At 41.4% G+C, this 144179-nt stretch overlaps 1 protein-coding gene and 3 long non-coding RNA genes across 5 annotated transcripts; 2 read left to right on the plus strand and 2 right to left on the minus strand.

The window, feature by feature from the left end:
* Window positions 1-3111: 3111 nt before the first annotated feature.
* On the plus strand, window positions 3112-4582 carry LOC127636553 (uncharacterized). Its single transcript, XR_007969620.1, has 2 exons — window positions 3112-3146; window positions 3991-4582. It is a non-coding gene; the product is annotated as an uncharacterized LOC127636553 (long non-coding RNA).
* Window positions 4583-27706: 23124 nt separating this feature from the next.
* st8sia4 (ST8 alpha-N-acetyl-neuraminide alpha-2,8-sialyltransferase 4) lies at window positions 27707-117552 on the plus strand. Of its 2 annotated transcripts, none has more exons than XM_052117147.1 (5): window positions 27707-27993; window positions 80637-80765; window positions 106849-107106; window positions 112662-112955; window positions 115172-117552. In XM_052117147.1, exons 2-5 carry the CDS (start codon window positions 80665-80667, stop codon window positions 115449-115451), a joined length of 933 nt encoding a protein of 310 aa, XP_051973107.1. In that variant the 5' UTR covers window positions 27707-27993; window positions 80637-80664; the 3' UTR covers window positions 115452-117552. The 2 variants fall into 2 exon arrangements, with proteins under 2 accessions (XP_051973107.1, XP_051973106.1); XM_052117146.1 differs by lacking the exon at window positions 27707-27993 and adding an exon at window positions 49659-49909.
* Window positions 117553-119639: 2087 nt separating this feature from the next.
* LOC127636552 (uncharacterized) lies at window positions 119640-120472 on the minus strand. The gene is made up of 3 exons (XR_007969619.1): window positions 120374-120472; window positions 120068-120168; window positions 119640-119722 (listed from the first exon to the last, which is right to left on the minus strand). It is a non-coding gene; the product is annotated as an uncharacterized LOC127636552 (long non-coding RNA).
* A 476-nt stretch (window positions 120473-120948) lies between these two features.
* LOC127636551 (uncharacterized) lies at window positions 120949-121939 on the minus strand. Its single transcript, XR_007969618.1, has 4 exons — window positions 121875-121939; window positions 121619-121659; window positions 121376-121408; window positions 120949-121101 (listed from the first exon to the last, which is right to left on the minus strand). It is a non-coding gene; the product is annotated as an uncharacterized LOC127636551 (long non-coding RNA).
* Between the last annotated feature and the right edge of the window lie 22240 nt (window positions 121940-144179).

The following is a 144179-nucleotide window of genomic DNA, read 5'->3' on the forward strand; positions in this document are numbered from 1 at the left end:
TGCTGATGCTCTTTCAAGGCTCCCCGGATCTGTGAGTGAGGGAAATTACCACCACCCTCCCAGTTGCCTCCAGTCTAAGGTGCAAGCTACAGTAGTTCGAGTAGTGAGGGAGGCTGATGATATACAAGAGAGTGAAGATGATTTGGTTAAGGCGCAGCAAGAGGACCCAAATATTCAGCTGCTTATTCAGTTAAAAAAGGGTTAGGGGATGATCGTAGGGAGGCTGAGCTAAACCCGGCCCTTGTGAGTTATTTGCCAGTGTGGGACCAATTGCAGATTAAAAATCAGCGGTTGGTGAGGATACCTTCAGCAAATTCGGATGCGGCTTCTGCAGTACAGGTGGTTTTACCTAGAAGTCTGGTTCCAGGGGTGTTGTCCATGTTGCACAATACATCAACTGGGGGCATTTAGGGATTCAGAAGTTACAAGCTAAGGTGAAGGACCGTTTTTATTGGCCTGGGTGGTTCGGGATGTAAAAAAATGGTGTAGGGAGTGTCATGATTACGCATCCCGAAAGGCTCATGGAAAGGCCCCTTGTGCTCCTCTTCAGATGTCTGTTGTATCCCGCCCATATGAACGTGTGGCTGTAGATATATTGGGCCCACTACCAGAGACTCTAACAAAAAATAAGTACATTCTAATTATTGGTGACTATTTTTCCAAATGGACTGAAGCATTCCCCTTCCTAATCAGGAAGCTCAGTCCATTGCTAGAGTGTTGGTAGAGGAGTGGGTGTGCCGGTATGGAGTACCCCGCAGTTTGCATTCAGATCAAGGAAGAAACTTTGAGTCTAATCTGTTTAAGGAGCTGTGTAGATTGCTGCAAATAAACAAGTCTCGGACTTCTCCGTATCGTCCTCAGTCCGACGGACTAATAGAACGGTTTAATCGCACTTTATTATCAATGCTTTCATTGTTTGTGGATGAAAACCAGATGAATTGGGATAGATTGTTACCGTATGTGATGATGGCCTATCGTAGTAGTGTGCAGGCAAGCACCGGGTTTACACCGTATAAGGTGTTATTTGGGCAGGAGATGGTCCTTCCAGTGGATATTATGTTGGGAGTAGATCATATGCAGAAATTTCAGTCTGTAAATGAATATGTGACTGGAATAGCAGAAAGTTTATCTACCGTAGTAGAAGCAGTGAAAAGGCATCAGAGTCAAGCTTCTCAGCGACAGAAGACATATGCTGACTTTCGAGCAAATTTCCACTACTACGTTATTGGCGAATTAGTTTGGATTCAAAACAAAGCTCAGTAAGCGGGGGTGTGCCCCAAGTTGCAGAGACGATTTAAGGGGCCATTTAAAATTTTAGAAAGGGTGTCGGATGTGCTGTATAGAGTGCAGCTATTAGAGGGGGTTCGGAGAGTGTTGTGCATTTTAATCGAATGAAGCCTTATGTTGCTTGTTCTGTTTCAGAGTCTATGGGGCAGGATAGCCAAAGGACCCCTTTGGACCGGACTGTTGAACGGCACCTGGAGTCCCAAAGCCGTGTAGAGGGACATGAGTTCGGTATGGGGGTGCCATCAACCTGCGGTTCCAGAGGTTCCAGAGGTTGTCCAGACAAGGGAGAGGGCTGCTGCAGTTAGCAGCGAAAGCAATCCACTATCAAAGTCTGCTGTGGAAGGTGGTCCTTCCGGTGGAAATTCACACATTGTTCCTGTGGACGGCGGTCTGGGTGAGAGGCAGCAGGGGAGTGGGGACCAGAGGGCCGGAAGTGGGAGGCTCCCGTCCAGAGCCGTGTCCACAAAGGATGCAGCCAGCTCGTTCTCGGAGACCACCAGCCTGGGCCAAGGATTATAATTTGATGTGACTCGAGGACGAGTCCCGCTTACCCGAGGGGAGGGGATAGTGTGATGAATGGTGGGGATTTATATTGTGTGTGACTTTGGTCCCACCGATCTGAACGTTTTGCAGTACGTTTTCTTTGCATGGATTGGAGGTAGAGATAATTGAGCTCACCTGGAGTAGATGATAAAAAGAGAGGGAGATGTGAGTGGCGGGGGTGCTCGGGGAAAAACAGGGAAGCTTCTGGTTGCTCGAGACCGTTAGGGTTTGTCCGGCAACGAAGATAGCTAGATAGAGTATATCTGTGTAGTAAGTAATAGTGGGACGGGGTGGGTAGCAGCGCTGGCCACATGTTCCCGGAGTTATTTCAAGACCTGTGTTTTCATAAGAGACCGCAGTCAGCCCTTGTGATTCCCAACCAGAAGTTGTATAACGAGGACTTATTAATGCCAGCGGCGCTCATTGTGATCAGCTGTGACTGCGGGACGGGAATAACGAGAATAAGAGCGCGTGCTTTCTCTGTGGACAACTTGGCACGGCTGATTCCTTTCCCGAGAACCCTGGCAGGGTCTTGCTTCCTGAAAACGGGGAAGTGTTTTATAGTTTACTTATTTCATGTATTTTTGTGTATGTGTATGTTGTTGTTGTAAGTTTTAGAGGTTGTATGAACATTGTCTTGGAGTGCAGCTGGACTGGGGCTAATGTTTTCCATAAATTGATTGCTGTGTAATCACGATTTCTATTGTGCTGTGCGGGGCTGGGGAAATGTATCAGAGTGCAGTGTAGTGACGTGGAGGTTCATTTGTGTGTATCACCGGTGGCCCTAGAGGAGCGTATCAAGTAAATGTTTGGGTGGACCTCGTTTTAATGGTTATTTATATCCTGGTAATATTTTGTTATATGAACTTAAATAAAGTGATATTTCTCCCTAATGGTTGGTGTGTGATGTACCCTCTGTCCTCCATAAACAGTTAAACCTCTATTAAAAAAATAAGTAAGGTTTACTACAATATGTTAAACAAAGAGTGTAAACTGTAAACTGTGTTCAACATTTTATTTCAATATCTCAAAGACACAGAGTTAATGGACAGGATTTAAGTTGTACATGTAGTTTGTTGGTTTCTTTATATATATATATATATATATATATATATATATATATATATATATATATATATATATATATATATATATATATATATGTGTGTGTGTATGTGTGCAGTTTTCCCTCTACGTCAATCCTCCACACTCCATAGGTGGCGGAACAGGCACCAAAAACGTATATGCAAATATGCAAAAACCACCATAAACGTCAAAGAAGAAGAAGCGCTGGAGAGAGAAACATGATGGACAAGGTGAAACTTAGGTAAAGTTGGTTTTATATTCGCATATTCGCACATTCGCGGACTTCCGCGTTCAATAACTCGTGAACTAAAGGTTGTTGCTACACACAACACCTATCACATATAACTACAGATAAAACACCAGAAGCTACAACATAAATTTCCTCAAAACGATCTTTCCTTCGCACTGGACAAAATACATTGATCTCTATGCGCAGGCTGCTAAGAAGGGACCATCTGCAAAGTGCAAACCCGAAGGAAAGCTCGTTTTGAGGAGATTAAAATATTAAAACAATGTTATTTGTGTAGTAACAATATTCAGCTCATGAGATATTGAACGCGGAACTCCGCAAATATGCGAAGCGAATATAAAAAGCAACTTGCAGACTTGATCATGTAGGACCTTCAGGACCACATAGCCTACGTGGACAGAACCATGAACATAGTCAAGTTTAAAAAAAAACCCAACCAGGGTAAAAATAGTTTCAGGTTTGATATTTGCTGCGTATTCACCTAGACTGCTTTAGTGTACTTTTGTGTAGGCTATTGTACATACAGTACGCAAAAATGTTTTATGTAAAAGTTACAGTAATTCACCAAAGGGATTTTTTCATGTTCCAAAGGTTGTATAGTATGTTCCTACTGACCACACTGACTTACTACAGGTGGAATTTTGACAATAACTCCCTTAGCCTACTGTACATACTGCAGGGTTGGGGTCAGAATCCCTGTCTCTTCAATTTAATTATATATATATCCTTTTTATATATATCCTTTTGAATGATTACTTTATTCTTATTAAAAATTCAACAATCAAGTATGTATCCTAATCATTTCTGTATTCATTTTCTTTTAGGTGCATTCCAGTGTGTGCCCTTGTGTTGTGTTCACATGCAAGGGGCCTTTTGATGATAATTGTCTTGGGATTCAGAGAGCGGCGAGAGAGACTCTGTACTCATGTATTGCATATATATTATATATATATTGTAAGTAAATCAAAACCAAATAATTTACAAGCTTTTAACTTCATGAGGTGCAATGGCAAGGTATCTAACACCGGAGACGTCCTTGGTGAATCTGCCTCTGGCTGGACATTTCTTTACAGTCCTTTTTAAAGTCCATCAACTTTTTGACATGTTCAGAAATCCCTCCTGGAAACTCCCTCTGCATACATTCAGTCTTTTACAGCCAAATGGTCAAACACAAAATCTTGAACTGTCATTATTTCTGGAAGACCCCTTAGGACTTTTGCATATAAAACTCTTTGTCTCTTTGTCCTCTTTTTCTGGACCTTTCCATCATCGCTGTATCTTCTGTATCTCGTCTGCAACACATAGACGGTAATGATGGCATTTTTCTCCTTTCTTTTGCAAAGCTCTTTCTAATACATTTTCAACTCCTCTCTACTCTGCCACCATCATCTGCTTAATAAATGCTTACAACATTCAGTGTGGTATGTTTTTCTTTATAAACCATTTTCATAATAAGAATATTTATAAAACAAGTTACAGTATTTTCCTTAATAAACTATTTTCTCAATATATGGTTACAATGATTATTAATACAAGTGTTTTACAGTAAACACATTCTTAATAAATTGTTTAACAACTACTTATGGTACCTTTCATTATAAAACCACTTTTTATTTGTTACAATTGTGGTTTACTATGACCCAGAAATACTTCATATACCAGAAGCCATGATTAGAATAGAATAATTGCATATTTCACAACAATATCCACATATCTGCATCTATATATCTGTCTTAGTTGACTTGTATAAGTTTGAGGGTCAATTTATACATAATTTCACCTTATTTTCCTTAAGTGAACATCTCATGTGTATTTCTTTAGGGAGTGGAGTAAAGGGGCATATTATCGTTCCTGCTTTCCTGGAGTGAAATGTTTTATCAGCCTGTTAAGGTGGACTGCTCTTCTGATAATTAGCTCAGGCCTTCTTCAGCCTCGAAGAGAACTGTTGTTTGTCAGTGTTCTGTGTGTGTGTGCGTTTGATATTCTTTGCAGGTTCTGAACTTTGTGATATAGCCTAAAACATTCTCGGACCCTGGAAGAAGGTCACCACGGACTTAAATCTCGGAAATGGATCGACAAATATTCTGATTAATGGCGATATACCCACTTATCTATCAAAAATGTATTATTGTTTAGATTTTATGTTGTCTTAGCCAATCAGAAGTAAACGATTATGTATGTAATGCATGTCCTTGTAAAAGGTATACTTGTGTGAGATTTGTTTGTAAGGTAGAGTTGGCTTGCGACCTCCTCGTGACTTTGACACTGGCTTTACCAATTTAACTGCAAACTATTCTTCAGTAAAATTGTACTTATTTGATTGAATTTCACGACTCCTGGTCTTCTTTCATCATATTATTATCTGGTCCTGGGTCTTACAACTGTACCCCCCCAAACAGTACAATTTTCAAATAATTTTTTCATGTTCCAATGGCTGTAGTGCTTTCCTAGTGATCAGACTGACTTACTACAGGTGTAATTTTGACAATAACTCCCTTACTGTAAGTACAATAAACTAATAAGTTCAAGAAAACATTACTGTAATTCCCCTAAAGTATTTTTTCATGTTCCAATGGCTGTAGTGCTTTCCTACTGATCAGACTGACTTACTACAGGTGAAATTTTCACAATAACTCCCTTATTGTACAATTATCACATATATTTATGTAATAAACATTATTACATGTGTTTATTACATATGTTTATGTAATAAACTGTAATTCCCCTATAGTGTTTTTTTATATTTATATTCAAATGGTTGTAGTGCTTTCCTAGTGACCAGACTGACTTACTACAGGTGAAATTTTCACAATAACTCCCTTACTGTACGTACAATAAATTAATAAGTTCAAGAAAACATTACTGTAATTCCCCTATAGTGTTTTTTTATATTTATATTCCAATGGTTGTAGTGCTTTCCTAGTGATCAGACTGACTTACTACATGTTGAATACTGCCAATACCTACCTTACTGTAAGTATACTACAATCATATTATTCTGAAGAAATTATTCTAATTTCACCTTTTTTCATGTTCCAGAGGTTATAGCATGTTCCTAGTGATCACTCTACTCAATTAACTTTGATCAATGTATTAGGTAAAAGTATGTATTACAAATGCTGTTCCTTGTACAACACATTTCTTTCACTGATTAAAGAAATTCAGATACTTTAGATGAATCATATTTTCAACGTTATAAATAAGCAACACCCTTATTGTAATGATTCAATTTAAGTTTTTATTATGAAGTCCTGAAGAAGTGGATTCTGGAATACAGGATAATGTATGAAATTCAGAACCATGGACAGCGCCGTTTCCAGCGTGCGAAAAACATGTGTTGTGCCAAATTTCAACCCCCGCCAAATTATTACCCTCTATTGGTACGTTTAGGATTAGTTATGGGGAGTGGTTAGGGTTAGGATTAGGCAATCAGGTACTGACTTCAACGAGGGGGGGTAATAATTTGGCAAGGGGTCGAAATTCGGCACAACACCGGAAAGGACACGCGCACACACTCATCTTATGTTCAAAATGCATTTCTATAATCACAATTCTGTCACTGCAAAGATTGAAAATAATAAAAAAAAACATCTTACCTTAAGTTAGAATAGAGTATTATGCCTTGGCTTGACTTCGATGTGAACCCAAAGTGTGTGAGTGATACACTCTGGTTTAGCTATGGCTTGCTTGCTAGACATTTTTAGTATGACTTCTCAGTTTCTTCTGTTTGGCGCACATGGTTAATTGGCATACGTGCACAGGACTGGTTGGCTCCGCTTGACCAAAAATAGAACATTTGTGAAAAAATGTTTTGAATTCTGAATACTGGACATGGTGAGCTTAAAAACAATTTAGTGACAATAACATTTTATTTAGAAATATTTATATTTTGCTTTTGATGCTTTCAGAGGGTCTCATCCAGCTAACACAAATACGTGACTGTTACATAACTGCAACATTTATAATAATATGGGAGGACATTAAGTGGTCTAATTTAAGTTGTCCTCATTGGCCCAAAACTATTTTAGGGACTTTTTCAACGACATATGAACGATACAGACTCAAAAATTTGTGCATTTACTATAGAACAAAGCACAAACAGCAAAAACAGTATGCAAACAGGTTATACATTTAAATGAACAAGGTTTTTCCCAAAAGCACAAAGAACAGTTCAGTGTTTTCCAATTTAACATTTAAATACACAAAGCAATTAGCACTGAAAGATAGAATCTATAAGCAGACAGTTTTGTTTAAAAATCGCTCATATATTTTTCTAAACATTGTCACAAAGTTATGTTGTGGCAAGTGCATTATTTAACTTTAAAAAAAATTTATAACTTCATGACATGTATCACTATAATCTAGAAAACCTTAGTTTGAAATCATTACTTTTTACATTTAATAATACATATTATTTTGTTTTTCTTCTTCTGAAGTCGTGATTACGATAATTTGTTTTTTAAACTAGGAAACTAGGCCTATTTATGATTATTGCTGAAGGCAGCATTAAACCCCCAAAATGTCAGGTGGTGGTGCAACTGTCTGAACAAATGAACAGACTAAGAAAACAATTTAACATGGTGTCTTAATAATTAAAAATGTAAAACAGTGCCATCATGTTAGGTTTGAAGCCTTTCATGTTATTGTTTTTTTTTTTTTTAAATATCAGTAGTTTTAAAGCTATTGAGGTAATTGAGAAACTTTTGTCCAGCAATTTGTATATTCTCAAATATTATTATGAATTTACAAGGTAATAACAGTAAACATGATAATGAATCATCCAGAGGAGCCTAACTGATCTCTTTGGCAGAGTGAAAAAGTTTGTAGAGCTCTCTCAAATACTGATAAAAAATGCTAATTTCAAGTATGGGTAGGTTGGTGGTACACTTTCCATGTCAGGTGGTACAACATTATATTTTTGTTGTACCACCTGACATAAAAACTGAAATTAGTTTAAACACTTTAAAATATAATTTAACATCTGAAAATTTTTCAAACGTGAGGCTGGATCCGAACTGGAGCTGCTGTAATCTCTAGTCAAATATGCTGAGCATCCTGAGATACAAACAACGAGACAACAGGAGAAAGATTAGCATTGCTGCTGGTCATATTATTTCAGGCAAAAGATGGTCATTTGCACTTTTTACTATTTCATCACATAGTACAAAATTATGATATGTGTTAATTGAATGCTTAGCTAAAGAGATGTGTCTTTAATCTAGATTTAAATTAGGATAGTGTTTCTGGGCCCCCAAACATTATCAGGGAGGTTATTCTAGAGTTATTCCCTTACATTCTATAGGAAATCATCTGATTTTAATGAGAAAACATGGCCCAACGAGTCGTCATTTTAATTTAGTGCATTTTTATGTCTATGCACAAAAAAGGGGCTGACATTTAAGTGTTTTTAAGGTTAGCACTGTTATGGGGTTAACAGCTGTCAGATCCAGGACCAGATATGATGAAAGAAGACCAGGAGTCGTGAAATTCAATGAAATAAGTAAAATTTTACTGAAGAACATTTTGCAGTTAAATTGGTAGAGCCAGCGTCAAAGTCACGAGGAGGTCGCAAGCCAACTCTACCTTACAAACAAATCTCAAACAAGTATACCTTTTACAAGGACATGCATTACATCTTTGCTACTTCTGATTGGCTAAGACAACATAAAATCTAAACAATTATACATTTATACTTTATTCTTTAGAGACATACACATGAAAGAAGTAAGATTTTGTGAACTAGATCATGTAAATCACATAGAGGTTGACCCCTGTAACCTTTACTTGGTCAAGAAAAATCAGACACCATAATGCACTTAAAAATATAATGGTAGAAATGATGACAACAAAATATGATTAAAACAATATATGAATCACTCTTTGAATATAGTAATGATTATATTGTTGAATATAGTAATGATTATATAACTTGATTCACACTTGTTATAGGAATAATGTAAAAACTCAAAACGATATATAGATATAGTGAAGAGACAAGGGATTCTGACCCCAACCCTTCAGCACAAAATATAATTAATAATATGAAACTAAGATTAACTCTGTAAACTACATGCATGCATGAACTAAATAATTTTGATCACACATAGTATTTACATTACAACAGTACATCATCAGACATGCTAATTTACATGGATTCAAAACACACCATAATTTTTCAGACAACAAAGCAAAAGCATTTTTTTTTGTGAGACATCTCTTACATTTAAGCAAGCTAACATAAACCCGTCTTCTTAACTCTTACAACAGTTATCTCGTACCACAGATAACATCTGCTCTTATCCTTCTAATCATTACCTTGTCACCCTAGGTAATTAAGTTTAAATGTCATCTTCACTGCCACTTTGACTGGAATCATATGTGACACATACATGCAAATCATGATGACGCGTTTGGTGTTGAAACATAGATGACACAGCATTTCTAATCAATTTCATTACACATGGCCACAAACACAAGATCAACAAGAACGAGCAAACTATACAAATTACCATCATCATCGCATTTGTCACATTACTAAAAATACCTTTAAACCATCCCCATCCAAAAGAGAATGAATTAGTTTCCCGATCTGTCAGAGTCTTTGACATGAAGGTCAAATTATGTATCCCTTCTTCAATGACATGGCCTTTTGCATCATTATCTGGAATGTATGTGCAGCACGTTTCTCCCTCTATCACACAAACTCCACCTTGTGATGCCGTAAGTTGGTCTAAAACTAAACGATTCTGCAGAACCGTGAGTCTTAGTCCTCTCAGCTCCTCCTTGATGCCTTCCATCATAATATTTGTCGTGTCAATGAAAGAAATCAGTTCATACCTGGTTACCTGTACCTCTTCCATTACTGATGCAACACCTATTCCAGGCACAAAAAAGCCAGCAATTTCTCAGCTATGTTCCAGATGTGATGATTTCTTGGCACTGGGCTGTCTTGCACAATGTTAAGCAGTCCCCTTTTCTTTCGTTTCATAACTTCATGTGGTTGGTGCTGTATGACCATTGCTCCTCCGTGCAGTTGAACTAGAGCACATGTTCCTGTCCAGTTTATAGGCAGAGACACATAGATTGTATACCCACACTGCCAATATACATTTTCTAGTACTCCTGTGCCCGCTTCATCTGGTACATGCACAGTTGCACAAGCAGCCTTACATGCATCACGTATGGCTGTGTGTGATGTCAAGTATTTGAAAGCCATTATAGCTTGTGTCGAACTCCCAGCGGCAAAATTAGGTTCAAATAAGCATCTATAACAACGTCGTTGTGTGATAGGATTAGTGTCGTTCTCTTTGTAGATTACGTTGCATTTACTCTTTGGTGTTTCCCCTAAAGCATAAGTTCCTGAAACTCTGCTGTAACATGTGAGATTAGTTGGTATGTTCCGAACAGTTGCTGCCTTGCCAAACACTCTTTTTGTCACCTTCATTGTTGTCCATTCCTTGTTGTTTAAATAGAGCATAGTTTTGTCGTTATATAAAGTTGCTGACACAGCCACTGTAGCCATGAAGGTTGATGTGTTGTGATCTTGGTGCGGCCACAAGTCCGCTCCAGCGGTACTGTGCGCGAACTGTGTGCACACGTAGCAGTTCGGAAACCCACTTTTCTTTGCTGTATGGTTGGTTAGTCTCCACCACAGGTTCGTAGCATATGGATGAGGAGGGCTGGGATGGTCCATCCAGGATTCAGATAAGCTTGCTAAAAAATCTTCTGCTGTTTCTCGTACTCGTCTCGGTCGCAAAGTATGGTTAACTGAAGCAGTACCATTCATCATCATCCTCACAGGCTCAGGATCAATGCCTTTTTTTGGAGTGAGCAGTAAAACAATCAATAATGACAGAACAACCAGTACGCAAGTCGTAGCTTTCAGATCGCAGTGTCCAAGAAGTGTCATTGGATGCCATGGTCGTCGGTGTTGGTCCATATTGCTCCCAGTGGCCTTAATTGATCTGGGTCGTTCAAGTCCAGCCCGTGTCACTGCGTGTTCAGCTCACAATACACTGGCTGTGTGTGCCTGTCTTTCCCAGAAATAACGACTTTCATTACCCCCAAAGAAAGTATGAATAACAATGGAAAGTTACCACAGGCCTCGATGAGAACTTTGTTTTATCTTATCACAAGTGGCGATACGGTAAAAATGTTGTCCATCCCCAAACTTTCCCATAAGAATGTTTGTAATCATCTGCTGGTCAGATGAAGTCAGAAACAATGACTCTGTGAGACAGAGCGAAGGACAGATGTTTAGTGAGACAGTATTGATATATAGGGATGTGGACGGCATAGTCAGACTTTGACACTATCTCTCACACTGTAGAATGGGGAGGCCTAAAAAAGGCACAAAACCTGTAAAATCAGATCTATGGTCACAGGCTGGAGGGATTGATTTTATGATAAAGACGCTGCAGAAAGCTGATATTTTGAATAGAAACACAGAATATTCCTCACAGATATGGTCCCAACTTGCCATAGATTTACTTAATGAAGACACACAGAAAAATCGCCATTGGTTATGGGTCGTCTGGAATCATAACCGCAGAGGCCTGAGAGAAGAAGTACATCTGGCTGCAGAAAATCATACCAATGGGACTGAAGAAATCCAACCTGCAGATCAAGGTAAAATAATTAAATCACAATACTAAAATAAATAAGAAGCTTTTAAAGTGTGCTTATTTATTTAAAAAATGTATATTATTTGTTTAAGATAACAAAAGTATTACAAGTTTTTATTCGCTTTGGTACTATTTTCACAAGATGTACATTTTCCAAACTCTTAGTGCTAATATCACAACAGATCATCGAAAGTGCATTTTTAAAATCAATTTCATCATGTTTTCAATTGTGTTAGCACAATTCACAAAATCACAAAGTATCCTTTTCACAACACAAAATAAGTGTTTCATCTACATTATTGTTTCATTCACAGTAACTGCCTTTCATATAGCTCTTACTATCAAACTTTTGATTTGCATCTCTTTTTGTTCAGTTTAATACATTTGTCTATTATTTAATCCAACTGATCTTAATGGTTAATCAATTAATCATTTGGTAAACCTATAGATTTTCATTTCAGCAATATACAGTATATGGATTTTGAGAACTACAGAAATAAAATGTGTGTTTGTATGAACATTTACGTAAATTACGTGTAACCACACATGAGGAATACTCGTTATTGCTAATTGATTTCACATAGTGGTAACCACAATTGGCCACTATATACATAAAAGTGGGGGTGTAAACACTGGCATTTTCTTTCAACATGGAGCAGGATAGACAGCAAGGAATAGGAAGAGCTCGTGGACAAGGGATCCGTTAGAGAGGTCAGAGAGGTGGGCATGGGGCCCGTCAAAGGGTTGGTCATCAGAGAGAGGGAGGCAGAACTGTTGTGTCTAATGAAGTCCGGGCCATCATCGTTGATCATGTGGTGAACCGAGGCCTTACTTTGGCAGAGGCTGCCAGATTAGTTGATCCAAATCTAAAAAGATCAACTGTCAATTCTATCATCCGAACTTTTCACCAAGAAAACCGGTAAGTGTGGAGGATGTATACTATATTACATTTACAGTAAATTGTAATGCATGTAAATTAATCAGACATGTTACAGTATTGGTACAGTATGATTTATTGACAGTATACTCTTTTATGCTTAGAATTGACAGAAAACCCCATAGTGGTGGCCGTGTGCTGACCGACCAGCAAGAGAGGGCAGTGGTGGAAATGGTGAGGGCCAGAAATGATATACGGCTGTCAGAAATAAAGCAGGCAATTGAGGAAAACAATGACACCTTTGCCAATGTGGCATCCATCAGCCTACCAACAGTAGGCCGCTTTTAAAGAGGCACCAGGTATCAATGAAACAAAGTTACCTGGTGCCTTTGGAGAGAAACAATGACCGGGTGAAACAACTAAGGGCTGAGTATGTTAAGGTACAGCACTATACAATGTATTACTGTTACTATTTGATGCATCACTTACATCATATGTATATTGGAACAACACTGTAAAAAGAACTAACCAAAATCTATTTTTTAGAGGGTTATGGTGCTTGACGCTGATGTGAACCATCACAAGTAAATTTTTGTTGATGAAGCGGGCTTTAACCTGGCCAAAACTCGTCGTGGACGGAACATCAGTGGCCAACGGGCCACTGTCCAAGTGCCTAGACAACGTGGAGGAAACATCTCCATGTGCGCAGCTATCTCTGAAGATGGTGTCGTAGGACCTAGGCCATTACTTGGTTCCTATAATGCTGCACATCTTATTGAGTTTCTCAATGAAATTGAGCCGGCCTGTCAAGGTGAAGGGGTCACCTATGTAATTGTCTGGGACAATGTGAGGTTCCACCACGCAGAGGTAGTTCAAGCATGGTTTCAGGTCCATCCCCGATTCATGACCCTCTACCTGCCTCCATACTCTCCTTTCCTCAACCCTTTTTTCAGCATGGAGGTGGAAGGTCTATGATCGCCAACCCCTTGAGCGTGCCACCCTCCTTCAGGCCATGGATGATGCATGTGATGACATCAGTGTAGACCAATGTCAAGCATGGATTCGTCACACCAAAAGGTTTTTCCCAAGGTGCATGAACAATGATAACATTCATTGTGATGTGGACGAGAATCTATGGCCAAATGCTCAAGACAGGCTTGATCCAAATTAATGTAATGTGTGCATTAAATGTTATGTTTTGTTCTCATTTAGTTACATTTTATTATAGAAAGTATACCTATGTTACAATTATATCTGAAAAATAAAAACTACAGTAATTGGCCCAAATGATTGTAGAGGATGTCTTCATTGATCCTTCACTTGATTACACATATGATGGATATTTTGGAAATTATAGATTATGTAAATGTTGGGTAATGTAAGTGTATTGCCTAATGTGAAAACTGTGTAATCTGTCTTTTATAGTACTGTAGCATATTAATTTCAGCACTTCTAAGGCCGATTTGAAACATGTATCTTGCCTTCTTTGCTTTTGGATGAACTGATTGTTAAAAGTACTAAGTTGAAAGAAGATCATGCTGTTGTGTTTCTGTGATTAAACCAAATGTTCTCATTACATATTACAATAATCTTGCTTTTGAAACAATGATTATGTAGACTGAAAAATGTATAACTGTAATGAAAGCATGGGATCATGTTTTCAAAGAATGACTAGCTGTGTTACAAGTGTGATCAGTTTGGATTTTTGTACTAAGAGTTTTGAAAATGTACACCTTGTGAAAATAGTACCAAAGCGAACAAAAAACTGTAATTAAATATAGAATTACTTATTTTAATATAGGGATATTTTCTGTTTAATTTTTGTGTTACTTTAAATAAAAGTGTGGTTATTTTATATTATTGCTTTTAATTTAAAAGTATAATAATAATAATACAATTCAAAAAAATAATTGAAAATAAGTAATTAATAACTATATATATATTTGTTTTTTTGGTTGTTTGTTTTTTAAGGCCCAACATTTTTATTTCGGTGCATATTCATTCCTAATATTTTCTTTATTCATAATAATTTATAAATTTTTTTATAATCCATTTATAAATGAAATGATTGGTAAAATTTGCACATAACAAAACATTTACTGTATTGGAAAAATTTATTAATTGATTCAAGTGATCTACCACAGATACAGAAGTGGCAGATGTGGAAACCCAGTTTGACACAGAGATTTTGAAAAGAGAGACAGACTTCGACTCACAACCTATTTACCAAGAGCCAGATACTGACTCGGAGGGTCTAGAGAGTACACCTGAGCCCACAAAGGTACAGGAAGGAGAGCCTGGAGTAAATGTTCAGAGACAATGTCCAGAGGTACCAAAACAATTTGTTATCTCTATGAAAAGTAAAATGTGGAATGGGATCAAGCCACCGAATATGGTCCTCAAAATTAAGACCACCTTGGACAGACGATGTGTATGACAGCTTTAAAGAACAAAATCCATGTTGTACTCTCTCATTTAAATATCAACATGTCAAGACTCCCTGGAGCAGAAAAAAAACCTTCCATATTTACATATAAAGGCAGTGTGCACATTTTCAACTTGCCCAGCCAAATACACTTTCACAATGCAAAATAATCCTGCTGCACTGGGAAAATGTGATGTGAAAATGTTAGTCCAACAAACTGGAGATATACACCACAAACTTTCAGAGAAAAAGGCTAGGCCAGCAACCAAACTAAAAAGAGGGAAAATAGCAAAGGCCCTAACGCATGGACCCAGTCAGTATTTTTACAGCGCACTACAATCAACACCAAACGAGCAGCTCCTGGCTGGGAACATGACGGAATCTCTCAATAAAAAAGTGTTGAAAGTTATAGGCTCAGAAATGAGGAAAAAGGAGTCCATTCACTCCAATGTCATGATGGAAATATACTTAATGCAGACATTGTTCAAGGAATGTGACACAAAATACTTCAAGGTACCAGGCTACGTACAGCTTTTCAGTATGAATCTGTTCATTGTTCATTCAGTACACCGAGCTTGGCATCAGCATTCTTGTGCATCATTTGCGAAGTAAGTCTCCCGTGTCCCTCTATCTTGATGCCACTGGAGGAGTTGTGTCAAAAATACCGGAACAGCCGAAGCTTGTTCTGTACTATGCACTCGTTCTTCCAGGGAACGCTAGAGATGCTCCACCTCTTCCCATCTGTGACATGCTCTCCAACAATCACTCAATACCACCAATCACATTTTGGCTCATGCAATTTACATTGCATTTGTCACAATACACACAAATAAATGTTCACCAGGTCGAGACTGATTACAGCTGGGCTTTAATACAAAGTGTAATGCTTGCTTTCAACAAAGAGCACATCTGCTCTTACCTCGACAGAGCATACAAGTTCTGCATTGGGAAAACATCATGGGATGAAATGAAGTCATATACTGTCTTGCACCTTTGCTCTGCACACATTTTGAAAGCTGTCAGACAGGCAATCTCTAGGCAAACAGATGACAAAGGACTGAGAGACTTTGCCACCTATGCTTTCCCAAGACTCCAAAATGCCAACAACATGACTGAATCAAGAATTGTGTTCCGTGCATTTCGTGGCCTGCTCACAACCCCACAAAAGACAAACCTTGTCAAAGAAAGTCTGTGTGTTTTGGAGAGTGTCATTTCAAGATCCAAAGAGGATACACCGGAAGAAACTTCCCAATCTGAAGACTGGGAAATGTGTGAAAGTGAAGAGAGAAGACATGCAATGACCATCATTGGCAGATCACCATTCACTGCTTTCTTCCAGCAGATCATGAAAGAGGTGAAGGAAGAAGAGGAAGGTGATGAGACATGTTTGGCCAAAGAGGACAACCCATACTTTTGTCCGGGCATCCTCACTGTCCTCTTTGATACCTACCTTGCCATTTTTCCTCTTTGGAGTGGCTTGCTGTTGGGAGACCTGACTACCAGTAGGTATGAATCTTGTGAACAGGATTTGGTGACAACATTGACACTACCAAAAACAAGAGATACCAATTGTCACATAGAAAGGTGGTTTGGAATTGTCAAACATTCCATAATGCATAAACAACAAAATGTCAAACCAGGAATCTTCATAAGAAAAATGCATCAGTCTCTGCAAACAAGATATACAGAGCACATCATTCTACATAACCTTCCTCAAAATCTGTTGCTCCAGCCTGAGCCACCTCTGAACCTTGATCAGTGTAAAGAAACTTGGATGAAGAAGAAGAAAGAACGTTTCCCAAACACCAAATCCAAATTCTTTTCTGTTCCTCAGAGAATGCCTGTTCCACAAAAAAAGAAAAGAAGGATCCACAAAGATAAGTCAAAAAGTCACAAAGAGTCAAGTCCTGAGCCAATCCAGCTTTATGCAGAGGCACTCCCTGTAGAGGAAGAGGTAATTAAGTTAGTACAAGAAATGAAACTATTTATTGCATATATTCAGCTAACTTATTATTGACTATATGAAGTGTGTAACATTCACAGATTGACATGTTATGGACAAAACCGCACAATGAACTGGTTGTAGCCATTGTGAAGTCTGAAGATCAGAATCTGGAGTTCCTGTTACATCACAAGGAGTTCCTAACACTGAAGCCGCATGACTGGTTATTTGGAGAGGTACACATATCATAACAAAAATATCTAGTAAATACAAAATTTTACTATATATACATTTATAAACTATAAAAAATGTTGTACCTAAGAAAAAGTAAATGCCAGATACTACATGTTTTTTCTCAATGTACGTACTAATTGAAATAAATTGAATAATTGCAATGATTTATCTTTTTTTTCCCCAGACGATCGAGTGCTATTTAAGAGCTGTACTTAATGCAAAGGGTGCAAATATCTACCAGTTAAGCCATTACACCACAAGTGTCATTTTAAATGGCACAGAAGACCAGGTCATACGACAAGGTTTGAAAAAAGTGAGTGCAACTACTTATGATTCTGCATTTTTATATGTACATGTATTTTACAGTACACAAATACGTTTATTTACATTTCTGATATATAGGTCAACTTTGAGCAATATGATGGGGTCATCTCTGTTGTAAATATCAGACACATGCACTGGAGGTTTGTGGTAAGTAAAAATATATTATAAGTAAAAAATACAATTATTGTGTTGTATGACTATTACAGATAAACATTGATACACCCATACATAAATGTTTGACCTTTTCACAGACATTTAATTGAATGACTAATTATTATTCTTTTTTTTATATTTAGTATCTACATGCTACAAATAACACCATTTTCATACTTGACCCTCAACGCGGTAGTGATGAAATGAAACTTGCCACACAAGCATGCAAAAAATTTGTGTATGTTATGTTGTATAAAAAATCTGTAACCTTTTTCGATCTACAACACTAATATTGGAATATTACCATATGGATGTTGCTGAAGACCACCACAACCCCACACACTGTATTTTTCCTACAACAGGGAATATTTCAGGAAGAGAGGAAACCAGCATGGAAGAAAAGACTGGGTGGACACTATGTGGAAGCCTGGGACAATACACCATTCGTTCCAGGAGGATGCTTTCAGCTGTGGTGTCTTTGTGATGCAGGTAAATGGAGGGAAAACTACTTTACATAAACACTGTTCTCACATTTTCCCATATGAGACTAGTAATGTTCTCCGCTCTCCTTCTAGATGGCCAAGCAGGTGGTGGAACACTTTCCAAAAATTCCTGAGAGCATCAACATAATACCCAGCAAAGAGGAGATGTGCCACATCAGGAAAAATGTTGCCAAAACAATTTTGCAGGCATCAGGTATTGGCAAACTATTTAAAAGAACAGTTTATTTCCAAAAATTCCTGAGAGCATCAACATAATACCCAGCAAAGAGGAGATGTGCCACATCAGGAAAAATGTTGCCAAAACAATTTTGCAGGCATCAGGTATTGGCAAACTATTTAAAAGAACAGTTTATTTCCAGAGACAGAGTGATGGAGTATAATTATCTACATTATCATAATTGCAGTGTCGAGAGATGAGTATTGCTCTGTATGTGGACAAAAAGACACTAAGGACCAAACAGAGGAGCTCTGCACCTGGGTATTCTTTATGTCATTATTGCCTATTTGTTGAAAGTGAAAAGAAATTGAAGAGAAAATGAGTTTTCACAAATACATTTCATAATTACAACAGTTTCTGAATAAATCTAACAATGTCCTATTTTTCTTCCAGGTTCAATGTGAATTATGCCAGAGGTGGTTTCATGTCCAGTGCCTCGAAATTAATCTGCCACCAAAAGAGGAACCATGGATTTGTGGTTTGTGTTTGTAAGCTATTCAGTTAGAGGAGCTCATGCTAAAAGTGTGTTTAAATTGTAAAAAATATGTATGTATTTGATGAAGCAGAAAAAATACATACGTATATATACACTCACCTAAAGGATTATTAGGAACACCGTACTAATACTGTGTTTGACCCCCTTTCGCCTTCAGAACTGCCTTAATTCTACGTTTCTTTGATTGAACAAGGTGCTGAAAGCATTCTTTAGAAATGTTGGCCCATATTGATAGGATAGCATCTTGCAGTTGATGGAGATTTGTGGGATGCACATCCAGGGCACGAAGCTCCCGTTCCACCACATCACAAAGATGCTCTATTGGGTTGAGATCTGGTGACTGTGGGGGCCATTTTAGTACAGTGAACTCATTGTCATGTTCAAGAAACCAATTTGAAATGATTCGAGCTTTGTGACATGGTGCATTATCCTGCTGGAAGTAGCCATCAGAGGATGGGTACATGGTGGCCATAAAGGGATGGACATGGTCAGAAACAATGCTCAGGTAGGCCGTGGCATTTAAACGATGCCCAATTGGCACTAAGGGGCCTAAATGCCAAGAAAACATCCCCCACACCATTACACCACCACCACCAGCCTGCACAGTGGTAACAAGGCATGATGGATCCATGTTCTCATTCTGTTTACACCAAATTCTGACTCTACCATCTGAACGTCTCAACAGAAATCGAGACTCATCAGACCAGGCAACATTTTTCCAGTCTTCAACTGTCCAATTTTGGTGAGCTCTTGCAAATTGTAGCCTCTTTTTCCTATTTGTAGTGGAGATGAGTGGTACCCGGTGAGGTCTTCTGCTGTTGTAGCCCATCCGCCTCAAGGTTGTGCGTGTTGTGGCTTCACAAATGCTTTGCTGCATACCTTGGTTGTAACGAGTGGTTATTTCAGGCAAAGTTGCTCTTCTATCAGCTTGAATCAGTCGACCCATTCTACTCTGACCTCTAGCATCAACAAGGCATTTTCGCCCACAGGACTGCCGCATACTGGATGTTTTGCCCTTTTCACACCATTCTTTGTAAACCCTAGAAATGGTTGTGCGTGAAAATCCCAGTAACTGAGCAGATTGTGAAATACTCAGACCGGCCCGTGTGGCACCAACAATCATGCCACGCTCAAAATTGCTTAAATCACCTTTCTTTCCCATTCTGACATTCAGTTTGGAGTTCAGGAGATTGTCTTGACCAGGACCACACCCCTAAATGCATTGAAGCAACTGCCATGTGATTGGTTGATTAGATCATTGCATTAATGAGAAATTGAACAGGTGTTCCTAATAATCCTTTAGGTGAGTGTATTTTCTTGCTTATGTTTTATCAATTTTGCTTATGCTTTATCATTTAATCATTTAATATCATTTAACCAAATCTAATCAATCATATTGTAAGAAACATTAGTATTAGGTTGATGTGTTTCTCATTAGTATCATTTAGATGTGTTTACCATTATTATCATTTGAAATGTATTCTTGCTGCTTTTCTTTTATTAATTTGTATGCCTCAAATGTAGCTGACTGATTTAGAAGTCTGTAAGTGTCCATAGACAGACCACAAATGCTTGAATGTCTCAGAATAAAGTGACAAATGAATGTTCTATTAGCTAAACATCTTGCAGAAGGGACATGTTGTGCAGTTCTGTATTGTGTATTGTATTAATATGAACATAAAATAAACAACTTTCTGACTGACACTTTTAGGGTACCAGACAATGTGTGTATGCCTCACCCCACTTGTCCAGGCAAATTATCTCCGCCCCATAATTCCCTTTATAAAACAGACAATATAATTTTCCTTCAATGACTTAATAACAACAAAATATCTCAACATTGCTGATTCCAGATTCATTTCTGGAAGCCGGGCTAAATTAGCAAGCACTGTTACTGCATTCAGATATCAGATACAGACATTAAAGAATACATGAAAAGAACATTTCAGTACTTACACTGGTAACTTCTATAACAAAGTAAAATCTCACAAGCCTAGAGAAGTCATTCAACTCATGTGATATTTAGAAAGAAAAATATTGATGAACACCTTGATAAGTCACTTATTACATTTACATTGAAGCAGCAGTTTATTCCAAAATCCACACCCTCCACACCCAAAATAAACATCATGTTTGCTGTCATGTTTTCTGAGTACTTGTCAATAATCTGATGGATTCAGTACCACGGACAGTAATATTTCTGCAGGACTGTAAACATTATAGTATATTTGCAATATTCTAGTATGTTTTTATATATAAAAATACTTATATGAGTTTCCAGGCCTTTGTGTGAGCCAGGAGAGAGCATATGAGGTTACTAAAAGTGTTGATACTGCAGAGAACACAAAGAATGGTATATAACCTTGAAAAACAGGTGTATTCTCTTCAAAAACAAAAAGTGTTTCTGTTAATCAATAGTACACTGATGAGAGTCCTTGGTGTGCTGGCATGTATCTTTTCAAAGATACTTTTAATCAGTTATTATATGAATGATGTCTTGTTTTAATAAGCTAAATGTATTATAATTTGGCAACTGGTGTTTTCTTTCAAATAATAATGTGTTTGAACAAACAAGGCTGCCCATTGAGGGAATGTGCTGAAAATGCAGGAAAAAGATAAAAAGTATTTGATGGAGACATGGCTGTTTACACAGATGTTTCTAGGAGTTGATGTACTCTGTCCATGAACTGTAACATGAGGTCAAGTTATGAGAGGCTACCAAAGATGCATGTTTCTTTTTCTTTTTAATAGATAGACGAGGATCTCCCACCAATATTTCATTAACAAAGGACGTAGAACATATTGGTGGGAAAGAGACAAGGCAGTGACCTCATGGGTCAGAGATAGTGGGTAACAAGATAACAAAAAGGTATGTAAACTGAGAACTTAGGATAATGAGTCAGAACGGACAGCTGGCCGGTCTCATGTTTGTTGGTGTTCAATAAAATACAACTTTGGCATCTGGAACTCAAGACTCCGAGAGTTTTCTTACAACTTAGAGAGATTCATTGTGATATTCCATGACAACATCAATCAATGTACATGAATTGTGTTATTGTTAAAGTTTCATGTTAAACACAGATGTCATACAACAGGAAAACATAAAATAGAGTTTAGCCATTTTTTTATTCAACACCTGGAGAACACTGTTACACAGTCTTTATCACAGATAAAAACAGAAAAACAGAGGTGAATAAAACAGCAAGACATGGGCTGTAGTATGTTCTGTAGGGTCCAGACAAGATGATCCAACTTGCTTTGTAGCAGTCGTCTCAATGCTTTTCAAAACCTTTTTAAATAAATCATATGTCATTATTAAAACCACCACACTTACACAGTTCTTTTTCATTTTTTTTCTCAAATAAATAAATAAATAAATATAAACGGTTGTACAATGAAGCAATTAACTATGTTCAGGAGATTAAACATGATTTTCCTTTCTACAGTCTGGATTGTTACCAAATTACAGTTCATGTACAGATTCATTCATTATTATTTCATAAACACCTTTTTCAACACCATCATTATAATGCAGGTTTTGTTGCTAAAGGACATTCTATAGCATCAGAACACATAATGTGAGAGATATTTGCCAGTAGGCTACAGTTGGCTAAAATGTAGTTGTCTGTTTGCACACGATGAAAAACAATATTAACTTTTTAGACGGTCCCTATCTTGGTTACGACACACATTGAATATTCATCTCTAAAGTACATGCTTAAAAATATACTTGCCCATTTTGATCGATTGTAAAAAATGTTGTAGTTCACAACCTTTGTTGTCAATATCATGTAGCTGCTTCGAATCTGAAAAAAAATTGCTTTATTGACTATTTCATTGAAAAAGTTCTTGGGCGGAATGGGCGGGACTGAGTTCATGAGTTGGTTGAGGTCTTTTGCAGACGAATCCCATCAAAAAATGCAAACAATGTGTCCCCACATACATCTACAAAGTTGCGGATGCAATCTTTGTTAAGAACCTTTAACCCTTTCCAGCCGGAGCGTTCAAATTTGGGAACAATTATTCCCATGATCTTCACCGTCCAATCACCAATTTTATTTCTGAAATCTTATCAGATACTCATGACAATATAAACTAAAGGCACGTGTGATTGGTTAAGGGGTTGCTGGGCAAGAATAATAAATGTATCTTCATCACCGTCAGCAAAGCCAAAGCAATGAACGGAACTTGAAAGTGGCCGTATGCACTAAAAACGCTCTGCCAGGATTGACTGTGAGGTGCAAAAGTTTCACCGAACCTCCAGCAGCGAGACAGCAGTCCTTGCGAAGCCGCATTCAGACATTCTGGTTTCTCCGTATCGCCGCAATTACTCAGTCATTTCCTGTAACACTCTTCCTCTTCCAATTATTTCCCAGATATGCCGCTTCATTTCCGTTTTTAAACGAATACGATGGCACTATTAAAGGGATGGAACGATATTAGAGTTATCATTCTTCATTTTATTTTAATGGAACAGGATGGTAATATTTTAGTACCATCACAACATCTTGAGTCAGCATCTTTATTCTGACAAAAACTGGATAAATCATAAAAAGGAAATATAAGTGAGTGGGTATTAGTGTTTCATACTATATATGCAACTATATTATGTGAATGAAAACTCCCCCAACTTTGGCTACCTCTCTGCGTCAGTGTTTAGTTAGAAAATAAGCCAGTAACAAAACAAAAAAAAAAAGGCAGAAGCAAAATCCTTATTTAGTATTATTCCACAAATGACTGGCCAATGCACTAAATAACTAACCCACATTTCTTCTGTGAATAACTTCAGTAAACACACCATAAAAACAACAAGCAGGAGTTTCATAAATGCATGAATGCACTTGAGTAATTGTACTCCTTTACTAAACATATTATTTGGGTGAATTTGGCCTTTACTTAAGTATTATTTAAACTGAATTTGCCTCTTTTTACTCAGTTACCTTTCCAAGGAAAACAAAACAAGACATGTTGTACTTTTTTATTGATATACACTCACCTAAAGGATTATAAGGAACACCATACTAATACTGTTTTTGACCCCCTTGCGCCTTCAGAACTGCCTTAATTCTACGTGGCATTGATTCAACAAGGTGCTGAAAGCATTCTTTAGAAATGTTGGCCCATATTGATAGGATAGCATCTTGCAGTTGATGGAGATTTGTGGGATGCACATCCAGGGCATGAAGCTCCCGTTCCACCACATCCCAAAGATGCTCTATTGGGTTGAGATCTGGTGACTGTGGGGGCCATTTTAGTACAGTGAACTAACTCATTGTCATGTTCAAGAAACCAATTTCAAATTGTAGCATGGCCACATAAGGGGAAGTTATAAATAAGGTTTATGACAAAAAAAAACTAATTATGTTTAGTCATTATTGCCTATTAGTGGTATTGCTTTCCCCTGTATTCTGTTATTGCCTCAGCTGTGGTGTAACCTGAAGAGGGCAGCACTCAGACGTTTTTACACCATATTGTAGAATTAAAACACTTTATACACAAATGTCAAAAAAATTACTTGAATCAATGACCAGTACTAATAAAGCCCCATTCTTACAGATCATTAACTAAAAAAAGTTGGTTTAGGGTTTAGTTACCCTTTAACTCTGTGTTACTCAGCTTTTTTCTAAATTAATCTGAAAGAAATATTGAATGAAACACTATGATGTTTTGGCCAAACCATTTGAATTATTACAGTGGGGGGAATTTTTTTTTTTTAATTATTATTATTTGAAAGAGATTGTGAATAAAACTACTGTATATTGTAATGGCCAAACTAATTAAAAGAAAATAGTTGACATCGTTTCTGCTTCTGGGTTTTTAAAGGGCACCTATTATGGAATTTTGAAAATTACCTTTCATGTAGTGTGTGACATAGATTTAAGTGAACAAAAACATCCTGCAAAGTTTTATATATGAAAGTTCACTGTAAAAAAAAGTTATTGTCTCACAAAAGTAGGAGTCGACTCTGAGTCAATGTAATGAATCGATTTTCCAACGAGTCATTTTCCTTTTCGTTGTGACGTCAAGACGAAAAATTATCAAATTGGCCGCGGCCACTCATTGTGAGCGCAGACACCAGGGAAAACTTGAAAACATCATGTCGACAACAAGCCGCTGTGTTCTGAAGTGCATATCAAAAGCGACCTTTTTTTCACTGCCCAGGGACGAGCATGTGAAGAATCAGTGGCTAGAGTTTATATTTACAACTATACCACACAAGTATATCCCGAACCTTGTGCTGTGTTCGCCACATTCTAATGACAATTGCTTTACGAACATGAATGCTTTCAAGTGTGGATTCGCGAGCCGGTTGATACTGAAGGAAGGTTCAGTACCACGTTTATTTGGATCAGCTTCCTCCTCCGAATCACAACCTGTAAGTATTATTAATAACTGTTGCTTTTATGTGTTTTTTAGCATGCTTAATAAGTATTTGTGTGTGTTGTGTAAGTTACGCTCAGCGCAGCTTCTAGGTCTCCAATGTCAATTTGTTTGAAATATGTGAAATGTTTGTCGATGTTATTGGAGTTGTCATAAAGAATAGAGCAATAACTTGTAGTAATGCAGTGCTTTACCAATATGTTTATGCGTTGGGCTAACGCAAACAATAACTGATTGGGTGTTTACCACCGAAATTTGGGCTATGATCGCTAACATAAATCAACTCAAATTCCTTCTCTGATTTTGATTTTTTTTACTACAAAGCGGTGATGGGCGTTCCGTTTCCGACAATCTCTGCACAGAGTATACCAATCACAACTGACTGGGTCATCTGACCAATCACCGCAGATTAGCGTCACGCAAAGGAGGGGTTTGGAAAAATGAGTCGTTGAACGAATCATTTGGGAGTCGGTGAGCAAATCAAGTAAACATAAATGCATATTATAAGACAACAAAAGTGTTTTTTGTCATTGCATGCATGTAAAACTGTTGTTGGGGACTCCCAAAACAATATTAGGAACATTTTAAATGCCATAATAGGTGCCCTTTAAAATTGCTCATTATTAAAATTGCTTTTATTTTATAAACTTGTTAGTTTTATGAAAACACTAAAAATAATAAACACTGGCTCTCAAATTTAACTTAATGGATATATACAGGGATGACAAAAAACTAAATTAATCAAAAATGTGCTTTATTACTACATTTGTTTACAAGTAACTTTATTCAAGTTAAAAAAATAATAATAAAATCAATAGGATTTCTTTTTTTGGTCACTGGCGGCCACCCCGTTTGGAGGCAGTGCCCCAGCATGGCCCCCCCACTGAAAATGCTCTAGACACGCCCCTGCTCCTCTGTACCTGCACCGCTCAGCACGACCCGTCATCCAGCGCGAAACACACGCAGAGTGAGAACCCGTTATGTAGCGTTGTGAATCAACTAAGTTGCTCCAAAGCTGTGTCTCACACTTCTTTCCTTTTACCTAGAGTTGTTCCGATTCTGAAACCATATCGGTGAGTACTGGAGTCAGTATCCTGAATCACCATGGTACACCTATAATAAGTGTTTATTTTTGGACTATTTTAGTCCAGCGGGTCACCGCCGCTGTGGAGTAGCACAGGACCTGGGTGACTGGTCCATAGTCATAAACGGAGAGAAGTAGCGCCGGTTAAAATGTTCTTCCGCAAGACGCGTGCAGTTCTGTTTATTAACTGCTAGAGCATGAAACAAAAACAGCAGCGCGACAAATAAACTGCGTACCTGTGTAGTGCGTACGTGTGTCTCTGTTGTTAAAGTTTATCGTTCATTTGATACTCATTTTAACAATCGGGAGTCATGTAAACATGACATCACGTGCGTCTTTTCTGGTCAGTCATCATGGAAACATGAAGCCCTGGCGTTTGGACCAGAGTAAAACAAACATATCACTACCACCAGTATGTGTGAAAACACTCACTGTGGCTTTTTAAATGAATTGTTAATCATTCCTAGATTTATATCTGTTATTTTTCAGAGGTGGCTGACTATCAAACTAGACAATAAAATAAATTTTAATGTTTTTCTTTTGCTGTATTTATTCATTCCTCACACACAGATGATTTAACCTGAACCAGGCTTAACTCCTGAACTCCTAGCATTACTCTCTCTCTCTCTCTCTCTCTCTCTCTCTCTCTCTCTCTCTCTCTCTCTGAGCGCATGCGCGTGAGTGACGAGCGAGTGGAAGCGTGGCTGTGAGAGCGTTTGTTAAGCTTATTTGCTTTCAAATAATCTTTAACCTTAAACTTTTTTTGTTTTTTCATAATTATCTTTTCTTTTTTCCCCTTGCTGGACAGTCTTACTAACAGTCAAGAAAGTTTGTTTGGTTTCGCTTGCACGGTTTTCAGACGCCGGTATGGCGTCTGTTCCCGTGCAAGGAACGCCAAATTTGTCACTTCGTAATGGGTGCAAATGTGTACCAGAGCCCGGAGTGACAGTAGAGGAACTGCTTATAGTTATAGGAGAACAGGTCGGATTTGAAAATATAATTTCGGCCTCACGCATGAACAAAGCTGTCGTCGTGTTTTTAAAATCAGACTCCCTGGTACACCAGTTGACTGTGAGCGGAATATGGGTGAAGGAAATGTTTGTTACGGTAACCCGGCTATCTGCTCCAGCAACGAAAATCATCATTTCTAATGTACGCTGTTTATTTCCGATGACACCATCACAAAAGAGCTGCTGAGGTTCGGAAAAATCGCAAGCCCAGTTAGAAAGATCCCTCTGGGATGTAAAAATAGCGCACTCAAACATGTTCTTTCCTTTAGACGTCAAGTCTTTATGTTTCTGACTCAAAGGAGCGAACATTAGAAGTCTCGTTCCGTGTTAATCACGGGGAAAATTCATATATGGTTTACGCCAGCACTGAGAGCTTGAAGTGTTTTGAATGTGGAGACCTGGGCCATAAACGCTTCGTGTGTCCACATAAAGATGACCAGCGTGCGTCCACATCGCATAAGGATGTGACTATTACTGACCAACAAACTAAAGAAAGTGATGAACAGAGACTTGATGGGCAGGATAAAGTGACCACAGAGGAGGGCAAGGTGCAAGAGGTGAGTGAGTTAAATGTAAATACTGATGGTGTGGAGCAAGCTGGATGCAGTTATGTATATGACAAACCTGAGAATGATGCAGACAATGTTGATAAGAATGAGACACAGAGTGGTGTGGATTATGTGTGTGAAGGTAATGATGTGGCACAGGCTGAAGGCTTAAGAGGAAAACATGGATGATGAGACAGATAGTCTATCCCAGTTTACTGATGACGGTTTTAGAGATGATGATCAAGTGTCAGATGGTGCAAAAGGAACTGATAAAGACCTATATACTGTTGATGAAATTAATACTTTTCTTGATAAAACCAAAGGAAAAGCAGGTGTTGAAATAGGTAATTATTTCCCTGACATTGATAAATTAATTTCCTCTGTGGTATGGGCTAGAAAAGTGAGTAGCTATGATGAGCTCTCACAACAAAAACGGTTTCGTCTCAAAAAACACATCACAGTCCTTAGACAAGGCAAAAAGACAGTGAAAGCGAGGGGAAAAACTAAATATTCTTAATGGCTTACAACTTTACTTTTTCTCTCTGTTTTTTAATCCTTTTTCCATTTCTCATGGAGATCTTGCGGGTGGGATCAATTAATATAAATGGAATGAGGGATGGAAGAAAATTTGGTTTATTATCAGAAATTATAAGTTTGAAAGATCTTGGTGTTGTTTTCTTACAAGAAACACATAGCAGTCAAAATAATGAGATTGATTGGGGCTTATGGTGGGAAGGAAAGAGCATTCTTAGTCATGGGACTAATTTAAGTGCGGGAGTAGCTGTACTTTTCTCCTCTGCTCTTAAAACAAAGATTTTATTCAAAAATGAAGTGGTACCTGGGAGATTATTGTCTGTAAGGGCTGAAATTGAAAATTTTAATTTTTTATTTGTGAATATCTATGCCCCTAATTTAGGGGCAGACAGAATACAACTTTTGACCAAACTGGAGCACTTTTTAAAACAGCAGCAGGATGGTGATTTTATTGTATTAGGAGGGATTGGAACTGCACTATTGATTTTACACAAGATAGGAATGGAGAAGAACCTCATGCACAGTCTGCAATTTGCTTAGCTAATATAATTAAAAATCTTAATTTCTCAGATGTGTGGAGAGAGCATAACTCAACAGTTCAGCAGTATACATGGATGAAATTTAACAATGGCAGCATTTCTGGAGCACGTTTAGACAGGTTTTACATATCACATAATTTAAGAAATAAGATTGTCAATACATCTATAACCCCAACAGCAATTTCTGATCATAAACTTATCACTATTGATTGTACTTTGAAAGAAAACATACAAGTTTTTACTGGCATTTTAATGTTAAACTTTTAGAAGACAAACAGTTTTGTGAGAATTTTAAAATTTTTTGGGAAACCTGGAAAAGTGAAAAGTGTTTTTATGAAAATATTATTCAATGGTGGGAAATTGGTAAAGTACATATAAGAAGCTATTGTCAACAATATACATCTCATTCCTCTTTGGTTTTGAAAAAGACTTTGGAGTGTCTGGAAAAAGAGATCACGGACATTGAAATGAACATGAATGATGTTGTTGATGGTAATCTACATGATCTGTGGACTGAAAAAAAGAATCAGCTGAGCTCCTTTTTAAATGAAAAAGTTAAAGGAGCTCTTATAAGAAGTCGTTTTTTAAAAATAAGAGACATGCACGGACCTTCTTCTTATTTCTTTAACTTGGAGCGGAAAGCTGGACAAGAAAAACAGATGCTCATATTAAAAGACAACAATGGACAAAATACTTCAGACCCAGTAAAGATGCGCAAACTTGCGGTGGATTTTTATTCTAGGTTATATGCTGCCGATACCCCAGATGAACTCTGTAGAGAACAACTGTTACAAGATCTTCCTGTGTTAACAGCAGAAGACAAACAATCTTTAGAGACTGAACTCACTTTTGAAGAGGTTACAGCTGCTGTTATGGGACTCTCCTCAGGACGTACACCAGGACTGGATGGATTACCTGGTGAATTTTATAAATCTTTTTGGAATATTATTGGACATGAGTTTTTGAGGTTCTCCAAAAATGTATTAAGGAAGAAATTCTTCCTTTGAGTTGTCAGTGGGCTGTTCTAACGCTACTCCCAAAAAAGGTGACTTAACTCTCTTGAAGAACTGGAGACCTGTAGCAATTTTGGACTTCGATTATAAAATCTTTTCTAAATGTCTGGCCAATAGGGTAAATGGTTTAATACATACAATTATACACACTGATCAGTCATATTGTATAAAAAATAGATCCATAATAGATAATCTACATTTGGTAAGAGACATTTATGATTTTACTTCTTTTAATAATACCAATATAGGTTTTCTGTCATTAGATCAAGAAAAAGCGTTTGACAGAGTTGATCATAATTTTCTTTTTGATACCTTAAAGGCTTTTGGATTTGGGGACAATTTTATTTCAAAAATAAGATTGTTGTACACCGGAGCTACATGCATGATTAAATTAGCTGGTGGCTTAAGTACTCCTGTAAAGGTCAGTAGAGGTATTAGGCAAGGTTGTCCTATTTCAGGACAACTTTACAGCATAGTTATTGAGCCTCTGCTGTGTAGGTTAAGAAGAGAGTTAACAGGTTTACAGATCAATACTTTGGATTTTAAGTGTTTTATCAAGCTCTCGGCATATGCAGACGATGTCACAGTTTTAATTCGAAACCAATGTGATGTTAATTGTTTAGAAAATGCTTTGGAGTGTTATGGGAAAGCGTCTTCAGCCAAAGTCAATTGGCAAAAAAGTGACGCTTTGTGGTGTGGTCAAGTTTTTAATAGTCCGTCACTACCTGGTGGGCTGCAGTGGGGGAGAACAGGTTTTAAATATCTAGGGGTTTTTATAGGGACCGATGATTATAAGAAAAATAATTGGGAGGGTCTAGTGAAAAAAGTGTGTGCTCGGTTGTCTCACTGGAAATGGTTGCTACCCCAGCTGTCCTACAGGGGGAGAATCCTGGTATGTAATAACATGGTTGCATCATCCCTATGGCACAAAATGATGATTCTAGAGCCTCCAGATGACCTAGTAAAGAAAATTCAACAGCACCTGGTGGACTTTTGCTGGTCTTGTCAGCACTGGTTGAAGGCACCAGTGCTCTATCTACCGATACAGGAAGGAGGACAGGGACTAGTCGACATTGGATCCAGAGTCAAAGCTTTCAGACTCCAGGCAGCTCAGAGACTCTTGTATGGGGAAGATGTTAGCTGGGCTGGGATAGCCTGTGCCCTCCTGAAAAGAGCGGGCAACATGGAATTTGACCGGCATTTGTTCCTTATGGATACTACAAAACTAGACCTGTCTGGACTGACATCATTTTATAGATCAATGTTAAAATCATGGACTCTTTTCAGTTTCTCTCGGGAGCAAAATGAAATGAAGGGATTATGGCTGAAAGAGGAACCACTGTTTTTTAATTCTGCACTGGTTTTAGATCTTTTTAATTCAGATTCACTCAGAAAAGCATTGTGGACTGCAAATTTTACCAAAATTGGTCATTTTATTTCTGAAGAAGGATGGATTTCTGCCGACAATTTAGCTTCAAAACTAAACATAAGATCAGTCCGGGTGGTAGAGAGACTGCTGACTCATTTTTACGAGTTTTTACCACCGGAATATAGACTGTCCCTAGAGACATCTTTTAGAGAGGAAGAAACTTCTGTCTTCCCAGATCTAATTTTCTCTCCTGATTGGCAAGAAACAGAGAATGGTCTGCTTTCTTTTAAAACACCCCAGCTGGGATTTTTTAGAAAAGCTGGAAAGAAAGCCATCTATATTCTGTGTGTAAAGGTGTCACATCTTTCTCAGCTTCGGAGTGTGAGAGAATCAAAATGGCAAGAGATCTTTGGACCAAGTGATTCCCCTAAAGGCTGCTGGAGGACCTTGTACAAACCTCCTATTGAGAAAAGAACTGGTGACCTGCAATGGAGGATTGTGCATGGTATAATAGCCACAAACAGACACAGAGCACACTTTGATCCTCAGGTCGGGGAGGGTTGTCCTTTTTGTGGAATACAAGAAACTGTTTTTCACCTTTTTCTTAATTGTGCGAGACTACAACCTTTATTTTATAAAGTAGAAGAGTGGTGCCAAACCCTAGGGAAGTTTTTACACCGGCAAGGTTTATTTATGGACCAAAGTACAGCAGAAGTAAAATGGAGAGTCATGTTTTATTAAATTATTTATTTGGGCAAGCAAAGATGGCTATATGGTTATCCAGAAAAAATAAAATGAATGAAAACGGTTCAACTGATGTAATGTTAATACTAAAGGGATTAATAAAGTCCCGCATTAATATAGAGTTTAGCTACTATAAATTGATAAGCAACTTGCAAATGTTCAAACATAAATGGGGAGTAAACCAGTGTGTATGTGATATTGTCCTTGATGATTGTTTGCAATTTTATATCTGAGAAATACTACTTGTAAAAACTACACTCATATTTATGTGATTATTTTTTAATTTTTTTCATATGTTTTTCTTAATCTTTTTGTAATAAAGAGACCTTAAAAGTCAAGTCTCTCTCTCTCTCTCTCTCTCTCTCTCTCTCTCTCTCTGTGTGTGTGCGTGGGTGTGGCCTGCCAGTGAGCAATGGACATACCACAGTTCTTTAAAAGAAAATAGACAGATTCAGGTGAGAGACTAGGGACAGTCCATAATGACCTCTGTCTTGTTTTTTTTGTTTTTTTTTGTTCTTCTGAAAAGTGTTAAGCTAAAGTAACAGATAATGCAAACCAGCTATCTGTTGTTGTATCAAATTACTTATCTAGGCAATGGTCCCCTGCTTTTATTTTGTTTATTTATTTCAAACCCACAATGGAGAATGCAGCTTCTCTTGTGAAAGGAATTTGTGATTTAAAAAAGTTTCTAAGCCCAATAATAATAATAACAAATATAGCTGCAAGCAGCGATGGCGGGCCCAAGCCGGTGGCACCGCCACCCCCGTGCCTTTAGGGTCGCTGCTGGCACGATACCCCCGTGCCTTTAGGGTCGCTGTGCACGATGGGCAATAACGTAACCTCGCTTTGACCGTCGAGAAGACGTGTGCTGTAGAGCTCGCATCAGCGTGGGCTCTGCAAAAGTGCGCATGGAGGGCACATATCAACCACAAAGTATGCGTGAGCACCCTTCTGATACCTAAAATGAAAAATGAGACACCCTACGGTCTCATGGAGTTAATGGACACACGAAATATGTACACAAGACTGAAAATTCATATGAAGTGTGCCATTTGGGACAGGGCCTATGACCGTGAACCACAATAGTCACATCTATGAGGTAATTCAAATGTAGAATAATTTTTGATGTCATAGGTCAATATCTTTTGCAGCACTTAAACGTGTTAATCCAGAAGGCCAGTATTTATCCGGAGGTCTCTGTACATGTTTATTAATGTAATTATAATTTACGCACTGCTGAAGTTTCATCGAGATCAGTTAATGTATGCAGAAGTTATAACACACTTCCTTGCTTTTATGCTGCCTTTATGTGCTTTTTGGAGCTTCAAAGTTCATTTGCAATGTGTTCCACATTCAAACCAAAATATCTGACATTCTGTTGGTCTGTTTGTTCACTTGAGACATAAGAGGGTGATTTCAAAGCATTTTGAAAGTGACACACTTCCTTCTGCCAGTTGGTGGCGCTATAACTTTGTCTCACAATAGTCACATCAATGTGACACACTGCTGAAGTTTCATCGAGATCAGTTAATGTATGCAGAAGTTATATCACACTTCCTTGCTTTAATGCTACCTTTATGTGCTTTTTGGAGCTTCAAAGTTCATTTGCTATGTGTTCCACATTCAAACCAAAATATCTGACTGTCTGTTGGTCGGAGCTAATGACTGTAAATTAGAAAGTTGTTCGGCTTGACGAGAACAATATACACGCCGAGTTTTGTAACTGTAGATAGAACTAAGTTATAACACACTTCATGTGTCCTTTTTTAGTCATAAATTACTTTCCTCGCAACGGCAAAAACGTTAGAGATATCAAAAATCAGTCGGCAATGTAGCATCCTCAATATCTTGACTTCATGCTGACCGAGTTTGGTGGCGATTGGATTAATTCTCTAGGAGGAATATATATAATTCCAGAGCATGTGTTTCCAAACAACCAATAATAGCCGACTTCCTGTTGGGCTGGCGTAAAACTTAGAGCACGAAAGTTGTTCGGCCCGATGAGATATAGAAGTGTACCGAGTTTCATATTATTACATGCAAGCATGTTGATATATGGACAAGTGTTCAGACCCCGTTCAAGGGGGCGCTGTCGAGCCCCCCTGCCACGCCCGGGTACCACATTCAGCCCGGCCCTGATGGCCGCGGGTTCTGACCTGTGTGCAAAGTTTCAAGAGTTTTTGAGTACGTTAAGGGCCCCAAAAGTCACGGAAACCTTGAAAAACAATATCTTAATGCAAATCTCACCCAACAGAGAAATCCCCTCCCCCTCCCCTCCACTCCCCACACACAGAGAATTGGCAGGGGGCATGTTGTCAGAGAGAGACAGAGAGAGAGAAAAACATAGAATGGGAGCGGTCACTCTGTCAGTCAGAGAGAGAAAAATTTCATGAAATCCACATTCAAACCACAATATCTGACTTTCTGTTGGTCGGAGCTAATGACTGTAAATTAGAAAGTTGTTCGGCTTGACGAGAACAATATACACGCCTAGTTTTGTAACTGTAGATAGAACTAACTAAGTTATAACACACTTTATGTGTCCATTTTTAGTCCTAAATCAATTTCCTCGCCACGGCCAAACCGTTCGAGATATCAAAAATCCATCCGGAATGTAGCATCCTCAATGTCTTGACTTCATGCCGACCGAGTTTGGTGGCGATTGGATTCATTCTCTAGGAGGAATATATATAATTCCAGAGCATGTGTTTCCAAACAACCAATAATAGCCGACTTCCTGTTGGCTGGCGTAAAACTTAGAGCACGAAAGTTGTTCGGCCCGATGAGATCTACAAGTGTACTGAGTTTCATATTATTACATGCAAGCATGTTTGATATATGGACAAGTGTTCGAATCCCATTCCAGGGGGCGCTGTCGAGCCCCCCTGCCACGCCCGGGTACCATCTTCGGACCGGCCCTGATGGCCGCGGGTTCTGACCTGTGTGCAAAGTTCCAAGAGTTTTCGAGCACGTTAAGGGCCCCAAAACCTTGAAAAACTAAAATAAAAGCATTTTCACTCATCAGCAAAATCAGCACCCTCCCCACAGACACAGAGACACGTAGGGTCAGTGAGAGAGGGAGAGAAAATTCTCCAAAACATCCACATTCAAACCAAAATATCTGACTTTCTGTTGGTCTGAGCTAATGACTGTAAATTTGAAAGTTGTCCGGCTCGATGAGAACAATATAATTACTGAGTTTTGTGACTGTGGGTCAAAGTGTAAAGCAACCCCCCCACTTTTGTCAAAAGGTGGCGCTACTGAGCCCCTGCACCACGCCCGTTTCTGAAACTTTGCACATGTCTACTGGCTAATAAATGTGATGTGTCTGTCGAGTTTCATGCAATTTCAAGTATGCTAAGAGTCTCAAAAGCATCAAAAAAGAATATTCAAGTTTGAAGCGTTGCCGCGGCAACAGTATCGAAGATATCAATAATCCTTTCACACGTCTACATCTGCCGTGTGTTTACATTATACACCAAAAGTTTTAAGTAAATCGGGTAAAAATAAGAGGGTGATTTCAAAGCATTTTGAAAGTGACACACTTCATTCTGCCAGTTGGTGGCGCTATAACTTTGACTCACAATACTCACATCCATGCGATCGGCCTCTTACAGTGAACACACTGCTGAAGCTTCATCGAGATCAATTAATGTATGCAGAAGTTATAACACACTTCCTGTTTCTCTTTTCGCGCCATCATTTCGTTTCCTCGCCACGGCCAAACCGTTCGAGATATCAAAAATCCGCTGTCAATTTTTCATCCTCAATGTCTTGACTTCATGCTGACCGAGTTTCGTGGCGATTGGTGGAATTCTCTAGCAGGAGTATTTCACATTCCATTGCATGCGTTTTCCAAAAAACCCTAAAAAGACGATTTCCTGTTGGGCTGAGGTAAAAAGTAAAAGTATGAAGGATATATGAAACGATGAGATCTATATGTGTACCAAGTTTCATATTATTACATGCAAGTGTGTTTGATTTATGGACCAAGTTTTCGGACCCTGTTCCAGGGGGCGCTGTCGAGCCCCCCCTGCCACACCCGGGTACCAGCTTCAGCCCGGCCCTAATGGCCGCGGGTTCTGACCCGTGTGCAAAGTTTCAAGAGTTTTTGAGCACGTTAAGAGCCCCAAAAGTGCCCCAATAGTCGTAAAAAAAATAATAATAAATATAGCTGCGAGCAGCGATGGCGGGCCCAAGCCGGTGGCACCGCCACCCCCGTGCCTTTAGGGTTGCTGTGCACGATGGGCAATAACGTAACCTCGCTTTGACCGTCGAGAAGATGTGTGCTGTAGAGCTCGCATAAGTGTGTGCTCTGCAAAAGTGCGCATCGAGGGCACATATCAACCACAAAGTATGCGTGAGCACCCTTCCGATACCTAAAATGAAAAATGAGACACCCTACGGTCTCATGGAGTTAATGGACACATGGAATAAGTACACAAGACTGAAAATTCATATGAAGTGTGCCATTTAGGACAGGGCCTATGACCGTGAACCACAATAGTCACATCTATGAGATAATTCAAATGTAGAATAATTTTTGATGTCATAGGATGTCATAGGTCAATATCTTTTGCAGCACTTAAATGTGTTAATCCAGAAGGCCAGTATTTATCTGGAGGTCTTTGAACAGGTTTATCAATGTAATTATAATTTACGCTTATGTGTTCCTATGATATGCAATGGAAGTACATTTTTATGTTTAACATGGGTGTATTCACAATACATAGCATACGATATAATATCTTAAGATTATTTATCATTATGTTAAGTACATCACACAAATGTGACTGTATTCACCTGTAATGTCTCCAATAAGTACAGTATATTGGCCTGTATGGCCATGATATATTGCCTTAGCTAGACTTTAGCTAACCTATTACATTAGCTAGTAGCTCATGAGTCATGAATGTTAGCAAGACACAAGTTAACTATATTTGCTTTTGGCTAATTAGCTGTATAGTCGAGGCACTGTACACGCACGGAGGGAGGGAGGGAGGGCGGGCATCGACAAAATCTCATCTACCGACCTGATGTTTTGATTTTTTATTTAATAAATATATTTGTTTGACAGGGAAGCTGTAAGCAAACAGGAATATATATATTAATTTATTTATTAAAAAAATAAACACCCCAGAAAAAAGGGCACTTTCTCTCGAGGAAGAAAAAGGGCAGGTGCTCAAGCCCCTTTGATGTCTATGTGTGCACGTGCCTGAGGGTGAGTAAATGATGAGAGAAATATCTTTTTGGGGTAAACTCATTTTATTTGAAAGACTATCTAGGTACATAATAACACTGCATTGCTGTGACTGTTTATAAATTTCAAAATGTACAAGCTCACACTTTAAATGGTCAGTGCTTTGATTTTTAAATCATTAAAATAGCAACAGATCAGAGAAGAAAAATGGAGATTGAGTGATTATTTTTACATTTTACATGCCATTCAAAAACGTGGCATTTTACAGCGTAAGAGAAATTAAAAAACTTAAAATAATACCATTTGTACTTTCCAATGACTTGGGATGTCTATGTTCAGGGCGAAGGCTAAATTGTTACTGAGGGTTTTATCGCATGTTACGATATTCAAGGCACAGTTCAGCTTAATCTTTTGAGAACTGAGAAGTATCATTATTTTCGTTTTGTGCCGTGCTTGTTGCATCTGTATTCATTGTGAGATGATAAAATACAGACTGCGTGAATGGCTGATTTTGTTCACTTGAATTTTGTGACGTGTTTCAGAAAGATTATCGCGAAGACAGAGACAGCGCAGCCGGTTTATTTTCTTTATTTTACAAAAGCACAAGGTTTTGTTGTTATTTTAAGTGTACACAAATAAAAGTACGACTTTCATAGTTTGTGACGATGTATTAAATCAGTATGGGCACAAATAACGCAGTATTTTGTTTAAGTTGTTTCCGCTGTTTCGAGAGAAAAATATAGCAGGACGTCATCTGGAATAATGCCAGAATTTAATATAATTATACCAGATTTCTTTCTCAACTGTTTGTTCACTTGAGACATAACAGACTCCTCAATATATCATGTATTTTTACACTTTGTTGTATGAAATTGTCCGTTCAGACGCTAAGCAGCAGGCGTTCGAGCGAGCGTTAGACACGACGCGGCTCGATCGCTGTGTCACTCAATCTGCTCGCAAACATGTACTTGAGTTGTTTTCACATTTGTTGAGTTGAATAGTGTAAAATCGCTTGAATGTTCAAACAGGCAAACATTGTATACAACCGACAAACCTTCGTGGAAGATGCGAGCAAAGTTGAAAAGGCAACTTTAAATCGCAACGTCAATTAGCTCTCCTCTCTCGTTCGGCTTAAAGCCAAAATGTTCCCACACCAGAGCTGAAGATTGCGGCTTTGAAATCAATTCCATGTTGGACTCGTTCTTCCTAACTGGCTCGCTGAAGATGTCACGAAACAGAACACTTTAAAATGCAGTTGGTTCACGCCTTCTCTTCACCTGACGGTGTCCGCTCTCTCTCTCTCTCGTGTGTGTGTGTGTGTGTGTGTGTGTGTGTGGACACGCTGCCTGAGCCCCGCCTCCGACACAGAGTGCAGACAAGATGACAGAGGCAGCGCGATCAACTAAAATGTTGGTGACATTCATTTTAATGTAAAAATGAATCTGATTATTATTTTTAATAATAAAACAAATGATCAGTTGCAATATATCGCGGCACCAAAAATGATCGCGCTCATTTCCATATATCGTCGCGATAAGTCGATATATTGACTATCGCGACAGCTCTAGTCAGACAACCCTAAAACAACATCATACTCGGAAGTTTTGATACGTTCAGCATCGATCAGCCCATCCCTACTTTCTTTAGACATATGTTTCATGTGTTGGTTTTAAGAAAGACTCGGAGTACTCATAAAACTCACAGAACGAAATATGCGTCACACTTTACTGCGTTCTCAACAACATGTAAGTCTTCTTCATACGTTAAAACAACGAGAATACAGAAAATAGGCTTAGAACTCCACCTAGTGGTTATATTATAGAATTAAAGGAGAAATTACATGAGACAGCTTTATAACTTAAATGGCTTTAACTGAAATAGACTAAAATTTAATATAACTATTCTGATAAGTGTATATTTCCAACATCATGTTTGTGTTATCCGTTTCTGTAAGTTTTTGTGACGTGTTTCAGAAAGATAATCGCTTAGACAGAGCGATAGTTTATTTTCATCTTAACCGGACATCACAGTTGATCACTGAAATAATTCATAATTCAATATATTGATACCCGATTTCTTTATCAACTGTTTGTTCAATTGAGACATAAGAGGGTGATTTCAAAGCATTTTGAAAGTGACACACTTCCTTCTGCCAGTTGGTGGCGCTATAACTTTGACTCACAATAGTCACATCCATGTGATACACTACTGAAGTTTCATCGAGATCAGTTAATGTATGCAGAAGTTATAACACACTTCCTTGCTATTTGCTTCCTTTATATGCTACCTTTATGGGGTTTTTGGAGCTTCAAAGTTTCCTTTGCAATGTGTTCCACATACAAACAAAAATATCTGACTTTCTGTTGGTCTGAGCTAATGACTGTAAATTAGAAAGTTGTCCGGCTCGATGAGAACAATATAATTCCTGAGTTTTGTGACTCTAGGTCGAAGTATCAAACCAATACCCCACTTTTGTCAACAGGTGGCGCTACTGAGCCCCTGCACCACGCATCAAAAAGAATGTTCAACTTTGAAGCGCTGCCACGACCACAGTATTTAAGATATCAATAATCCTTTCACACGTCTACATCTGTCGTGTGTTTACATTATACACATAAAGTTTTAAGTAAATCGGGTAAAAATAAGAGTGTGATTTCAAAGCATTTTGAAAGTGACACACTTCCTTCTGCCAGTTGGTGGCGCTATAACTTTGACTCACAATAGTCACATCCATGCGATCGGCCTCTTCCAGCGATCACACTGCTGCGGTTTCATCGAGATCAATTAATGTATGCAGAAGTTATAACACATTTCCTGTTTCACTTTTCGCGCCATAATTTTGTTTCCTCGCCACGGCCAAACCGTTCGAGATATCAAAAATCCGCTGTCAATTTTTCATCCTCAATGTCTTGACTTCATGCTGACCGAGTTTCGTGGCGATTGGTGGAATTCTGTAGGAGGAGTATTTCACATTCCATTGCATGTGTTTTCCAAAGAACCCTAAATAGACGATTTCCTGTTGGGCTGAGGTAAAAAGTAAAAGTATGAAGGATATATGAAACGATGAGATCTATATGTGTACCGAGTTTCATATTATTACATGCAAGCGTGTTTGATTTATGGACCAAGTTTTCGGACCCTGTTTCAGGGGGGCGCTGTCGAGCCCCCCTGCCACGCCCGGGTACCAGCTTCAGCCCGGCCCTAATGGCCGCGGGTTCTGACCAGTGTGCAAAGTTTCAAGAGTTTTTGAGCACGTTAAGAGCCCCAAAAGTGCCCCAATAGTCATAAAAAAAAAAAAAATAATAATAATAATAATAATAATAATAATCCTAACGAAAACAATAGGGTCCTACGCACTTTGTGCTTGGGCCCTAAATATAGCTGCAAGCAGCGATGGCGGGCCCAAGCCGGTGGCACCGCCACCCCCGTGCCTTTAGGGTCGCTGTGCACGATGGGCAATAACATAACCTCGCTTTGACTGTCGAGAAGATGTGTGCTGTAGAGCTTGCATCAGTGTGGGCTCTGCAAAAGTGCGCATCGAGGGCACATATCAACCACAAAGTATGCAAGAATATGTAACGAGGCACACGTGCCAGGTCTTGTGTGTCACACTTGTATAAGGTTCAATATAATTCGATATGGGCCAACTGATCAGAAGATAAGGAGCGGCTACTGGAGAGAGGGAAACAACACAGCAGGTAGGTGAAAACCAAGAGCTTTTTTTACTGGTTGGAATCTTGTATTCGTTGAAGAAATTCTTAATTGCAATTTGCCTGGAGCATGTAAATCTCAATACTGTAATTTGACAACATACAATGTATGATAATGCTTACAATCAAATCTCTTTTTGAAATTCCAGGAAGTTGGACTCATCAACTCAAACAAATCAACTCAATTGACAACAGTTGTCATATACTTTGTATGAAAATGAAATAATAAAATGAAACTTGGAAAACTCAGACTCAGTTTGGTTATGACCCAATAACATTTTTAGAAACAATAAACAATGTTCTCAAAACAACATATTGCAACTTAATAACTCAAATCACTTAATAACAAATCAGTCTTTTCAGCCAAATGAATCAAATGTTCAAAATCCACTGAATTGATTCAGTTAGTGTCAGTTCAGAGTCAAATGACTCGGATCAAAAGAGTTTTTGACTCTTTAGAATCGTTCAGTTCAGAATCGATGTCTCTCCGTTCAAAGCTCGAGGAAAAATATGCAAAAACAAAGTCTCGGTCCAATTTGTCCGAAAACGAAAAGGTTTCTCATACCAGTTTCGATGAGTTCAAGATCAAAGTTCAATCAAATGGTCTCCGTGGGTGGCTCGCCTTTTACATACGCTCATATGCGTTGCACGTATCCAGGATGTTGATCACAATTTCTCGGAAGAAACACACATACAACAAAAAAAAAAAAAACAGCCTTGCAAAAACACAAGGCAGAACAATAATTAATCTTCCATTCAAACACTTTCATCAACAAATATCATGTATACACTTCAAACAATGTATTAACTCAATAGCTTGACACTTACACACAACATTGTCACTTTTCATCGACTCGTTTGCATCTTCACATGTGATTAGCTTTAGCCCAACGTGCAAATTAACACTAGCTCACACACTATGCACAAGCGGCCTATATGAACTCTAATGTCACACTACTGATTTGCCACTGCGTCTGCAACAGTTTCTTGTAAAATGTCAAGTCAATAAACAAAAAAACAACTCACCAAGGCAAGAATTTCACATCTTATTTTGCAAGAAGATAATTTGCGGTGCTTTTTGGCGCTCCGTGTATCTACATCGGTTTTTATTCTCGACTTCGGCGTCAGCTCTTCAAAGTTATCACTTTCACTCAAATGTAATCTTTTGACTGCATTCAAGTTTCTTTTCCTCAATATCTACTTTTTAATGAGGAGTATCTGCTTCGTCTGACTCGCTCGCTCTCTCCCAATGTTTTTTTGACAGCAGCAGTGTGGCCCGCGCAGTCTCAGTGCGCTGCTACCATTGGCTCATTGGAATGTCAGTCAATGCAGCACGATCCATAATTGGATGAAACACTTTCTCCTCTAAAGCACTCGTTGTTCTCTCTTATTCGCTTTTTCTTAATTTTCCCATCTTTTTACACATCTCTCAACTCTTCTACTGGTAGCCTGGATCATCTGGGTGACAAATATCTCAGCTCTGTTGGTCCTTTCAATGTAAGTAAATGAGAAGTGGTGAGAAACGGATCAATAATTAAGTCATTTTTTACTATAAATCTCTACTTTCACTTTCACAAGCGCTCTTCTCTCTTAAGAGTTCTGTTTCAGTTGTTTTTTGCTATTTTTTGGGTGATTTACTTAAGCATATCACCCCTCCTGAGCAGGGTGGACAATTTATAGTAAAAAATATAAAAATACTATATATACTACATACAATATATACTATTTATCTTTTTCACACCCACACCTATAATATCCCTTCTGAAAGTATGGATTAAACCACTGGAGTGTTATGGGTTACTGTTATGTTGCATTTATGTGATTTTTGGAGCTTCAAAGTTCCAACAGAGAAATTCCCTCCCCCTCCCCTTCCCACACACACACACACACACACAAAATGGCAGGCCATTCTGTCTGTCAGAGAGAGAGACACAGAGAGAAAAAAAACAGAATGGGAGGGGTCACTCTGTCTGTCAGGAATTCCAAGAAATCCACATTCAAACCACAATATCTGACTTTCTGTTGGTCGGAGCTAATGACTGTAAATTAGAAAGTTGTTCGACTTGACGAGAACAATATACACGCCGAATTTTGTAACTGTAGATAGAACTAACTAAGTTATAACACACTTCATGTGTCCATTTTTAGTCCTAAATCAATTTCCACGCCACGGCCAAACCGTTCGAGATATCAAAAATCCGTCCAGAATGTAGCATCCTCAATGTCTTGACTTCATGCCGACCGAGTTTGGTGGCGATTGGATTCATTCTCTAGGAGGAATATATATAATTCCAGAGCACGTGTTTCCAAACAACCCATAATAGCCGACTTCCTGTTGGGCTGGCGTAAAACTTAGAGCACGAAAGTTGTTCGGCCCGATGAGATCTACAAGTGTACCGAGTTTCATATTATTACATGCAAGCATGTTTGATATACTGGACAAGTGTTCGAATCCCATTCCAGGGGCGCTGTCGAGCCCCCTGCCACGCTCGGGTACCATCTTTGGCCCGGCCCTGATGGCCGCGGGTTCCGACCCGTGTGCAAAGTTTCAAGAGTTTTCGAGCACGTTAAGGGCCCCAAAACCTTGAAAAACAAAAATAAAAGCATTCTCATTCAACAGCCAAATCAGCACCCTCCCCCAGACACAGAGAGACGTAGGGTCAGTGAGAGAGGCAGAGAAAATTCTCCAAAACATCCACATTCAAACCAAAATATCTGACTTTCTGTTGATCTGAGCTAATGACTGTAAATTAGAAAGTTGTCCGGCTCGATGAGAACAATATAATTACTGAGTTTTGTGACTGTGGGTCAAAGTGTAAAGCAACCCCCCACTTTTGTCAAAAGGTGGCGCTACTGAGCCCCTGCACCACGCCCGTTTCTGAAACTTTGCACATGTCTACTGGCTAATAAATGTGATGTGTCTGTCGAGTTTCATGCAATTTCAAGTATGCTAAGAGTCTCAAAAGCATCAAAAAGAATATTCTAGTTTGAAGCGTTGCCGCGGCGACAGTATCGAAGATATCAATAATCCTTTCACATGTCTTCATCTGCCGTGTGTTTACATTATACACCTAAAGTTTTAAGTAAATCGGGTAAAAATAAGAGGGTGATTTCAAAGCATTTTGAAAGTGACACACTTCCTTCTGCCAGTTGGTGGCGCTATAACTTTGACTCACAATACTCACATCCATGCGATCGGCCTCGTACAGCAAACGCACTGCTGAAGTTTCATCGAGATCAATTAATGTATGCAGAAGTTATAACACACTTCCTGTTTCTCTTTTCGTGCCATCATTTCGTTTCCTCGCCATGGCCAAACCGTTCGAGATATCAAAAATCCGCTGACCAATTTTTCATCCTCAATGTCTTGACTTCATGCTGACTGAGTTTCAGTGGCGATTGGTGGAATTCTCTAGGAGGAGTATTTCACATTCCATTGCATGTGTTTTCCAAAGAACCCTAAATAGATGATTTCCAGTTGGCCTGAGGTAAAAAGTAAAAGTATGAAGGATATATGAAATGATGAGATCTATATGTGTACCAAGTTTCATATTATTACATGCAAGCGTGTTTGATTTATGGACCAAGTTTTGGACCCTGTTCCAGGGGCGCTGTCGAGCCCCCTGCCACGCCCGGTACCAGCTTCAGCCCGGCCCTAATGGCCGCGGGTTCTGACCAGTGTGCCAAGTTTCAAGAGTTTTTGAGCACGTTAAGAGCCCCAAAAGTGCCCCAATAGTCGTAAAAAAAAATAATAATAATAATAATAATAAATATAGCTGCAAAGCAGCGTATGGCTGGGCCCTAAGCTGCAAGCGCATGGTGGCAGCCGGCACCGCCACCCGTGCCTTTAGGGTCGCTGTGCACGATGGGCAATAACGTAACCTCGCTTTGACCGTCGAGAAGACGTGTGCTGTAGAGCTCGCATCAGCGTGGGCTCTGCAAAAGTGCGCATGGAGGGCACATATCAACCACAAAGTATGCGTGAGCACCCTTCCGATACCTAAAATGAAAAATGAGACACCCGGTCTCATGGAGTTAATGGACACACGAAATAAGTACACAAGACTGAAAATTCATATGAAGTGTGCCATTTGGGACAGGGCCTATGACCGTGAACCACAATAGTCACATCTATGAGGTAATTCAAATGTAGAATAATTTTTGATGTCATAGGTCAATATCTTTTGCAGCACTTAAACGTGTTAATCCAGAAGGCCAGTATTTATCTGGAGGTCTCTGAACAGGTTTATTAATGTAATTATAATTTACGCAGTGCTGAAGTTTCATCGAGATCAGTTAATGTATGCAGAAGTTATAACACACTTCCTTGCTTTTATGCTGCCTTTATGTGCTTTTTGGAGCTTCAAAGTTCATTTGCAATGTGTTCCACATTCAAACCAAAATATCTGACTTTCTGTTGGTCTGTTTGTTCACTTGAGAAATAAGGTGATTTCAAAGCTTTTTGAAAGTGACACACTTCCTTCTGCCAGTTGGTGGCGCTATAACTTTGACTCACAATAGTCACATCCATGTGACACACTGCTGAAGTTTCATCGAGATCAGTTAATGTATGCCGAAGTTATAACACACTTCCTTGCTTTAATGCTACCTTTATGTGCTTTTTGGAGCTTCAAAGTTCATTTGCTATGTGTTCCACATTCAAACCAAAATATCTGACTGTCTGTTGGTCGGAGCTAATGACTGTAAATTAGAAAGTTGTTCGACTCGACGAGAACAATATGCACGCCGAGTTTTGTAACTGTAGATAGAACTAACTAAGTTATAACACACTTTGTGTCCTTTTTAGTCATAAATTCTTTTCCTCGCCACGGCCAAAACATTCGAGATATCAAACATCCGTCCGCAATGTAGCATCCTCAATGTCTTGACTTCATGCTGACCGAGTTTGGTGGCGATTGGATTAATTCTCTATGAGGAATATATATAAATCCAGAGCATGTGTTTCCAAACAACCCATAATAGCCGACTTCCTGTTGGGCTGGCGTAAAACTTAGAGCACGAAAGTTGTTCGGCCCGATGAGATCTAGAAGTGTACCGAGTTTCATATTATTACATGCAAGCATGTTTGATATATGGACAAGTGTTCGAATCCCATTCCAGGTGTCGCTGTCGAGCCCCCTGCCACACCCGGTACCAGCTTCAGCCCGGCCCTGATGGCCGCGGGTTCTGACCCTTGTGCAAAGTTTCAAGAGTTTTCGAGCACGTTAAGGGCACCAAAAGTCCCAGAAACCTTGAAAAACAATCAAACAATCAAAAAGCAAATCTCACCCAACAGAGAACCCCCTCCCTCCCCCACACACACACACAAAACATTTGGCAGGGCCATTCTGTCTGTCAGAGAGACACAGAGAGAAAAAACACTGAACGGGAGGGGTCACTCAGAGAGAGAAAAATGTAAAGAAATCCACATTCAAACCACAATATCTGACTTTCTGTTGGTCGGAGCTAATGACTGTAAATTAGAAAGTTGTTCGGCTTGATGAGAACAATATACACGCCGAGTTTTGTAACTGTAGATAGAACTAACTAAGTTATAACACACTTCATGTGTCCATTTTAGTCCTAAATCAATTTCCTCGCCACGGCCAAACCGTTCGAGATATCAAAAATCCGTCCGAATGTAGCATCCTTAATGTCTTGATTTCATGCCGACCGAGTTTGGTGGCGATTGGATTCATTCTCTAGGAGGAATATATATAATTCCAGAGCATGTGTTTCCAAACAACCCATAATAGCCGACTTCCTGTTGGGCTGGCATAAAACTTAGAGCACGAAAGTTGTTCGGCCCGATGAGATCTACAAGTGTACCGAGTTTCATATCATTACATGCAAGCATGTTTGATATATGGACAAGTGTTCGAATCCCATTCCAGGGGCGCTGTCGAGCCCCCTGCCACGCTCGGGTACCATCTTCGGTCCGACCCTGATGGCCGCGGGTTCCGACCCGTGTGCAAAGTTTCAAGAGTTTTCGAGCACGTTAAGGGCCCCAAAACCTTGAAAAACAAAAATAAAAGCATTTTCACTCTTCAGCAAAATCAGCACCCTCCCCACAGACACAGAGAGACGTAGGGTCAGTGAGAGAGGGAGAGAAAATTCTCCAAAACATCCACATTCAAACCAAAATAGCTGACTTTCTGTTGGTCTGAGCTAATGACTGTTAATTAGAAAGTTGTCCGGCTCGATGAGAACAATATAATTACTGAGTTTTGTGACTGTGGGTCAAAGTGTAAAGCAACCCCCACTTTTGTCAAAGGTGGCGCTACTGAGCCCCTGCACCACGCCCGTTTCTGAAACTTTGCACATGTCTACTGGCTAATAAATGTGATGTGTCTGTTGAGTTTCATGCAATTTCAAGTATGCTAAGAGTCTCAAAAGCATCAAAAAGAATATTCAAGTTTGAAGCATTGCCGTGGCGACAGTATCGAAGATATCAATAATCCTTTCACATGTCTACATCTACCGTGTGTTTACATTATACACCTAAAGTTTTAAGTAAATCGGGTAAAAATAAGAGTGTGATTTCAAAGCATTTTGAAAGTGACACACTTCATTCTGCCAGTTGGTGGCGCTATAACTTTGACTCACAATATTCACATCCATGCGATCGGCCTCTTACAGCGAACACACTGCTGAAGTTTCATCGAGATCAATTAATGTATGCAGAAGTTATAACACACTTCCTGTTTCTCTTTTCTCGCCATCATTTCGTTTCCTCGCCACGGCCAAACCGTTCGAGATATCAAAAATCCGCTGACCAATTTTTCATCCTCAATGTCTTGACTTCATGCTGACCGAGTTTCAGTGGCGATTGGTGGAATTCTCTTGCAGGAGTATTTCACATTCCATTGCATGCGTTTTCCAAAAACCCTAAATAGAGCGATTTCCTGTTGGGCTGAGGTAAAAAGTAAAAGTATGAAGGATATATGAAACGATGAGATCTATATGTGTACCAAGTTTCATATTATTACATGCAAGCGTGTTTGATTTATGGACCACGTTTTCAGACCATGTTCCAGGGGGCGCTGTCGAGCCCCCCTGCCACACCCGGGTACCAGCTTCATCCCGGCCCTAATGGCCGCGGGTTCTGACCCGTGTGCAAAGTTTCAAGAGTTTTTGAGCACGTTAAGAGCCCCAAAAGTGCCCCAATAGTCGTAAAAAAAATAATAATAATAATAATAATAATAATAATAATTCTAACGAAAACAATAGGGCCTTGCCTTTTCAAGGCTTGGGCCCTAATAATAATCCTAACGAAAACAATAGGGCCTTGCCTTTTCAAGGCTTGGGCCCTAATAATAATCCTAACGAAAACAATAGGGCCTTGCCTTTTCAAGGCTTGGGCCCTAATAATCCTAACGAAAACAATAGGGCCTTGCCTTTTCAAGGCTTGGGCCCTAATAATAATCCTAACGAAAACAATAGGGTCCTACGCACTTTGTGCTTGGGCCCTAATAATAATAATAATAATAATAATCCTAACGAAAACAATAGGGTCCTACGCACTTTGTGCTTGGGCCCTAATAATAATAATAATAATAATAATAATAATCCTAACGAAAACAATAGGGTCCTACGCACTTTGTGCTTGGGCCCTAATAATAATAATAATAATAATAATAATAATAATCCTAACGAAAACAATAGGGTCCTACGCACTTTGTGCTTGGGCCCTAATAATTCTAACGAAAACAAGAGGGCCTTGCCTTTTCAAGGCTTGGGCCCTAATAAAGACATTTAAAATGACACGCCTCTGTGTGCCTTTTGATCATATCCTTAGAATCTGTAAATGGTCTCCATAACATTTTTGTGACATGACAAACTGACCTCAACTCTCCCTACAATATATTTGTGTATGATTGTCAGTGCCAAGGGAAAGAGAGGGAGATGGAGAAGGAGAAAGGGAAAGGGAGAGCATGCAGGAGGAACAAGGTGAGGAAACAACAACAATAAATTGACATATAGTGAATAGTGGCAAGCAAAACAGTACTCATACTCCTATACTAACTTATTGGCATTAAGTAGCCTATATTACATTTACTTTTTGTAACATTATTTTACACCACATTTTTTCATAATAAAGGAGGAGGAAAACAACAGGGAGAGTCGAACGGACGGCTAGATTTTGGCACGGAGTGGTAGTTCCCGTCAGACGGGAAGCGCAAACGTGCTTGACGGCACTATTTTAAACTCCTCCCCCAACTGCAACTAGCAAATCTCGCAGATCGGTAAATAGAGATGCAAACCTAAACTGTTCTCGCTTATCTAGAATCCCTGCTGCAACGCAATTGGCTCTTTTTGGAAATATATTAGCATATTGGGTAAATGATTGGCTTCTGCGCGTGTCACTCACAGTGAGAGGCGTTCAGTTGTGAGAAATAGGCTGTGTCCGAAAACTAGAAAATGCTGCCTTCGAATGTTGCATGCGGTTGTAGGATGGAAATAAGGTTCTTTTCAAACTGTTCTAAGACCAGTTTCATTATGAGTTCTATTTATTCAAAAACTCTTTCGGTTAAGCCATTAACTGATTAGGCAGCAAGTCAGCTGCCTACGTTTTCGGATGCAGCCAGGATGTGCAGCTGCTCTCGCGCTTATGAGATTAATTTGCTTGTGTTATAGAAGAGAACAGGGTGTAATACAGTTTTCATTTAATCTTGTATGATTTTCTTAACATTCATGAGCAAAATGCGGCTGTCACGGAAAGGGTGGATTATATGCACCATAAGCATTCTGCTGATATTCTACAAGACGACAGAAATCGGCAGAAGTGAAGAACCCCAAGAAGCTGGATTGGCAGGGTATGGGGCACTTCTGTTGTTAATGATACAGCTAATAATAGAGTAAATTACCTCTAGATAATAAGCATTAAAGTCTGATTAGATCTATAATCTAAACACTTATTTATGTTTCTTTATTTAGTGCTTTATATTTCAAACATCTGAAGTTTATGTTGGGCTTGGTAGGCTATTGTCCATCCTAAATTGAATTAGGACGAATTAATTAGTTTGAGCTGAATTTGCTATTTCATTCCCACGTCTGCTGATCACACACATAATTTTTTCTTACAATAATCTTGATTTTTTTTTAGCGCAGATAATCTAAACTATTTGCATTTATTTTAGTTTTTTCCGCAAATGCGCTTTCTTAGATTAAGCAGTTATCGTCTTTACTGTCCTGAAAAGATCAAATCCTTCCATCAATAATCGTTCACAAATGTGTTTATTTATAGTCTTGCTTAGGGTTATATTTGTTAGTAACAAAACCCTTTGAGTGTCATAAAGTCGGTGGTTTTGAAGATGATCTGGTCTTTTTATTTCATTTTTTTTGTTGTTGTTGTTGGATGTTTAAGTTTGAAATAGGTAAATTCAGTTTTTTTCACGGAAGTCGTTTTTTTTTTCTTCTTCCAGAATCAAAACGTGGTCAAGTTCATACTTGTTAATATTTTAGGTTTGCTTTAGATTTCAAGCAGAATATGGTTTTCGTTTTTTTTGGAACTGTTCGGTCACAAATACTGAGTTTATTGATTTTGATTTTAATTCAGTGCAAAAAGCACGTTACAAACATATTTCGATAGAGAATCTACTACTATTTATGGTTTGGTTTTGACTTTTTGTGTGTAAGAGAGGGAGTTGTGTGTTTGAGTGGGTAAGCGAGGACAGCAGACAGCTTTTGCTCCGAAGATGTGGTTTCCTTTTTCATGTGCAAACTCATTGTGCATGATTGAAAAACAGAAGCGGAAAAGCCGTATGGTGAATGTCAACTGTGTCAATTCTGCTGATGAGTTTCGATTTGATTTGCAAATGCAAATCTTTGGTCATCCAGAAAAAAAAGTCGTATATTTTTTGGCTTGTAAATCATAAATGCACAAAGCGTGTCCCCTTGTGATATTTATATTTTAAAAAGTTATGGTGGATAAATATATATACATGAATAATTTATATTTATATATATATATATATATATATATATATATATATATAAATATATATAAAATTACGTTGTAACAAGCAGTATTATAAAGACAGGTTTGATTGTGCTCTCAAGAGAAAGGTTTTTATGAAAGTCAATTTGGTGCATGTTGTCACATATTTATCAGACCAAGTTCTTACATGTGATTTGCTATAACCTACATACCTAAATGTATATAACCTACAATTTATAATTATAATTATACTAATTTTTTTACATGACCTTTTTCAATTTTGTTGCTTCATTAATCTTTTTGTGCCTCAATTGTTTTACTGTTAAGATTTTCCAGAAAAAACTATATAGGCTGTTTAATGCAGGCAGAGTTTTAAAGGGAGGTATACACTCACTAAGCAATTTATTAGGAACACTATGGTCCTAATAAAGTGCCTGATGTGGTCTTCTGCTGTTGTAACCCACCCGCCTCAAGGTTCGACGTGTTATGCAATCTGAGATGCTATTCTGCTCACTACAATTGTACAGAGTGGTTATCTGAGTTACCGTTACCTTTCTGTCAGCTTGAACCAGTCTGACCATTCTCTGTTGACCTCTCTCTTCAAGGTGTTTATGTCCACAGAACTGATGCTGAGTGGATGTTTTTTGTTTTTGGCACAAACCAGCCCATCTGGCACCAACAATCATGCCACGTTCTAAATCACTGAGATCACATTTTTCCCCATTCTGATGGTAGATGTGAACATTAACTGAAGCTCCTTACCAGTATCTGCATGATTTTATCATTGTAATGCTGTCACACGATTGGCTGGTTAGATAATCGCATGAATAAGAAAGTGCACATGTCTTCCTAATAAAGTGCTTAGTGATTGTAGGCCTGTAAGCCAAGACGTTATGGTATGTGGCTATACAAGAACTGACTTGAGGAAATATTCACTTTAGTAAAAAGTGTGACAGCTAGCCCTGGTCTCCCCTATACTAGCAAACAAACAATAGACAAGTTTATCCAATCTTAAAGTTAATGCACTTCAACAGAAATGTTAATGTCACATTAAAAAAATGTTGTGTACCATGTCCCCGAGTAATCTGTGCATACAGTTGAGTGCATAAGTTTGCATGCACCATGAAGAATCAGTAAGATGTTTATAATTTTAACAAAAAATAACAGCTAAAAAAAAAATATTGTTTTGTTTAGTACTGCACCGATTAAGCTAATAACAGATATTTACATATGTTCCACAAGACAAAATAACTGAATTTACACAAATGATCCTGTTAAAAAGTTTACATCCCCTTGGTTCTTAATGTGTTGCTTCCTTGATGATTAATAACTGTTTGTGTTTTTTGTGATAGTTGTGCATGAGTCCCTGCTTTGTCCTGAGCAGCTGCCCACTTTTCTTAAGAAAAATCCTCGAGATAATGCACTTTGTAAGGCTTCCCAGCATCATCTGCAAATTTGATTTCTTCCCAACGGTGGCTTTAAGATGCTGAGATCCAGCTTTGATACTTTGGACAATTAAGGACTTGAAGACTTGAACACAGCTATTACAGAAGTTGTAAACACTCATTAATGCTCAAGAAGACAACACAATATTAAGAACCAAAGGGATGTAAACTTTTGAACAGGACGATTTGTGTAAATTCAGTTATTATTTTGTCTTGTGAAACATATGTAAATATCTTATTAGCTTAATCGAGGTAGAACTAAGAATTATCTTTTGTCTCTTATATTTGTATAGATTCTAAAAGGGGCATGCAAACTTGTGCAGTTAACTGTACATCTAAGTCTGAGGAGCACATCAAATGCAGCCATCCATTTACAGGCAGAGAGAATGGTGTGGTGTAGGTGGAACAGGAGCAGGCTTCTGTCCATATGGACATCTCTTGTGTTTTCTATCTCCTCGTGAACTGGGAGCTTACAGCATTCCTGAAATACAACCAATAAAATTCAAATATCAATAACGGTTATTACAAATGAATCATAGGGCTTTAAAACTGATAATATGCTCATTTTGGCCACAGTGGTGAACATTATTTAATCTACAAAATATAAATTTAAACCGTATTTGAGAGTGCAATGACAGTTTTAAAGTCTATTCATCTCTGTGGTGCGTGAATGTCATGAAACGTGTGAGCGGCAGTAAAATGAACAAACACTTTACTAAAGTTAACATTTAGAAAATATGTAAGTGATTATGGTGAAGTTGACCTTTTGAACTGGCTAATTTAAAACTACTAAAAGGGAACTTTAAAAAGTTTCCACAGATTTACCTCAAATTGCCTCATGAAAAACTACCAGTGTAAATATTTACCAACAGAGCTTTGATCTTGTTTTCAAAAACCTTAAAAGACAACAAATTACTCTAGAATAAATTTAAAGTGACATTATTAAGGTTAGATGGGCAAAAAAACTATGTAATACGACAAAAAGGAAAAATTTATTTATCTAGCCTACCTTTTACTCAGTGACCCGGTGTTGTGCCGAAATCAGTGACCTATCGAATCTGTGACTTGAGGCCACTGTTCAGTAAGTTTTTGTGTGAGAACGCGTTCGGTGCTCATGCTCAGTGAGTGTCACAGTGACCACCAAGCTGATTCAGGTAATGTCTAATCTCTTCAGTGTTGTCCTCCTAATAGATTTATTCTTTTGATATATGACAGCGTATAGAGAAACACAGGGTCACCAAATCTGACAGTACATTCAGTAGCGGTAGAGGCCCCAGACGTCGAGAGGGCCCCCACTCCGGTAGGAAAGCTCAGCAAAAACCGCTTGAAGTGACATGTTGTTCTGGGTACACATGCGAACAAGCCGTTGTCAGCGCACTCAGAGTGGTTTACGTTAGAAGCTGCTGGGTTCAGGTCAGTAGGACTTTGGGTTTGTAATTTATGAAAAAAATATATAGGCCTTCAAAACTTCATTTCACTCACACACTCCTACTGCGCGAATGGATGAGTTAGAGGCTGGTCACACCAAATGTGTTATTGTGTGCGTCTGCTTTGTTTTTAATTGTTTCCTCAGTGTGTCATGCAGGACCGGCACATTTTTAGGCACAGTGTCAAGTTAATTAGAACTTCATGTTTCAAAAACGCATGTCGTGCATTTAGACTGTTTTTAGCGCAGGTGTCACAAAGATTTAACGTTCAGGTTGCAAATAGGTGACCGTTACAATGTTTAACATTATTCCACATTGTTCTGCCCTAAGCAATGTTTCAGCGCTTGATAAACAGCAATGTTTTTTTTCCCCTTCTGCTCTAGTGTGCTGAGGGGCCACCTTGCTTTGTCTGATTACTGTTACTGTTATAAATGTTGCCTATGATGCTTCCAAAAAATCCAGCCTTTTGGACACCATGTGAAGAGGTCAAGAGCTCGGCGCACTTTGCTAGTTTTTTTTATTATTTTCATGTTATAATCCGGTGAGGTTCGATACACCCAGTTACATATTTATTATTTGAGGTAAACATGGCAAAGAAGTCAAAATACTCAGACTCTGGAGATATTAAAAGACACTTACGTGCTCAAGATGAAACCTCTGATGGGCTTGCAGACTGGGGACTCTATTTGGATGGCGCGGCCGGGGAAATTCAGTGTCAATTGTCCAACTGTTGGTGATGCTGATGTGGGTTGTTGCTGACTTGGAGGATCTCGCTGTAATACGTTGTTCGATTACGGTGATGGAAAAATTCTCTGAGTTGGTTACAAGAGTGGAAATGTTGAGAAACTGATCGATTATCTGCAGTCATTGGAAAGGGAATTATCCGCTAATCTGCTCGCGACCAAAATAGAAGTGGTAAATATTTTGGAAAAACTGGAAGATTTGGAAAATAGGAGCCAAAGAAACAATGTACGGATTGTTGGAATTCCTGAGCATGAAGAAGGGAGATATGGTGAAATTCCTAGATGAGCTCTTCCCGAATCTGCTCGACATAACAGGCCATAAACTGGAAATTGAGCGAGCTCACAGAGTCCTGGCTCGCAGATCTGCTGAGAGAAACAGGCCCGATCAAATCTGGCCAAATTTTTTAGATCATCCGATAAATATCTCATTGTGCTAGGCAAGGAGCAAAGGAAAGCTTTCATGGAAGAATCACAATATTTTCTTGTTTCCAGACTTAGCAAATTCGACGAGAGAAACGCGATCGATTCAAGGAATGTAAGAAAACCTTATAACTTCTGCACTGATGTTTCCTGGCAAACTGAGAATAGAATGAAGGATGGCTGTATGGCATTTACATGTCCCAATTAAGCACTGACCTTCATAAATACAGTGCATCCAGAAAGTATTTACAGCACTTCACTTTTTCCACATTTTGTTATGTTACAGCCTTATTCCAAAATGGATAAAATTCCTTATTTTCCTCAAAATTCGGATGAGTTAATTAAGACCTTACCTACAGGCAAGGCTCCGGTGCCAGTTGGTTTTGCCGCTGAAATATTTAGATCTTATGCTCCACTTTTGTTAGAAGTTTATATGGAATCATTAAAGAATGAAAAGCTTGCCCCAGCCATGACACAAGCTGGATCTGTCTGATTCTCAAAAAGGACAAAGATCAAATCGAGTGTAAAAGTTACCGTCCAATTTCCCTGATCCAGCTATATGTAAAAATGTTAACTAAAATTTTGGCAAACCAATTAAGTAAAGTTATGACATCTGTTATACATATAGATCAGGTGGGGGTTATTCGTGGCCGTAGCTCTTCTGATAACATTAGGCGTTTCATCAATGTTATGTGGTCAGTAGCAAATGATAAGTCTTCAGTCGCTGCCAACTCACTTGATGCTGAAAAGGTATTTGATATGGTAGAATGGGATTATCTTTTCAAGATTTTGGAAATGTATGTGTTCGGGAGTACATTTATTGGTTGGATTAAGTTAATTTATAGACACCCTGTATCAGCGGTTAAAATAAATTGATTAATTTCAGATTATTTTACTCTGGATAGGGGCACTCGGCAGGGTTGTCATCTTTCCCCATTATTGTTCAGTCTTGCCCTGGAACCATTAGCAGCTGCGATAAGAAAGGAGGATGATTTTCCAGGGGTGGTGGCGGGAGGTGTATAGCTCTCTGGTTTACTTATGGTCGACTCTTTTACTGATGTTCACATATTCCTTTTTTATTTTCACAGTTAAGCAATCTTCAGTCACGTTCAGTAACCATGAATCACCGTGAATAGTTATGAATCATTGTGAATCACTGTAAGAGCTGTATGAAAACAGAAACATACAATAAAGAATGAAATAAAACATACAATGTATACCAATTAATAAACCATTTACATTAAACACAGTTTCACCATTTTATAACTAAGTATTTCTACACATCACCACAAGGCGGCGACAGAGACCTTAACTTGCAACGCGTCAGCACAATGCATGTACAAACTTTTATAATTTACAAAAAGGTCCATCAAAAGATTAAAGTCTCCTCCCAATATTATATCATGTGGGGTGCCAGCAGCTTGCAACATCCCTTCAAGATCTATAAAAAAGCCCTGATCATAAATGTTGGGTGCGTAAATATTAGCCGAAATCAACCTTCGCCCCAGAATTTCATTTAAAACAATAATGTCTCTTCCTAATTTATCTTTAATCTTTTGAGGCATCTGAATCATAAATGTTTATTTATCAATATAATGACCCCCACTTCCTGCGAGGAAAGATGTGTTTCTTGAAGGAACACGATTTCATTTTTCTTATGTTTAAGAAAAGAAATAACCTTCCTTCTTTTTATGGGGTGCCCCAACCATTCACGTTCCATGTTGAGAAAGATAACCCACTAATATTAACATTTGGCATTTTTATATAATAGAAAAATCAAGATTACAAAGACAATATTTCTAAATTAGTGCAACAATTAAATCCCGATATGCCTACGAGAACCCCTGTGACAACTTTGTCATCGAATTGCTTAATTTTACATAAATTACAAATTAAAATACAAAATTACATAACTGAAAATACTTTGTAAAACAGACCCCAGCCAATTGGCAGAATAAACAATGAACATGTAGATTCAATCACAGAACTGCAGCCGATATAAAGCTGTTCAGTTTCCTCGGACAGAGAAACATCTAGGTTACCGATGTAACCTGGGGGCATGGCTTGGGTGTGATAGGCCAATGAAATGGCATCCACCACCCAGTGGGAGAGCCTCTGTTTGGAGAGAGCGTTCCCTTTCCGCTGTCCACCAAAGCAGACAGAGAGCTTCTCAGAATGTCTAAAGCTCTGCGTGCGGTCCAAATAGGTACGCAAAGCACAAAGTGCTTGCAGGTTCACTACCTGATCTTTGAAGGGCGTGGTTGGAACCTTGGGCACGTAGCCCGGCCTCAGTCTTAGGATCACATGTGTGTCTGCCGGACCGAACTCCAGGCAAGTGACAGAGAATGCTTGCAGGTCCCCGACCCTCTTGATGGAGGCGAGCGCGATCAGCAGGGCCGTCTTTAGGGAGAGGGTCCTGAGTCCAACTGATTCTAGCGGCTCGAAGGGGGGTCTCTGTTTCCCCACTGAGAGATCCCAGGAGGGGAACAGGCTTGGCCGGGAGCCTCTTAGGAACCTGATAATCAAGTCTTGCTTACCCAAGGACTTGCCGTCTATTGCGTCGTGGTGAGCTGCGATAGCAGCTACATACACCTTCAAGGTGGACGGGGACAGCCTCCCCTCCAACCTCTCCTGCAGAAATGAGTTCACTGACCAGACTGTGCACCTTTGTGGGTCTTCGGCCCGAGAAGAACACCAATTCGTGAACAAGCACCACTTTAGGGCGTAAAGTTGCCTGTTAGAAGGGGCTCTGGCTTGGTTGATTGTGTCAGCGATGGCAGGTGGTAGATCAGCTAGAACTTCTGCGTCCCATCCAGGGGCCAGACGCAGAGGCTCCAGAGGTCTGGGTGCGGATGCCAGAGCGTGCCCCGTCCCTGAGAAAGAAGGTCTTTCCTCAGGGGAATTTTCCCGGGAGGGGCTGTCGCGAGGAGTACGAGGTCCGAGAACCAAGCTCAGGTGGGCCAATAGGGAGCCACTAGAGTGACTTGTTCCTCGTCCTCCCTGACCTTGCACAGCACCTGGGTGGTTCTGTGAAGAAGGCTCACTGGGTGAAATGCGTACTTGTGTAGCCCCGTGGGCCAGCTGTGTGCCAGTGAATCTGCCCCGAGGGGAGCCTTTAAGCACTTAAGCTTGCTCTGCACACCCGGTGGGGGGCGGGTTAGTGACTGAGGAGGAGGTCCTATGGAGGCGTCCTCTAGACTCGTCAGAACCGGCCAGCTGGGGGACAACAGTCATGGGGCTGGAGGCGAGAGGTCTGCGTCCAATGTGCCGAGACTGTTGAGGTGTGGCGGAGTGAGAACGGCATTTGCGGGCCAGGTGACCCAGAGACAAAGGGAATTGCTCTTTTATTGTGAATGTGGGTACCTCAGCCCGAAGGGGGTGCGGCAAAGTAAGTAAACTTAACTGAAAATTCTCCTCCCGGCCCTCCACCGGGGGACGGTGTGGTCTGCTTACCAGCTCCGGAGTAAACATGTTGGTCCCTGGGTCGTCCGTCTCAGGAACGCTTGGGAGCCTTCCGGATCCTCGAAGGGGTTTGTGAGACGGTGGGTGTGCACCTCCTGCGGGGTGCTTGACACTGGGGATGAGAGCTGGGCCTGGGTTGAGGTGGAGCTGTGTTCTTAGTCACTGCAGGGGGATGCCCTCGGCGGTTAGACGGGGAGTGGGGAGCTGGCTTCTCCAGTGCGGAGGTGTGGCGGGGCATGATGTGATATGGCCTCCGTCTGGTTTTTCACCGATGAGAACTGCTGGGTGAAGTGTCGTCGAAAAGGCTGAACTGGGAGACAGGTTCCTGTTCCACAAGCGTGGCCATCGCCTGCCCGTGTGACCGCGCTGTGACCTTCGTGGCCCTGAGGGCGAGGTTTGTCATTGAGCGCATTTCCTGCAGCACGTCGGGATCAGGACTACCCAAGTGCAGATCTTTAAGAGCCAGGTGGCGGCGTTCTCGGGGCACAGGTGGATCGCAACCGTTCTGTCCACCTGGGAGACCGCCGTGTGGCCATGGGCAGCTCCGTTGTCGAGGATAGTGAGAGTGATGAGCGAGAGGCACGGTGAAGGGTGGAGAAGGGACCCTTCTCCATGAACTCGGCAGCTCATCATACACTTCCGGGAAGAAAGGAACCGGGGGGGGGGGGGGCGCAGTGTGAGTGGCGTGTAGACCTGAGGAACCAATCATCCAGCAGCGAAGGCTGTGGGGAGGACGGAGGGTTCCAATCCAGCCCCACGCTAACGGCAGCCCAGGCAATCATGTCGGACATCTTGGCTTCAGCCTCAGACTGGAAGTAGTGGTGTCTTTCTCGCTCTTTCGGCGGGCAGCTGCTAATTCTCGATGGCTGTCTGAGAAATCAGCGACGTCAACTTGATTGAAAAGGGAAGGGAATTCTTCTTCACTTCTGCAGGCAAATGGATGAAGATGCGGATTGCTCGGCGGTTTCCTTCGGATCCGTTAAAGTGTTTGGTGGAACACAATGTAATCTCAACTCATCCAGCGAGATGGAGATTGTATGGCCGCAGTTTCAAGTTGCACATTACTTCCATGTGCAACGAGGCAACACCTGAGAGCAGCGACGAGCCACATCTACATACGGCACGCAAAGTCACTGAAAGCAAGTTACAGACGATTTCCGGGGTATTTCTACTCCTGATGACATCACAGTTGAGGTGCGTTCTGTTGAGTGCCTCATCCAATAGGAGTTGAGAGTTCACACAGTTGTAAAGTAAGGCTTCTTGGGATTTGTAGTCAGTTTTGTACTCCCTTTGTTTGATTTTGGTGCAGTTTTTATCAGCAAGATTTAAGACTTTGTTTTTGTGGGCCTCTGTCAGGCTTTACGATTGTGTTAGGCCTGCCTTTGTCTTGTATCTGAATACAAGAGGCCCAACAATGTAAAATGTAAATGTAACCTCCATTCCCCGATTTAAGGAACAAGACTTTGTGTCAATTGTAGTGACACAAGGGGTCTCTTCTGAGAGCCTCACGTACCTCTGAACTTGAGAAAAGACATTCCCCTTCAGTCACTCACTCGACATTGTGTCAATTGTAGTGACACAAGGGGTCCCATGTCAAAACGCCATGTTACGTGACTGCCGATCCAGGTGAAAGCAGGCTGCTGCATGCTAGAAGTAGCTGCGTTGGCTGCACGAAACCCCCCACTAAACTATTCTATACTATACCTATTTCCGCCGGGGGAAAAGGCACAACGGAGACCACGACCTGCCCAGACTGGGGGGAGGTAACTCGTGGCCAGTACACAAGCCATGTCAAGCCACCCGTGGACATGGTGTGGTAGTAGATCCTGCCTGACAAGGGAGGAGTTGCTACAGACATAGCGACTGGGGGACAGCTCGGACTGCCCAAGGGAGACGCGGGTCCTGCCAGCAGGGGGACCGTACCACGGAAAATCTTCTTCTTATGCAGTCCATCGATTTCGAAGATGACGACATTTCTAAGATGCATTGTTGGAATGTTGAGGCAACCGCTGCTGTCGGCGGTGCCATTGACGGTGGCTGTGAAGCCCAATCCGGGAGCCACATGTCCTGCCGCAGTAGGGACATGTGAATGCCGAGTCTGGGTATGGAGATAGTTGTGGCTGTGCGCGTTGGTGTCTGCGCTGATGCAGCTCAGTTCTGTGTTGAGCGCGCTGTAATTCGATCTGTTGGGCCCCCAGATCGCATGCAGAACTCCATGCCTGACGGTTGGCAGCTGTTGTTTCCAGGACTCCAGGGTTGATGCCACAGCTTTTCAGGGTATCCTTGAGGTGATCCTTGTAGCGACGCTTCTGACCCCCAGGTCTCCTGTTGGCTGCGTATATCTGCCCATAGAGGACTTGCCGGGGTAGGCGATGGGAGGGCATGCGGATAACATGTCCAACCCATCGCAGTTGCCGCCTAGCAAGGATTGCCTCCATGCTGCGAGTTGATGTGCTTGTGTGGGGGATTTTGTCTTTCCATGTGACTCCTAGTATGCGCTGGAGGCATCTGATGTGAAAACCCTCAAGACACCGAATATGCCTGCGGTAGGGAGTCCATGCTTCTGCACCAAACAGCAGGGTGGAAACGCAGACTGCCTGGTAGACGGCCGCTTTGGTGAAGGTACGGATAGCTTTATTAACAAAGACTCGAGATCGAAGTCTGCCGAAGGCAGAGGTGGCGAGATTTATGCATGCCTGGATCTCGTTGTCTATGAGGCAGGTGGGTGTTAGAATGCTTCCAAGGTAGCAGAAGTGCTGAACAGCCTTTACTGGTGTGCCTTGAATGTAGAATTCAGGCGGTGTGGGGGTTGGGACCGTGGTATGTGCAATGTTCTCTGTCTTTTGGATGTTGACTTGTAGGCCACAAGCTTGATACACTGCGCATACAACATCCAATGTGTGCTGCATTGTGGTAGGGCTGTGGGCTAGGAGGGTACAGTCATCGGCATATTGCAGTTCATGAATTGTGAGAGCGGTGCACTTGGTGATGGCTTGCAGGCGGAGAAGGATAAAGAGATTCCTGTCCAGATGAAATTGTAGGCAAACACCCTCGTCTGGGCTGAAGGAGTTGCGGGAGAGGAGGGTGACTGCTGCCAGGAAGAGGTTGAAGATCACTGGAGCCAGTACACACCCCTGTTTCACTCCTACCTGCACAGGTAAGGAGGGGGATTGAGATGTACCCACAATCACACGAGCCTGCATGCTAACGTGAAACTGTTGTAGGATGAAAACGTCATAGGGAAAATACGTCACAGGGAGTTGCCTGATGTGGGAACTATGCCTGTGGAGATCCTCTGAATTCGCGGCCAGAGGACTAGGGAGGAAGAGCGTCCAGGAAGCGAGAGCTTACTGGTTAACCTGGGAGAGAAGGCGCAATGGATCAGCTGACACCCGGTCAGCTGTTCCGTATTACCGTGCTCTACCGGCTCGGACCTGACAAAACACGGGACGAGACCGACTCAACCCTGAGGTTGTAGAACCTAGCAAAGGTGTTGAGTGTTGCCCAGCCTGCCACTCTGCAGATGTCTGGCAAGGAGGTGCCGTGGGCCAGTGCCCACGAGGATGCCACACTTCCAGTGCTGTCTGAACAGATCAAGATGTGCTTGCCCCGAATCAGCAGGAGAAACCTCTGCAGGGCAAGGAGCACAGCCAACAACTTGAGGCAGTTGAAGTGCCAACGCAGGTGGGGCACCGTCCAGAAGCCTGTAGCGCACACCGCCCCAACCCAGTTGAGAGGCGCCTGAGGTGACCACGACATGTCTGGACACCTGCTGTAGGGGGACTCCTGTCTGCAAAAACAGAGGTCTGTCCAAAGGTTAAAAGTCTGACAGCAGGAAGGGGTGATAAGTACACGGTATGTGCCGCAGTGCCATGCCCATTTTGGGACTCGAGTCTGAAGCCAGTGATGGAGTGGTCTCATATGCATCAACCCAAGCGGCGCATGAAACCGCAGCCGAGGATCCCATATGCCCCAGAAGCCTCTGGAACCATTTGAGAGGAACCGCTGTGCCTGGCTTGAAGTGAGCGAGGCATGCGAGCACATATTGCATGCGCTCGGTTGTGAGACACGCTGACATTGAGGCCGAGTCTAACTCTGAAGTGGATGACCTTGTACTGATACGCCTGGCCGTCGATTGCGAACTGTAAGAAGGGTCGATGTTGAGGCAGTATGGAGACGTGGAAGTACGCGTCCTTCAGGTCTACCGCCGCGAACCAATCTTGATGCCGAATGTAATGTTAGAATTCGCCTCTGTGTGAGCATCTTGAACGAGAGTCTGTGTAAAGTCCGGTTGAGAACTCGCAGGTCCAAGATTGGCCGCAACTCACTGCCTTTTTTGGGTACGATGAAGTAAGGGCTGTACGATGAAGTAAGGGCTTTTTCACAGGGGGACGCCCACGGCGAGCAGACAGGATTGGACTCAGCACACAGCCCTGTGGTGCACCAGTGTTCAAAGTGAGGGTGGAGGATTTGTGTTTGCTTATCCTAAGAGACTGCGGCCTGTTAGTGAGGAAGTCCAGGGTCCAGTTGCAGAGGGAGGGGCCAATGCCAAGATCAGTGAGCTTGGAGATCAGCTTGGATGGGATCACAGTATTGAAGGCAGAACTGAAATCAATTAATAGCATCCTGACATACGTGTTATTTTTGTCCAAGTCAGTCAGGGCGGGGTGAAGAGCTGAGGCGATAGCATCCTCAGCTGACCTGTTGGGTTTGTAGGCGAACTGATATGGGTCCAGTGTTGGGGGCAGACATGTTTTCAGGTGGGAGAGGACCAGCCTTTCAAAACACTTTGCTGTGATGGGAGTAAGAGCAACAGGGAGGAAGTTGTTGAGGGCCACTGCAGCAGCATGCTTTGGTACTGGTACAATGGTGGCTGTTTTGTAGCAGGTGGGGACAACGGCCTCCCATCTACATTGATGGCTTTGTAGGCTTTAGAGATGTTTGTATAAACATGATCAAAAGTGTTGTCTCCTCTTGTAGGGCAAAAAAACTTTTTGATAAAATTTGGGGAGTGCTGTCCTCAAATTGGCGTGGTTGAAATCGCCAGCAATGATAAAAGCTCCGTCCGGATGCGTTGTTTGCAGTTTACTAACAACAGAAGAGAGTTCCTTCATGGTTAGCTTAGCATTAGCATCTGGGGTTACATATACTGCAGCGATTATGGTAGATGTAAATTCACGGGGCAGGTAAAGTGTCTGCTTTTGATAAAGAGGTACTCAATATCAGCAGAACAATGGGATTTGGTAATAACAGCATCAGTGCACCAAGTTCTGTTTGCATAGATGCAAACACCCCCACCTTTGCTTTTACCGGAGTCCACACCCATTCTGTTAGCTCTATGGATACTGTGCCCCACTAGCTCAATCGCGCTGGTTGGAATGGTGCTATTGAGCCAAGTTTCTGTGAAAACCATAACATTGCAGTCCAAAAACATTCGCTGAGTAATCCGAAGCCGTAATTCGTTGATCTTATTTGCCAGAGACCGTACATTAGTGAGAAAGATGCTCGGTAGCGCTGGGCGATGTGGGTTTAGCTTTAGCTTAGCCCGCAGGCCGCCCCATTTACCCCGTCTTTGTTTACGCTCGTGGCGCTGGCGACGGGCATTTCCTGTCGGACTGGCTGACTCACTCGAGTCCGGGGACCGGAGTAACTCTGGAGGTAGCAGATGGAGGTCTGATGTGGCGGCTGTATGAAGTTAGTGCAGAGTTGTGACGAACCACTGAGCTGAAAAAAACTAGGTAAACTAATTTGCAAAATCTGGAGAGACGCTGAGCCTCGCGTTGTGCACGCACCGCCATTACGTAATATTTATGTATTCACTTTGTGAATAGGTGGCAACATTTTAAAGCTAAACAAACAAACACAAGTCAACATAAAATAATCCAAAATAAATCAGTATCTTCAGAAGCGATGTGATTGGTGTGGATGAGAGACAGAGAAACAGATCACTTTCAAATTCTTCTTGTGTTTTTGGTGATTCACATTATTTTCTGCATATCGCCCTCTGCTGTCTAGCATAAAAGGACAAATATTGATCTGTTGAATTTCTATTAATAATAATCATAATTCTGTAGTACATGTTCAATGTGCTACGGCTATAGGCTGCTGTCTTGAACCAGGAAGAGAGAGAGTATTTCTCCTGTGTTGGCCTCCCTTAACTGGCTCCCAATTAATTAGGATATAGAATCCAGTTTAAGGCCTTATTATTTGTTTATAAGGGACTTCATGGCTTGGCACCTCACTACATAGCCGATCTCCTTTCTCAGCATCAGACCTCCAGGTCTTCAAACTAAGGTGACCATAATCTAGTTTTCCAAAAAGAGGACACCTTTTTTTTGCAAATGCAAACTTTAATAAAGTGAAAAAGACACTCTATTAGCATAACATAAATATATATAAATAAATACAATTTTCCAACATTCTTTTGAATGTCCATGTACTAAAATAAAATATTTTATGCCATGAGCGTACCTTCATTTACTATTATTTTGAATGGCCTTGGAAAATGAAGCAATGTGATAACAATATTACCTGCTCGCAAAAAGTAGTCCATTAATTTACCTGATGAAATTTCACCTTATGCTGACCCTTTATGCTTCGCAGATCTAATGTGTGCTTCTAAATCACTTGCACCTTTATTAGCAACTGACACATTAGTGCCAGCCTTACATGTCATACATTCTGCTTCCCACAGATCTCGACCTGGATGAAAGCATGGGAATTTTTTGTGCAATTCCTCTGTAAATTTGCACTTTCCTTTGGGCAGTGTCTTAACTCAGCTGTCATTTGCTACTACTGTCAAAGCAACTGTTTGATGCCGAGCACAAAAGCGATTTGCGCTTTCACAGAGAGATTGACAGGCAGGAATTTGGCCAATAGTTTCTGCAAGCCTCTTATAATCGACCAATTGGTGTGCGTGAAGGCAGGACTTACAAAGAGGGGTTAAAGCAATGCAAATATGCTCACACACAAAATGAAGTATTAGACCAGATGTACAGTAAATCATAATGCAACTAAAGCCGAATCCCAGATAATTTAGCAAATTTAGAAATCCCAGCTGGACGCTTTTTTAAGGTCTGAAAAAGAGGATATAGTCTGGGAAAAAGAGGACGTATTGTCACCCTATGTTATATGTCCTCAAGTCCCGATTAAAATGTAAGGGTGATCTTGCATTTTCAGTCACATCCCCATACCTGTGGAACATTTGGTTACGTATGTAACCTCCGTTCCCCGAGGGAGGGAACGACACGTTGTGTCGGAGAAGCGACACTAGGGGTCTCTCTTGAGCGCCGATATTCACCTCTGACCTATTGAAAAGGGCCAATGAGAGTTGGCAGTCATTATTTGCATACCCCGCCCCCGCATACGGGTATTTAAGCTGGGCAAATACGGAAGTTTAGTCAGGATTTTTCTGAGGAGCCGGAAATGGTCCGGCCACAACAGTGGCTCGGTTCAGCAACATGGCGGAGGAAAGACACAACATGTCGTTCCCTCCCTCGGGGAACGGAGGTTACATACGTAACCAAACGTTCCCCTTCTGTCGCTCTCTCCACGTTGTGTCGGAGACGCGACACTAGGGGACCCATTCCAATCTTGCCATGTGCTGAACCGTGTACGTGAACCGCCGATACAGAGGCGGGCAGGGATTCAATCCAGTGCCACGCATCGTCCGTACCTGGCTGCACGTACCCTTCCCCAATGCCCCATAAAAACATCGGAATCCTTTTGGTTACCCTGGGAGGAGAACAAGGCGATGTTTGCCAACATGGGAACGGGCCAGCCTGGCTGGGCCTCTTTTTTCTCCATGTTTCTCGCATAGAGCAATCACGGCCGGGGCCCTTACACGCATATAGGGAAGGGGGTCTTATCCCAGACCCTGCGGAGACCACACCTGCCCTTTTTCTTGGGGAGGAAAAGTGGTAGACATGTCCCACGGCCGTCTTAGAGCTCGTGTGGAAAGTATGGTGCGGTGGTAGATCCAGCCTCGAAAGGGGGGAGTTGCTACAGCACGGCGACCGAGGCAGCTGTAACTGCCTAAGGGAGACACGGGGGTCCGCTCGTAAGGGGACAGAACCATGGAGTTACACACAGGGGGAGTCCGAGATGGAGGCCTTACCTGTGGAGCACCTATACCAGTACAGGGTAGCCATTAGGGTACCCGCAGTGGCTTGGGTCGGCGAGTTCCTCCACTGAACCGTGGACCCGGAGGGCTGGGGAGGAATCGACCAGGGGCCCGACTTGGAGTGGGGCGCCCTGGGAAGAAGGCGCACTACTTTACCTTGATGTCAGGAAAAGGGCTGAGCACAGCGATCCACCCGGCCGGTCGGTCTACGTGTTACCGAGTTCTACGGGCTCGGACCTGACAAAACACGAGACTCAACCGACTCAACGCGGAGGTTGTAAAACCTCACGAAGGTGTTGGGTGTTGCCCAACCCGTGGCTCTGCAGATGTCTGCTAGGGAGGTGCCCCTGGCCAGTGCCCACGAGGACGCTGCACCCCTTGTTGAGTGAGCTCGGACCCGCAAGGGTAGGGGCACGGCCTGGGTGTGATAAGCCAGTGTGATGGCGTCGACAACCCAATGGGCGAGCCTCTGTTTGGAGACGGCATTCCCTTTCTGCCGTCCCCCAAAGCAGACAAAGAGCTGCTCAGAGCGTCTGGTGCTCTGTGTGCGGTCCAGGTAAATGCGCAGAGCGCGCACTGGACATAGCAACGAAAGGGCTGGGTCTGCCTCCTCCCGGGGCAGCGCTTGCAGGTTCACTACCTGATCTCGGAACGGTGTGGTAGGAACCTTGGGCACATAGCCCGGTCGCGGTCTTAGGATCACAGACGTATCTGCCGGACCGAACTCCAGGCAAGTGTCGCTGACAGAGAACGCTTGCAGGTCCCCGACCCTCTTGATAGAGGCGAGCGCGATCAGCAGGGCCGTCTTAAGGGAGAGGGCCCTGTGTCCAACTGATTCAAGCGGCTCGAAAGGAGGTCTCTGGAGTCCTGCCAAGACTACCGAGAGATCCTAGGAGGGAACTAGGCCTGGCCGGGAGGGATTCAACCTCCGGGCACCTCTCAGGAACCTGAGGACCAGGTCATGCTTACCCAGAGATTTGCCGTCTACAGGATCGTGGTGGGCGGCAATAGCGGCAACATACACCTTGAGGGTGGACGGGGACAGCCTCCTGTCCAGCCTCTCCTGTAGGAACAGAAGCACTGACCTAATCGTGCATCTCTGCGGGTCTTCAGCTCGGGAAGAGCACCAGTCTGTGAACAAGCGCCACTTTAGGGTGTAAAGGTGCCTGGTAGAGGGGGCTCTGGCTTGGTTAATTGTATTCACAACGGTCGCCGGTAAGCCGGCTAGCTCTTCCGTGTCCCGTCCAGGGACCAGACGTGGAGGTTCCAGAGGTCTGGGCGCGGGTGCCAGAGCGTGCCCCGTCCCTGAGACAGGAGGTCCTTTCTCAGAGGAATTCGCCAGGGAGGAGCTGTCGCGAGGAGCCTGAGTTCCGAGAACCAAGTCCGAGTGGGCCAGTAGGGGGCCACCAACGTGACTTGCTCCTCGTCCTCCCTGACCTTGCACAGCACCTGTGCAAGAAGGCTCACTGGGGGAAATGCGTACTTGCGCAGCCCGGAGGGCCAGCTGTGTGCCAGCGCGTCTGTCCCGAGGGGAGCCTCTGTTAGGGCGTACCAGAGCGGGCAGTGGGAGGTTTCCTGGGCGGCAAACAGGTCTACCTGGGCCTTGCCAAACCGTCCCCAAATCAGCTGGACCGACTGGGGGTGAAGCCTCCACTCCCCGCCGTGCTGGCATTGTCTTGATAGCGCGTCCGCTACGACGTCGAGCTTGCCGGGGATGTGAGTGGCACGCAACGACCTGAGTCGCTGCTGGCTCCATAGGAGGAGACAGCGGGTGAGTTGCGACAATTGGTGGGAGTGTACGCCGCCTTGGCGATTTATGTACGCCACCACCGCGGTGCTGTCCGATCTCACGAGGACATGTTTGTCACGAACTAACGGGAGGAACTTCTTGAGAGCAAGAAGGACGGTCAGCAACTCCAGGCAGTTGATGTGCCAACACAGCGGGGCCCCTTTCCAATGGCCCGCTGCTGCGTGCCCGCTGCACACGGCACCCCACCCGGACCGGGAGGCGTCGGTTGTGACCAGAACGCGTCGGGACACCTGCTGCAGGGGCACTCCTGCCCGTAAAAAGCAGAGGTCTGTCCAGGGTCGGAGTGTTTTGAGGCAGGCGGGGGTGATTCTTACCCGACGTGTGCCGTGGTGCCATGCTTGTCTCGGGACTCGAGTCTGGAGCCAGTGCTGGAGTGGTCTCATATGCATCAACCCCAGCGGCACGACCGCCGCGGAGGACGCCATATGCCCCAGGAGCCTCTGGAAAAGTTTTAGAGGGACCACTGTGCCTGGCTTGAATGAAGCGAGGCAGTCCAGCAACGACTGAGCACGCTCGCTCGTGAGACGTGCTGTCATTGAGACTGAGTCTAACTCCAGCCCGAGAAAAGAGATGCTCTGAACCGGAGTGAGCTTGCTCTTTTCCCAGTTGACCTGAAGCCCCAAGCGGCTGAGGTGCCGGAGCACCTGGTCTCTATGTGTACATAGTAACTCTCGAGAGTGTGGTAGGATGAGCCAGTCGTCGAGGTAGTTGAGTATGCGGATGCCGGCTACTCGTAGCGGGGCAAGGGCCGCCTCTGCGACCTTTGTGAAGATGCGAGGGGACAGAGACAGGCCGAAGGGGAGGACTTTGTACTGAAACGCCTGGCCGTCGAACGCGAACCGTAAGAAGGGTCGGTGTCATGGCAGAATTGAGACGTGGAAGTACGCGTCCTTCAGGTCTACCGCTGCGAACCAATCTAGATGCTGAACACCAGCCAGAATATTTCTCTGCGTGAGCATTTTGAACGGGAGTTTTAACATGGCCCGATTGAAAACTCGCAGGTCCTTGATTGGTTGTAAGCCGCCGCCTTTCTTGGGTACAATGAAGTAAGGGCTGTAGAAACCCTTCCTCATTTCGGTTGGAGGGACGGGCTCTACCGCGCCCTTGGCTAAGAGGGTCCGATTTCCGTGTGCAGGGAACTGGCATGCTCGCCGTGTACTGCGGAAAAGCGGATGCCCCTGAAGGGGGGTGGGAGCCGGGCAAACTGAATTGCGTAACCGAGTCGAATGTTCCGGTGCAGCCAGCATGATGCATTGGGAAGCGAAAGCCAAGCTTCCCAGCTCTGCGCTAGGGGCACCAAAGGGACGAGTATTTTGGATGTACCCGGCGGGGCCTCGCAGCGGGGCGGAACAGGTAATGCAGCGTCAGGCGGCTTCGTTGCGGCCTGAGGCTGAGGTGCTGAGAATAGACTCAAAGCACTTACCTTGCTCCGCGCACCCTGCAGGGGGCAGGTTCGTGACTTAGGAGGAGGTCTGATGCTGGCGTCCTCTGGACTCATCTGAACTGGACAGCCGGGGGGCAGTCGAGGGCAAGCGGAAGGCGGGATCGCCGCGTCCGGTGTAGCGGGACTGTCGTGATCTGAAAGCAGATTGCCGTGAGAACGGCATTTGCGGGCCAGGTGACCCAGAGGCAAAGGAAATAGCTCTTTTATTGAGAATGTGGGTACCACAGCCCCCGTCAGGGTGTGTGGCAAATGAAAAAACAAAGGATTCTCCTCCCGGTCCTCCACCGGGGATGGAGCGGTCTTACCACCTCCGGAGCTAACGTCTTCGGCTCTGGGTCGGCTGTCTCAGGAACGCGTGGGAGCCTTCCGGGTCCTAGAGGGGGTTCGTGAGACAGGGGGCGTGCGCCGCCTGCGGAGTGCTCGACGCTGGGGCTGAGAGCTGGGCCCGGGTTGAGGCGGAGCAGGAGCTGGTTTCTTCGCAGGGGGACGCCCTCGGTGGGCAAACGGGGCAGGGCCCGTAGCGGCAGGTATGCGGCGGGGCATGATGTGGGAGATGGCCTCCGTCTGCTTCTTCACCGCGGAGAACTGTTGGGCAAAGTCCTCGACGGTGTCACTGAAAAGGCCAATCTGGGAGACCAGATTGCGTGCGTCCAGGAAGCGATTCTTGTCAGCCTCACACATCTCGACCAGATTGAGCCAAAGATGCCGTTCCTGGACCACTAGGGTGGCCATCGTCTGTCCGAGTGCCTGCGCTGTGGCCTTCGTCGCTCTCAGGGCGAGGTCGGTCGCTGAGCACAGTTCCTGCAGCACATCAGGATCAGGTCCACCCCCGTGCATGTTTTTGAGAGCCAATCCAACCCCACGCTCACGGCTGCCCGGGAAAGCATGTCGGACATCTGAGCGTCGGCCTCAGCCTGGGCCTGCTGGCCCGAAGGCGGCAGTCCAGGGGAGTCCTCGGCATCAGACACCGCACTCTCCGATGCAGCGGCGAGCTCATCCGCTTCGGACTCGGGAGGATAGACGGCCGGGCTGTGAGGCGAGCCGCTATCACTGCGAGCATGGACGGGGACCTGCGAGCGTGTCGGGGAACGGGAGGTTCGCGGGGGGCTACCCGGCAAAACTGCACCCGCTGCTGCCCCCAAATCGCCCCCAGCGCCAACCGCATCGTCCTCAATCCCGTGGGAAGAAGGAGCAATGCGGGGTGCAGCTGGGGTGGCTTGCCTTCTGTTGAACCATCCACAAACGCCGCCTCGGTGTGATCGCGGCCCAAACACACGAGACAGCGCCTGTGGCCATCTGAAGCGGAGAGGCTTCTACCGCATCCAGGATCGACACAGGGGCGGAAAGGCATCTTGAAAAAGACGCGTCCTTAAAAGGACGTTCAACGCCGCTGTGTTTGCTCTTTTAGAGAAATTTGCTCTTTTACAGGAAATTTGCTCTTTTAATACACAGTGTGTGTGTGTGTGTGTGTGTGTGTGTGTCTGCGCTGTCGAAGCGCTCAGGGGCAACAATGCACGCCGTGCAAAGTACAGAGAAAGCCGCTGTTGTGCGCCGTCAGATCCAACAGCAAGCAGATCGTCAGAGATACAGGAACGTTCAGGGTGTGTATTCTCGCAGCAGACTGCAAACAGACCATCGGCTCCGAAGAAATTTTCTAACTAAACTTCCGTATTTGCCCCGCTTAAATACCCGTATGCGGGGGCGGGGTATGCAAATACTGACTGCCAACTCTCATTGGCCCTTTTCAATAGGTCAGAGGTGAATATCGGCGCTCAAGAGAGACCCCCTAGTGTCGCTTCTCCTACACAACGTGGAGAGAGCGACAGAAGGGGAACCTGTCCTACAATTGATGCTTTTAAATCACTTCTTAAAACGTACCTTTTCCTTGTAGCTTATGGGTCAATGTTAGAGTGGTAGTGTTTTTCTATATTCGTCTTTGTTTTAATTGTTAGCATTGTACACCACTTTGGTCAACAATTGTTGTTTTTATATGTGCTTTATAAATAGGTTGTGACTAGTGCTGCAACTAACGATTATTTTGGTAATCGATTAATCTAACGATTATTAGCCGATTATTGCAATGATTAATCATTGCACCCACTAATCACTTTGCCCCGACTTAAAAGGTTGCATTAAACATGCTTACTAACAATAAAGAGGACAAAATCATCTTTTAAAAATATCTCTAAATAACATTCATTGAATTAAAGGGGAACAAATACTTAAGTTTAATTCAGTAAAGAAATTCACTGCAAAAAAAACCTATTGTTATCAAGTGTTTTTGTCTTGTTTAAAATTTAAAATTTAAAATTGTCTACAAATCCTTAACAAGATACATTTAATTGAGAAGCAACATATAAGATATTTAGACTTGCTTTAAGAGAATGTATCTTAAATATAAGTGTTTTTTGTATATATATGTATTTTTTTCACTTAGTTATACTTCTGCGAGTGCAGTAAAGACAAAATATATTTATATTCAAGATCTATTCTCTAAAAGCAAGCATAAATATCTTATATGCTGCTTCTCAGGTGAATGCATCTTTTTTAAAGTGAAAGGATTTTTTGATTTTTTTTAATATTTGTATTTTTAATATTATATTCAACATTCTCAGATAACAATTTTTTCTTCCTCATTATAGTTCCTAAAGTAAATGTACATTTGTTTTAAATTAGTTTTAGATATTTTTATTGAAAAACAAGCCAAAACAAATAATAAACGTATGTTGTTGCAGTGTATAATGGGGCGAAGACTACTCTCTTTCACCTTTTTGTTCACTTCAATCCATCTTTAACTCACAAAAAAACCCTCTCTCTTATTAATAAAGTTGCTTATTACCAATTTTCTTCTCGATAAGAAATGCAGTGACATATTATGATTCAATAAATCACGAGCCATTGCCTTATAATCTAGCTGAAGCAAGCGTGATCAGTCGGGACGAGCATCCCCGAGATGCCGTGTCTGCATCAGCCGGGTGCAGTTTCAATCTCTCTCCCTTAGATCGGGACATTCACGCAACTCATAGAAAAGGCGCTGACCACACAGAGAAATGCCAGTGTCTGAGTTTATAGTTTATAGTACATGACCTGCTTCTGTTTTATTTGAACTTTAATAAAGCTATAATGCATTAAATATAACTGCAGTTATATTTCTCTCAGAGTGCTTCTCTCAGAGTGTGTGGAGAGTGTGGTGGTGTAGTGGTCTAAAGCACATAACTGGTAATCTGGTAATCAGAAGGACGCTGGTTCAAGCCCCACAGCCACCACCATTGTGTCCTTGAGCAAGGCACTTGCTCCAGGGGATTGTCCCTGTAATAAGGGCTCTGTAAGTCGCTTGGGATAAAAGCATCTGCCAAATGCATAAATGTAAATGTTCTGAATTTACTTTTTTTGTTTTTTTGTATAATTCCCTTGTGCTTTGCGATCTACATAAGCTAAAGTTTTTTGGAAAGTGCATCTGGACTGTGTAATTCTTCCTCTCCTCAGTCATCGTTACAGTTTAGTGTGATCTCATGTTACTAAATGAGATCAAACGACTATTCGACAATGAAACATTTTGTTGACAATTTTTTATTGTTGATGTTGTCGACTAATCATTTCATCCCTAGTCATGACTGACTAAACCAATTTTGCTTAACCTGATTAAAAGTCCTTCCCTCCACAATGTATAAGGTATAAGTCTTTTCTATATCGAAAAAAACTGCAACTAAAAACTCCATTACTAAATCCTTTTTTTATTTCACTTTCAAATAAGACCAATGCAGCCATTGCAGATCTGCTTTTCCTAAAACCACTATGAAATGGTGTAAGAATTTCATTTTTTTCAAGAAAATAATTGAGTCAACAATAATTCTATCCATTATCTTACACAATGTAGAGGTCAATAGGTTTATAGCTGTTGGATTTTGTTATGCCCTTCCCTGGTTTAGCAACTGTTAAAACTACAATCTTGAATTATTGTTGTATTTCTTGAATTATTAATAGCTAATGACAATTCAAATGAGTTAAACTCATCATCCATAATGTTAATAATCTTACGCTCGTTGACTCCCGTCCGTGACTCCCGTCCTGGCTTACAGCCAGCCTGCCTATCCTCTGGAACTCGAAATGGATGAGCTCGCCGCTGCATTGGAGAGCGCGGTATCTGACGCGGATGACTCCCCTGGGGTGCCGCCTTCGGGCCAGCACGCCCAGGCTGAGGCTGACGCTCAGATGACCGACATGCTTTCCCGGACCACCGTCAGTGTGGGCTTGGACTGGAACCCTCCGTCCTCCCCACAGCCATCACGGTTGGATGACTGGTTCCTGGGGTCTGGGCGCCGCTCACAGCCATGCCTGGCGGGGTAGCCCTGTGCTCCCTTCCAAGGCCTGTAGGACAACATACTCGCTGACCGCGAAGGCCTACAGTGCCGCCGGACATGCCACTTCCGCCCTGCACGCCATGGCCCTCCTGCAATCACGAAGTTCTACGAAGTTCACAGTGCAGTCACTCGGGCAGGCGATGGCCACACTCGTGGTCCAGGAACGTCATCTGTGGCTGAACTTGGTCGAGATGCATGAGACCAACAAGACTCGCTTTCTCGACGCCCCAGTCTCCCAGTTCGGCCTCTTCAGCGACACCGTCGAGGACTTCGGCCAGCAGTTCTCCGCGGTGAAGAAACAGACGGAGGCCATCTCTCACATCCTGCCCCGCCGCAAGTCTGCCGCCATGGGCCATGCCCTGTCTGCTCGCTGAGGGTGTCCCCGTGCGAAGAAACACCAGGCTGCTCCGCCTCAACCTGGACCCAGCTCTCAGCCCACACGTCGAGCGCCCCTCAGGAAGCAGACGCCCCCCAATCTCACGGACCACCGCAAGGACCTGGAAGGCTCCCAGGCGCTCCTGAGACGTTCGACCCAGAGCTCGAGATGTTAGCTCCGGAGATGGTAAGACCACTCCGTCCCCCGGTGAAGGGCCGGGAGGAGAATATTTAGTTGAATTCATTTCATTTGCCGCCCCCCCTAGATGGGGCTGCGGTACACAAATTCTCAATAATAGAGCTATTTCCTTTGTCCCTGGTTCACCTGGCCCGCAAATGCTGTTCTCACGGCACTCTGCCACCAGATCTCAACAGTTCCGGCATGCTGGACGCGGACCCCCGCCTTCAGCCCCACTACTGTCCCCCGGCCGGCCGGTTCCAAAGAGTTCAGATGATGCCTACACCGGACCGCCGCCTCAGTCGCTAACTCGACTGAAATGCCTTGCCTACATCAGGCCAGGCACAACGGTCCCGTTAAAACTCTTCCAATGGCCCGCAGCTGCTGGCCGTTGGACAGGGGCCCCACTGTGCTTGCATATCAATTGCCTAGAGTTGTTGACTGTTTCCTTTTCCCTGCGGAAGTTCCTCCCGTTAGTTCGGTACAAACATGTCCTAGTCAGGTCAGACCGTGGTAGCGTACATAAATCGCCAAGGCAGCGTACTCAGGTCGCTACATGCCACTCACATCCCCGGCAAACTCAATGTGATAGCGAATGCGCTGTCACGACAATGCTTGCCCAGCGGAGAGTGGAGGCTTCATCCCCAGTCGGTCCAGCTGATTTGGGAACGATTCGGCAAGGCCCAGGTAGATCTGTTTGCCTCCCGAGAGACCTCCCACTGCCCGCTCTGGTATGCCCGAACAGAGGCTCCCCTCTGGGCAGACGCACTAGCACACAGCTGGCCCGCGGGGCTGCGCAAGTACGCATTTCCCCCAGTGAGCCTTCTTGCACAGGTGCTGTGCAAGATCAGGGAGGACGAGGAACAAGTCACACTAGTGGCTCCCTATTGGCCCACCCGGGTCTGGTTCTCGGACCTCATACTCCTCGCGACAGCCCCTCCCTGGCAAATTCCCCTGAGGAAGGGCCTTCTTTCTCAGGGGCAGGGCACGCTCTGGCATCCGCACCCAAACCTTTGGAACCTCCACGTCTGGCCCCTGGATGGGACGTGGAAGATCTAGCTGGTCTTCCACCTACCATCATAGACAAGATCTTCTTAATCTACCCAGTACTGGACTAGGTGCTCCACAGGTTAAGGACTCCTACGCAGACTCCCCCTGTGTGTATTATCCGCGGTACGGTCCCCTTACAAAAGTGGACCCGCGTTTTCCTTAGGCAGTCCCCGGCTGCCCTCAGGTCGCTGTGTTGTAGCAACTCCCCCCTCCTTGAGGCTGGATCTACCACCGCACCTTTTTCCAAATGTCGCCTAAAAACCCATGTGACGTATTCTCCACTCTTACCTCCCCTTCCAGGCAGGTGTGGTCTCCGCAGGGTCTTTTCCCCCTGAAAGAATAGGAAACTGGGTAAGACCCCCTGCCCTTAAGGGCCCCGGCCATTTATTGCTCTATGCAAGAAACATAGAGAGAAAAGAGGCCCAGCCAGGCTCGGCCCATTCTCAGGTTGGCAAGCGTCGCCTTGTTCCACTGTCTAGGGTAACCAGAAGGATTCCGACTACTTTTTTGGGGCATTGGGGAAGGGTATGTGCAGTCTGACACAGCCGGTCGCCTGTGCACCTAAAATACCTGCCCGCTCAGCAGAACACGTACACGGCTCAGCACATGACGTTATTTAAATTGGACCTCTAGCGTCGCTTCTCCGACACAACGTTGAGAGAGCGACAGATGGGGAACATCTAGTTTACGGATGTAACCTCCGTTCCCTGATGGAGGGAACGAGACGTTGTGTCCTCCCGGCCACGTCGCTGAGCCGAGCCACTGTAGTGGCCAGACCATTTCAGGCTCCTCAGAAAAATCCTGAATGAACTCAAAGTATTTCCTCGCCTTTATACCCGTATGTCGAAAATACTATCTGTCAACTTCTCATTGGCCTTTTTTCTTAGATCAGAGGCATATGCGGCGCTCAAGAGAGACCCCTAGTGTCGCTTCTCCGACACAACGTCTCGTTCTCTCCATCAGGGAACGGAGGTTACATCTGTAACCTAGATGATCTTTTTAAAACCTGAAATGCCTCATTTCTATATTTGATTGCTAGTGAACATTCTTTTGTCTACCTTTCTTTTCATCTACACCTTTTGATTTTGGAATAGACTGCTTGCAGCAGAAAAAAATCCTGTTTACTACTTTATCATAGTTTTCTTCAACATTTTACTTAATGTTTCTTAACATAAATTTCGGAATTTCCCCCAATCAGCCTTCTTATAACCCAACAATATACCATAAATATATGATTGTTTTTGTACCATAATCTGTATTCCAAACATCACTGAGAAATTATCACTACCAATACTGTTGTCTAAAACTGACCAGGAGCATTTGCCAGCTAATACTGCAGACACAATTGTAAGGTCCATGTATCTCTATATGTATGCTACATTCTAACACGAGGCGGCACTGTCTGTACGACAGGTATTAGGTATTAGTTGAGAGAGTAAGAGATGAAAAGAGTATGACTACTGAATGTACCAAGCTTGCTACCGTGTGTTTGCTAATAAGAACTGTTGTAGTAATGTTCCCTGTTGAATTAAACAGCCCTTTTTGAACTTTCTGGCGTTCTTCAACACTACATTTTGGCGACGAGTTAACCTGTCTTTTTGCTTGTTTTTACTGATTCATAATGGTTAACGTGCCTCCGCCTCCAATGTTTTTGCCTTGCCTGGGAGAGCCGCCGATGCTTTTCGACATGTGGATGCGGATTTTCAACAACTACATGCTGGTTAATGCAACAGGAAATGCTTGGCCTGAGGCTCACAAGAGATTTACTTTACTCCATTGCCTTGGAGTCGAGGGAGAATGCACTTTCTACTCATTACCAGATACAGGTGACACGTTTGCCTCTAATGCCGATGCATTAGAGAAACATTTCACACCCAAAGTTAACATTGTTGTGGAACGTCATGCTTTCAGAAAGCAGACACAAGCACCTCATGAGACTATTACACAGTATGTTTCTGCATTACATAACCTTGCTTCAAAATGTGCTTTTGATGATAAAACGGACAAAATGATCTGTGACCAGCTAATTGAACATGTGACCAATGCCAGCATTAGGGAAAGGCTTCTTTTCGAACCGGATTTAACCCTGGATAAAGCTGTTACAATTGCAACTTAAGTGGAATTTGCTGTCCAGCAGGTGACAGTGTTTCAGTGCAAGCTGTACAGCCCCGTCCATATAAAAAATACAAATGCCAAATTTGCCCTGCGTTCCCTTTCCGCTGTCCACCAAAGCAGACAAAGAGCTGCTCAGAACATCTAAAGCTCTGCGTGCGGTCCATATAGGTACGCAAAGCAAAGCACAGACACAGCAACGAAAAGTCAGGGTCTGCCTCCTCCCGGGGCAGCTTCGCTTGCAGGTTCACTACCTGGTCCCTGAAGGAGGTCGCATGTAGCCCGGTCGTGGTCTTAGGACGAAATGGGTGTCTGCCGGACAGAACTCCAGGCAAGTGTCACTGACAGAGAACGCTTGCAGGTCCCCAACCCTCTTGATGGAAGCAAGCACGATCAGGAGGGCCGTCTTCAATAGGGCTTTGAGCTCGACTGAATCTAGCGGCTCGAAAGGGGGTCACTGAAGGCCTGAAAGGACCATGGAGAGACCGAAAATCTTTCGAAGCTCCTGGAGCAAAGCTGCACTGCCATGCAGAGAAGGAGAAAGCCGCTGATATGTGCTGTAGATCCAACAGCAATGATCTACAGAGGTGATCTCAGCTCGCTGATCGCACACCCGCTCGGCTCCGAAGAAGAAATCTGAATGTACAGAGGCATGATTCCCTCCCTTTATACTATGTATTGCCCCCTTTAGCATCAATGACAGCATGCAGTCTTTTGTAAAGTTGTCTATGAGGCCCCAAATGCTTGCAGGTGGTATAGCTGCCCATTCGTCTTGGCAAAATGCCTCCTGGTCATGCAAAGTCTTTGGTCATCTTGCATGAACCGCAGGTTTAAGATCTCCCCAAAGTGGCTCGTTGATATTAAGGTCAGGAGACTGTGATGGCCACTACAGAACCTTCACCTTTTTCTGCTATAGCCACTAGAGGGACAACTTGGCCTTGTTCTTAGGGTCATTGTCATGCTGGAAAGTCCAAGAGTGTCCCATGCGCAGCTTTGACAGCAAATTGTCTGCCAGTATTTTCTGATAATATGCTGCATTCATCTTGCTATCAATTTTCACAAGCCCCTCCACATTGGGGGTGGTATTCTTTTCACTATAGGTCTTGTTGACCCCTTGAAGTCTGATAACACTGTATTCAGCACAAACTGGGCTACAATAATATGTGAGCAACATGTGTGTACATGTTTGTATTTTTGAGAAAATAACATTTTTAAGTCATTGAAATAAGGCCATATAACACATACTAAACATTTGTCCACACGCCTTTTGAGAACTGGCTCTCGTAGCCTTGAGTTGTTGCTACAAAATTATGTGAAAACCATCCTGATCACTCATTCATAAAAAACAATATAGTAATTTAACTTTTGAAAGACACTTTTGGTTTCAGAAAGCTCATATGCGAGGAGGCGTGAACTATCATGAATATTGATTGCAATTCACACCTGAGCAGACAAAGACCCCTCCCCTGGGCCCATCAATGAGGAATGTGACAGAAAGAGAATGAATGTGAGGAGACTGCATTTATTTGATCCAAATACAGTCAAAACAATGATATTGTGAACTCTTTTTACAATTTAAAAGAACAGTTTTCTATTTGAATATATTGTAAAATGCAATTTGTGATCAAAGCTGAATTTTCAGCATCATTACTGCAGTCTTCAGTGTCACATGATCCTTCAGAAGTCATTATAATATGCAGATTTTCTAATATGAGCATATTTAAAGTGCATTTTACTCATTTAACCTGAACACATATTTGCAAGCACAAGCTTTGTTGATGATAATGAGGCAGCATAAACACTATTTAAAATATAATCTAAACATTCATATTATTTTTTTTATCATATTACATATCATATTTAAATCAAACAGCACAAAATTGAAATGTCTGCTTTAGCCGAAACAGCATTTAAATGTAACTAAAACTTGCCTATTAGGACATATTTCAAATTGTAATACTCTGAATCCTGGCTGGCAAGTCTGGAAACAGTCCCACTAGTAAAATATGTACATGTTTATATAAAATAGCATGTCAACTAATGAAAACTAAATGGCTTACTTTTTATTTTCTTTATTTTACAAAAGCACAAGGTTTTGTTTTTATTGTGAGTGTACACAAATATAAGTAGACCCTTTATAGTCTCTAATGATGTCTTACACTTTTTATGAATTCATGTTGATAATTTTATGTTGTTTCCGCTGTAATGACGGAAAAATCCAGCAGGATGCGTTGACGCGTCCGTCGACCCCAGAGGGTTAAATAAAAGAGAGGGTTTTTTTGCACGATCAGTCATATTTCCAAAATCAATCTCAAAATTACACAATTTCTGCCTGGGTATGCACAACTGTATATCTGCCTTTTTCTTATCATTTTTACATTTGATCAACACTCTAACATTGCTAAGACAAGATTTTACAGACCTGATTTCCTTTTCAGTTCCCTTAGCCTGACAAATAATGCTTCTTGCATATATTATTGCATATATTGTTCTGCTTGTTTAACAAAAGTAATCATAACCTTGATTTTATTTATCTTATTCACCTATCCAGCTCCTATGTGAAATTTGTTCATAATCCATTTGAATTGCTCATGGACCTGCCAAAATATAGGTGTAATGAACAGTAATACCACTCTCTCCCTCTGTTTGGACAGGGACTCTGAGCCAAGTGCTATTAGACTGATGTTCAACTGCTCTGATAAAGCCTTCGGCAGAAGTCTAAGCAATTTGAGTGACTCTAGAAGAGGGTGGAAAATCAATCTCACTCTTGTGACCATTATAAGGTGAGTAACCTGCATTTATAAAAAAAGTTTTGTCTGGTAAGCTATAAATGGTGTTTGAATTGAGTTAGAGCTCTTGAGGGGTTTAACATTATAACAACATTAATCTAGCAAATCATAGTCACTTCTTTACTCAAAGATTTATGGTATCTTTATCAAACTATTATTGTAACATTTGGAGGAAGTCAAGAGAGCCGGATCTAAATGCAGCTACGGTTAATGGAAAAATAAATAAAATACAAAGCATGGTTAAACCAGTAACAAGGCAAGACTTGGAACTAGGAAACAAAACAAACAAGATGGCAACTGGTACAGGAACTGGAGAAAACACAACAACTCACAAAGACTGGATAGAAATCAGGGCAATATATACACAGGGGTAAATGAGGAAATGAAACACAGGTTAGAACAATGGGGAATGGCTGGCAGTGATAAGGGCAGGGCATTATGGTAAGTGTAGTCCGGGGAGAACAGATGACAGTGGCAAAACAACAGTGAATCATGACAATAATCATCTTTCTCTTGGATTTTTCTAACAAAATGACAGGGCATCACATGTTTACTGGACCTAGACAATCACAAACGTTTACTTGATTCAGCTTAGAATTTGTGCTGGAGATGCCCAACAATTGAAATACTGCTGCCTCATTTTATTTGAAATCAAATGCTAGAAATAAAGAATATATCCAACTTAATTTCATGAAATCTTTCTGGATATATTCAGCCTTATCTCATGAAATTTATGTGACAATGGTGACACTTTTGCAAACCAATATGATGCAGTTCATTACACGTTTGGCTGCAGTTTCCCAGTGAAATGTCCAGCGGGGAACACCAAAATCGAATGAAATTATGATTACAAAATCAGACAAGGATTTAAAGGTGAATATTAGATGAGTGTTTTATTGAGTAAAGCCAGAGACTATAGAGCTGTTCAGCCATGACTTCAATTTGTAGGCGAACCCAGAAGTCTAATTCGCCATGGGTTCCCTCCAGATTTTCTGATCGTTTTTATAATGGGGTTTTTGAACTTATGTGTAAAATAAGGTCTGTGGTGCACATTTCTTGACGGGACCTGGACATTTTGTTCAACAACTTAAATTACATGCAGTCATACCTCAAACTTGAGGCATGTAATTAAATACTGCTTAGAAATTCACGTTTGAGGTTTGACTGTGTAATTTTTGTTGTAGAAAAGAGGATGTATCATCAATTATTTTACTCATAAGTTCAAAAACCCCATTAAAAAAACCTACAGCTGACTACAAGCTGATCAGCTCTATTTAGCAGAGACAGGCCACTTCTGTTAGAATGAATGGGAGAAATTGGAACACCCAAAGGTAAGGAAAGGAAGTTGTCTAGGTTACGAATGTAACCTCCGTTCCCCGATGGAGGGAACGAGACATTGTGTCGTAGAAGCGACACTAGGTGTCTCTCTTGAGTACCGAATATACCTCTGATCTATGAAAAAAGGCCAATGAGAAGCTAGTATTTGCATACCCCGCCCCCGGACATACGGGTACAAAGGCGAGGCAAATACTAGAGTTCATTCAGGATTTTTCTGAGGAGCCGGAAATGGTCCGGCCACTACAGCGGCTCGGCTCAGCAGCGTGGCCGGGAAGGACACAATGTCTCGTTCCTTCCATCGGGGAATGGAGGTTACATTCATAACCTAGACGTTCCCCTTCTGTCGCTCTCTCCACGTTGTGTCGGAGAAGCGACACTAGGGGTCCAATTTAAATCACGCCATGCACTGAGCCATGTACGTGGTCTGACACAGGAGCGGGCAGGTGTTTTTTATGTGCCAGACGACCAGCTGTATCAGACTACATGTACCCTTCCCCAATGCCCCACAAAAGTCGTTGGAATCCTTTTGGTTACCCTGACAGGGGAACAAGGCAACGCTTGCCAACCTGGGAACGGGCCAAGCCTGGCTGGGCCTCTTTTCTCTCTATGTTTCTCGCATAGAGCAATAGACAGCCAGGGCCCTTACACGCACTGAGGGAAGGGGGTCTTACCCAATATCCTATTCTTTTAGGGGAAAAAGACCCTGCGGAGACCACCCCTACCCAGCTGGGGAGGTAAGGTGGTGAATACATCACGTGTTTTTAGGCGACACGTGGAAGTGGCGCGGTGGTAGATCCAGCCTCAGCGAGGGGGGAGTTGCTACACACGGCGACCGGTGGGCAGCTGAAACTTACCCAAGGAAAATGCCGATTCGCTCGTAAGGGGACCGTATCGCGGAAAATACACACAGGGGGAGTCCGCGTAGGAGTCCTCACCCTGTGGAGCACCTATTCCAGTACAGGGTAGATTTGAGTACCCGCAGTGGATTGGGTCGGCAAGTTCCTCCGCTGAACTGCGGACCCATGAGGGCTAGGGAGGAATCGACCAGGGATTCGAGTTGAGTTACCTCAAGCGAGGGAAAGGGCGTATATGCAAGCGATTCACCTGGCCAGCCCATCAGCGTGTTACCGAGTTCTACTGGCTCGGACCTGAGAAAACATGGGATGAAACTGACTCAACCCTGAGATTGTAGTATCTCGTAAGTTGTTGGGTGTCGCCCACCCCGCTGCTCTACAAATGTCTGCCAGGGAGGTACCCCTGGCCTGTCCCCACGAGGACGCAACACTCCTTGTCGAGTGAGCTCGGACCCGCAAGGGGGGGGGGCACGGCCTGAGTGTGATAAGCCAATGAAATGGCATCTACTACCCAGTTAGAAAGCCTCTATTTGGAGACAGCGTTTCCTTTCCGCTGTCCCCCAAAGCATACAAAGAGCTGCTCAGAGTGTCCCGGCATGCTGGACTGTGACCGCGTCCAGCATGCTGAGACTGTTGAGGCCTGGCGGCAGAGTGCCGTGAGAACGGCATTTGCGGGCCAGGTGACCCAGAGACAAAAAAGGAAATAGCTCTATTATTGAGAATGTGAGTACCGCAGCCCCCGTTAGGGGGTTTCACTGTTAGGTATTTTATATAGGTATTTTATTTATTTATCCTGTGTTTGTCCTATGTTGTTTTTATGTAGCACCATGGTCCTGGGGGAACGTTGTCTCGTTTCGCTGTGTACTGTACTAACTGTATATGGTTGTAACGAGAATAAAAACCACTTGACTTGATCTGGGAATCCTAAAATGTTGAAACATATCTTCAAATGATCTCAACACTCCACACTCATATAGGTCACCGAGAGTATTAACCTCCCTCACAATCCCCTCTGACCAGTAGAAAGGGGACTTATTAATACATAATTTTGGGTTCAGTCTTATGCTCAAGGCAACATTTAAATAAATGTCAGAATTAAACACTCTGGACACCTTTGTCCATACCGCGTGCAAATGCATGGTAACTTAACTTCTCTGGTTAGTTTAATAGAAAGGCTTTGCAATGGCAACATAAGGGAAAGAACTTACTGTTCAATACAAAACCTGGGAGGGGCTCTCTCAGGTGGAAGCGACCAATGCATAATATGAAAAAAATTATTTGGTAGGCCTAGCCCACCTTTGTCAATCGGCCTATGTATCTTATTGAAATGTAATCTGGGATGCTTACCATTCCAAATGAAGGACTTCACTATGCTACCAAATTGCTTGAAATAAAAGAGGCGGACATCTACAGGGAGAGGTTGTAGCAGGTAGTTGAATTTTGGAATACAATTCATTTTAATAACATTAACCTTCCCAATCAATGAAAAATGTAAAGAAGCCCACCTGCCCACATCGCTCCTTTTTATTAAGGGGTCAAAATTAAATCTCACAAAATTTGCTGGGAATAAAAGTATAAGAAGAAGAATTCTGTGGAGGCAATGCATAGATCTAGTGGGGTCGGAGATGATTAATAAAATATCATCTGTGTAAAGCAAAAGCTTATGTGCCATACCTCCTGCCACCACCACTGGAAAATCAACCTCCTTTCTTATAGTGGCTGCTAATGGTTCAAGGACAAGACAGAACAATATGGAGTGGTGGTGGTGTAGTGGGCTAAAGCACATAACTGTTAATCAGAAGGTCGCTGGTTCAATCCCCACAGCCACCACCATTGTGCCCTTGAGCAAGGCACTTAACTCCAGGATGCTCCAGGGGATTGTCCCTGTAATAAGTGCACTGTAAGTCGCTTTGGATAAAAGCGTCTGCCAAATGCATAAATGTAAACAATAACGGGTAAAGGGGGCAATCCTGCCGGTGCCCCTATCCAGAGTAAAATAATCTGAAATGAATCCATTTGTTTGTACTGCCGCTACCGGGTGTCTATAAAGTAACATAATCCAATAAAAGTATTCCTGAACCTGTATATTGCCAAAATCATAAAAAGATAATCATATTAAAAGCCTTTTCGACTTCCGGTTGAGCTATTTGAAGCTTTTAATGCACCTGGTGATTTCTTTTTTTTAAATGACTCAATCTAAGATTGTTGCTTGGAAAGATTTATGGCTTCTGAAAGGCAATGGAAACTTAAATCGTCAGCGACCGCAATAGAGGGTCATGGCGACAAGCTGCCGCTGGATCTGGAAAATCTCCGTGTCACTCTGATCTCCGAGCTATCATCTTCCATCGCACAACAGCTAAAAGCAGCTATTTACTCCGCTCTTGCCCCAGTTGTTGCGTCTTTTGAGACTTTTAAATCGAGCATTGAGTCACAAGGATGACGAATTGACGATCTTAATCGGCACTTGAGCGACTGTAGCACTGGAACAGACGGTGCTAAAGTTGAATTCGGCAAACAAACAACTCACAAAGTGGAGGACTTGGAGTCATGCTCTCGGCATTGCAATCTTCAGGTCATCATACCTGAGCGAACAGAAGGGAGCGATCCGGTTACCTTCATGTCACAATTTTTCCAGGAATTACTCGGATCAGAAATATTTCCAACGCTGCTGAATAGACCGCATCGTATTGGCCCTGCGCCTTTGGCTGACCGGGAGAATCAAAGGCCTGGAGTGATGATTGTGCGGTTTCACTTTTTCAGCAACAAAGAAAAGGCTGTTCGGCGTTTGAATAGGAACCAACTCAGAGCCGCAAGGTCTTAATTTTCCCCGACTTCAACTCAAGTGTTGCTAAAAAGAGGGCGGCATTTACAGCTGTGAGAAATAGCCTGCGTGAGAAGAACGTGCGGTTCTCTCATATTCCTCGCTCACCTGCTGATTGACCTCAGCGATGAGAAGCTTCATTTCGACTGCCCCAAAGAAGCACAGCAATGGTTTAAGCGATGGTTTAAGAGTTAATTTTGCAAAGGACAAAATTTTTTAAGAAATTGTACTCGGATAACTGATAACTATTAACTGAGGGTGCTTTGACAATATATGTTTTTGTGTCGCCTGAATTGAATGATCACTATGTTACTACATATGTTCGGGAGTGACTTCGTTTGACATAGAGGTGAATATAAATGGGTCACAAACATCGGATGTTCCAGAGTTTTGGTGTTCTGCCTCCATTGTTTGGGAATAGAGATATGAAATTGAGTGATGTTCAGGGTAGGGTGGTGGGAGGTATGATGTTGTGTGTTTTTTTTGTTTGTTTTTTCACCCCTTCGCTTGTGGCCTCCTCTCTACATATATATTAACTAACTTGATGGATAATATCAGAAGTTCAATTAGATTCCTGAGTTGGAATGTGAAAGGATTGAATGGTCCCATTAAAACATAAAAAATTATGACACATTTAAAACTGCAAAAACCGGACATTGTATTCCTCCAGGAAACTCATCTGCGCCTCAAGGATCAATGCTCCAAGCTCGCTGGACATCACATTTGTTTCATTCCAACTTTGATTCCAGGTCTAGAGGAGTTGCCATTTTGATTAATAAGACTGTGCCTTTCTCTATTGACAATGTTATTTCGGATGTGAATGGTAGATATGTAATTGTGAAAGTGGAAATTTCACAAACACCAGTAGTTTTGGTAAATGTATATGCTCCAAATTTTGATAATACCCTTTTTGCTCAGAATTTGTTTTCAAAGATCCCAGCTATAAACACACATCTTTTGATATTTGGAGGAGATTTAAACTGTGTTATTGATCCAGATTTGGATAAATCAAGTACTTTTATGAAAGTTCCCTCTGCCATGTCAAAGATATTTTCTGAGTTTATGGTTCAGAATGGTTACATTGACCCATGGAGACACTTTAATCCATATAGATAATTTTTTTATCAATAGTTCTCTTATACCTCAGGTTATAAACTCTGAATATTTGCCCATTGTTATTTCAGACCACGCCCCTCTAAGTCTTGACATTCTTTTATTTTCAAATCGCACTTCTCGACCACCCTGGAGGTTCAATTCCTTGCTTTTATCTGATTCAGCATTTTGTGAATATATTTCTAATTCAATAGATGATTTTCTCTTTACTAATCAGACCGATTCAATCTCTTATTCCTTACTTTGGGATAGAACGAAGGAATAGGATTGAAAAGTTATCTGATAATATTCAAACTCTAGATATTCAATATGCTCATACTCCTGAGCTACATAAACAAAGACTTAATTTGCGGGCAGAATTCAATCTGTTATCCACAGGTGAGGCAGAGAGACTTTTGTTACACATTTATTATTATTATGAATATGCGGATAAGGTCGACTTCTGGCCCACCAGCTGCGCAGTCGAGCGGCTTCGCATCTTATTACTCAAATTGCGCAACCCGGTGGTACACTAACCTCAGGTCCTGTAGAGATTAATTCTACTTTTAAACACTTTTGCTCCTCTGTACAAAACTGAGGCTTCTGACCAATCAGAAGAAATGAACAATCTTCTTGGGCGTATTAACTTCCCTAAGGTTGATTCTCTTTTAGCATCTGAACTTGATAGATCCATTACCTTATAGGAAATTATTAAGTCAATTAATTGGTTGCAATCTAAGAAATCCCCCGGCCCAGATGGGCTGCCTTCCGAATTTTATAAGAAATTTCAATTTCAATTGGCCCCACTTCTTTTGTCTGTATTTGAGGAATCTTTAGAGCTAGGTATGCCCCCTATCCCCATTACTTTTTGCCATAGCTATTGAGCCCCTTTCAATAATGCTTAGAACACTTCCTGTATATCAGGGTATAAAACGTAAGGGAATTGAACAAAAATTAGCCTTATACGCTGATAACTTGCAGAAGAGTGAATGTTTAGCCATAAATCAAGCTGGTCAAAAATTAAATCAGAAGGACATACCTTTCTAAATTCAAGTATCTTGGTGTTAATGTTACCCTTTCTTGTTCTGTCTTAAAGGCAGCACATTTTACACCTTTAGATTCATACATGAAGTCAGCTTTTTTAAGATGGACAGCTCTTCCATTATCTCCATTAGGTAGGATAAACGCTGTAAAAATGAACATTCTCCCAAAATTTCTTTACCTCTTTCAAGCTATTCCTCTGTTTTTCTTCAAGAACATCTCCTCTTTTATATGGGCAGGAAAACCTCCGAGAGTTTCCAAAATTTTGTTCCAAAAAAGTCAACTAAGCAGAGGGCTTTCCTTGCCCAACTTTATGTATTATTATTATTGGGCGGCAAATATTCAGAAATTTGTGTTTTGGTACAGGCCTCCTCTTTGCCATGGTGCCACTTACAAGCTAAGGGCTGTATTTCAACATCTCTTCCTGCTATAGTGTCCTCTTCTCTCCCCTTGTCCCCTTCACATTACACAGATAACCTAATAGTATGCTCTTCTCTCAAAATATTCTTCCAATTTCAGTGTCATTTTAAATTTACCTCGGTATTAACCATGGCCCCATACATAATAATCATCTTTTTCCTCCTCACTTTTCAGATTCTGTATTCTCTTTCTGGGAAAAGAAAGGTCTGAAATGCTTTGAAGATCTTTTCATTAATAATGTGTTTGCAAGTTTTTCTGAATTATCCTCATCATTTAATCTGCTTCCCTCTCACCTATTTCATTATTTTCAAATTAGGCACTGTGCCTCCTCTTTGTTCGCCGAGTTTCCCTCTCTTCCTTCAAAGTCTACATGGGAAGAGGCATTTAAACTGAATCCTCATACGGGTGGGATTATCTCAAAGATATATGCAGTTATCTTGTCAAAGGATAATTCTCACAGTATTAAAGCTATTAGGGCTTGGGAAGAGGAACTTGACTTAGAGTTTGAGGATGACTACTGGAGTAGAGTATTAGCCAATGTACGTACCACCACTTCGTGTTCTAGACTTATTATACAATTTAAAATGATTTACAGAGCTCATCTCTCGAAGACAAAACTTTCTAAAATATATCCCAATGTTTCAGATTTGTGTGATAAATGTAAACTCTCACCATGCAACCTTAGCCATATGTTTGTACTTTGTCCCAAATTGCAAAACTTTTGGAATTCTTTCTTTACAATAGTTTCTGATGTCCTAGGGGTCACGTTAGTTGTCAGCCCTTTGAAGTCTTTGGTGTTTCATCTCTGTCTCAGCCTTTATGGCGTAGACAGGCTGACGTCGTGGCTTTTGCATCTCTTCTCGCTAGGCGCAGAATACTGTTATCTTGGACTTTCCCACAGCCCCCTTCGATTTCAGTTTGGCACAAAGATTTGGCCCTTTTTTTTTAAACTTGAAAAAATTAAGGGGGTGGAATCTTTCTTTGAAAAATGGCAACAATTTATTAATTTTTTTTATGGTTTACCAACCTTAGATTTGGATTGAGTGGAGGTGTGTATATGTATATATACATATATCTTTTGTTTATTTTTTATTTTTTATTATTATTAGTCTTTATTTTTTTATTATTTAATTTATGCATGTATATACGTGTGTATGTATGTATACATGTATGCGGGTGGGGTGGTATAAAATGTAAAAATACAATTTGCAACAATAAAAATTATATGATAAAAAAAAGGGGGAAAAAAAGCCATTTCAGCATCAACTGAGATGGCAGCGACCAGAGTCTGATCATTCACCAATGACCACATGATATTGATGAAAAACCTAATGTTATCAGGAGAGCTGTGGCCCCAAATAAACACCACCTGAACTATATGATCCAGGGTGTGCTGAGTTACTTCTGTCAGGTCTCCTAAGCAACCAAAGTGGCCCGGTTGCTAGGGAGGGATGAGTCACATGGGGTAACCTCCTTGTGGTCACTATAATATGGTTCGCTCTCTGTGGGGCGTGTGGTGAGTTGTGAATAGCGTGAAGCCTACACACACACTATGTCTCCACAGTAACACGCTCAACAAGACATGTGATTAGATGTCACCATGAAGATTTAGAGTGCATTGGGAATTGGGCATTCCAAATTAGGGAGAAAAAGGTGAGAAAACAAAATACGATGTCCCCTAAATTGAATCACATTTATAATTTGCAAGATATGATTTATGCCTTATGTAATCCCATATATACGCTTTACAGATATAAATTCATAAATACATCATATTAACCATCCTGCCCACATGTGCACATGTGCTTTTAAGCCAATAGTTCTGTGGAGGAGATGATGGGTTTTGGTCACCCCAGGGCTGACTGGTAATCGCCAATGCACTTTGGGCTGATCAGGGGCGGACTGGCCATCGGGAGAACCGTGCGGTCCGGTGATAAGCTAAAATGAGCCACCACATTATGCAGAACAGACCAAAAAACAGCCCGCGATATGCAGAATAGGACAGTGAACCACATTCCAACATCAGTGCAACAATCAAACCCTGATCTTCCCCCAGAACCAAACAAACAGAAAAAATAAAAATGCGCATTAACCCGCAACTCAACTGGCGTCCATCCCTCTAAACTCAAACAGTCCATGTACACCTACGAGAATCCCTGCGACAACTTTGCCATCGGATTGCTCAAGTCCAGTTCTTCTATACAAATTTTGTAAGCCAGAATTAAACAATAGAAAATAATCTATAAAACAAACTCCAGCCAATTAGCAGAATAAACACAAATAACATGTAGATTTATCCACATAACTGTCCCAAAGGTTTGTTCTTCCACAAAACAAACTCCAGCCGCTAGTGGAACCAGCACAGACACACACACACACGAGGCAGTTCAGTTCAGCAAAAACCCTTGCTGGCGATCTCTGGGCAACTACTACCTTAGGGTGGAGTTCTTAACTCCGCCGTTGGTATTTTCTGTCTGGACAGTAAATCTGCTCCCACATACGGGCATCCAGGGATATAACTGACCTGAGTGACAGGAGCTTACCCTGGGCCCTAAGGAGAATCTGACGTGTCAGAAATACAGCTGACAAGAACATGGGTCTCCTTGATGATTTATGTAAGAGGCTACCGCTGTATTGTACACCCGCACCAAGACATGGCAGCCTCAGGAGGAGGTATTTCAGGGCCAGAAATACAGCCATCAACCCGAGACAGTGACTGTGACAACCGAGCTGACGACCCTCCTATCCCCTTAAGCTGGACGACCACTTAAGGCCACTACCCCGCCCATCAGGGCGGCATCTGTCGTTAGCAGCCTGCGACAACAAGACACACTTAGAGTGGGACCCAAGGCAGAAAACCGGGGTCTGAACCACATAGAAAGGGAAGAGGCACGTAACCCTTATTAGCCTAGGGGTTTTGGCCCTTGGAAGAATTCCCCTGTCTTTGGGCCACAATAAAAATGGTCTCATGAGCAGAAGGTCCAGAGGGATCACCGAGGACGCGGTCGCCCTGAGACCTGGAAATCGTTGATACTGATAACAGTGCAACCTTTACCTAGCCTGACTTTGCTCAGGGTGATCTGAATGGACTCAATCCTAGCGGGAGACAGTTGTGCCCGCATTGTGATTGAACTCCATACGATGCCCCAATAGACAGTGTTCTGAGTGGAAGAGAGGACGCTTTTTTTGGCGTTGAACCTCAACCACAGAGAAACAGATGAGCTAAGACGATGTCCCTGTGCTGAACTGCCAGTTCCTGGAACTGCGCTAGGATCAGTCAGTCGTCTACATAATTCAGAATGCAGATGCCCCGGAGTCGCAAGGAGCCAGCGCTACATCATGCATTGTGAATGTGCAGGTAAAAAGGGCTAGGCCGAGTGAAAGAACCTGACACTGGAAGACTTCGCTCCCGGAAGTGAACCTCAGGAACTTTCCATGTTGTGGCAGAACTTCTAAATAAAGTATAGAAGTGCATCATAAGATCGATGGTGACCAGCCAAACGAGTTGTAGGGCTTGAGACACGTCCGTCTTGATCACACCCACGGGCAGTTCAAGCTTTAAGATTTAAGCCAGACGCCACCCCTCACCCTCCATGGGAAACGGGAAGTATTTAGTGTAATAACCTAACTCTCTCTCTGGAAGGGGAACACACATTTTTTTGACATAAAAAACAAATCCGGTTTATGGTAGTGAGAGCACGCCGTTGAAACATGGAAAAGCGGCAAGTGAATTAAATCCTGACGCCCTTATAAGACCCACAGAAAAGAATATATCTGGCAGAAGTTTCCACACTGCCAGGATCTCTGAGATGGGTATTAGATTTTAACACTTCCTGTTGAGGGGTTGTCGAGTGTTTCGCGTCCTGAATAAAATGCAGGAACAGCGAAAACACCCAATTTTGACGGAAGCATCTGCAACCCGAAATACCAAGAGGTGGCGGGAATGGAGGGGCTTCGAGGGGGTACCGGGAGGGGTGAAGTGAAGCTACCCTCTAATCTAGGCACAAGACCATCAGGGTTTTCTCTTACTAGAAATGATAGTCCTGAGGTCTTGCTTCGGGGGCTGGCGAGGGCAGCAAGACTGTCCCCAATCCCTGGGAGGAGGAGCACAACTCGCCACGCTTTGCTTTTGAGCCTCCCTTCAGACAGGACCGAGGCGGGTCTGAGGCTTGCTCGTCAAGCGCAGAACCCACACTCAGGTCGTCCAGGAGGTCAGCCTGTTATGCCTGTAAAACAGCATAGTGTGCAGAGCAGCACCAGCCTGACCTGCTGCTTGATAAGCCCTTCCCACTAAAGGGGAGGTTGTCCTACAAGGCTTTGAAGGGAGAGAGGGCTTCTTAAGTGACAATGCCGAGCCCGGCGAGAGATAGCCCGAAAGCGTCTCTCTGACCGGTGGCATCACCGAATACCCCCGTGCCTCAGCACCCACGATAGTCGAATATAATGACTGAATAATTTTTTTTTTTTTAGGGGTTCCTCCATGAGCGAGAAAGCTCTTCATGGAAGTTATCAAAGAAGGGAAGGGACTCATGAGGCGTTCCCTTTCTTAGACTGGAAGATAAAATATATCCCCTAATTTGGAGGGTTTGGGGGTCTCTTTTTCACATGGCCAGTCCAACTGGAGTATGGCAACCACACGAGTAACAACATCGAGCAATTCCTCCATAGATTTTTTTATCGCGGACGGAAAGCTCGGAGGCGGGAAGAGAATCGCGATCCTCCTCATGATCCGAAGAAGCGTCGGAATGCGCTTCGAGATCATGTGAAGGACCAGCTGGGTTTGGGGAGAGAGTGAGAGAAAGGGATAAACCCAAAGGGATAAACCCAAATCCATGCAAGAGCCCCACGAACAATCTTTTTTTTTTTTCGTGAGTGCTGACTCCCGGAAGCAAGCGAGGTGAGCGCGAAGCACTTCGCCTTAAAGCAAATCGCAGTGCTCGCACCCGCCCTGCTGCAACGCGAGAGCAGCATCCTCTTCCCCCAAACAAACAGCAAAAAACTGATGCGTGTCCTCTTCAGCTATAGAGCATCGTTTGCAGCTTTCAGTCATTCTCTCTTTTTTTATTTTTATATATATATATATATATTTTCTAAACAAAAGAGAAAAGTAAAAAGGTTCACTGCACACTGCCTAGAACAAATTCTAACTCCTAACCGAGGAAAGAAAGTTTTGACAGGGTTTGTGAAACACACAGCCACAGAATCGCTCTGAAAAAAAGAGGATCTGACGACACCTGGTGACGCATCCATTTATAGCCTGGCCTCAGGTGCATCTAATGATTACATCAGCCGAGGCTATAAATTCCGGTCAATGTTCATTGACGTGTTACACACATTATTCACAGCTCGGTCACAACTTGGATTGTTCCCCATAGTGCTTAGCAGCGCAGCATCATAGTGAAGCTTTTTGTAAAGGGAACACATATGATTTTCTTAATTTCTTTCCACCAGATGGCACAAATCTACCTTCTTTCATTGGATTTTTAAATATTTCTAACTTAAATACAGCATTAATTGAAAATAATATAAAATGTGTTTTCCTAATATTTTTTAATTAAACATTATGCAAAACAAATATAGCATATTCATTTCATAAAAAAAATACACTTATGGCATTCAGTCGGTTTTGAATGGCTAACATTATTTAGGTGTGGCCCAAACCCACTCATACATACACACATATACTATACACAGACAATGAAAACATAGGCTAAGTTTGAGATTGAAAGGCTAGATTGTCTGCACATTTTAAGTCTGACATTATCCTGTTTCTGGATCATTGAACACAAGACATCAGAGTCGTATTGAACACCAGTTTGCAAATCCAGCAACATAGACGTATACAAATACATATGATTTTTGCATACTTTGAAAGTTTTTAAAAGGCTTGAACCTGACAATTGCTGCTTGTAGCCATGTTATTATTGTTATTAGTATTAGGGATCAATCTCCGAAGGGGAGAAAGACCCCTATTGTTTTCGTTAGTTTTCTTCTTCTTCTGTTCTTGAGTCTATGGCAGCTCATAGAACCCCTTGCGGAAAAGTTATGAAATTTAGCACACAGATAGAGGACAGTCTGATATGTTACCACAGCAAATTTGTCATCTCTACCTCAAACCCTCTAGTGCCACCAACTGCCCAAATTTGCACTCACGTTTATGTTAATAACTTTTGTTAATAATTCATGGTTGTGAGTCCTAGAAAAAAAAAATTTCCTCTGATTCCATGACTCAAAACGATTCGATTGAAACCTATGACGTCATTTTCTGTCATGAAAATATTTCTGCTTTTGAATTTTCTGAAAAACATACTTTTTCGAACTCGTCCTAGGCCGCTTGTCTGATTTGCACAAAAGAGTCGCTGGTCAATAGGGCATGGCAGAGTTACAGGTTGGGGGTGCAGAAGGGGCTCTTCGGGGCCATCTAAAACATGGGCATGTTCGGGGGCTATCTAGCACATCCCTTTTGAGGTACAGTCACCACATTTGTATACATATAGATCTCATCAAGCTGAACAACTTTTGCACTGACAGTCATAAGCTCTGCCCAAAAGGAAGTTGGCCATTTTGGATTGTTTGAAAAATGCATGCTGAGGAATTTGATATACTACAGGTACCAAATGTGGGCGACATCATGCCAAGACTTTGACTATGCTAAATTACGAAGGTTTTATGTGTTTTATTCAGTTGTGTGCTCAATTATGCTTGAGTTAGCGTGAGCGCACAGCGGAAGCGCATTTTTATGACTGAGTTTACTGTTACACCTTCAGAAACCCATTAGTCAGAAATGCAAATGCTGTTATTTTGCAAGCGATGTGCTGTCGATCCTGCATAATCGACAAAGCTGTGAACATTGCGCTCAAGGTTGGAGCACCTTTTGACGCCTTTCAAATCATGGCGCTTCCTTGCTTCACATTACCTTTGACAATAATTGTAAAGCTAACAGAACTACTCAGATGCAGAGATACACCTGTTATATCTCTCATCTTATATCTCTCATCTCATGTTACGTGCTGTTGACATATTTGAATGCATTTGTTTTTGCACTAAAATTACACGCAGCACCACAAGAGTAAAATGTATGTGTCTCAACTCGAATCGTTTAACAGTTTAAGCTCATTTATACTTGACAAGGCTTCTAAAAACAGAAACAAGGCATCAAAGATGTCTATCTAGCACATTATTTATATGAGCCTATTATTATACAGTTTATTTCCTAATTTCAAACATGATTTAAACAGAACATACATATTACACAGGAGAAAAGGCTCATCATTTCCATGGTTAGGTCAATGTAGCTAGTGTAATAGTAATATAATAATAAATTATAGTATATATGAAGTACTAGCCAAAACACATTTTGAAACTTTAACTACAACTGCCACTGTTGAAATAAAAATGTGGTCTAATAGATTCTACCTATAGATTATTTCATATGAAACTATAACATTTTGTCGAAATATAACAGTTAATTTTACTCAGGTAAAATCTTGAAACAATTATGTAAAGGTGATGTGTAATTAAATTTTTATTTTTAGCACATAACACAGTGTTGTCAGTTTTCCAGATTGTCAGTTTTATGTCAAGCTAAGAAACATTTAGAATTTGTTGCTGTTGTAAATCTAATTCATGGATATTTATAATTTGATTGTGAATACAATTAATGAACTAGTACTTGTTGCAATGAAGCTTGGTACGTTATTCCATAAAATCTACGAATGGGCGCTTTGGTGTTGCCACCCTTCATAGTATATAGTACATAGTACAAACTCTAATTGTATTTTTTTGTATATGGCCATAACCAGATTTACATATCAGAAAATTTTAATATTGCAACAGTCCAAATTATTTAATTCTCATTTGTCTTTTTAGTTTAAAGATTTATTGTACATCTATTTTAACCTTAGATACGTTTTCTTGCATTACCTAACTGCAAAGTAATTTGATGACCAAACTTTAATTGTGGTAATGTATTTGATTATGTTGTGATGACCAGAAAAGTGAATTTCCTATATTCCTAGCCACAGTGTTACTCAGTCCTTCATTATGACGTTGTGGTAACATCGAGGAACAGTAGTTGTTTGTTGGTTACCAGTTGGTAATCTTTGCTTTTAATGATTATTCTATGGGCTAACACACAGTAGTCTAACCTAATTTATGTCCTTATGTTCCCAACATAATTTAAAGATGTACTACTTTAAGATGTGAAAGGAGGAAGCTGAGACCGGCTTGACAAACACATAGACATTTAATAACACTTTTCAGCATCCAAAGAAACAAAAACACGCACTGCTTTTCAGCCAGCTGCGTCAAATCCAAAGACACGCGGACAAGATTCGTGCACCTCTCTCCCGTCTGCTGCTGTCTCTTCTCCTTAAATACTCCCACCTCCCCTTGCTGGAAAGCGAGGCAGGTGTGGCGTGCAGGTGGAAGTCATTCGCCACTTATCTTTCTTGCCTCGCTCTGCCCAGACTCCGCTCGGCTCCGCCCTGCTCACCACAAAAGGCTATTTAAACGTATGAATAATGAAAACAGACTAAAAGTTCATTTCAAAAGAAAACAGAGGAAAAAATGCAACAATAAAAGAAATTGAGAACTATTTCCACATAATTGCAACAAAATTACAAGGCTAAATGATTTCTGATCATATTAAACTCTACCTAGACCAACTTAGCACCTAATGCATTGAATTACATTTGTTAATTTTATTTAAAGCAATTTTAGGGATATACAAAAATGGTAAATTACTTCATTACAATATAATCTTCAGATCTACATATTTTTCAATAAATAATTATATTAAATTATAGCAAAAATGTTAAATTAATCAGTTAGCAAAAAAACACTGTGTGTGTGTATGTATATATATATATATATATATATATACACACACACACAACAAACAACAGCCTTTCTTTTCAGCAGTAACTGTGGCACAGTCACACACAGCTCCGTGCATCTGTCTCTCCACATCTGCTGTTGTCTTCTCTCCTTAGATACTCCTGACACTGACCTGCTTGCAACAAGATAGATAGATAGTAACGCTTCAAATTTCTCACGCTTCTGTTTGTATCACGGTTTTAGGGTCACTGTTTTGGTACGCTTCTGTTTGTATCTCGGTTTTAGGGTCACTGTTTCGGTACGGTTCGCATTTGTTACGTACAGAAAAAAATATTACTGCCAAACCCAAAATAAATATATTCTGTTTGGTAACAGACACTTCCAAGAGATTTGCCCTCACTAAAAATCACTATGTTTTTACAGCAGTAAATGGTATTTGTAGTAAAATCATAGTAACCACAAACTTAACATAGTTACTGTCATGGTTACAATACTATAGTAACATTTATGTTACTATATGGAAATTACAGTTACTATTGTAAACCAATTGTTAATTGTATCAAAACTATGATTTCTGCCAAGAAAACAATGGTGACAGCAGTCATTGTTACATCAGTCATGGCTACTACAGTATTACTGAATAAAACCATGGTTAATTTTCAAGTCAAGTCAAGTCAAGTGGTTTTTATTGTCGTTTCAACCATATACAGTTAGTACAGTACACAGCAAAACGAGACAACGTTCCTCCAGGACCATGGTGCTACATAAAAACAACAAAGGACCAACATAGGACCACATGAGACTACACAACGAAATAAAATACCTATATAAACTACCTATATATACCTATATAAAGTGCACGTGCAAACATGTGCAAAAAGTACAGGACAGTACAACAAATTACTGACAATGAACAGGACAATAGACAGTGCAGCGCCGACCAGTACTCAGTAGTGCAAAAAGATGACAGTTTCTAAAATGTAAACATAACATACTATGAGATAATGTTCTATGCACATAGCAGTTATTGAGGTAGCAGACAGTTATAAAGTGACAGTTATTAAAGTGCAACTCAGGACACGTGTGTGTGTCAAACCAGTCTCTGAGTATTGAGAAGTCTGATGGCTTGGGGAAGAAGCTGTTACACAGTCTGGCCGTGAGGGCCCGAATGCTTCGGTACCTCTTGCCAGACGGGAGGAGGGTAAAGAGTTTGTGTGAGGGGTGTGTGGGGTCGTCCACAATGCTGGTTGCTTCTATGGATACAGTGTTTTTTGTAAATGTCTTTGATGGAGGGAAGAGAGACCCCAATGATCTTCTCAGCTGTCCTCACTATCCTCTGCAGGGCTTTGCGGTCCGAAGCGGTGCAAGTCCCAAACCAGGCAGTGATGCAGCTGCTCAGGATGCTCTCAATAGTCCCTCTATAGAATGTAGTGAGGATGGGGGTTGGGAGATGTGCTTTCCTCAGCCTTCGAAGAAAGTAGAGACGCTGCTGGGCTTTCTTGGTGATAGAGCTGGTGTTGAGGGACCAGGTGAGGTTCTCCGCCAGGTGAACACCAAGAAATTTGGTGCTCTTGACGATCTCCACAGAGGAGCCGTCGATGTTCAGCGGAGTGTGTTCACCTTGTGCTCTCCTAAAGTCAACAACCATCTCTTGTTTTGTCGACATTCAGGGACAGGTTGTTGGCTCTACACCAGTTCGTCAGCCGCTGCACCTCCTCTCTATATGCTGACTCGTTGTTCTTGCTGATGAGACCCACCACGGTCGTGTCATCGGCGAACTTGATGATGTGATTCGAGCTGTGCATTGCTGCACAGTCGTGAGTCAGCAGAGTGAACAGCAGTGGACTGAGCACACGGCCCTGGGGGGCCCCAGTGCTCAGTGTGGTGGTGGTGGAGATGCTGTTCCCGATCCGGACTGACTGAGGTCTCCCAGTCAGGAAGTCCAGGATCCAGTTGCAGAGGGAGGTGTCCAGGCCCAGCAGGTTCAGCTTTCCAATCAGGTGCTGGGGAATGATTGTGTTGAATGCTGAGCTGAAATCTATGAACAGCATTCGAACGTATGAGTCCTTATTGTCTAGGTGGGTGAGGGCCAGATGGAGGGTTGTGGTGATGGCATCGTCCGTTGAACGGTTTGAACGATACGCAAACTGCAGTGGGTCTAGTGAGGGGGGCAGCTGGGTCTTAATGTGCCTCATGACGAGCCTCTCGAAGCACTTCATGATGATGGGTGTAAGTGCGACGGGACGGTAGTCGTTGAGGCAGGACACTGAAGACTTCTTTGGCATGGGGATGATGGTGGTGGCCTTGAAGCACGTTGGAACAACGGCGCTGCTCAGAGAGATGTTGAAGATGTCGGTAAGAACATCTGCTAGCTGGTCTGCACATCCTCTGAGCACTCTGCCAGGAATGTTGTCTGGTCCAGCAGCCTTCCGTGGGTTGACTCTACGTAGAGTTTTCCTCACATCTGCCGTGGTAAGACAGAGCACCTGGTCGTTGGGAGGAGGGGTGGACTTCCTCGCCATCACGTCGTTCTGCACTTCAAACCGAGCGTAGAAGTCGTTCAGCGCATCTGGAAGGGAGGCATCTTTGTCACAGGCAACTGATGTTGTCCTGTAGTTGGTGATGGCCTGGATGCCCTGCCACATGCGCCGCGTGTCACCGCTGTCCTGAAAGTGACTGTGGATTCTCTGGGCGTGTGCGTGCTTTGCCTCTCTGATTGCCCGTGACAGTTTGGCCCTAGCTGTTCTTAGGGCTGCCTTATCGCCTGCTCTAAAGGCGGAGTCTCGGGACCTCAGCAGCGTGCGCACCTCCGCAGTCATCCACGGCTTCTGGTTGGAGCGTGTGGTGATGGTCTTGGAGAAAGTGACATCATCAATGCACTTGCTGATGTAGCTGGTCACTGATGCTGTGTATTCCTCCAAGTTGGTAGAATCGCCATATGTTGCAGCCTCCCTGAACATGTGCCAGTCAGTACACTCAAAACAGTCCTGAAGAGCAGAGATGGCTCCTGCTGGCCAGGTTTTCACCTGCTTCTGAAGCGGTTTTGTGCGTCTGACGAGCGGTCTGTATGCTGGAATTAACATAACAGAGATGTGGTCTGAGTAGCCGAGGTGGGGCGGGGCTCCACCCGGTGCAGCGCCTGGGATGTTTGTGTAAACAAGATCAAGCCGTTCAGCCCTCTCGTTGCAAAGTCCACATACTGATGGAATTTAGGGAGCACTGTCTTGAGATTTGCATGGTTGAAATCTCCGGCGACAATAAACAGTCCGTCGGGGTGAGCGTTCTGCAGTTCGCTCATAGCCCCATACAGTTCACAGAGCGCTTCCTTAGCGTTAGCGCTGGGGAATGTAAACTCGGTTATGCAAACAGTGGTGAATTCCCGTGGTAGATAAAAAGGTCTGCATCTAACAGTCACAAGCTCCAACAGCGATGAACAGTAACTAGAGACTAGCACAGAGTTCTTGCACCATTCCGTGTTGATGTAAACACACAAGCCACCACCGCGAGTCTTACCGCAGAGAGCTGTATTTCTGTCGGCACGAAACGAGGCGAGCCCGTCTAGCTGAATGGCGGCATCCGGAACTCTGTCGCTGAGCCACGTCTCCGTGAAAACAAAGACGCAGCAGTCTCTAAACTCACGCTGCGTAGCCTGCTGGAGTCGGATATAGTCCAGTTTATTGTCCAGGGAGCAAACATTTGAGAGCAGGATAGACGGAGAGCCGGCCGGCTAGGGTTTGTTTTAGCCTAGCATGGACCCCCGCCCTCTTTCCTCGCTTCCACTTTCTCGCACACCGCTTACGACGTCCTCTCCCCGGCCACCGGCATCAGGCGACGCCGAGGGCTGGAGGCCTGGTCTCCGCAGCAAGCCGAGTACGCGTAGCGCCTCCTGCAGGTCATCATGCAGCTTGGTTTTTGCATGAGTCTTATATTTGAGTAGTGTCTGGCGATGGTAGACACGAACACTGGTTGCTCCGATGTCCATGTGTTGCAAAAGTCGGGCTTTTTTAACAAAAATAGCACCATTGTGGATCCGGAGTGGCCGCTGCGTGCTACCGCGCCGCCATCTTGGATCATTTAGTGTCTTAACAAACAAAAAAAACTCTAATTACTAACTCGACATTTAACTTAATACCTGCATTTATGCATCAAAATAATGTGCATTTCATATTCAACTCAACATATGTTCAGAAATTGTACATCACTAGTGAATGAATGAATTAACGTGATGTAAAAATGTATGCTAGAACAGATGTCAATATGCAACATGAGTGTTTTAATCATACATGGAAATCCCACTTCTTCATCAATGTAGTAAGGGCGACATAACTTTGACAATGAACATCCCAAGCACTTCAGTTTTTGTTTTATTTCTGTTCGAACTAGCAGCGAGTGCCTGTTTAAAGACTGAAGGGATTGTGTCTGTGCAGTTTCGGGTTCATCTGCTGCTCTGTGCACACCGCACACTATACAGGCTATTCCCAGATGATGTCAGCATATATGCTGCAAATATGAACTTAATTTAAACTAGAAGGTAATAATGTTACTTAACCAATCTGATATGGGTGTTGCATTTTCATCAGTGGACCCTCATAATGATATGCATGCTGTTTTTTCTTCATTCATTGGATTGGATAATAAGCAGGGAACATGAAACATAAGTACATGTCGCATGTTTTAAAAATGCATTTAACATTTTTAAACGTCTTCACTGTAATGTGAAAGAGTTTTTGATATAAATCAAAGCATTTGTTTTATAGCCACATTCATATGGCCCAACTGTTGGCCAGTGACAGTTACAGGTTTAAAATGGGTGTGTAAAACAGCCTCTATAGCACCCCCATTTTCACCTACAGTCACCAAAATTATTACATACATAATTTTTAATTATATATGTAATAAGAAAGCTGGAAAACTTTCAGAAATATAATTATTAGCTCCACCCAAAAGGAAGTCATCCATTTTGGATTTTTGGAATATTGCATTTTCTGAACTTTTAAATACTCCTCCTAGGGGATTCATGAGACTGTCACCACATTTAGACAATATTATGCCAAGATATTGAACTTATTGTACTGTGTGTGATTTAGATAAAAATTTAGATGTATGTTGGGGGCTAATCACATGGACTTTACTATATTGGGTTACGGACATAGCGCCACCACCGGGCAGCAGGAAGCATGGCCCTTAAAAGAGACAAAATTTGCTTCAACATTGTCTAGAATAGTGTCAAATGCCTAATGTATGCGTGCACCTTGCATTGTTTTCCGAAAGCCAACGGGTGGAAATGGACCCATGGTGCTTGGGCCTATCATTGCTGCTTGCAACTATATTTTTCTATTATTTATACATTTCAGTTGATATTTTATTATATATTTTTTATTTACAAATTAAGAAATATGTTTAACAATGAACTTTAAAATCCAAGCATGCCAAATACCTCCAAAACATGTGAATATGCACAAAAAGGAATGATGACATTTAATGCATTGCCATGGCAACAGTATATAAGATATCACGAATCCCTTCATTATTTTTAATTCTTGTCTTGACATTATTAAAATATTTTCGAAGCAATTCAGGTTAACAAAATGGGGATATTTCAAAGTCTGTTAAAAGTCTGTGACCCACAATAGACACATCAATGTGAGCAGCCTGCAAGGACAAATATTTGGCTCAATTTTGATGTTTTTAATTTTTTGCACACCGAAGATATGAGACATTTCCTTATTCCAATTTTTTTATGTTATTTTATTGAGTCGCCATGGCAACACTGTTCGATATATCAAAAATCCTTTCGCAATTTAGTATCTTTAATGTCTTGGCATGATGTCGCCCACATTTGGCACCTGTAACATGAAGTCCCTCTGAGAAGTATATCACATTCCAGAGCATGCATTTTTCAAACAATCCAAAATGGCCAACTTCCTTTTGGGCAGAGCATATAACTGTCATGCTTCATGAGATCTATATGTGTACACAGTTTGGAGACTGTGATACCATAAGATACCATAAGCCTGAATCTTGGACTTTGGATAGACCTCACCAAAATTACCGTCCGGTTGAACTGCGATGCACCTCACTGATCTGTGCCTGCATCACCTTGGTATAATGATGGACTACACTCTTATAATGGAATACATAGACTATAAATTAATAGTCGCTTTCGGCTTGCTCACTGGGATTCTAAATGCAATTATTATTTAATTACTTATTTTTAAACACAATTCACAATCGTATTTTATCAAATTACACAATGACTTTAAGACATTCTAAATATTAGAGTTTCATTTTCTGTTAATGTGTGATTTTCTGTAAAGCTCCTTTGAAACAATGTGTGTTGTGAAAAGTACAATACAAATAAAAATTACTTGACTTTCTGGCCAGTGTTATGTTGTCACTGATGTCTGTAATGCATTTAAATGTGTATACTTTGCAAATTCAGTTTTCTGTGATATATTGCAGATTGTTGTAGCACATTCAGTTAAATTCTCTCCAACTAACTAGATAATATACCTCTTTTACAAAATCTGCACCATATGCCATCATTTTCCAACAACATTACAAAATGATGGAATCCATTATAGGCCTATTTGTACAATTATCAGCTGTTATTTCAAATAATAAAAAAAACACACTATTAAATAGTTAATTTCATTTCTAAAGAAAAGTTAATCTTAAAAGAAAAATATTAATGTTTTTTTCCTGGCATATCTAAAAAATATAAAATAATGATTTTTTTTATAATTTATTCATTTAATTTATATATATATATATAGTTTTTAGGTAAAGCCAGTAACAAATTTGGCAGGGCAAGTCATATCTAAAGTGCTGGCCCATTGAGCCTTGTGTCAATGTTTGTCTGTAACCTGTTATATATATATATATATATATATATATATATATATATATATATATATATATATATATATATACAGTGCATCCGGAAAGTATTCACAGCTGATTCACTTTTCTTTCAGCGTACATGTGATTTTTTTTTTTTTTTTATTTGATTTTTTTTTAATAAATTTGCAAACATTTCAAACAAACTTCTTTCACAGTGTCATTATGGGGTATTGTTTTAGAATTTTGAGGAAAATAATGAATTTAAAGAGCAACATGCAGGTTGGACACCCCTATATAGCATAGTGTATGTTGATGATAAAACAACTAGATTTTCTGAACTGGAGTAATATATATTTAGCCATTAACGATATTTTGAGATAAATTGTGATAAAATAACTTCCGCGTCTATAAAGCACTAACCGGAAGTGACGATGGGCTGAGGAGTCTGGTCAAGTTCAAGCTCAGGTTACAATGGATGCGAATGAAGAAACCGAGTTCTCCGGTGTGGACGAACATGCCTATGATGGCCCACAGGCCTATAATTATGAGCAAATTAAGAGTTAAAATAATTAAAAGTAAGACTTACTCTGCTAAGTCCTCGTTTTCGTTGCACAGAATGTCTGCTAACGTTAGCACGTTGTCCTCCAGTCCAGCCCACGCCAAAATCCGGTGTACACTTTGACGGTGGACTTGATTCCATCGAGTGCACCGAGGGAACAGCATCAGTAATCAGCCTCACGTGGTCCTTACTCCGAAATCCCATCTGAGACGCTAACAAATCTCCAGGTCGATAATTCTCCGGAGTGAAATGTGCGCCACAAACGACCGAGTGTGTGGTAACAGACGCGGCAGTGAAGTCTGCTCTCTTCACCTGCACAAAACGCACTCAAGACCGAAAAGCCTTGTTTTTTCTAGAAGGAAAATGATGGACACGATGTCCTGACAGGCTGGAATTCGTGCAACCAGCACAAACACAATAATTTACCATTATGGCTTCTCTAAAACTTTCTGTCTCTCACTACTGCTCTAACTACATCAACACCCACAATGAGAGCTGACCATGAAGCTTTTTTGTTTGCCTCGCCCTACGTCATATGACGCGTTGATAGCGGAAAGGCGTATTCCAGAGCCTAGCACATTTTCATCAAAATCTCTACATCAAATGAGATTTCATTAGTAATTTCTACATATGTGTTTTTAAAAGACCTCTGCAGACAATATAAAGTATTAATTCAGTTATAAATTCAACCTGCATGTTGCTCTTTAATACATTTTGGAATAAGACTGTAACATAACAAAATGTGGAAAAAGTGAAGCGCTGTGAATACTTTCCGGATGCACTGGTGTATATATATATATATATATATATATATATATATATATATATATATATATACCACAGTTAGTTCCGGTCCCCAAATCTGATTGGACGAGAGATGTTCCATGAGGACTAATGGTGTGACAGCATCAGCACTCGGACGCTTCACCGTGTCACTCTGTGTTCATGCTGTTCTAAACTAAAGAGTTTTACTATCTGTAAAGAGTTACTGCCTTTATTTTTTAAATTAAATATGTTAGCCAGCAGGTGGTGGCAAAAGATAATTTTTGTGTGTAATATGAGCCAGTTGGTGAATCTGTTAGTCATTGTTTACATAGAACTGCGCTCCGTGATCGCTGTATTACTAATATATTACCAAAGCTAGGAAATAGCTTTAAATGGCTTTAAACGGACAACTTCAGGATTAAGGCTCATGCTGAGAGACACACCAGACTGATTTATTACAGAACTCAAGTGCTTACCTTTTAAGCAGTTTCCACATTGGATACATACTGTTAAAATGGTGGAGGACATCGCTGTTTCTATAGTGAATGACTCTTGCGCACCAGCTACCGCGAAATAGAGAGGAATACCCCCGCTTGGAAGTCTATTTTCCACTGAGAAAGCTGACAGCATCTCTGATTGGGTGTGGCAACAGGTCCATCTCTCTCACTCTCACTCTCTCTCTCTCTCTCTCTCTCTCTCACTCTCACTCTCACTCTCACTCACACAAACACACATACACAGACAAACACACATCCAGCCATCAATCCTTGTTTATCCAATAACAAGCCATGATACTATTTCTGAAGTGAAATACGGAGGCTTGGACGCATCATTTGTTTTGAACCAGCAATGGCAGATTCTGATTCGTCGTGTAAGAAAGTAGTTCCATGCACAAATGTGATTTTTATATCACAATATTTTTTTTTTTAAATGTACTTGTTCATTGAACTGTTGTATATAAGCAGTATCACACTTGCAATTGTGCTATGGCCAAATCACAGCAGTGCTGATATAGGGCCATATCGCACTATTGCTTGTGTGATATTGCTTAAATTTATATATATATATATATATGTATATATATATATATATATACACAGTATCTCACAAAAGTGAGTATACCCCTCACATTTATGTAAATATTTGATTATATCTTTTCATGTGACAACACTGAAGAAATGACACTTTGCTGCAATGTAAAGTAGTGAGTGTACAGCTTGTATAACAGTGTAAATTTGCTGTCCCCTTAAAATAACTCAACACACGCCATTAATGTCTAAATCACTGGCAACAAAAGTGAGTACACCCCTAAGTGAAAATGTCCAAATTGTACACTCACTACTTTACATTGTAGCAAAGTGTCATTTCTTCATTGTTGTCACAAGAAAAGGTATAATCAAATATTTACAAATATGTGAAGGGTGTACTCACTTTTGTGTATATATATATTATATTTATTTATTTATTAAAAATGTTTTTTTTTGTTTTGTTTTTTAAAATAAAAAGGAAGGGCATTCTCCACTTCTTGGATGCAGAGAGGGACGTGTCCATTATAAAGAGCAGTTTTAAACCAGGCGATACCATCCACTACGTTCTGGACAGACGCAAGACCTTTACCATGTCTAACACCCTGCACAGTTTACTTCCTGAAGTGTCTCCTCTGAAAAACAAGAGGTACAAAACATGTGCTGTGGTGGGAAATTCAGGCATTCTCCTCAAGAGCGGATGTGGAAAGGAAATAGACAACCATGATTTTGTTATACGGTAATGTATTTCTACCTGCAGTTATCTTATTACCATCTCAGTATGCCAAGGCAGGATCTTAAAGGTACTCTAAGTGATTTCAGCCATTCTGGAACTTCCACGAGACAATCCAATGTGCTTCTTTCCAATACAGCACCCTCCAAAGACCGTGTAATTTAATATGAATCTGAAAATGACATTAAACCGGGGTGTTCCACTTGAACTACCACATGACGAGAATGTGCAAAATGATTGACAGGCAGAAAGCACATCAAAGTCTTCTGTTTCTGATCAGTGAACGTGTCCACGGCCCGCTGTCACATTTTTGTTTGCTGTTTACACAGTCTAGTGCTGTCACAGAGATCGGTGAGATTATTTCAGTGACATCTTTTACCATTCCATAAAAATATAGCTTACAGCACTTTTAAGTGATTAAAGATACAAATGTCCATTTATCTCTGTGTATCACAATGTTTCCACCCTGGCAACTTGGAATTTGTGATTCTAAATTGTAATAATGATGTCATTTTGCTCTATTACCTAGAGTTAAGAATAAGTGTCATTCATAAAATGTCATAAGTGATAAGACTCGGTCTCAGCGAGCACTGGAGATGTATCCTAACCTAGTTAAGAGTCGCAATGAGTTATGCAGAGACCACACACTCAAAGAAAGAAAGAATGTGTTGCACTTACATTATAGTGGAATTTGGGTGCATCTGATTCATGAGCCAACAAGTGAAATCCGTCAACATAACTATTTCTTCAGCAGAACACAAAGATTTTTAGAAGAAAATCTCAGCTCTGTGGGCCTTACAATGCAAGTGAATGGTGGCCAAGGGCCATATGCAAAACTTCTCAGTGTCAAAGAATTCTTAGCTAAAAGTTGGACTTGTGTAAGAGTAAGCCAGGGCCCATATTCACAAAGAATATTTCTAATGGGGCATATGCTCTTTATAATTTTTATTCTTTAGTGCTGGAGCAGGGGAGTCATTACATTGATAAGTAAACATCTACAATTCAAATGTCTCAAACAGATAAAACATAAATTTGGATGATTCGTTATTATTTTAGCAGAAATTCAGGGGCAAAGGTTGATTTTGGCTAATATTTATGCACCTAATGCTGATGATTAGGACTTTTTTATAGATCTTGAAGGGATGTTGAAAGGCACCCCTCATTTTATAGGTATTTACAGCTGCGCCACCTGCTCTGTATTGTTTTGGTTTTTTTGCTTTTGGAAAAGGTAATGGTGGACAGAGCTTCAACTTCTCTCAAGAGATTATGGGAGAGAGATTTAAATTTGGTATTGGAGGAGGGAGTGTGGGCTATTTTACTTTGACCCAGACTTTGTATTTTGGGTGATGGGGTGGTCATACATTTTGGGGACAAACATATAAAAAATTGGGTTCTGATCAGTATTATGATTGGCAGACATTTTTTAAGGGGTTGGAAGTTGGACAGAGTGCCATCATTTCTGGAGTGGTGTGCAGCTTTCAAGGAGGTGGCTTTCGGGGAAGAAGGGACGTGGAGAGAGAGGTCTAGTTTGATAATGTATGTTTATTATATATTTAAAAAAAATGTCATTCTATGTGAACACAGGGGTGTTAGTTGGGGGTTAGGGTGGGGTTGGTGATTGGGGAGGGATATTAGTGGGGGTTATATGGTGATTCTGTGTTTTTTTTTTTTTTTCATCAATAGAAAATGTTAAATACAAACTCAATGGCTTTAATGCCTGGACCTTTTTGAATTATAGAATAAATCTTTTTTTTTTTACATAACTCTGCAACCTGATGTACTCTAGATTGCAGTAGGACAATATATTTCTATAATCCTGTGAGAAATCAGTTTATTACAAAAAATAATACCAGTGTTATAATTTGAACAAATATTAATAAAAAAAAAATTAACTTTAGTTCACATAAAATAAAAAATAAATGGCTTTTTTATTTGATTAATCAACAAATTAATTGAAAGATTAATCTATTATCAAAATATATATTTTTAAAAGGATTGTAGTAAATCTTGAATAAAAGGTGTCATGCTGCAGTATTACACTGCTGGCTGATTCAGAGGGTGGTCATTTTGGGTAGATATTACTGTAGGCTCTGCTGAACGTTTCTTTTAGATTCTTTATAAAAAATATCCTACCCAAGTCCTACTTTTTGCTAAGAATTATTTGACACATAAGTCAAGGCTTAAGTCTATTCTTGAGAGCATTTCTAAGTTTTATGCGTATGGCCCCTGAACCAGGAACAAAACCTGTTATATTAAAGCTATATTACAATTATTTATGTAATAATAAAGTTATATTAAAACGTTACATGCATATTACATACACATTACAATACATTCATATTTAGTACTGTCATATTTTAACAGCTCCCTTAACTAATAGTTCAACCAGAAATTAAAATACCTTCAACATATACTCACCCTCATGTCATTCCAAAATCATATAACTTTCTCTCTTTCATGAAATACAGATATTTTTAATATACAGAGTGCTATTTTTTACATTGTTAAGGATGTAAAAAAAAAAAAAAAAAAAAAGGAAAAGATAAAAGAATCCATAATGGAAATGTGGAATTAGGTAATTGGCTGAGTGAGTTACACTTACAAGCAATTTGCCTTGGTGGGTTGTCCCAGAAGAAATCACTTTTAACATGACATATCTGTTATTCATTTACATACAATACACATACAGTGAGGAGTCCAATTTAAAAATTAAATTAAGAACAAGTCTATTCTTTTATTATAAATATCCATCTAGTGCGTAATGAAAATATACTATGTGCACAGAGTTTATCCTTTTGCAGTAAAATATTTGTTAATTGGAGAAAGAATAGGGCAGTATTAATGAGTGCCACTGCCTGCTGGGAAAAAAAATTCTGTTTTTGTGTCAGGAAGTTTTAGTTTTCATGGCTCTGCGATGCCTTGGGCCCACCACCCATTGGAGAAACCACAGGAGTCGGGTGCGCTGCCATATGGGTGGCAGTGAGGGGTCGCCTCCCTACGCCTACGGGTTGTGGGGGAACTCTGACTGTTGTCTGTGCATATGCGCTGAACAGCAGTTCAGAGTATTCGGCCTTCTTGGAGACCCTGAATAGGACCCCAGTAGGGGACTCCATAGTGATGCTGGGTGACTTCAACGCACATGTGGGAAATGACAGGGACACCTGGAAAGGCGTGAATGGGAGGTACGGCCTCCCCGATCTGAACTCAAGTGGATGTTTGTTATTAGACTTCTGTGCTAGCCATGGATTATCTATAACAAACACCATGTTCGAACATAAGGATGCTCATAAGTGTACGTGGTACCAGAGCACCCTAGGACGAAGGTCGATGATCGATTTTGTAATCGTGTCGTCGGATCTGAGGCCATATGTTCTGTTCACTCGGGTGAAGAGAGGGGCAGAGCTGTCAACTGATCACCATCTGGTGGTGAGTTGGGTCAGGGGGTGGGGAAAGACTCTGGAGAGACGTTTGGAGGAGGTCCCTGTCCGTGAGATCTTCAACTCACACCTCCGGCGGAGCTTTTCAGGCATCCCTGCGGAGGTTGGGGACATTGAACCGGAGTGGGAAATGTTCAAAGCTTCCATTGCCGAAGCTGCGGTGGAGAGCTGCGGCCTCAAGGTTTTAGGTGCAGCAAGGGGTGGTAACCCTCGAACACCGTGGTGGACACTGGTGGTCAGGGAAGCCGTCCGACTGAAGAAAGAGGCCTTCCGGGATTTGTTGTCCCGGAGGTCTCCGGAGGCAGTTGCAAGGTACCGACAGGCCCGAAGGGCTACGGCCTCGGCCGTGAGGGAGGCAAAGCAGTGGGTGTGTGAAAAGTTCGGAGAAGCCATGGAGAAGGACTTTCGGTCCGCACCAAAGTGCTTCTGGAAAACCGTCCGCCACCTTAGGAGGGGGAAACGGGGAACCATCCAAGCTGTATATAGCAAAGATGGGACGCTGTTGACCTCAACCGAGGAGGTTATTGGGCGGTAGAAGGAACACTTTTCTATTTCCCTGGGGGAGGTCACTGAGTAGTCAAACAACTCCACAGTGGCAAAGCCCCGAAATGCTGAAAGCTTTGGATGTGGAGGGGGTGTCATGGATGACACACCTCTTCAACATTGCGTGGAAATCTGGGACAGTGCCTATGGAGTGGCAGAACGGGGTGGTGGTTCCCCTCTTCAAAAAGGGGGATCAGAGAGTATGTGCCAACTACAGTGGTATCACACTTCTCAGCCTCCCTGGTAAAGTTTACTCCAAGGTGCTGGAGAGGAGGGTTCAGCTGATTGTCGAACCTCGGATTGAAGAGGAACAATGCGGTTTTCGTCCTGGCTGTGGAACGACGGACCAGATCTTTACTCTCGCAAGGATCCTGGAGGGGGCCTGGGAGTATGCCCATCCGGTCTACATGTGTTTTGTGGATCTGGAGAAGGTGTATGACCGGGTCCCCCGGGAGAGACTGTGGGAGGTGCTGTGGGAGTACGGGGTGGGGGGGTCCCTTCTTAGGGCGATTCAATCCCTGTACATCCAAAGCGAGAGCTGTGTCCGGGTCCTCGGCATGAAGTCGAGTTCATTCCATGTGGGGGCTGGTCTCCACCAAGGCTGCACTTTGTCACCTATCCTGTTTGTGATATTCACGGACAGGATATCGAGGCGTAGTCGGGGTGGGGAAGGTGTGCGGTTCGGTGGGCTGGGGATCTCATCGCTGCTTTTTGCAGATGATGTTGTCTTCATGTCATCATCGGTCCGTGACCTTCAGCTCTCACTGGATCGCTTGGCAGTCGAGTGTGAAGCAGCTGGGATGAGGATTAGCACTTCTAAATCTGAGGCCATGGTTCTCAGGAAACCGATGGAGTTTCCTTCCCTACCTGGAGTACGCCTCCACACTGGCCTGGGAACGCCTCGGGGTCCCCCAGTCAGAGCTGGTTAATGTGGCTCGGGATAGGGAAGTTTGGGGCCCCCTGCTGGAGCAGCTGCCCCCGCAACCTGACTTCGGAAGACAAATGCTGAAAAGATGTAAGTAAAGGGTCTCTGATGATTTTGAGCACCCACTTCCTGAATCTTGACTCATAAAGGTCCTGGACGGTGGAGGGGGAAGACTGCAGTCAATGTTTTTCTCAGGTCAATGATAGCAGAGTGGAATGGAACATCAATGCCTGTTGGAAATAAAAAAAAATTGCTGCCTCAAGAAGTGCAATCTCTGTTATGGAGATAATGTTAGATTCCCATCTGAGGCTTATCATAAAAGTAAATGTTTTCAAACTTTCCTAGAATTCTGAAGCCATATGACAGCTCTGCTGTAGCGCTCAAATCTAAAATCTAAAAAAAATCTAAAAAATGCTCTGTCAAGGCCCGTTGCACCAGTTTGGAACATCAATGACACGTTAAATGCAGCATATTTGCATTGAACAAGATTTGAGTGCTTGAGTGTTTTGGAATGACATGAGTGGAATAGACTTATTCCTTTAACTGTTTTCCATGTTTTATTCATCTTTTTCTATTAAAAGAGAAGCGCTCTGGAGCTTGCCTCAGATCCTTTCATTCTATTGCTGACATTTGCCTTTCCTGTTGTTTTTGAGCAGATGTAATCTTGCTCCCCTGGATGAGTTCACTGATGACGTGGGTTTAAGGTCAGACTTCACCACCATGAACCCCTCTGTGATCCAGCGGGTATATGGAAGCTTGCGGAACGAAATGGATAAGAAGCGTTTCATACTGCGTTTACAGCAGCTGAATGACAGTGTGCTCTGGATCCCTGCTTTCATGGTGAAGGGTGGCGAGAGGCACGTGGAGGGTGTGAACAATCTCATTCTCAAGCACAAATTGAAATTACGCACTGCCTATCCATCACTTCGACTTATTCATGCCATACGAGGGTGAGTCATAAAACCAAGATCAAATATTAGGCTCATCTACACTATTTTTTGCTTTCTACAAGTAGCATTCATGCTAGCTGTTTTTAGAAAAGATATAGAAGAAAGTTAGAGATGATAGTTATATTTTCATATATTAGTAGGTTGCGCTATACTGAAATGGCTCAGGTACCGTCAACATCATGTTTATGATGTGCATTATGTTTCAATATTGTAAAGCTTTGCAAAAATACAGCCTCACTTCCTGTTTGGTAGATTATTTAAGACAAACTGGGCCTTAATCCATCAGCCTGCTTAAATTTTAATAGTTTATCCTCAAATCCGGCCAGCAAAATAGATTTTTACTTTATGCATTTTGGTTAGGTCTTTAATATTCCCCATAGATATCTTAAAGGATTATTAAAAAATAGCCTAATATATTCCACGTGGCTCACTACACACCTAACAAAACTATATATATTTTCCATCTAACCAGTCTGGCCGTTCTCCATTGACCTCTCTCATCAACAAGGCGTTTTCATCCACAAAACTGTCGCTCTGTTGTTTTGTTTTCACACATTTTTCTATAAACCCTCTAGAGACTGTTGCGCGTACAAATCCCAGGAGATCAGCAGTTAAATAAATACTCAAACCAGTCATATTAAATAATATTTTGTTACAAAATGTTTACATTTTCTAAAGAAAACTGTGCTTGCCAATGCAGAACTCGTTGTACGTTGTAAGGATGTTCTAATGTCTCCTTCAATTATGCATGCTTTCACCCAATGCATCAGGCACAAATTGTAAGTCTTATCACTTAGTTAAAGTAAACCTCTTAAATTATCTGCCCAAATTCATTTTTGTAATGCATGTTGATCAAATGTGATGTGGATTAATTTTTTTAGGAAGTTAAATTGTTTATTAACCATTAACTCATATAAGGTCTCCACTGTTACTAATAAAAGGTGTAGGAGAATACAGTAATACCTATTAAAGAGTCCATATAAACAATGAAGACCAGGACTCAAATTTGAGTTTCCATCAGTTGAGAGAGAGTTTACTGAAGACAGTTCTCCAAATTTACAATGGAAGAACACAGAAACAGAAAATTAACTGAGGATCTAACCTCAAACTTACCAAAACAACAGTAAATATAGGCATATGGAACTGCATTGACATAATCTCTTACAAGTTCTGATAGATGAACAGTACAGATAATTCTAGAAATATTTCGAAGATTATATTTTTAAAACATTGTCAAGTTGGAAACTGTTCAGAGGTCTCCTTTTAGATACATTGGCGTCCAGGTCAAAGTTAGGCAGAAATAAACTTTTAGTGTAAATACTAAGAATGTCAATGACATATTAATTCATTACAACTCAAATGTATATATGGAGCTGGGCTAAATGAGTAAGTACTATTACTGCATTCCTGACATTGGTCAAACCCATTGGTCACCCCTCAGAGGTCCAATTCACAAATGACCTGTAAAATTCATGATTATAACATAACATGAATAAATACTCATGATTAAAAATGCTTTTATTACCTCTTGATTAAAACAATTGCTAGAAACTGTGTTCAACTCATCAATAGGCCGAAAAGACAGGGGTAAACCCACCCCTTCAAAGGTCTGAAAAAAGATAACATTTGAAGAACTAAGGATGTTTTAAGGATGCCTGTAAACCATCATTTATATACATCCAGATTAAGGTTTTATTTTTCATTTTAGTAGCCCATAGATCGAAATTACCTATTAAATATCATATACTAAAATATAATTTAAGGTTGTTTTGGTCATATTCGGGGTGGGTGAAATAAGCAAAAATGTACATCACTTTATGGTATAGTTTTTGGATCGATAATATACATGTTGTCATTATGAGTAAACTGAGGTAAGCCATTACTAAGACGTAGAGTTGTGTGTCATCGGCATAGCAATGATGAGAAATCCCATGTGCCTTAATGACCAGCTCCAGCAAAAAGATTTTGAGCTGACCTGGGGTGGTGATATATGACTACAAATTTTATTTATATCATGATATACACACTCTAAGGAAAATTGATTTAAAAACTACAGGTCTATCACTAATTTGAATAATTGTGATTTACAAATGTATCATAAATAATTAAATTATAAAATTTGATTTGCTCACTTTAAACAAGAAAAAGCCCACCATCATAAAAAGTTACATTTTAAAAATGACTGTGATTAATTACAATGTGTGTTTATATCCTAGATACTGGCTTACAAACAAGATCTATATCAAACGACCCAGCACTGGATTATTGATGTACACCATGGCTACACGTTTCTGTGAGGAGATCCACCTGTATGGATTCTGGCCTTTTCCTAAAGATGCCAACGGAAATCCTGTTAAATATCATTACTATGACACACTGAAATATCACTATTACTCTAGCGCAAGTCCCCACCGCATGCCCTTGGAGTTCAAAACTCTTACAGCACTGCACAGCAAGGGTGCGCTAAAACTGACTACCTCTAAATGCTACCTCTAAGTGCAGCCCATGGAGACTCTGCATTCTTACGCAACTTTGCTAGGTCACAGATTGATGTGGTGAATTTTTAAAGCTTTGATGACTGTGAAATTTCCAGATGAAGGCACACAAAGTAAAACTGTGTAAAATAAAGAATGTTCTGGGTTCAAGTTAAACTCAAACAACAGCATTTGTATTGAAAGGGTGTGTATTCTGCGAGTTCTGATTGTTTTATACGTTTTTTTGATTGCTAAGACACATTTCATGACACAATTTACAAGTTTCTTGAAATTTTAAACAATCTCAAAACTACATAACAATTCAACTCTTAAAATCATATATTTTACTCAAAAACGTTGAAGTGAAGTGAAGGTCTGGGAAAGTGATGTGTGCCCCTTGAGGCACAGTTTACCTGCTAATCTTAAGATTCTTAATTGAGCTGTAGGCAAGCATCAATACCTTGAATTTGATGCAACCAACCATGGTTATCAAGTGCAGTTTGATGAAAAGGGGCATCAGTTGTGCATGTGCCTGCTGGAAGTCCTGCCAGAAGAGCATTACAGTAGTCCAGAGTAGATACAACTAGAGACTGGACAAGCAGACTTGCATGCTCTGATAGGAGGTGTGTGATCTTCCTAATCTTATACAGAGCAAATATGTTTTATCAGGCTTTTATTGCAACATGGTCTGTGAAGTTCAACTGATTATCAAACATAATCCAGAGATTGGGGGTCCTGGGTAGCTCAGCAAGTAAAGAAGCTGACTACCAAACCTGGAGTCGCAAGTTCGAATCTAGGATGTGCTGAGTGACTCCAGTCAGGCTTCCTAAACAACCAATTGGCCCAGTTGCTAGGGTGGGTAGAGTCACGTTGCTTAACCTCCTCGTGGTTGCTATAATGTGGTTCTCACTTTCAGTGGGCCTCGTGGTGAGATGTGCATGGATGCCGCAGAGAATAGCGTGAGCCTCCACATGTGCTTGGTCTCCATGGTAATGCGCTCAATAAGCCACATGAAAAAAATTATTGTCTCATACGTGGAGGCAACGGAGATTCAGTGTAGTTGCACTAAATCAGATTACCACTTAACATTTGTTGAAATCCATTTTCGAAAGCTCATAATCACCTCAAACAAAGCAAATGAGTTCATGCTTTGATACCATCCATCCATCCATCCATCCATCGTCAACCGCTTATCCTGTGTACAGGGTTGCGGGGGGCTGGAGCCTATCCCAGCTAACATTGGGCGAAAGGCGGGGGACACCCTGGACAGGTCGCCAGTCCATCGCAGTGCTTTGATACCTTAAAACAATTTTGAGTGGTTGTGCTTTCTTAATGTGAACATGGTTAAGTACAAAATTACAGTCTTTTTATTTAGAATTTTGCCAAAATTAGTCAACAAACTATGTGTAACCATGAATTGCTTTAATAGTTTTCAGGAATGTATCTTTGTTTTGCGAGTTGAAGTAATGGTTACGGGAATTGGACAAATAGAATTAACAAGAAATAAACAAGAAAAACTGTAAATAAAGAAGGGACGAGTCCTTTAATTATTATTATATATATTATTATTTATTTTTTTCATAATATATCAATATATTGATATTTGAATCTGACAGTGAGGTTTCTTAATGATCATTAAGAAACCTCACTCTCAGATTCACCATTTGTAAAAATCTATGTGAATTTCATATATAAATATACAAGTTTGCATTCCCCCTTTTTCTATAGTGGCCCAGGGGTGCACAACACAAAAAATATGAGCCAGAAGACAACGAATTTAAGCCAAAATACAAAAACATTTATAAATACAGCATTGATATAAATATTTTTTTTCTGATTTTTTTCAAAAAAAACAATGTCTTTAAGTGCTCTAAAAAGTGCATACCTTGTTGGGTTTTTAACCAGTCTCTTCTTATGTGTGCAACTCTCATAGTTGTGATCACACGGATTCCCAATTATGTGGATCTTTTTTTAATCACACCTTTGTGTGTGTCAGATGGCCTCTCCCTCTACTTGGCCTCTGCCTCTACTTACCTCAGAGTACCAGCAATGGTACTCACCTTAACATTATAAGAGTGTATTTTTCAATTAATTAGAAAATATGTATTTTAAATGTCATCTGAATTATCTGAAGGATTTGTGATATTCTTGATAACTTGTGGAGCCTCTGGTCATCAACACAAAGAAGACAACACAATTGTAATAAAATACATTTTATAAACACAAGATATGCAAGAGTAAATATCTCAACTGCTGAATGCTAATAATAAATTAACATGCAGTACTAATGAATAATGACTAATAAACCAGAGAGAATAAGAGAATAATGAATCAATACATACCAAATAAATAAATGGGATTAACAGAATGGATAAGTGCAATGCTGTTGAATATAGCTTTAAAAGAGAAATATATTATAGACAGCATCTTATGGGAAAACATTTATGGTCTCTGTTAAAATATAATAGTTAGAGCCTCTTTGTTACTGTCATAACCTCCGTTCCCTGATGGAGGGAACAAGACGTTGTGTCGATTTAGAAACACTAGGAGTAACTCTTGAGAGCGCCGAACACCTCTATTCTTTTGAGAAAAGGCCAATGAGAATTGGTGAGTGGAATTTGCATGCCACTCCCCCAGACATACGGTTATAAAAGGAGAAGGAATGCCCACTTTCATTCAGGTTTTTTTGCTTAGGAGCCAAGACAATGTCCATCCATTTCAGCGGCTAGTAGAGCGTTGTGGCAAGAGGGACACAACGTCTCGTTCCCTCCATCAGGGAACGGCAGTCACTCACTCAACGTTGTGTCGATGTAGTGACACTTGAGGTCCCTATAGAAAAATGGGCATAGAAGTACACATTGTGGGTCTAGGTGCGAACTTCTGTTCCGAATTCACGGGCCACAGGGCTTGGGAGGATGGAAAGCGCACACGTTCACCTCAGGGGAGAACGCAAAAACGCAAGCGATACACCCGGCCAGTTGTTCTGTATTACCAAACTCTACCTGTTCCTACATGCCTCCTGCAGCACATCAGGCTCAGGACTACCCACGTGCAGTTCTTTTAGTGCCTTGGCCTGGTGTACCTGCATATATATACATTCAGTTAATTTAGTTTTAATTTAATTATGTATTTATTTCACTATTGCAGCTTTAATTTGCTGTTTTGTGGCCTATTTCCGTAAAACTGTGGCTTTTCCATTGTGTTCCTTATTTCCACCCACCCTGCAAGAGCAACATGCTCTTCCCCCAAACTCACAAAACAAAACTCCTTTTCAGCCATAGAGCGTAAACATAGTTCTAACAATTCTAACTCCTAACACAGGAAGTTATAAAGTTCTGATAGTCATGAAGCACACAGAATGATCTGAAGACAAAAGATCTGAGGATGCACCTGTTACGCAGCTATTTATAGCCCTGCTACAGGTGAATCCAATTGATGTCATCAGCAGAGGCTATAAATTCTAGTCAATTTCATCGACGTTTTGCATACATATTCACAGCTTGTCACACCTAAAACTGTTCCCAAATTGCTAAATCAGCGCAGCATCAGTGTATTTTTTTGACATGGAACATGCCCAGCAAGCAATTAAGCGTCTAATAGACGTCTAATAGCCGTCAAAACACAGCCCAGACGTCTAGGCTAAAACAAGGCTAATTTTGGGCTGTCAGTGAAAATCTAATAGACGTCTAACCATAGCCCAAGAATAGACGTTTAACCATAGTCATCAATTAGACAGCTATTGAACGACTACATAAATACGTCTAATAGACAGTGAATATGGGTCTAGGCTAAAACAAGGCTGAAATTGGGCTGTCAGTGAAAATCTAATAGACGTCTAACCAGAGCCCAAGAATAGACTAATCACCAATTACACAGCTATTGAAGAACCAAATGTAATAGACAACAAAATGAGGCTAAAGGATTCTTTTCACTCAATTATAACATTCTCATAAATGACAATCCATCCAAACAAATTAAATATAAAATGTTTTATTTATAAAAATAGCATTAACAACTTAAACAATTTACAAAAAGATCGAAACGTAAAAATTAGCAAATAAAATATTAAAAATACAATATAAAGATGATACAAAATATGGAAAACAACTTAAGATAATAAAAATATAAAGAATTACCAAATTAAAAGTAAAATAAAATAACCGGTTATAAAACAACAATTAATTGTTAACTTTATTCCCATAACCACCCTCCCTGGTGCTTGTTTAAAATGCCCAGAAATTGCATTTCTTATTTCAAATTCAGTTGTTGCTGGAAAGTTGGTCATCACAGCATCTGCCAAACGAGAAAGAGATAATTGCACAAGAAAAGTATTGTTGACATAATTTTTAAATAATTACAGTAATTTTGACATTCATTATATTTTGTTTGGATGCAAACTAGAGATGGGCAATATAGAGTTAAGATACATGCATATCGTTTCCAAAGGAATATAGATTGAGACTATATAATTAATATCAATAGACAATAATTGATATAAATATTATTAATAGCTGACAGATTTTGCCTGCATAATGGTGATGCACTAATATATATATATATTTATTTTATTTAGCTCAAAAACTGAGATAAGCTCTCTGGTCAATGTGTACGCTCGTGAGCAGACGCTGACACACAAACCTCTAATGACTGAGAACAATGCAGTGTTTTCAAAAGCCACCTTCTGCAGTGGACCACCACCCTTCATATTGAACTTTGACATGAGGGAATTTTTGAAAACACTAAAATATAATACAAATTAAGGTGGTTAACAATTGTGGTTAAAGACTGACATTTCAAAATGTCAGTCTGACATTTGCACTTACATTTCAAAATTAACGTTAAAGGATGTGTTAAATCTCTTATTTACGTTGTGACCACATGAAAGACTTGATCAGTATTGACACCAGAATATTTGATTAATGTTGCACATTTGGTAGGCGTTACCTGTCCAGCATTCTTCTGGCACTGTCTTTGAGGTTTTTTCCTCCTATTTTGCACAACTTTGCCACCTGAACAACACATGCCAATTTCAGTATTTGGAAGGTTGTATTACAGTATATGCTTCAGTTTACAAGTTTTTACCAACCATAAAGGTTGATGCCCATTGACCTGAAAGTTTTCCATCACTATGCCTAAAAAAAACCTATTTCAGCAGATTAAATGAATTATTTTAATACTGATGAATTAATAATTATAATAATAATAATTATTATTATTAATAAATAATAATTAGTTTTAATTATTGCCATTTAAAATCATGTTTTTTTACGCTTTACAAAATTTTATTTTTTAAAGTGTTTCAAACTCAATCTTAATGTACTTAAATGTACAATGACAAAGATATTGTATTTTTTGGCTCATAGTCTCCTCTTAGTATGCAATAAGTCACAGTTCAATCCTAGATTTAAAATTAAAGATAAAATTTATTATAAACTTTGTCAAAGATGATCATTTTAGTGAGGAAAAGTTGCTCTGGAGTGTTTTTTGATTTGTTTTTTTTACCATTGCTGCCAGGGTATTCTCACTTTCCAACTGCCTTTCTAGGTATTTGAAATCCTCCTCAGTAGCCAAGGTAGACAGGTGGAACACAGTGTCTGGTTCCACATTTTTACCAATTCTTCTCAGTTCTTCTTTTATTTCTATAAGCTGTGTCAACACTTTTCTTTGGAATCCTAAATGCAACAAAGGCCATGTTAATATCAAATACCATACAAAATAGCATCACAATACAGAGATATGACAACTACAATACATCCATAACAAAGAAGTTGCATGAAAATTTGAACACAAATTTCTGCCTCATCTATAGGGGATATCAAGGAGAAGAACTGTGTCCAGCTATCAAACAGAAGTTAAAAGATAAAGTAGAAAATCTTTATTTACTCCCACGGTAGTGATTCAGGAAAATCGAGAAAAATATTGTAGTAACAATCCATTGATACTTACTTTTGTCTGTCATTGGGAACTTGTCTTGCTTTTCTGTAAAAAAAGAAAGAAAAAACATGTAATCGATATGCAATTAAAAAAACATGATTCTCCTAATAAATTGTTAGAAAGTAGTTACGTGGCCCCTAAATTTTCAAACATCGACACATTAAAAGTAATATGTTAATTAGATCATTTTAACTGATGATTCTTGACTAAACTTAATGTGGAAAAAGTTCAGCTCATAAGTATGTCCATACTAACCTTGGGGAGTCCTGGGTGTCCTGGCTGATTGCCGTTCAGTCCTGGTAACTAATGAAGTATCACTATATTATTATTTGGAATCTTCACATCAGAATCTAAAAACTCTGGCAAAACATGTCCATACTAACCTTGAGGAGTCCTGGGTGTCCTGGCTGATTGGCGCTCAGTTCTGGTAACTAATGAAGTATCACTATATTATTATTTGGAATCTTCACATCAGAATCTATAAACTCTGGCAAAACATGTCCATACTAACCTTGGGAACTTCTGTCTTGAGGAGTCCTGGGTGTCCTGGCTGATTGGCGCTCAGTCCTGGTAACTAATGAAGTATCCCTATATTATTATTTTGAATATTCACATCAGAATCTATAAACTCTGGCAAAACATGTCCATACTAACCTTGTGAATTTCTGTCTTGAGGAGTCCTGGGTGTCCTGTCTGATTGGCGCTCAGTCCTGGTAACTAATGAAGTATCCCTATATTATTATTTTGAATATTCACATCAGAATCTATAAACTCTGGCAAAACATGTCCATACAAACCTTGTGAATTTCTGTCTTGAGGAGTCCTGGGTGTCCTGTCTGATTGGCGCTCAGTCCTGGTAACTAATGAAGTATCACTATATTATTATTTTTAATATTCACATCAGAATCTATAAACTCTGGCAAAACATGTCCATACTAACCTTGTGAATTTCTGTCTTGAGGAGTCCTGGGTGTCCTGTCTGATTGGCGCTCAGTCCTGGTAACTAATGAAGTATCACTATATTATTATTTTGAATATTCACATCAGAATCTATAAACTCTGGCAAAACATGTCCATACTAACCTTGTGAATTTCTGTCTTGAGGAGTCCTGGGTGTCCTGTCTGATTGGCGCTCAGTCCTGGTAACTAATGAAGTATCACTATATTATTATTTTGAATATTCACATCAGAATCTATAAACTCTGGCAAAACATGTCCATACTAACCTTGTGAATTTCTGTCTTGAGGAGTCCTGGGTGTCCTGTCTGATTGGCGCTCAGTCCTGGTAACTAATGAAGTATCACTATATTATTATTTTGAATATTCACATCAGAATCTATAAACTCTGGCAAAACATGTCCATACTAACCTTGGGAATTTCTGTCTTGAGGAGTCCTGGGTGTCCTGGCTGATTGCGCTCAGTTCTGGTAACTAATGAAGTATCACAATATAATATTGTCTGATTGCCGGATAATTTGCAATAAACTAGTTTTTAACTATTTTAATAAACTAGTTGATTTCAAAATAATACTGCTGGTTTTTAAACATTGAATGATTTAAGGCCAAAGTACATTTCTAATCTTCTGATGCATTATGAACCACCCAGAGCAGACCTCTCAGGTCATCTGGAACAGTAGTCAGCTACTTTTCTGTCCCCAGAATCAAAACTAAACATGGAGAAGCAGCATTCACTTTTTATGCACAATATATATGGAACAAGCTCACAGAAAACTGCAGGCCTGTTGCATCTGTTAATTCTTTTAGATCAAGTTTAAAGACTTTACTGTTTGCCGCTGTGTTTTATTAATTGGAAATAAATAATGTTTATTTATATTGTCTTTTTTTATATTTTCCTATGTTGCTGTTAAGTTCTATTAAAGCACTTTGAAAACTTGCCCTAATTCAAAAACTTATATTTCATATCTTAAAATAAAAACTAAAATGTATTTGTATCTTTTATAATAAATAATAATGTTTCATAGTTTCATGCTTAAAACCTTTGAACACAGTTGCAGTTCGCGTGCAGATAACTTTTTGGAGGGAAAAAAAACTGCAATGTCAACACTGTATTTCACGGTTCCTAAACATTATAACAAATAATGTATTTAACTAATGAACATGTCAAAACGAACACGAATACTTACAAAATCAAAGTAGAAATGTTATGGTTTTATAAATGTGTCGCTCGCCCGTTGCTCTCCTCTCCAACAGGTGCTTTCTCGTGAAAAATATAATTGAAAATGGCGGAATTGTTAATCGGGAGATCTGGCAACAGTGATCTCGTCGCACGTCATGTCTCAGTAGGGCTTCGCTTGTGCCATCTATCGGTTGAGAATTGAAATAGTTGTTGTATTTAACTTAAAATGAAAGACAGTCCTATACTATCGTAGAATGTGTATGACTATGAATGTTACAGCAAAGATAATGCTATTTCAAATGTTTATATAATGGAGGGCTAAAAGCAGCCTACACATATTGCCCGTCCAATTCAGAGCTGTTGCTTAAAAAAAAAAAAGACCATGAAATGGCATCTTGTAGAGATTGACATTGTGAACATGATGGGATAACAAATCTACCTGGCCTAAAACTAAAATGAATCATTCTTTACTTTTGACTCAAAGTGGGCTACAAAGTCGGTCTGAATAGGAGCTAAATCGTGAGCCTATAGAACGTGAAAGAAATGAAAACACCTTGTAATCACTGTTGACTTTGCTTAAATGATGGAATACATCTTTATTTTTACCAAAACGACATGTATCCAAATTCAAGGTTATTTTGGCAAGTGGGTTGCGGACTATATCGGGCAAAACCGAGAAGGTGAAATTACGGCTAATGCTTGCGGTGAAATAGCCCGTTTTACGAGCTAAATCGTGTCTACGCACAGCCTACACATAAACATAGCAAATAAATGTAACCAAACACTTTTTAATTACAGCTGACTTTACTAACATGATGGAATATCTTACATCTCGCAAGTTATTTTTGAAAAAATTACATTTAACCAGATTCAATTTAATTTAGGCTAGAAGTGGGTTACACATAGCCGGACTATATCGGGTCTAGATTTAACCGGGGCGTTGAAATGAAGGCTATTGCTTGCTGGGTGATTTCAAACCATATTTGAGATAAACAGTGATATTTATGAAGAACTGTTAAAACTTTATGAAATAGCTCACAAAAGCACAGACATAAAGCAGAACGCATCTATTTCGGTTCAGAAAGTTATTTGGAGTCCTTTCTCACCAGACTTTACTTCAATAAAACATAATTACCACATCTTTTCATACTTTATAAGAGATAGTGAGAGAAAGATCAGCTAATGGCGTGGGGCCGTCTGCTTGGTCGCGTGTCGAAACAGATCCGTGGCTCCACGAAGCTCAGAGAAAGCCTTTTCTTATCGCACTCGGGTCCTTCAATAGATCAGCCTGATACACCTGTAACACTGACATAGTGTGCAGGGTAGCACCAGCCTGACCTTCTGATTGATACGCCTTCTCCACAAGCGTGGAGATGGTCTTGCATGGCTTTGTGGGGAGAGTGGGTCTCTTAAGAATGGTGCCGAGCCAGGTGAAAGATAACCCACAAGTGTCTCTTCTACCGGCTACTTCACGGAATACCCCCGTGCCTGGGCTCCCACGATAGTTGAATATGTTGACTTCGAGGGCACGAAAACGAACGCTTGTCCCACCCTGCCCCAACTAAGAGCAGCATGCTCTTCCCCCAAACACACAAAACAAAACTGGTGTGTCTCCTTTTCAGCCATAGAGCGTATACATGGGAACACACACAAACACACCGCTTTAAATTGTTTATCAGTCATTCTTTTTCTCTTTTCAAGAGAAAGGTTTCTGCGCACTGCCCATCAATTCTAACTCCTAACAGAAGTTATAAAGTTCTGATAGTCATGAAGCACAACACACACAAAATGATCAGAAGACAAAAGTTCTGTGGATTTACCTGTTACGCATTTTTTGACATGGAAAACCATATATGAGATAAACAGTGCTATTTATGAAGAACTGTTAAAACATTATGAAATAGATCTCAAAAGCACAGACATAAAGCAGAAAGCATCTATTTCGGTTCAGAATGTAATTTGGAGTCTTTTCTCACAAGAATTAACTTCAATAAAACATAACTACCACGTTTTCATACTTTATTCGTGATAGATCGGCTAATGGCGTGGGGCCGTCTGCTTGGTCAAGTGTCGAGACAGATCCGTGGCTCGACGAAGCTCAGAGAAAGCCTCTTCGCCCTGAACTCAGGTCCTTCAACAGATCAGACTGGTACGCCTGTAACACTGACATAGTGTGCATGGCAGCACCAGCCTGACCTGCTGACAGATACTCCTTCCCCACAAAAGTGGAGATGGTCTTGCATGGCTTTGTGGGGAGAGTGGGTCTCTTTAGTGATGATGCCGAGCCAGGTGAGAGATTACCAGCACGTGTCTCTTCTACCGGCGGCTTCACTGAATACACCCGTGCCTTGGACTCCCACGATTGTAGAATATGTTGACGTCGATGGCAGGAAGACTATCGCTTGCTTCCACCCTGCCCCAACTCAAGAGCAGCATGCTCTTCAATCAAACACACAAAACAAAACTGGTGTGTCTCCTTTTTAACCATAGAGCGTAAACATGGGAACACACACAAACACAACGCTTTAAATTGTTTATCAGTCATTCTTTTATACTCTTTTCAAGAGAAAGATTTCTGCGCACTGCCAACAATCGTAACTCCTAACAGAGAGAGTTATAAAGTTCTGATAGTCATGAAGCACAGCAAACACAGAATGATCAGAAGACAAAAGATCTGAGGATGCACCTGTTACGCATCTATTTATAGCCCTGCTACAGGTGAATCCAATTGATGTCATCAGCAGAGGCTATAAATTCTAGTCAATTTAATTGACGTTTTGCATACATATTCACAGCTTGTCACACCTAAAACTGTTCCCAAATTGCTAAATCAGCGCAGCATAAGAGTGTATTTTTTTGACATGGAACATGATTTCAAACCATATTTGAGATAAACAGTGATATTTATGAAGAACTGTTAAAACTTTATGAACTAGCTCACACAAACACAGACATAAAGCAGAAAGCATCTATTTTGGTTCAGAAAGTAATTTGGAGTCCTTTCTCACCAGAATTTACTTCAATAAAACATAATTACCACATGTTTTCATACTTTATTTGAGTAGAAAGATCAGCTAATGGCGTGGGGGCCGTCTGCTTGGTCGCGTGTCGAAACAGATCCGTGTCTCCACGAAGCTCAGAGAAAGCCTTTTCTTATCGCACTATGGTCCTTCAATAGATCAGCCTGATACACCTGTAACACTGAAATAGTGTGCAGGGCAGCACCAGCTGACCTGCCTATACGCCTTCTCCAAAAGCGTGGGGAGAGTGGGTCTCTTTAGTGATGATGCCGAGCCAGGTGAGAGATAACACGCAAGTGTCTCATCTACTGGCGGCTTCATGAATACACCCATGCCTGGGCGAGTACTTCTATGATAGTAAAATATGTTGACGTCGAGGGCACGAAGACGAACGCTTGTCCCACCCTGCCCCAACTCAAGAGCAGCATGTACACAAAACAAAACTGGTGTGTCTCCTTTTTAGCCATAGAGCGTAAACATGGCAACACACACAAACACACCGCTTTAAATTGTTTATCAGTCATCAGTCAGTATATAACATGATATCAAACCATATAAGAGATAACCAGTGAAGAACTGTTAAAACCTTATTAAATAGCTCACAAAAGCACAGGCATAAATCAGAAAGCATCTGCTTCGGTTCAGAAAATAATTTGGAGTCCTTTCTCACCAGAATTTACTTCAATAAAACATAATTACCACATGTTTTCATTCTTTATTCGAGATTGATCGGCTAATGGCGTGGGGCCGTCTGCTTGGTCAAGTGTCGAGACAGATCCGTGGCTCGACGAAGCTCAGAGAAAGCCTCTTCGCCCTGAACTCAGGTCCTTCAACAGATCAGCCTGGTACGTCTCTAACACTGACATAGTGTGCATGGCAGCACCAGCCTGACCTGCTGACTGATACGCCTTCTCCACAAGCGTGGAGATGGTCTTGCATGGCTTTGTGGGGAGAGTGGGTCTCTTTAGAGATGATGCCGAGCCAGGTGAGAGATAACCAGCAAGTTTCTCTTCTACCGGCGGCTTCACTGAATACACCCGTGCCTTGGACTCCCACGATTGTAGAATATGTTGACGTCGATGGCAGGAAGACGATCGCTTGCTTCCACCATGCCCCAACTCAAGAGCAGCATGCTCTTCAATCAAACACACAAAACAAAACTGGTGTGTCTCCTTTTCAGCCATAGAGCGTATACATGGGAACACACACAAACACACCGCTTTAAATTGTTTATCAGTCATTCTTTTTCTCTTTTCAAGAGAAAGATTTCTGCGCACTGCCCATCATTTCTAACTTCTAACAGAGAAAGTTATAAAGTTCTGATAGTCATGAAGCACAACACACACAGAATGATCAGAAGACAAAAGATCTGAGGATGCACCTGTTACGCATCTATTTATAGCCCTGCTACAGGTGAATCCAATTGATGTCATCAGCAGAGGCTATAAATTCTAGTCAATTTCATTGACGTTTTGCATACATATTCACAGCTTGTCACACCTAAAACTGTTCCCAAATTGCTAAATCAGCGCAGCATCAGAGTGTATTTTTTTGACATGGAACATGATTTCAAACCATATTTGAGATAAACAGTGATATTTATGAAGAACTGTTAAAACTTTATGAACTAGCTCACACAAACACAGACATAAAGCAGAAAACATCTATTTTGGTTCAGAAAGTAATTTGGAGTCCTTTCTCACCAGAATTTACTTCAATAAAACATAATTACCACATGTTTTCATACTTTATTTGAGATAGTGAGAGAAAGATCAGCTAATGGCGTGGGGGCCGTCTGCTTGGTCGCGTGTCGAAACAGATCCGTGTCTCCACGAAGCTCAGAGAAAGCCTTTTCTTATCGCACTATGGTCCTTCAATAGATCAGCCTGATACACCTGTAACACTGAAATAGTGTGCAGGGCAGCACCAGCTGACCTGCCTATACGCCTTCTCCAAAAGCGTGGGGAGAGTGGGTCTCTTTAGTGATGATGCCGAGCCAGGTGAGAGATAACACGCAAGTGTCTCATCTCAACTCAAGAGCAGCATGTACACAAAACAAAACTGGTGTGTCACCTTTTTAGCCATAGAGCGTAAACATGGCAACACACACAAACACACCGCTTTAAATTGTTTATCAGTCATCAGTCAGTATATAACATGATATCAAACCATATAAGAGATAACCAGTGAAGAACTGTTAAAACCTTATTAAATAGCTCACAAAAGCACAGGCATAAATCAGAAAGCATCTGCTTCGGTTCAGAAAATAATTTGGAGTCCTTTCTCACCAGAATTTACTTCAATAAAACATAATTACCACATGTTTTCATACTTTATTCGAGATTGATCGGCTAATGGCGTGGGGCCGTCTGCTTGGTCAAGTGTCGAGACAGATCCGTGGCTCGACGAAGCTCAGAGAAAGCCTCTTCGCCCTGAACTCAGGTCCTTCAACAGATCAGCCTGGTACGCCTTTAACACTGACCTAGTGTGCAGGGTAGCACCAGCCTGACCTTCTGATTGATACGCCTTCTCCACAAGCGTGGAGATGGTCTTGCATGGCTTTGTGGGGAGAGTGGGTCTCTTTAGAATGGTGCCGAGCCAGGTGAGAGATAACCCACAAGTGTCTCTTCTACCGGCTACTTCACGGAATACCCCCGTGCCTTGGACTCCCACGATTGTAGAATATGTTGACGTCGATGGCAGGAAGACTATCGCTTGCTTCCACCCTGCCCCAACTCAAGAGCAGCATGCTCTTCAATCAAACACACAAAACAAAACTGGTGTGTCTCCTTTTTAACCATAGAGCGTAAACATGGGAACACACACAAACACACACAAACACAACGCTTTAAATTGTTTATCAGTCATTCTTTTATACTCTTTTCAAGAGAAAGATTTCTGCGCACTGCCAACAATCGTAACTCCTAACAGAGAGAGTTATAAAGTTCTGATAGTCATGAAGCACAGCAAACACAGAATGATCTGAAGACAAAAGATCTGAGGATGCACCTGTTATGCATCTATTTATAGCCCTGCTACAGGTGAATCCAATTGATGTCATCAGCAGAGGCTATAAATTCTAGTCAATTTAATTGACGTTTTGCATACATATTCACAGCTTGTCACACCTAAAACTGTTCCCAAATTGCTAAATCAGCGCAGCATCAGTGTATTTTTTTGACATGGAACATGATTTCAAACCATATTTGAGATAAACAGTGCTATTTATGAAGAACTGTTAAAACTTTATGAACTAGCTCACACAAGCACAGACATAAAGCAGAAAGCATCTATTTTGATCCAGAAAGTAATTTGGAGTCATTTCTCACTAGAATATACTTCAATAAAACATAACTACCACATGTTTTCATACTTTATTCGTGATAGATCGGCTAATGGCGTGGGGCCGTCTGCTTGGTCAAGTGTCGAGACAGATCCGTGGCTCGACGAAGCTCAGAGAAAGCCTCTTCGCCCTGAACTCAGGTCCTTCAACAGATCAGCCTGGTACGCCTCTAACACTGTCATAGTGTGCATGGCAGCACCAGCCTGACCTGCTGACTGATACTCCTTCCCCACAAGCGTGGAGATGGTCTTGCATGGCTTTGTGGGGAGAGTGGGTCTCTTTAGAGATGATGCCGAGCCAGGTGAGAGATAACCAGCAAGTGTCTCTTCTACCGGCGGCTTCACTGAATACACCCGTGCCTTGGACTCCCACGATTGTAGAATATGTTGACGTCGATGGCAGGAAGACGATCGCTTGCTTCCACCATGCCCCAACTCAAGAGCAGCATGCTCTTCAATCAAACACACAAAACAAAACTGGTGTGTCTCCTTTTCAGCCATAGAGCGTATACATGGGAACACACACAAACACACCGCTTTAAATTGTTTATCAGTCATTCTTTTTCTCTTTTCAAGAGAAAGGTTTCTGCGCACTGCCCATCATTTCTAACTTCTAACAGAGAAAGTTATAAAGTTCTGATAGTCATGAAGCACAACACACACAGAATGATCAGAAGACAAAAGATCTGAGGATGCACCTGTTACGCATCTATTTATAGCCCTGCTACAGGTGAATCCAATTGATGTCATCAGCAGAGGCTATAAATTCTAGTCAATTTCATTGACGTTTTGCATACATATTCACAGCTTGTCACACCTAAAACTGTTCCCAAATTGCTAAATCAGCGCAGCATAAGAGTGTATTTTTTTGACATGGAACATGATTTCAAACCATATTTGAGATAAACAGTGATATTTATGAAGAACTGTTAAAACTTTATGAACTAGCTCACACAAACACAGACATAAAGCAGAAAGCATCTATTTTGGTTCAGAAAGTAATTTGGAGTCCTTTCTCACCAGAATTTACTTCAATAAAACATAATTACCACATGTTTTCATACTTTATTTGAGATAGTGAGAGAAAGATCAGCTAATGGCGTGGGGGCCGTCTGCTTGGTCGCGTGTCGAAACAGATCCGTGTCTCCACGAAGCTCAGAGAAAGCCTTTTCTTATCGCACTATGGTCCTTCAATAGATCAGCCTGATACACCTGTAACACTGAAATAGTGTGCAGGGCAGCACCAGCTGACCTGCCTATACGCCTTCTCCAAAAGCGTGGGGAGAGTGGGTCTCTTTAGTGATGATGCCGAGCCAGGTGAGAGATAACACGCAAGTGTCTCATCTCAACTCAAGAGCAGCATGTACACAAAACAAAACTGGTGTGTCACCTTTTTAGCCATAGAGCGTAAACATGGCAACACACACAAACACACCGCTTTAAATTGTTTATCAGTCATCAGTCAGTATATAACATGATATCAAACCATATAAGAGATAACCAGTGAAGAACTGTTAAAACCTTATTAAATAGCTCACAAAAGCACAGGCATAAATCAGAAAGCATCTGCTTCGGTTCAGAAAATAATTTGGAGTCCTTTCTCACCAGAATTTACTTCAATAAAACATAATTACCACATGTTTTCATACTTTATTCGAGATTGATCGGCTAATGGCGTGGGGCCGTCTGCTTGGTCAAGTGTCGAGACAGATCCGTGGCTCGACGAAGCTCAGAGAAAGCCTCTTCGCCCTGAACTCAGGTCCTTCAACAGATCAGCCTGGTACGCCTCTAACACTGACCTAGTGTGCAGGGCAGCACCAGCCTGACCTGCTGACTGATACGCCTTCTCCACAAGCGTGGAGATGGTCTTGCATGGCTTTGTGGGGAGAGTGGGTCTCTTTAGAGATGGTGCCGAGCCAGGTGAGAGATAACCAGCAAGTGTCTCTTCTACCGGCTGCTTCACGGAATACACCCGTGCCTTGGACTCCCACGATTGTAGAATATGTTGACGTCGATGGCAGGAAGACTATCGCTTGCTTCCACCATGCCCCAACTCAAGAGCAGCATGCTCTTCAATCAAACACACAAAACAAAACTGGTGTGTCTCCTTTTCAACCATAGAGCGTAAACATGGGAACACACACAACACACACAACACAACGCTTTAAATTGTTTATCAGTCATTCTTTTATACTCTTTTCAAGAGAAAGATTTCTGCGCACTGCCAACAATCGTAACTCCTAACAGAGAGAGTTATAAAGTTCTGATAGTCATGAAGCACAACAAACACAGAATGATCTGAAGACAAAAGATCTGAGGATGCACCTGTTATGCATCTATTTATAGCCCTGCTACAGGTGAATCCAATTGATGTCATCAGCAGAGGCTATAAATTCTAGTCAATTTCATTGACGTTTTGCATACATATTCACAGCTTGTCACACCTAAAACTGTTCCCAAATTGCTAAATCAGCGCAGCATCAGAGTGTATTTTTTGACATGGAACATGATTTCAAACCATATTTGAGATAAACAGTGCTATTTATGAAGAACTGTTAAAACTTTATGAACTAGCTCACACAAACACAGACATAAAGCAGAAAGCATCTATTTTGGTTCAGAAAGTAATTTGGAGTCCTTTCTCACCAGAATTTACTTCAATAAAACATAATTACCACATGTTTTCATACTTTATTTGAGTAGAAAGATCAGCTAATGGCGTGGGGGCCGTCTGCTTGGTCGCGTGTCGAAACAGATCCGTGTCTCCACGAAGCTCAGAGAAAGCCTTTTCTTATCGCACTATGGTCCTTCAATAGATCAGCCTGATACACCTGTAACACTGAAATAGTGTGCAGGGCAGCACCAGCTGACCTGCCTATACGCCTTCTCCAAAAGCGTGGGGAGAGTGGGTCTCTTTAGTGATGATGCCGAGCCAGGTGAGAGATAACACGCAAGTGTCTCATCTACTGGCGGCTTCATGAATACACCCATGCCTGGGCGAGTACTTCTATGATAGTAAAATATGTTGACGTCGAGGGCACGAAGACGAACGCTTGTCCCACCCTGCCCCAACTCAAGAGCAGCATGTACACAAAACAAAACTGGTGTGTCTCCTTTTTAGCCATAGAGCGTAAACATGGCAACACACACAAACACACAAACACACCGCTTTAAATTGTTTATCAGTCATCAGTCAGTATATAACATGATATCAAACCATATAAGAGATAACCAGTGAAGAACTGTTAAAACCTTATTAAATAGCTCACAAAAGCACAGGCATAAATCAGAAAGCATCTGCTTCGGTTCAGAAAATAATTTGGAGTCCTTTCTCACCAGAATTTACTTCAATAAAACATAATTACCACATGTTTTCATTCTTTATTCGAGATTGATCGGCTAATGGCGTGGGGCCGTCTGCTTGGTCAAGTGTCGAGACAGATCCGTGGCTCGACGAAGCTCAGAGAAAGCCTCTTCGCCCTGAACTCAGGTCCTTCAACAGATCAGCCTGGTACGCCTCTAACACTGACATAGTGTGCATGGCAGCACCAGCCTGACCTGCTGACTGATACGCCTTCTCCACAAGCGTGGAGATGGTCTTGCATGGCTTTGTGGGGAGAGTGGGTCTCTTTAGAGATGATGCCGAGCCAGGTGAGAGATAACCCAGCAAGTGTCTCTTCTACCGGCGACTTCACTGAATACACCCGTGCCTTGGACTCCCACGATTGTAGAATATGTTGACGTCGATGGCAGGAAGACGATCGCTTGCTTCCACCATGCCCCAACTCAAGAGCAGCATGCTCTTCAATCAAACACACAAAACAAAACTGGTGTGTCTCCTTTTCAGCCATAGAGCGTATACATGGGAACACACACAAACACACCGCTTTAAATTGTTTATCAGTCATTCTTTTACTCTTTTCAAGAGAAAGATTTCTGCGCACTGCCCATCATTTCTAACTTCTAACAGAGAAAGTTATAAAGTTCTGATAGTCATGAAGCACAACAAACACAGAATGATCTGAAGACAAAAGATCTGAGGATGCACCTGTTACGCATCTATTTATAGCCCTGCTACAGGTGAATCCAATTGATGTCATCAGCAGAGGCTATAAATTCTAGTCAATTTCATTGACGTTTTGCATACATATTCACAGCTTGTCACACCTAAAACTGTTCCCAAATTGCTAAATCAGCGCAGCATCAGAGTGTATTTTTTTGACATGGAACATGATTTCAAACCATATTTGAGATAAACAGTGATATTTATGAAGAACTGTTAAAACATTATGAAATAGATCTCAAAAGCACAGACATAAAGCAGAAAGCATCTATTTCGGTTCAGAATGTAATTTGGAGTCTTTTCTCACAAGAATTAACTTCAATAAAACATAACTACCACGTTTTCATACTTTATTCGTGATAGATCGGCTAATGGCGTGGGGCCGTCTGCTTGGTCAAGTGTCGAGACAGATCCGTGGCTCGACGAAGCTCAGAGAAAGCCTCTTCGCCCTGAACTCAGGTCCTTCAACAGATCAGCCTGGTACGCCTGTAACACTGACATAGTGTGCATGGCAGCACCAGCCTGACCTGCTGACTGATACGCCTTCTCCACAAAGCGTGGAGATGGTCTTGCATGGCTTTGTGGGGAGAGTGGGTCTCTTTAGTGATGATGCCGAGCCAGGTGAGAGATTACCAGCACGTGTCTCTTCTACCGGCGGCTTCACTGAATACACCCGTGCCTTGGACTCCCACGATTGTAGAATATGTTGACGTCGATGGCAGGAAGACTATCGCTTGCTTCCACCCTGCCCCAACTCAAGAGCAGCATGCTCTTCAATCAAACACACAAAACAAAACTGGTGTGTCTCCTTTTTAACCATGGAGCGTAAACATGGGAACACACACAAACACACACAAACACAACGCTTTAAATTGTTTATCAGTCATTCTTTTATACTCTTTTCAAGAGAAAGATTTCTGCGCACTGCCAACAATCGTAACTCCTAACAGAGAGAGTTATAAAGTTCTGATAGTCATGAAGCACAACAAACACAGAATGATCTGAAGACAAAAGATCTGAGGATGCACCTGTTATGCATCTATTTATAGCCCTGCTACAGGTGAATCCAATTGATGTCATCAGCAGAGGCTATAAATTCTAGTCAATTTAATTGACGTTTTGCATACATATTCACAGCTTGTCACACCTAAAACTGTTCCCAAATTGCTAAATCAGCGCAGCATCAGTGTATTTTTTTGACATGGAACATGATTTCAAACCATATTTGAGATAAACAGTGCTATTTATGAAGAACTGTTAAAACTTTATGAACTAGCTCACACAAACACAGACATAAAGCAGAAAGCATCTATTTTGGTTCAGAAAGTAATTTGGAGTCCTTTCTCACCAGAATTTACTTCAATAAAACATAATTACCACATGTTTGCATACTTTATTTGAGATAGTGAGAGAAAGATCAGCTAATGGCGTGGGGGCCGTCTGCTTGGTCGCGTGTCGAAACAGATCCGTGTCTCCACGAAGCTCAGAGAAAGCCTTTTCTTATAGCACTCAGGTCCTTCAATAGATCAGCCTGATACACCTGTAACACTGAAATAGTGTGCAGGGCAGCACCAGCCTGACCTGCCTATACGCCTTCTCCAAAAGCGTGGAGATGGTCTTGCATGGCTTTGTGGGGAGAGTGGGTCTCTTTAGTGATTATGCCGAGCCAGGTGAGAGATTACCAGCAAGAGTCTCTTCTACCGGCGGCTTCACTGAATACACCCGTGCCTTGGACTCCCACGATTGTAGAATATGTTGACGTCGATGGCAGGAAGACTATCGCTTGCTTCCACCCTGCCCCAACTCAAGAGCAGCATGCTCTTCAATCAAACACACAAAACAAAACTGGTGTGTCTCCTTTTTAACCATGGAGCGTAAACATGGGAACACACACAAACACACACAAACACGACGCTTTAAATTGTTTATCAGTCATTCTTTTATACTCTTTTCAAGAGAAAGATTTCTGCGCACTGCCAACAATCGTAACTCCTAACAGAGAGAGTTATAAAGTTCTGATAGTCATGAAGCACAACAAACACAGAATGATCTGAAGACAAAAGATCTGAGGATGCACCTGTCACGCATCTATTTATAGCCCTGCTACAGGTGAATCCAATTGATGTCATCATCAGAGGCTTTAAATTCTAGTCAATTTCATTGACGTTTTGCATACATATTCACAGCTTGGCACACCTAAAACTTTTCCCAAATTGCTAAATCAGCGCAGCATCAGTGTATTTTTTTGACATGGAACATGATTTCAAACCATATTTGAGATAAACAGTGCTATTTATGAAGAACTGTTAAAACTTTATGAACTAGCTCACACAAACACAGACATAAAGCAGAAAGCATCTATTTTGGTTCAGAAAGTAATTTGGAGTCCTTTCTCACCAGAATTTACTTCAATAAAACATAATTACCACATGTTTGCATACTTTATTTGAGATAGTGAGAGAAAGATCAGCTAATGGCGTGGGGGCCGTCTGCTTGGTCGCGTGTCGAAACAGATCCGTGTCTCCACGAAGCTCAGAGAAAGCCTTTTCTTATAGCACTCAGGTCCTTCAATAGATCAGCCTGATACACCTGTAACACTGAAATAGTGTGCAGGGCAGCACCAGCCTGACCTGCCTATACGCCTTCTCCAAAAGCGTGGAGATGGTCTTGCATGGCTTTGTGGGGAGAGTGGGTCTCTTTAGTGATTATGCCGAGCCAGGTGAGAGATTACCAGCAAGAGTCTCTTCTACCGGCGGCTTCACTGAATACACCCGTGCCTTGGACTCCCACGATTGTAGAATATGTTGACGTCGATGGCAGGAAGACGATCGCTTGCTTCCACCCTGCCCCAACTCAAGAGCAGCATGCTCTTCAATCAAACACACAAAACAAAACTGGTGTGTCTCCTTTTTAACCATGGAGCGTAAACATGGGAACACACACAAACACACACAAACACGACGCTTTAAATTGTTTATCAGTCATTCTTTTATACTCTTTTCAAGAGAAAGGTTTCTGCGCACTGCCAACAATTCTATCTCCTAACAGAGGAAGTTATAAAGTTCTAACAGTCATGAAGCACAACAAACACAGAATGATCTGAAGACAAAAGATCTGAGGATGCACCTGTCACGCATCTATTTATAGCCCTGCTACAGGTGAATCCAATTGATGTCATCATCAGAGGCTTTAAATTCTAGTCAATTTCATTGACGTTTTGCATACATATTCACAGCTTGGCACACCTAAAACTTTTCCCAAATTGCTAAATCAGCGCAGCATCAGTGTATTTTTTTGACATGGAACATGATTTCAAACCATATTTGAGATAAACAGTGCTATTTATGAAGAACTGTTAAAACTTTATGAACTAGCTCACACAAACACAGACATAAAGCAGAAAGCATCTATTTTGGTTCAGAAAGTAATTTGGAGTCCTTTCTCACCAGAATTTACTTCAATAAAACATAATTACCACATGTTTGCATACTTTATTTGAGATAGTGAGAGAAAGATCAGCTAATGGCGTGGGGGCCGTCTGCTTGGTCGCGTGTCGAAACAGATCCGTGTCTCCACGAAGCTCAGAGAAAGCCTTTTCTTATCGCACTATGGTCCTTCAATAGATCAGCCTGATACACCTGTAACACTGAAATAGTGTGCAGGGCAGCACCAGCTGACCTGCCTATACGCCTTCTCCAAAAGCGTGGGGAGAGTGGGTCTCTTTAGTGATGATGCCGAGCCAGGTGAGAGATAACCCACAAGTATCTCTTCTACCGGCTACTTCACTGAATACACCCGTGCCTGGGCTCCCACGACAGTAGAATATGTTGACTTCGAGGGCACGATAACGAACGCTTATCCCACCCTGCCTCAACTAAAGAGCAGCATGTACTTCCCCCAAACACACAAAACAAAACTGGTGTGTCATCTTTTTAGCCATAGAGCGTAAACATGGGAACACACACAAACACACCGCTATAAATTGTTTATCAGTCATTCTTTTACTCTTTTCAAGAGAAAGGTTTCTGCGCACTGCCAACAATTCTAACTCCTAACAGAGAAAGTTATAAAGATCTGATAGTCATGACGCACAACAAACACAGAATGATCTGAAGACAAAAGATCTGAGGATGCACCTGTTACGCATCTATTTATAGCCCTGCTACAGGTGAATCCAATTGATGTCATCAGCAGAGGCTATAAATTCTAGTCAATTTCATTGACGTTTTTATACATATTCACAGCTTGTCACACCTAAAACTGTTCCCAAATTGCTAAATCAGCGCAGCATCAGTGTATTTTTTTATATAACATGATATCAAACCATATAAGAGATAACCAGTGAAGAACTGTTAAAACCTTATTAAATAGCTCACAAAAGCACAGGCATAAAGCAGAAAGCATCTGCTTCGGTTCAGAAAGTAATTTGGAGTCTTTTCTCACCAGAATTTACTTCAATAAAACATAATTACCACATCTTTTCATACTTTATTTGAGATAGTGAGAGAAAGATCAGCTAATGGCATGGGGCCGTCTGCTTGGTCGCGTGTCGAAACAGATCCGTGGCTCCACGAAGCTCAGAGAAAGCCTTTTCTTATAGCACTCGGGTCCTTCAATAGATCAGCCTGATACACCTGTAACACTGAAATAGTGTGCAGGGCAGCACCAGCCTGACCTGCCTATACGCCTTCTCCAAAAGCGTGGAGATGGTCTTGCATGGCTTTGTGGGGAGAGTGGGTCTCTTTAGTGATTATGCCGAGCCAGGTGAGAGATTACCAGCAAGAGTCTCTTCTACCGGCGGCTTCACTGAATACACCCGTGCCTTGGACTCCCACGATTGTAGAATATGTTGACGTCGATGGCAGGAAGACGATCGCTTGCTTCCACCCTGCCCCAACTCAAGAGCAGCATGCTCTTCAATCAAACACACAAAACAAAACTGGTGTGTCTCCTTTTTAACCATGGAGCGTAAACATGGGAACACACACAAACACGACGCTTTAAATTGTTTATCAGTCATTCTTTTATACTCTTTTCAAGAGAAAGGTTTCTGCGCACTGCCAACAATTCTATCTCCTAACAGAGGAAGTTATAAAGTTCTGACAGTCATGAAGCACAACAAACACAGAATGATCTGAAGACAAAAGATCTGAGGATGCACCTGTCACGCATCTATTTATAGCCCTGCTACAGGTGAATCCAATTGATGTCATCACAGAGGCTTTAAATTCTAGTCAATTTTATTGACGTTTTGCATACATATTCACAGCTTGTCACACCTAAAACTTTTCCCAAATTGCTAAATCAGCGCAGCATCAGTGTATTTTTTTGACATGGAACATGATTTCAAACCATATTTGAGATAAACAGTGATATTTATGAAGAACTGTTAAAACTTTATGAAATAGATCTCAAAAGCACAGACATAAAGCAGAAAGCATCTATTTCGGTTCAGAAAGTAATTTGGAGTCTTTTCTCACAAGAATTAACTTCAATAAAACATAACTACCACATATTTTCATACTTTATTCGTGATAGATCGGCTAATGGCGTGGGGCCGTCTGCTTGGTCAAGTGTCGAGACAGATCCGTGGCTCCACGAATCTCAGAGAAAGCCTATTCGCCCTGAACTCAGGTCCTTCAACAGATCAGACTGGTACGCCTGTAACACTGATATAGTGTGCATGGCAGCACCAGCCTGACCTGCTGACTGATACTCCTTCCCCACAAGCGTGGAAATGGTCTTGCATGGCTTTGTGGGGAGAGTGGGTCTCTTTAGTGATGATGCCGAGCCAGGTGAGAGATTACCAGCAAGAGTCTCTTCTACCGGCGGCTTCACTGAATACACCCGTGCCTTGGACTCCCACGATTGTAGAATATGTTGACGTCGATGGCAGGAAGACGATCGCTTGCTTCCACCCTGCCCCAACTCAAGAGCAGCATGCTCTTCAATCAAACACACAAAACAAAACTGGTGTGTCGCCTTTTTAACCATGGAGCGTAAACATGGGAACACACACAAACACACACAAACACGACGCTTTAAATTGTTTATCAGTCATTCTTTTATACTCTTTTCAAGAGAAAGGTTTCTGCGCACTGCCAACAATTCTATCTCCTAACAGAGAAAGTTATAAAGTTCTGACAGTCATGAAGCACAACAAACACAGAATGATCTGAAGACAAAAGATCTGAGGATGCACCTGTCACGCATCTATTTATAGCCCTGCTACAGGTGAATCCAATTGATGTCATCAGCAGAGGCTTTAAATTCTAGTCAATTTCATTGACGTTTTGCATACATATTCACAGCTTGTCACACCTAAAACTGTTCCCAAATTGCTAAATCAGCACAGCATCAGAGTGTATTTTTTTGACATGGAACATGATTTCAAACCATATTTGAGATAAACAGTGATATTTATGAAGAACTGTTATAACTTTATGAAATAGCTCACAAAAGCACAGGCATAAAGCAGAAAGCATCTGCTTCGGTTCAGAAAGTAATTTGGAGTCCTTTCTCACCAGACTTTACTTCAGTAAAACATAATTACCACATCTTTTCATACTTTATTTGAGATAGTGAGAGAAAGATCAGCTAATGGCGTGGGGCCTTCTGCTTGGTCGCGTGTCGAAACAGATCCGTGGCTCCACGAAGCTCAGAGAAACCTTTTCTTATAGCACTCGGGTCCTTCAATAGATCAGCCTGATACACCTGTAACACTGAAATAGTGTGCAGGGCAGCACCAGCCTGACCTGCCTATACGCCTTCTCCAAAAGCGTGGAGATGGTCTTGCATGGCTTTGTGGGGAGAGTGGGTCTCTTTAGTGATGATGCCGAGCCAGGTGAGAGATAACCCGCAAGTGTCACTACTACCGGCGTCTACACTGAATACACCCTTGCCTGGGCACCCACGATATTAGAATATGTTGACGTCGGTGGCAGGAAGACAAACGCTTGTCCCACCCTGCCCCAACTCAAGAGCAGCATGTACTTCCCCCAAACACACAAAACAAAACTGGTGTGTCTCCTTTTTAGCCATAGAGCGTAAACATGGGAACACACACACCGCTATAAATTGTTTATCAGTCATTCTTTTACTCTTTTCAAGAGAAAGGTTTCTGCGCACTGCCAACATTTGTAATTCCTAACAGAGGAAGTTATAAAGATCTGATAGTCATGACGCACAACAAACACAGAATGATCTGAAGACAAAAGATCTGAGGATGCACCTGTTACGCATCTATTTATAGCCCTGCTACAGGTGAATCCAATTGATGTCATCAGCAGAGGCTATAAATTCTAGTCAATTTCATTGACGTTTTGCATACATATTCACAGCTTGTCACACCTAAAACTGTTCCCAAATTGCTAAATCAGCGCAGCATCAGAGTGTATTTTTTTGACATGGAACATGATTTCAAACCATATTTGTGATAAACAGTGATATTTATGAAGAACTGTTAAAACTTTATGAAATAGCTTACAAAAGCACAGACATAAAGCAGAAAGCATCTATTTCGGTTCAGAAAGTAATTTGGAGTCCTTTCTCACCAGACTTTACTTCAGTAAAACATAATTACCACATCTTTTCATACTTTATTTGAGATAGTGAGAGAAAGATCAGCTAATGGCGTGGGGCCGTCTGCTTGGTCGCGTGTCGAAACAGATCCGTGGCTCCACGAAGCTCAGAGAAAGCCTTTTCTTATAGCACTCGGGTCCTTCATTAGATCAGCCTGATACACCTGTAACACTGAAATAGTGTGCAGGGCAGCACCAGCTGACCTGCCTATACGCCTTCTCCAAAAGCGTGGAGATGGTCTTGCATGGCTTTGTGGGGAGAGTGGGTCTCTTTAGTGATTATGCCGAGCCAGGTGAGAGATTACCAGCAAGAGTCTCTTCTACCGGCGGCTTCACTGAATACACCCGTGCCTTGGACTCCCACGATTGTAGAATATGTTGACGTCGATGGCAGGAAGACGATCGCTTGCTTCCACCCTGCCCCAACTCAAGAGCAGCATGCTCTTCAATCAAACACACAAAACAAAACTGGTGTGTCGCCTTTTTAACCATGGAGCGTAAACATGGGAACACACACAAACACACACAAACACGACGCTTTAAATTGTTTATCAGTCATTCTTTTATACTCTTTTCAAGAGAAAGGTTTCTGCGCACTGCCAACAATTCTATCTCCTAACAGAGAAAGTTATAAAGTTCTGACAGTCATGAAGCACAACAAACACAGAATGATCTGAAGACAAAAGATCTGAGGATGCACCTGTCACGCATCTATTTATAGCCCTGCTACAGGTGAATCCAATTGATGTCATCAGCAGAGGCTTTAAATTCTAGTCAATTTCATTGACGTTTTGCATACATATTCACAGCTTGTCACACCTAAAACTGTTCCCAAATTGCTAAATCAGCGCAGCATCAGTGTATTTTTTTGACATGGAACATGATTTCAAACCATATTTGAGATAAACAGTGCTATTTATGAAGAACTGTTAAAACTTTATGAACTAGCTCACACAAACACAGACATAAAGCAGAAAGCATCTATTTTGGTTCAGAAAGTAATTTGGAGTCCTTTCTCACCAGAATTTACTTCAATAAAACATAATTACCACATGTTTTCATACTTTATTTGAGATAGTGAGAGAAAGATCAGCTAATGGCGTGGGGCCGTCTGCTTGGTCGCGTGTCGAAACAGATCCGTGTCTCCACGATGCTCAGAGAAAGCCTTTTCTTATCGCACTATGGTCCTTCAATAGATCAGCCTGATACACCTGTAACACTGAAATAGTGTGCAGGGCAGCACCAGCTGACCTGCCTATACGCCTTCTCCAAAAGCGTAGGGAGAGTGGGTCTCTTTAGTGATGATGCCGAGCCAGGTGAGAGATAATACGCAAGTGTCTCATCTACTGGCGGCTTCATGAATACACCCATGCCTGGGCGTGTACTTCTATGATAGTAAAATATGTTGACGTCGAGGGCACGAAGACGAACGCTTGTCCCACCCTGCCCCTACTCAAGAGCAGCATGTACGCAAAACAAAACTGGTGTGTCTCCTTTTTAGCCATAGAGCGTAAACATGGGAACACACACAAACACACCGCTTTAAATTGTTTATCAGTCATTCTTTTACTCTTTTTCAAGAGAAAGGTTTCTGCGCACTGCCAACAATTCTAACTCCTAACAGAGGAAGTTATAAAGTTCTGACAGTCATGAAGCACAACAAACACAGAATGATCTGAAGACAAAAGATCTGAGGATGCACCTGTCACGCATCTATTTATAGCCCTGCTACAGGTGAATCCAACTGATGTCATCAGCAGAGGCTATAAATTCTAGTCAATTTCATTGACGTTTTGCATACATATTCACAGCTTGACATACCTAAAACTGTTCCCAAATTACTAAATCAGCTCAGCATCACTGTATTTTTTTTTATATAACATGATTTCAAACCATATATGAGATATCCAGTGATATTTATGAAGAACTGTTAAAACTTTATGAAATAGCTCACAAAAGCACAGACATCTGCTTCGGTTCAGAAAGTAATTTGGAGTCCTTTCTTTGTTGACCTCAATAAACATAATTAACGTATGTTTTCATACTTTATTTGAGATAGTGAGAGAAAGATCAGCTAATGGCGTGGGGCCGTCTGCATGTTGGCGTTTCGAGACAGATCCGTCGCTCGATGAAGCTCAGAGAAAGCCTCTTCGCCTCGCACTCAGGTCCTTCAACAGATCAGCCTGGTACGTCTGTAACACTGACATAGTGTGCAGGGCAGCACCAGCCTGACCTGCTGAATTGATACGCCTTCTCCACAAGCGTGAAGATGGTCTTTCATGGTTTTGTGGGGAGAGTGGGTCTCTTTAGTGATGATGCCGAGCCAGGTAAGAGATAACTCGCAAGTGTCTCATCTACCCGCGGCTTCATGAATACACCCGTGCCTTGGCACCCACGGTAGTAGAATATGTTGACGTGACAGACCTCTGTAGATCTACAACACCTTTTCATTAACCCAGCTGTCAAACTTCGGAGGCCACCCCAGCCACCGTACGAGCACCATGGTTCTTTACCGTGCTGCTTCTTGTCTAATATCTTTTTAAAAGCTTTGTCCTTGTCCACAATAATTTTTTGTAGTTCCTCTTCATAAAATGATCCATCGAAAACGTCGCCATCATAATCAGATAGTTTGTAGACTGCTGGTTGATGTTGTATACATTCGGTTATAGTGAAG

Source organism: Xyrauchen texanus, chromosome 44, assembly GCF_025860055.1.
Source record: "Xyrauchen texanus isolate HMW12.3.18 chromosome 44, RBS_HiC_50CHRs, whole genome shotgun sequence".
NCBI classification, from domain to species: Eukaryota; Metazoa; Chordata; class Actinopteri; order Cypriniformes; family Catostomidae; genus Xyrauchen; species Xyrauchen texanus.

Coding starts and splice junctions, on each gene's coding strand:
- st8sia4 (XM_052117146.1), top strand. CDS start 49,770: ATGATTTTCTTAACATTCATGAGCAAAATGCGGCTGTCACGGAAAGGG. Junction 80,766..106,848: donor ACTCTTGTGACCATTATAAG/GTGAGTAACCTG, acceptor TAAAATAAAAAG/GAAGGGCATTCTCCACTTCT. Junction 112,956..115,171: donor CTTATTCATGCCATACGAGG/GTGAGTCATAAA, acceptor TTTATATCCTAG/ATACTGGCTTACAAACAAGA.